Source organism: Stenella coeruleoalba (assembly GCF_951394435.1).
Source record: "Stenella coeruleoalba genome assembly, chromosome: 9".
Taxonomy (NCBI): Eukaryota; Metazoa; Chordata; class Mammalia; order Artiodactyla; family Delphinidae; genus Stenella; species Stenella coeruleoalba.
This window is the reverse complement of record NC_137155.1, coordinates 98,385,520-98,528,358: the sequence shown is the minus strand read 5'-3', so window position 1 is coordinate 98,528,358 and position 142,839 is coordinate 98,385,520. Positions and strand designations below refer to the sequence as shown.

The 142,839-nt window shown below is 48.1% G+C and overlaps 3 protein-coding genes across 13 annotated transcripts in view; 2 read left to right on the top strand and 1 right to left on the bottom strand.

Annotated features, from left to right (window-relative positions):
- The window catches only part of KRBA1 (KRAB-A domain containing 1), a 24,724-nt gene extending 14,918 nt beyond the window's left edge, over positions 1–9,806 (bottom strand). For all 9 annotated transcript variants that reach the window (XM_079930986.1, XM_079930990.1, XM_079930988.1 and 6 more), the window contains exons 1-4: positions 9,590–9,806; positions 1,913–2,039; positions 1,399–1,518; positions 603–737 (exon numbers count right to left, since the gene is read on the bottom strand). In XM_079930986.1, the coding sequence (XP_079787112.1) occupies positions 603–737; positions 1,399–1,518; positions 1,913–2,039; positions 9,590–9,601 (394 nt within the window). In that variant the 5' untranslated portion in view covers positions 9,602–9,806. The remainder of the gene's footprint in view (positions 1–602; positions 738–1,398; positions 1,519–1,912; positions 2,040–9,589) is intronic.
- A 38,993-nt stretch (positions 9,807–48,799) lies between these two features.
- Positions 48,800–69,022, top strand: ZNF746 (zinc finger protein 746). 2 transcript variants are annotated; one of them, XM_079931775.1, is made up of 7 exons: positions 48,800–48,860; positions 51,786–52,085; positions 52,209–52,290; positions 53,293–53,406; positions 64,283–64,474; positions 64,971–65,096; positions 66,254–69,022. In XM_079931775.1, the coding sequence occupies exons 1-7, from the start codon at positions 48,837–48,839 to the stop codon at positions 67,303–67,305; spliced, it is 1,890 nt and encodes a 629-aa protein (XP_079787901.1). In that variant the 5' UTR covers positions 48,800–48,836; the 3' UTR covers positions 67,306–69,022. The 2 variants fall into 2 exon arrangements, with proteins under 2 accessions (XP_079787901.1, XP_079787900.1); XM_079931774.1 differs by having other exon boundaries at positions 66,251–69,022.
- Positions 69,023–88,797: 19,775 nt separating this feature from the next.
- ZNF777 (zinc finger protein 777) lies at positions 88,798–115,630 on the top strand. 2 transcript variants are annotated; one of them, XM_079931772.1, is made up of 6 exons: positions 88,798–89,867; positions 93,863–94,723; positions 95,743–95,869; positions 97,956–98,069; positions 110,813–111,064; positions 114,210–115,630. In XM_079931772.1, the coding sequence occupies exons 1-6, from the start codon at positions 89,751–89,753 to the stop codon at positions 115,364–115,366; spliced, it is 2,628 nt and encodes an 875-aa protein (XP_079787898.1). In that variant the 5' UTR covers positions 88,798–89,750; the 3' UTR covers positions 115,367–115,630. The 2 variants fall into 2 exon arrangements, with proteins under 2 accessions (XP_079787898.1, XP_079787899.1); XM_079931773.1 differs by lacking the exon at positions 88,798–89,867 and adding an exon at positions 89,906–90,223.
- The last annotated feature ends 27,209 nt before the right edge of the window (positions 115,631–142,839 follow it).

The following is a 142,839-nucleotide window of genomic DNA, read 5'->3' as shown; positions in this document are numbered from 1 at the left end:
CTGGAATTAAGCCCCGCAGGAGGCAAAATGCCCCCACCATTGTCCCGTCCTGGCCCTTCCCTGCCGTGTTCCACTAACAACAACCAGGACGTCAGTAACCTCTGCCCTGTCATCTCTGGGCTCTGACACATAGATTCACAGTCTAGGTCTTGTTCTGATAAGATCCTTCTCACCCGACCATCAGCTGAGCGGACTCAAAGGAACCCTACGGGCTGGGGCTGCTGGGGACAGACCCCTGAGGAGGTGAGAGTGCCAGCGAGCAGAGCTTGGGGAAGGAGGGAGAGTCTGGTGAGGCGGGAAGAGTGCAGGCTCGGGGGGCCTGGCCGCTCATCTACAGAACAAGGCTGGCCTCGCCCACCACGCAGGGCATGCCACGACGGGGGCCCCAAGGGCATGGATGAAGCCAGGCAGAGCCAGTAGAGAAGAGTAGAAGCTGCTGTCTCACCACGATCCACGCACTCTCAGAGGACAGGCACGCCGCCCGGGTTCATGCAGTGGGGCGACTCCACCCAGGGCCTGGCAGGGGCCGGGCAGGCGCACAGCGCTGCCCACAGCTTGAACTTGTCTGTGGGATGCAGAGGGCCCGCCCGCTGTCGACTCACCCTCGGGGCTCGCCCCCTCCCCGTCCAGGCTGGCTCCCCTGCTCTCAGGGCTGACTTCCCCGAACAGGAACTCTGGGATCTCTTTCACCAGCTGCACCAGGGCGCTCAGGTGCAGGCTGTGCTGGGGGGCTCCTCCTGCCGAGAGGGCACAGGGAACCCCCCGCATTAGCTCGGCACTCATGCTGCTGCTCGCGGCGTCACGCTGCGTCTCATGTAATCCTCCCACCACGTGAGGGGCAGCAAAGGAGAGACCCATGTCCGCAGACAAAGAGGACCTGGGCTCAGGGCACAGCCAGGAGCAGGACGCTGGGGACCACGGGTAACTGAGCTCCTGTCGCTCGTTCCCTGTTACTCCTCCGAGGGGACCACCAAGGAGGGCTGCCTCCCCGTGCCCTGCCACTATCTGGGCCCCTGCCTTTCCTGGCACCCCCTGGACCACATCCGCCGCCCAAAGCCTCTGGACCTTCAGGGGCTGCAGGCTGGCTCTGCACGGGTGGTGGCGGGAAGGGGGCCTAAGCGGGGAAAGCTCTCCAAGGGTGATCCCAGCTTTCTTCTGAGCACTTCATGCGATGGGCAACAGTGTACCAGGCTCCCGGCCCAGAGGGGTGAGGGGTGAAAGGTCATGGAGGGGTCGGTGTGGCGAGGCGGGGAGGGTTGCGGTCACAGCGTCCCGGAAGGAACGGAGCCAGGGGCTGAGGACGTGTGGGAAGGACACGAGTGAGTCCACCTGGGCCTAGCTTACCCAGGAGGACCAGGACCCCAAAAGGGCCTGTCCTCGTCCGCCAAGATTACTTACCCAGGGGCCCTCCTCCCCGCGGAGGGTCCTGCCCATCAGCAGCACAGCCCCCGCCCCCCACGGCTCCTCCAGGCTCCGAGGGACACAGGAAGGCAGAGAGGGGCAGCAGCTCCACTGTCCCTGGGAAGGAAAAGAGGGACAGTCCCCCGGGAGTGGAAGCCGGCCTCCGCCCCCCCCACACGCAATCGCGCCAGCAGCCCGGGCACCTGCAATCCACGCACCTGTGCACGTGTGTGTCCGTATGAGCACCCAAACCCCAGGGACGGTCAGAACCTCGGGGACCAGTGCTGTTTTGCCAGTCTGTTAGGGCCCCCACTGAGTCACACCCAGCACCCTGGTACAGTCCACAGAAACGACAGCATAGAAGACCCGCGAGGCCCCCAGCTCAGCGCAAGGCTCCCGACGCCACCTCATTGTGTAAGCAAAGCCCAAGGCCCGGTGGGTCCCAGGGTCCAGAGCGACTCAGGACCCGGCCTCCCGTCCACCCGCCAGCCAGCTCCTGCCTGCCCCTCACCCAGGGAGGCCAGCGTCTCGTAGTTCTCCCGCATCACGTCCAGGTAGAGCGCCCTCTGCCCCTCCCCCAGCAGCCGCCACTCGTCCTCGGAGAACCGCACGGCCAGGTCCTGGAAGGCCATGGACACCTGTGGGCACAATCTCAGGGGAGTTGGCTGGTTCCCTCCTGGCAAGGCCCGCCTAGTCATCCTCAGCTTGCCTGTGTCTCCAGGTGGACACCAGAGGGGGGGCAGTAGTGACAGAGAGCGTGGGGCGGGCGCCTGACACATGGGAACGGGCAAAGGGGCAACGGGAGTCTGCTCAAGAGACAGTGACGGGGGTCAACTGTGTCCCCCAAAAGTTACGCCAAAGACTTCACCCCAGTACCTGAGAACGTGGCCTTATTTGAAAATAGGGTTGCTGCAGATGTAATTAGTTAAGATGAGGTCATAATGGAATAAGGCAGGTCCTTAATCCAATATGACTGGTGTCCTTAAAAGAAGAGGAACAGAGACAGACCCACAGGCAGGAAAAGTCCATGTGACAATGGAGACGGAGGCTGCAGTGCTGCAGCCACAAGCCGAGGAATGCCCGGGGCCACCAGAAGCTGGAAGAGCTGAGGCAGGAGCCTCCTCCAGAGCCTTTGGAGCCGGCTTCGGAAGATCAAAGAAACATTGTGTCCTAATTTCTTTAAAAACAGTCATTAAGTGGGCTTTAAAATGGCCGTCAGACCCTAGAAGATGACCAGCATCTCGAAGGCATGTATTTTAAATTACAGCAAAAATTAACTTCATGCAAATTAAGCACAAAGTTTATATTTATATTAAGCAGAATATAAATTACGGGAAGGGTCCTTCTGGCTTAGGAACAAATGCTAAACTATTTATCTGTAAGAAAAAAATTATTAAATAAAATGAAGACACTCCTAATAAAGCAAAGATAATCTACTGCCTTGTTTCATCAACTCAAGTGAGTGATTTTAAAAAGCATCGCTGTGGGACTTCCCTGGTGGCGCAGTGGTTAAGAATCCACCTGCCAACGCAGGGGACACGAGTTCGAGCCCTGGTCCAGGTGGAGCAACTAAGCCCGTGCGCCACAACTACTGAGCTTGCGCTCTAGAGCCCGCGAGCCACAACTACTGAAGCCCACGCACCACAACTACTGAAGCTCGCGCGCCTAGAGCCCGTGCTCCACAACAAGAGAAGCCACCGCAATGAGAAGCCCGTGCACTGCAGTGAAGAGTAGCCCCCGCTCGTCGCAACTAGAGAGAGCCTGCGCAGCAACGAAGACACAACACGGCCAAAAATAAATAAATGAATGTAAAAACCATCGCCGCTACCAACCACGGCCTTGTCACCAATGGCATCTGCTCCCCGCTCTGTCTCCCGCTGACCACTGGCACCACGAGGACACACTCGGCTGGAGGCAGCCTCTCCACGGGCTACCTGCCTTCGGTCCAGAGTCCGAAGGCCCACAAGTGGTCAGACACCGCAGTCTCCTCCTCCTCGGCCCCCTGTGCATTCTGACCACCGGACAGCCGCTCAGCAGGCCAGCGGGCTCTCCTGAACTAACCTCTGCCCCCTGGCTGGGTATGGGCACCTCCTCTCGGGAACATGCTCAGACGCCCTCCGAAACATCTCTCAAAGAGCCACCCTCATCTCTTCCTGGCCTTCTGGACAGAGAGCTCGTAGCCAAAGTTCAGGTCCGTATGGAAGAGCGGGCCTGACGCTGCTGCCCCGAGAAAGGCTTGCCTGAGAGGCTGGCCTGAGGCTGGTGTTGGGGAACTTGGATTTGGGGAGGTTCCCACGGTTTCCTGACTGATGAGGATGGTTTGCTGGGCCCAGACTGTTTGTACGAACAGCATGGTTGGTGCTGAACACTGCCTTCCTTCTGGGACTCTGGGATTTCAGTACATGCCAGGAGGAGGGTGTCTACATGGTCTGCCTCCAGTGAAAACCCTGAGTCTCTAGGGAGCTTCCCCGGGAGAGGACATTTCCCACCGGTTGTCACAACTCACGGCTGGAAGAATTAAGTACGACCTGTGTGACGCCGCCAGGAGAGGACGCGTCTCCTGCTCCGTCGGGACTCTGCCCCGTGCCTTTCCCCTCGGCTGACCGTGACTGCGTCCTCTGGCTGTAATGAACCACAGCCGTGAACACAACTATACGACGGGCCCCGGGAGTCCTCCTCGCAAATCCCTGACCCCGGGGTGGTCTCAGGGACCCCGACACAGGGTCCCATTGCACTTCCCAACAGGACACGAGCACTGTGTGGGCCCAGAGGGTGTCCCACCTGGCACGTCTGGTGGGGAGGCCTCACGACCCAGCCTGGCCCTAGCTTTGCAGCCTCGTCCCCCACTGCTTCCACTCACGCCTCCCTCCTGGCATCCACAGCCCACCTGCCTCGCTCTGTCCTCTGTTCCTCTCTCCTCTTCTTCCGTCTCTCCCTCCCAGAGTCTGAATCCCAGCCAGGCTCGGGAACCCTGGAGCTGGTGGAGCAGGGAGACGCTTTGGTTAGGGAGTCCCTGTCTGCTCTGCGGACCATGATGGAATAAAATTTGTTTTTAAGGCAGAACAAGGCAACTGAAGCATAACGTACTCCCTGCCTGTGCTGGGCCCCCCTAGCGTGCAATGGGCATCTACATCATACGTTAAGCAGACTTCCACAAAGGCAGGAATGTCTGCTCAACCATAAGGATCAACGCGTTTTTTCCTCCTTCATTCTCTTCCTAATTCTGTATGGGGTCATGGTGACCTGCTGTACGTGTAGATCTGGACTGTGTATCTTTGGTGAACTTTATGTAAAATGTCAGTGTCATTCTGACAAACGATCCTTTGTCTCTAGAATGTACATAACTGTGCCTTCGACCTCTAACAAGTGGAACAGTCCTCAGAGCTTTCTGAAAGACTGTCTCTCGGGTTATAATCCTCAGGTTGGCGTGAATAAAATTCTCTATTTCTCCTTTAGATCGACGACTGGTTAGCTTTTTGTCAATGTTCGGGAGGCTCAGACTTGTCCCAACAGGCCCAGGGGCTGAATGGGCACAAACGCTGCCAGCAGGCTGCATGCGCACGTTTATAGATGCTGTTGTGATGAACACGTGTGTGTCCTTTAAATACTGAATTTATTTGAAAATACATGGAAAGGCTAAATTCTCATGTACTAAGTTTTCAACGTTAAGAAAGAGGGTCACAGAATCAAAAAGGTTGGCACCCGCTACGAGTAGTCCCACTCTCTCACCACCACAGCCAAGGAAAAGTGGGGAGGGGGCAGGAGAGGGTCAAGGAGTTACAATTACTTCACTCTCTTTTCCCTTAGACACTCAAATACGTGTTCAATTCCCACTATGACCAATCGCTAGAGAAAAGTAAGTGTCCCCAGAGCCTGGAAACAAGTCACACCAAGCCCTGGAGGAAAGATCGGCCACCTGGAGGGGGCCTAGCAATGGCAGGGAGTTTGGAAGCCCCAGGTCCTGGCCTTTGGACCTGTCAGGGAGGCTGGAGGGCAGGCGGAGGGGCTGGCACCAACACTGCGGCACTGTCACCATGGACCACGCCTAGAGAAGGGCACTGGGGGCTCCAGAGTCTGTCTGGGCTTCCTGGCCTTGCCCAGGTGACAAGAGTCTCTGTCCTGCACCGCAGGGCTCTTCCTAAGGGAGACGGGTGCTTCAGGCCATCCTGGCTCCACGATGCCAGCTTATCCAGCAAACCTCTGTGCTCGGACTCTGTTAACCCTGGGCATCCCATGCAGATTTCACGTTAGGTGGTCAAACACGTAATCGGCCACCATATAGTTCCAGTTTGATTGTCAGCTCTATTTTTCACCGTAAGTTAAGGAACTGGCATATTCTGATTTATCTCTCTGTCCTTTGTGAGTCTGGTTAGTGTACGTTGATCCCCCTGAGAATTATAAGGGGGGGGGGATGCACCGACCGACACCAGGCTCTGCACCTGCAAAACAAAAATGCCACCCAAAACACACGCCCATTTTATAGGAGGCCGGTAAGGAGAGCCAAGGTGGGCTTCGAGGCCACGTCTTCTCCACCTTCTGGCAGCTCCACACAGGGCTGGCTCTGCAGGTCCCTTAGCTCAAGGGAAGAACACGCAGATCCCAGCTACCGAGCTGCAGAGGGCCCGCCTGTCTAATGAGGCCCCGCCCCCGGCCCTCTCTAGGGAACACCAGCCACGCTGAGGACTGACACGGCCTCGACACCTCCCTCTCTGGAGATGAGAGCTGGGGTCGTGGTACCTTCTCTGCCTGTACACTTTCCCCAACACGCCACATTTTATATGTGGACCAGGTGCGTGAGACCCCAGCCAGCCTCTCAGCTCCATCCATCTCTGTCCCTCCCTCTAACCCACTCGGATGCTAAGTGAGATGTCACACACAGGGGGCCTAAACATCAGCAGAGGGGTGATCCCTACACGCGTCCGAGCACTTCAGATCTCTCGTTTGGTTGACAGGACGGCCCTACGCAGGCAGCTGCTCAGGCACTTTATCCTGGGCTTGGGGCGAAGGTTCCAAAGCAAGGAGGGGTGATGCAGCAGGAGCAGGCAGACAGCCAGGGGCCAAGTCTACGACCCTAGACTCTGCTTCACTGTGACTATAACCTATCAGAAGATCAGTAAACCTTAACAAACCAAGCATCAAACAACCACTTTTATTTTTTTTGGCCACGCCTTGCGGCATGCGAGATCTTAGTTTCCAGACCAGGGATCAAACCCACGTCCCCTGCATTGGAAGCACAGAGTCTTAACCACTGGACTGCCAGGGAAGTCCCAAACATCCACTTTTTAGAAAATCATTATTACCCAGTACAGTTTGTGGCGACAGATTGTGGGAGTATCTGTTACAAACAAATTCTCATTCTCAGTAACCTCTTAATAAAAGCTGAACTTTTAACAAGATTTTCAAGATGGTGATGGAGACGAGGGGTAGGGTCTTGGGTAAAAATAAATGATCCTGTAGCCACTGATAATGGCAGAGTCCAAATGGCATGGCCCTTGCCGGAGCAGGAAGTGGGGAGAGTAAGGGTCCAGCAGAGCCAAGTGGCAGGTCCGTTGCAGAGCTAGTTCAAGTCAGCAGACAGCTTCTCTGTTTGTCAAACTGGGTGAAAAATACTCTGTCCTTATCTTCTCCCATCAGAAGCTATTTACTACCTAACATCTGAAAAAACAGAAAGGCTTTTAGGTTCAAAGGATTTACTTCAGAATTTCCTTTTAATCAGGACTGATTTTCTCACCTCATCTTAGATCTACTAAATCATGATTATGTTTAGTGCTTTCAGAGCCCAGAAATTGACATTTTCAAGTTTCCCAGATGATTCTGACACATTCTAAGTTTAGAATCACAGAGGGAGAGCTGCCCTCCAGTCACGGCCCCGGAGACTGGACAGAACCTGCCCCGCCTGCCAGAATGAAAACTACTCGGGTGAACGGGACCCTCTCCTCCCGCCAGGGGCCAGCTGTCCACCACAGCATGTCTGTGAACTAGAAATCACCGACAACTGCTGTACACCTTTAAGGCTCAGTGAACATTTAGTGTCAACTTCCACTCACAACAGGGGGGTTCTTCAATCTCTCCTTGAACACCTATAGCAATGGAGGGCTCACCACAGTCCCATCGTTGGCCTGATCTGTCAGTTAAGAAGTTCTGGAACACGAACGGGCAGAGTGTGGGGCTTTGGGCTTGACCTCAGGAGCTAGGCTGCTGGAATTCCAATCCCTGCTTTGCTTCACATTAGCTAAGGGCTCGGCAAACTCATCTATAAAACGGGGATCAAAACAACCTCTCTCGGGACTTCCCTGGTGGTACAGTGGATAGGACTCTGTGCTCCTAATGCAGGGGGACCGGGTTCGATCCCTGGATCGGGTTAGATCCGGGTTAGATCCCACATGCATGCCACAACTGGGAGTTCGCATGCCACAATGAAGGAGCCCATGTGCTGCAACTAAGAAGCCCACGAGCTGCAACTAAGGAGACTGCCTGCTGCAACTAAGACCCGGTGCAACCAAATAAACAAATAAATAAATATTAAAAAAAAACAACAAACCTCTCTCATAGGGATGTTGTGAAGATTAAATGAATTAACATAGGAAAAGTGCCTGGAACAAATGCTGGGACGTGATAAGTGCTACGATTCCTATTCTTAGAGCCGAATCTGTCTGCCTAACGTCCACCTGTAGGTCACAGCCGGCCACCTCCAGCTGCAGAGTGGGCTCTTACACACACCATTCCTGACCTTGAGTGCCTCTTTATCTCCTGGCTAAATATACCAGCTCTTTTAGACATCTGGAAGAGATGGTTTCCAGGCCATTCACCACCTCAGCCAAAAGATAAACTCTTGTATGACAAAGTTCTCATAAAACGGGAATGGGAATTGACTGTGGCCAGGGGAGGTGGTTCCATCAGTAGTCTCCCCCTACCCAGAAAAAGCAGAGGAAGAGTGAGGAGTGTGTGTGTGTGCGCGTGCGCGCGCGCACGCACGCATCGGCGCAAACCCGCTCTCCCAGCATGTTTCAGGCTCAGACTCTGGGCTTCCAGATCAGATCCCGAACCCTGCTGCCCCCACCTGCGGGCTGTGCTCCCACTCCCCTGACCATCTGGCAGTCCTGCTGGACAGGAAGACAGGAGGCCGTCCCTGTTCCTCTCCCTCTGACTGTGACCTACCACTCCTCAAGGCCACTCCTGGGCACCTTCTCCATGAAGCTACACAATGGGAGGACACACTCCAGAACATGAGATCTAAAAGATCCAACCCCTCATTGTACAGAAGAGTTAACTATGGTACGAGGAGGCCTGAGCATGGGGCCAGCGGGCATATCTGAGCTTGGGTGTCCGTGGGCTCCCTAACTACACAACCAGATCTGCAGAGGGGACTGCCCTTGTTCCCACAGCATCCAAACTGCGTGGCTTCTCCCTTTCTCCCAGGAGCCTGTGGGGCATTAATGTCGCCAAGGTCCTGGCACAGTGCCGCTCTGCCTGGCCACAGACTGCCCCAGCCACTCTCCCAACACCACCACCCCTTCCCCCGCCCTCAAACCACGGAGCCCACGGTTGTCTGAGGCTGGCCCAAGCTCATGAGCCACCACAATTACAGAGCTGGCCCCAGGGACCCACCCAGCAGAACGTGCAGCAACTCCCCTTTGGTACCATCAGGTTTCCTAGCACCTTCACACAACTTGCCCAAACTGGTCCCAGGCTATGACAGATGGGGCTCTCCCTCCACCTCTCGGACCTACACATCTCACCTAATGGATAAAACCCGGTACCTCGTTCTATGCCCTCCCCCCGCCCAGAGTCCAGGATCCTACCAAGGATGAAAGTGAACAGATTTACTCATTCTCCTTAGGCCTTCGTGCCCATCGCTCCCAGTATAATTTATCATTAAAAGCCAAGAAGAGAGGGTGATGCTTAACCCAAAGGAACGAGTTTCCAAAGGTGGAGAGAGACTCCAAGTATGCGTACACTGCGGGGCGGGGAGAAAGAAGGGGGGCGTCCGGGGACCTAGACTTCTCCGCACCAAATCTTGCGCACCAGCACTCTCCCCCCGACCCGGCCAAAGTTGGCGGGTCCCAGGCTCGCCCCCGCCCTCCAGGCACGCACAGCGCCGCGTGGAGCAGACCCGCCGAGGCGTCCGTCTGTTCTCGTCGGCTGGCGTCGGGGTCCCGGCTCGCGGCGCCGTCCGCGCTAGCCTTACCTGGCGCGCCATCCCGGACTCAGCCTCCGTTCCTGGCTTCCGGCACGGCCGGGGGCACCCGCTCCCCGCCCACAGGCTGCGTCGCGACCCTCGGCGGCGGCAGCGGCGGCTGCGACCTAGGTCGGCGCAGGAGGAAACCGGGCCGGGCGCGCAGGCCGTTGAGGAGGGGCGGGCGTGGGGCGTCGCATCCCAGGAGAGGGGCACCAGCCTCCGCGGCCCTCCGGGCGCAGGCGCGAACTACACTTCCCAGAAGGCGCCGCGGCGCCGCCCGGAGGAGGGGCGAGGTGAAGGCGGGGCGAGGTGAAGGCGGGGCGAGGTGAAGGCGGGGCGAGCCTGTTGGGCGCCCTCTGCCCACTGGTTCAGCCGAGACCCCGAGAAGCTGCCGGGGGGCTTGGCGCCGGGATCTGCCGGGTGGTCAGCTTGCGGTGTGCTTGCACACGTAAACCCATCTATCCACACATCCATCCATCCATTCTTGCATCCGTTATTTACTGAGCGTACCCTATGTGCCAGGTGGGATGCTCGGATTAAACGGGAACCGCCTCTCCCAGAGGACGCATCCCGCAAACCGACCTTGACTAGGGCCGCCGGGGAGGCGTGGGGGAAGCGGGTCCCGAGAGGTGCGGAGGGGGCTGCAGGCGAGACCGCTCGGCTGGGATAGTGTGTGGGTCAGAGTGGCTGCCTGAGCCCAGCACATGCTCAGATCTGTCACCCCGCTCCCGCGCTCGCCATAGCATTGACCCGTGTGCCGCTATATCTGTGTGACTATTTGCTGGTCTATCTTGTTGATTGTGGTAACCCCATAAGTTCCTGACACGTAGTAGGCCCTCAAGTAAATGTGATGAATGAACGAAGCGTGAGCCCACCATTCTCCAGGTCAGAAAGGAAGCAGTGGGGCTGGGGGAGGGTGGCGGACTCCGGGGAGAGGACCCCGGCTGAACCCAACGAGCCTCATTCCTGGTCTGGAGGACCCCGGTTAGGACAGCTCGGAGAAGGTGGGCTTCTGGGCAAACCTGCTCTGGTTGACAGAGGCTTACAGGAGCAGAGGAAGGCCGGGTCCAACGAGGAGGAGGGGCCTGCCGCCCAGAGAGCCCTTCCCCAATCCCCCACCCCGACAGTTCTCTTCCTCTGGACTCTTTGGGGAAAGGGAATGTCTGGCCCAGCAATCCCAGAGTTGTTCCCTGTAGCCGCTCTAATCTTCCATGGGCCTCCGCTGGCCTTGTTGCTGATCACCTCCCAGAACTTTGGGATACAGTGTTGACAATCTTGGCCTGGCCTCCAGGGAGAGGCCGCAGGAGACCACTCTCAGTCCCTGCCCAGCCCCATACCTGGGCAAAGCCCCCTCCTCCACACCCAAGGAATCACTGACACAGGACCCGTGTCTGTGTAGCCCACTGTCCTGAGGATCTGAAGATATCGCAAGGTTTCACGCCATGGAAAAGGACAGTTTAAAATTCAACATCTGATCTCAGGATTCCTAAAGGCCACAGAGCCCCTTGGTAAGTGCCTTACCTGTGATTTGGGCCTATGTCCTATCATCTTGCTGAAGTCAGCTTCCTCCTTATAGGTGTCCCTTTTTCCAGCTCGTGCCAACGTGCCACCCTCAGTCTCAATCCCTAACCTTTAAAATCCTTTAAGGGATTAGCACACTCCTTTTGTCTAGCTATCCTTATCGTTCATTTGACCATTTATTTCTTATTTATTTATGGCTGCGTTGGGTCTTCGTTGCTGGGCGGGGGCTTTCTCTAGTTGCGGGAGGGCTCGAACCAGGGTCCCCTGCATTGGCAGGCGGATTCCTAACCACTGCGCCACGAGGGAAGCCCCCAACCATTTCTTAATTTGACTCCTTTGCTCACCACAAACGGTTCTTGCTGAGCTCTGTCTTTCCTGTGTCTGGCATTGATTAGGACTCAAATATGTCTTAAGTAAGTGGATGATTCCATAACATCCACTGCTCTGATGTCTGTAAGCATCGTGAGGATAGAGTGAGGGGGCGGGTCACAGAGCCCATGCCACTATAGAGAAGATAGATTAGGGACAGTGGTGTGTTCAAGCTGGCTTACGCCAGAGAGTCACTTGTTAGCATGTCTTCCCAACTCCATGATCAGTGATCTTATGTTTGTGGCTTGACATTGGATACGGTGAGATTATTTACACCATGAAATTGGAAAACACTACAAATCAGTGCTTTGTAGCAACAACCCCAAGAGCTGGTTGTTAAACACTAACCAGCAAGCGCTGATTTAGGGCAATGAAAACATGTAGAAACAAGCCTATGTAGAACAAGACCTGTGGTAAGTGAAATTAAAAAGTCAGGGTTGGAGGAACTTATCACTCTGGGGTTGTAGTGCTCAGTGACAGGGTTTTAAGTTACCCTGGACTTTTTCCCAGATTTGAGAAGGCTCGGTGTACTGCGGCCCGGGGTTAGGGAAAGGAGCAGAGCCTTCAACACCAGCTCCAACTAGCAAAAGTGAAGGACAGCAGGGGGCACCTGGATTTGAACCAGGGACCTCTTGATCTGCAGTCAAATGCTCTACCCCTGAGCTATACCCCCTGACGTAGGTACAGGCCTTAGTACTACCTTATACCTGTGCAGCCATGCCCAACATTCCTATAAATCTTTGCCACAGATACTCATCACGCTGGGCCTGCTGAAAGCTGCCAAGCTGGCCTCACTTTAATTTTATTTCCTTGATGCAAAATAAGAAACAGTTTCCCCCTCCCTGTAGCCACCTCCCTGCTCTTTCTGGAAAAGCACTGACACAGATATTTATAGCAGGAAGAGACTTCAGGGTCGCTAGTCTGTGCCCTTTGCAATGGGATCTGAAAACAGAGATTCAGGATTACTGGTCCCCCCAAGCACACACGGATCCTTACAGATACGCTCGGGACCTGAATCCATCCTCCTGACTTCGGGTTCAGGACCCTGTAATTAAACCAATGACTCTCTCATCTTCCTCTTGTCCCTATCTTCCATTCATCAGAAAATGTAAAGACTACATAATGGGAGCCTCTGAAGAAATTACTCGGGACCATCAAGGGGGCTAGAATGTGGGCTTAGCGGAGCAGAGTGCCATGCAGCTCAAGAACAACAGGGAAAAGCTAATGGGGACACTAGGATTTGATCTGGTGCGTGGACTGCACCCTTTGGGCCAGTCCTCAGATTTCCTGTGCTTAGGAATCATCTTGGGAGCTTGTCAAACATGCAGATGCGATCTGGGGTTAGGAACAAGCTCCTCATAGAGGGTCGGGAGACCCCACTTTGAGGAACACCTGCCACAGATCTACGTCGGCTTCTTCTGCGCCACCTGCAGGAAGACTTAGGTACTGAAACACCCAAGAAGGGGATGGGTTAGGAATTGTATCACTTGCCGCAGGGTCAGCCAGAGCTGGTGGGAAGAGGCAGGATGAAAACCAAGGACCACGATCAGACTGCTCATCCTCTGAAATCTGTTCTAGACCCGTGGTTCTTAATTTTAGGGTGCATCAGAATCATCTGGAGGGCTTGTTAAAACAAAGATGACTGGGCTCCCCCTGAAAGTTTCTGATTAGCAAGTTCTCAAGTAATGCTGATGCTGCTGGTCTGGGGCCATGCTTTGAGAACCACTGCTCTAGATCCACACATCTGTGACCAGGCCCTTTCACACTCGCAGTCACACCCAGGGCGCCTGTTCACCATTGCTCCTTCTGTGGGTTTACCGAGCACTGGTGCCTCTACTCCACCAAAGACGTGTGTCCTGAGACCCTCTCCCTTTCCTCCCAGTGCCTGCCGGGAGCCCCGAGGGTGGTCTTCTTTGTCCTGGGTTAGCCCTCTTCCCAGTTTATCATTTAGGAAGCTAAATCTTAAGAAGCTTCTGCCCCCCCTCCCCAATATGGGGAAAACTCGTTCAAGCAAGTCAAGGAGCAGACCCACCTCTTCCATCCAGAGCAGCACAATTCGAGCTGAAGATCCCAGTTTGTCTCAGAAAAATCCAGCCCCAGGGGGTTGTGTTATTCCTCCCGTATCACAGATGAGGAAACAGAGGACGAGAGGGTATCTTCGGTCCCACAAAGGAGAGTATCCAGGTTGGAACGTGGAAGCCTGGAGTTCTCTAGAGATGCAGCCACGTCCTTGACTTTGGAGGCTTCTTGGAGCTTTTATTCAACCTTCATCTCTTAGGGTCCTCCTGTGTGCTGGGCACTGTGGTACCCTCAGCAGAAGCTGAGATTTCAGTGCTCTTTGAGGAGAAGAAATGGGCACACGTGCGCAACACATGTTTCTGAGCACTTGGCCATGAGCTGGAAACTGTGCTGGGCTCCGGGGATACTGGGTGAACGGTATCAGCTCCGGGAAAAGTGGGCAGTTCCATTCTTACTGATAAAATTCCACGCAGCAGTTTCTGATCGTCTCTGATGAGAAGAACGTTTCTCCAAGAGGCATTTTACAACTTGACATTTTACAACTGCAGTGCCTCGGTGTTACCTGAGGTTTTTATTTTCTCCCTCTGAGCTCATGTTCACTTTCTCAGACATCTTTGTGAGGAACAGTAGCGAATAAATAAGGTGGATGTGAATTTGAACCAGTGTCCTCTTGATCTGTAGCCAGAAAGTTTTGCCTCTGAGCTACAAGCCCTCGCATGTCAACAACCCCTAGTGGGTACCTTTTACCCTTGACGCCACTTTCAGACTCCAGGAACTCACTGCTGCTTCTGTGTGTCTAAGGAGAAGGCAAGCCTTTTGTATGGGTTGAATTGTGCCCCCCAAAATGTATGTTGAAGTGCTAACCCCGGTACTCGGGAAAGTGACCCATTTAGAAATAGGGCCTTTGCAGATATTATTAGTAATTAGTTAAAATGAGGTTATAGTGGATTAGGGTGGGTCCTAATCCAATGACTCGTGTCCTTATAAAAGGAGAAGAGACGGACACACCAACAGGAAGAGGGCCGTGTGAAGACAGAGGCAGAGATTGGAGTCATGCAGCTACAGGACAAGGAACACAGGATTGCCGGCTACCCCCAGGAGCTATCATTTTAGCATCCTGGCCACAGAAATGGGAGAAATGGGAGTGAATACACAATTCTGCATTTCCACACTGACAAATATTGGCTGCTAAGAGTGCTTGTGTGAGTTTTTGAAATGAGAGAGGAGATTAAAACATTTCTTCAAAAGGCTGAGAAGACCCATTTCTATGGCCTTGAGGCACAAGTGGAATATCTCAGGTGTACAAATATTTTGACTACCCAGAATCTATCACTCCAGGGCTTTAGTACCATGCTTTTTCGTTGTTTGGTTAAGGAGACCTGTTTGTGGAACAATAATTCAATAGTTGTGTTTAGCTGATTCCCTGTCCATGATGATTTTGTTCATTCACGGTAGAGACAGGAACTAATGGTGTGTTACTAGGCATATGTGAAAACCACATCCAAATGCTACAGAGGAATCTAAGGAAATACCTCCCAAAGCCAGAGTGGACTAGAAATACATTCACTGCTCTCTCCCACGTTGGTGTACTCAACTCCCAGGTTTAAGGACCATGTGCTTGTCAACCTCATATCTGAGCGATTGTGGAGAGCAGTCTTTAGTGAGAAATTTGAGTAACCATAGTTATCTGCCAGGATCACCAAACACTTGCCACTATACCTTATGACCTTTAAGTTATCATGACTTAACAGAAATAAGGAATATGAAATGAAATCACCAGATTTGGAAATCTGACCTATGGTTCAAGCTAGCTGTCATTAAGCCAGATAAAGATAATTTGGTGAAAGATTGCAAATGGTATCATGCCTCTCTCCATGGAAACAACTGTTATCTTAAAATATTATATGTTACTTTTTCTTTTGATGAAAACAAATCAATCTATCTTTTTTTAAGAAATAGTATGTGGGGCTTCCCTGGTGGCGCAGTGGTTGAGAGTCCACCTGCCGATGCAGGGGACACGGGTTCGTGCCCTGGTCCAGGAGGATCCCACATGCCGCGGAGCGGCTGGGCCCATGAGCCATGGCCGCTGAGCCAGCATATCCGGAGCCTGTGCTCCGCAACGAGAGAGGCCACGACAGTGAGAGGCCCACATAACGCAAAAAAAAAAAAAAAAAAAAAAAAAAAGAAATAGTATGTGTCTTTTGTGTTAAATCCTTCCCTTCCCTGAGAGTATAAAGATAGTCTCCATTTTTTTTTTTTTTATGAAAGAAGTGGAAAATTTTATTTGAGCCAAATTTGAGGAATATAACCCAGGAACAGCATCTCGGAAAGTTCCAAGAACTGTTCCTGAAAGTCTCCCTTTTTTTTTTTTTTTTTCAATACGCGGACCTCTCACTGCTGTGGCCTCTCCCGTCGCGGAGCACAGGCTCTGGACGCGCAGGCTCAGCGGCCATGGCTTACGGGCCCATGTGGGATCCTCCCGGACCGGGGCACGAACCGGACTCTCAACCACTGCGCCACCAGGGAAGCCCAAGTCTCCTATTTTTAATTCAAATAATTAAAAAATTTTTTTTTTCACATTTAGGTCTTTAATTCATCTGGAATCTACCTTTCTGTGTGGTGAGGGTTTTTAAGTAGTAGTAGTTGTTGTTGTTTTTAATATGGAAAACCAGTTATTTCAGTACCATTTGTTGAACAATTTGGCCCTTTCCCCGCTCGTTTGTAATTCCACTTTCATCATGTGTCGGAGAACCATCTAGTTATCATCCAACCAGGAAACCTTTGCGAGAGAAAAGGGATGCTATTCATATTGATGCTGGGACCACACGCATCAGCTGGGACTGTCCCAAGCAAATCAGCACATAGAATCACCATATTGGTCAGGGTTGTCCATAGAAACAGAACCACTAGGATGCATATAGTTATATATAGAAATAGAAAGTGATTTATTGTGAGGAATCGGCTCAGTGATTATGGAGTCTGAGAGGTTTCACCATCTGTCTTCTGCAAGCTAGAGGTCCAGGAAAGCAGGTGGTGAAGCTCCATCCAAGCTTGGAGGCCTGAGAACCAAGATAGCCAATAGTGTAAGGTCTGGTCTGAGTCCAGAGGCTGGAGAATCAGGAGCGCTGAGGTCTGAAGGCAGGAGAAAGTGACGTCCCGGTTCAAGCAGAGAGCAGATTCACCCTTCCCCCACCTTTGTGTTCTGTCCAGCCCCTCCGCGGATTGCATGCTGCCCGCCCTATAGGTGAGGGTGAACTTCTTTGTCTGCGTGTTGATCCGTTTCTTTGTTTAACGTTTATTCATCCATTTATACAACAAATAGTTTTGAGAGCTCAGTAAGCGCCAGACACACAGAAGAAAACAGATGAAGGGTCCACCTTCCCGGAGCTTCCATCGCGGTGAGGGTGACAGATAATTAATAAAAACCTATATTGCTGTAATGCAGGTCATAATAGGGATTGTGAGAAAAACAAAAACAGAGCAAAGGGCTGAAAAATGATGGGGTGCAATTTAAACAAAGCGGCCAGAGGAGGCCTTGCTGCTGAGCAGACTCTGGACGGAGCAGTGAGTGATGGGAAGGGGCCCCGGCCTGTGTCCAGGGAAAGGTGCCAGGCTCCAAGGTGGAGCGTGTTTGACGCTTTGGCAGAACAGCAAAGACCAGTATGGCTGGGGGCAAGCGCTGGGAACAAGAAAGGAAGGGGTTGGGGGGAGAAGCAGCCAGGGCCAGCTCCTGCGGGTTCCAAGGAGGATGGACTTGGGATTTCATTCCGAGCAGAGCAGGGAGCTGCCGAACCAAGCGGGACACAGAATCTGACTCACGTTTGAAAAGATCACGTTGGTGCCCAGTGGAAGTAGATGGACGGGGAGAAAGGAGACCTGTCAGGAGAGTGTGACGGTGGGTTTGGTGGGGGACAGACAGTAGGGCCTTGACCGCAAGTCCTGATGGTGTGCGGCCAGATGGGCTCAGATGCTGATACATCCTACCGAAGAGCCGGCATGACTTGCCGTGGGCTTTGGATGCAAAAGGGATGAATTGACAGTGGCTGGCAGGTGGCTGGCAGAGTCGCTGGGAGAATCGTGCCTTTACTTAGCTGGGCAACACAGTTGAGGGGTGGGGAGCAGGTTAAGGGTGAGAACTAATAATTTCCTCTTGCCCATGTTTGGTTTGAGAAGCGTACAGGATCTCTAAATGAAGATATCCAGTAGCAGACCCTAGCTCAGGAGAGAAGGTACCACAGGGGAGTCATCCTTCAACTTTGCATTCTCCTATTTCTCCCCGGGCTCATCTCCCTTCTTTCTCCTTCTGTGAGGCTCTGCTCCAATAAATGCTCTTGGTTCTGCACATCTGAAATGTCTTTATTTTGTCCTCTTGCTTGAATGTTAGTTTACCTGGGTTCAGAATTCTAGATTGGAAGTTATTTTTCTTCATACCTAAAAAATATTTATTTTATAATGTTATAAAATGTCAGTAAAGACAACTTTATTATTCAATTGCACTTCTCACCAAAGCAGCAAATTTTTAGAAAATTTTGAAATACATGGTTCATGTGTATAAAAAGATATGTTTATCAGTGCTTAATACTTTGGATTATAATTCTTAGCTACAACACATTTTTTAAGTAACACCCAAATAGTAAGGGAAGAAAGTACATAATTTAGAAACAATGAGAAAATATACATTTTGAACAATCCTTAGTAACTATGAATATCCTGGGTTTAATTCAGAACATTTATGTTTTTTAAAACCCTGTACAGCTGTACGCCTGAAACCAACACATTGTAAATCAAGTCTACTCCAATATAAATTTTTTTAAAAAATACCTACATTTAACAGTGCAAACAGTACATTTGAGGCTGCAGAGACTGGAGATATGGTTTGAGTTTTTTACTTCCTTGGGGGAAAAAATGTGTTTTTTCCCTGCTAAAATATTGGGTTGTCCAAAACATTAGTTTGTAACATCTTATGGAGAAACCTGAACGAACGTTTTGGCCAACCCACTACATATCTGTCAGAGCTATTTAATTTTACTTTATTTATGTCTATATTTTCACTTATACGGGTCTTAGAAATAACATTTTCCTAATTATAATAAAGCAATAAAAATGTATAAATCCACAGGACAAAAAGCAGATGGGTGAGGGATAATTAGTTTCACACAGAAGAAAAAAGGAAACAAACAAACAGCTGACATTCAGTCTGTAGAGGAATCGTCCAACAAGAAGGAAGCACTTTTGTGGGAAATGAAGGGGAGATTGGTGACCAGAGGGCGTCGCTGAGGGATGCAGTTCTGCAGGTTCTCACCAGCTCGCCGAGAACGGCTGATAATTGCAGTGTACAGCATACCTGGATATTGAGACATACTGACATGATGCAAGTTAAGAACCTGGAATCTGTGGCGGGGGTATAGCTCAGGGGTAGAGCATTTGACTGCAGATCAAGAGGTCCCCGGTTCAAATCCGGGTGCCCCCTGTCAGTTTTCTTTCCATCCTGAATCCACACAGATGGTCACTGTAGACCTCCTCGGTACCGACACCCGCCCCTTGTTAGGTAGCTCTCTAAATTTGGCTACTTTCCTCTAGAGGGGCTTAGCAGACAGGACAGGAGAGGGGAGAAAAGGGAGGAAAGGTCATCTTCTGACTCAGGAAATGGTTGGAAGTTTTCTTCATCCAGAATTAGAGGTTTTGTCTTGATCCGAGGAGAAACGTGTGTGCTAGGTCAGTTCTCCCATTTACTATTTCTCTTTTCAAGTGACTTAATAGGCAGGAAGGGCCAGGGAGCCGACTGAATTAGCAGTTGTGCCCCAGAGACCCTAAGGAGGGATCTGGATACCCTTTATTTTAAAAACAACACATACTCTGCTCTTCCTCCCACCTCTTCCTACCCTGCAAGCACTAGCCGATCGGACAGACACGTTTGGGGGAAGACGATACTGGATGATTCTAAAGGGCATTTTGCCTAAACGTGTATGATTATCAAAGCCAGTGCCCTTTGCAGGGGCCTGAGAAGCTGCCAGGTGGGCAAGGAGGGAGACGGTGGGAAGGAGACCTGGTGGGCAAGGTGTTCATCTGCCCTGGGGCAGACCCCCGGCTTCGTGGAAGGCCACGAATACCCAGGTGGCTGGCTGAGTTACAGATCCAGATAGCATTATGGGTGGAAAGATGCTTTTTAGATAATAACAGCTCGTAGGTAGATCATTTAAACATGGATCATGGGGCCTCTGATTCATAATCCAGGTAGTCCTACCTGCTATCACTTTAAAAAAAATTAATAGACATTGTTTTTTAGAGCAGTTTTAGGTTTACAGAAAAATGGAGCAGAAAGTATAGAGAGTTCCCCTCTACCCCTCACCTCAGCTGCCGCCTCCCGGTGGCCCCGTCATTAACATTTTACAACAGTGTGACATTTGATAAAAATGGTGAATGAATATTGATACATTATTATGAACCGAAGTCCATGGTTTACATTAAGGTTCATTCTTTGTGTTGTACAGTTTTGTAGAGTTTTGTGGGTTTTTGGCAAATGCATAACGTCATGTACCCACAATTGAAATACCACACAGAATAGTGTCACTGCCCTAAAAATTCCCCCTGCTATACTTATGAGGAATAACCCCCTCTGTGTACCTGCCTGCCAGCCTCTCTCCCTCCGCAACAAATCCCTAGCAACCACTGATCCTGGAGCGTGCAGTGTCTGCGCCTGGAGGACGTAGGGGCCAGACCTCTGGGCAGAGGCAAGCCGAGGCTGGCAGGCAGGTACACAGAGGGGGTTGGGGGCCCGGGAGTGGGGTTGGGGGTCGGGTATGGAGGTGGTCACCAGCCCAGCGAGGTCACCGAGGGACTTCATTCTCTGGGCGTGTGCCTGGGGCAGAGCACACCAGGTGTCCTTACACAGCTGCACCACCGCCCAACCTGCAACAGGAGCCAGAGCGAGAAGACCCCTTTCTCCTGCAGTGTCCCTCCTGCGCCCTCTACTGACAACTGTTAACATTGCGCTCACTTAAAGGAGAAACGCTTAAAGAATCCAGTCCGTTATCCCACAGCAGGTACAGAAGGGTGAATTTGGAGCCACCAGTCAATAAATTGATAACTGGCACGCCATGTGATGTGTTTTGGCCAATAGGATGTTGGTAGATATGATACAAGCAGGGCCTTGAGATCTACTTGCAAGGTTGGGCTTACCCTCTGGGACTTCCACTCTTACCCTGAGATGTGCTGGCCCAGTAAGGTTCTCTCCTTCAGCCTGGGCCCCAACATGAACACACAAGGCCCAGCCCTGAGCCCAATTCACTGAGAGGAGCTAAGGCCAACTAGACCCACAGCTTGAGGCCCACCCACCCGGCCAAGCCCAGCCTAGACCAGCCGATTCAAATTCAACCTGCAAACCCATGGGCGTGACATAAATGCTTATCATTGTGTGTTAGTGGTGGGGGGGGGCTTGTTATGCAACATTATTGTGAATAAGACTGGCAGATACTGAAATCGGTATCTAGGAGGAGGCTCTGGCTGTGCCCAAATGTAGAAGGGAGCATGGAAGTTTCTTTTGCATACCCATGTGTTTCCTATTTTGTTCAGTCTTTGAATGTAGATGTTTATTGACGTAAGTCTGTTCCTGTACTGTCACTGGATTTGGCATATGTGAGGGGTGGATAACTTATCTTTAAGTTCATATGTTTCCAGATCAAGGGATCTTATGTAGATCCTGGACTTTGACTGCCTGAGGCTCTGGGGACTTGGGATAAAGCTGAGTATATTTTGCACGTGGGAGAGATGTAAATAATTATGACCGAGAGGGCAGACCGTGATAGATTAAACAGTTAGCCCCCGTTCTTCACTTATTCTATCTGTGCCCTTTGCCACAAGACTTTTCAGATCCTCCCATTAGAAGTGGGACATATTTCCCTGCCTTTGATATACGGCTTGGTCCTGTGACTGGCTTTGACTGATGGGATGTTAGCTCACGTGATACAAGCAGAGGCCTGCAACCTGCTTGCATATTGGGCTCGCCTTTTTGAGTTTCTGCCCATAAATCTCTCTCATTCCCACTTCATCACTTTTCCACGCATTGCATCCTCTCTTTAGGTTGCTTTTTGCATCTGACACTGGAAGGATGCGGCAAATGGAGAGGGAAGAGGAAGAAGAGAAGAGATAAAGGAGGCGGTTCTCCTGCCCAATATGTTTAGTGCAAAGAGGCCCTTAAGCATAGCTGTGGATTCTGGCTGTGACTTGGTCATTAATCTGTTGTGTTTTGTTTGGCCATGATTTTAATTACTACTGTCATTTTTGTCAGATCTGTACCATGAAGATTAAATCAATAGCTCCAAAGCTATCTGTGAGTCAGAATCATTAGGAGCTTGTTAGAGGCACACACTGTCCCCTCGTCCCCTTCCCAGAGAGTCTGGTTTAGGGATTCTCAGGTGGGGCCCAAGAGCATTTACCTTTGCCCAGCCCTGCCTTTTCCACTGTGACCTCAAAGAGTCTGTTGAGTAGCCAATGCTTCGAGTCCTGTTCTTCTAGGTGGGTCGGAAGGATGTTCCAGCTGCAAACCTCAGTGAGTTCAACGCCAGTGCCTTCAGCCAGGGGAAGGGGGTGGGCACAGTGAGAAGAGCATCCCTTTGCAGGGGTGTGGGACGGAAGAGCAGTAGCAAGTACACGTCTCAAAACGTGACACCCAGGGTGAGGCTCTGCGGGTTTAGGGTGCTTATTAAACATAGGTGAGTAGGTGGAGGTATAGCTCAGGGGTAGAGCATTTGACTGCAGATCAAGAGGTCCCTGGTTCAAGCCCAGGTGCCCCCTGCCCAAACTTGCTTTTACTCACTGAACACAAGGTTCTACCTCCAGCTTTTTCCACCACACTGATTCAGCCTGCAAAGGGAAGAAGCAGTGCAAGTCTTCACCAGAACCCCTCCCCTGACACCTGCAGCTCTAGATGAACCCGATTTCTTCAAGGAGGAGTCAGTTCTCATAGGTCCCGTAGTGAACGTTTATTCCCTTTTCTTTTTTCATTTTTTGCCCAGCATGTGAATCCTTTTAACTCCTTTTCTGGGGAATTCACAATTGTCTCAGTCTTGGAGGAAGACAGGAACCTGTCTGTGGCTGAGGTAGACAAAAATGCCAGGAGAAAGAGAGAGGGATTGATTTTCTTTTAATTTAATTTTATTTATTTTTTTATATGGCAGGTTCTTATTAGTTATCTCTTTTATACATATTAGTGTATATATGTCAATCCCAATCTCCCAACCCATCCCCCCACCACCCCCACCCCGCCACTTTCCCCCCTTGGTGTCCATACGTTTGTTGAGAGAGACTGATTTGAAGGAATCGGCTCACATGACATTGAGGGCTCTGGCAAGTCTTAATCTTGCAGGTCAGCAGGCTGGAGACCCAGGGAAGAGTTGACATTGCAGTTTGAGTCCGAAGGCAGAATTTCCTATTTCTCAGGGGACTTCAGTCTTTTTCTCTTAAGGCTTTCAACTGATTGCATGGGGCCCGTCCACATTATGGACGGTCACCTGCTTTACTCAGAGTCTACTGATGTAAATGTAAATCACATCTAAAAAAATATCTTCATGGCAACGTCTAGATTAGGATTTGACCGAATATCTGGGTACCAGAGCATAAACAAGTTGACACATAAAATTAACTAGCACAGTTGGTAATGCCTTAAGCTTGGCCAACTATAGGCCCATCAATAAGACTATGAATGTAGAATAAATCACATCTAGAAGTAGGAGAACTTGGAATTCATTCTGGAGGTGGCAGAGGTGTGGCAAGGACAGTGAGGCCATTGGCTGCAGCCAGTATCCATTGTGGTGGCAACAATGGCTCCCTTACCAGGACCTGCTGAAATCCTGCCCACTTTATGAGCATTTTATAAGGGAAGATCTTCTGGCTTCCTTTCAGTGCTCTGAGCTCCTTGCCATCCTGGCAAGACTGCCTTCTGTGTTTCCCTTAGCCTGGGATGGCCTCTTCTTTAATCAAAGTGTCCTGATTGGTACCAGGAATGAGTAATAGGAAAAAGACCCTCAGAGAAGAGATGGGAATGTGGTTTGATCCTGGCCTTATTGGACCTGAAGATAATGAAAATCTAGGTAGTTGAGGGGATGCAAATCTAGGAGCCCATATGATATAGTAGAAAAAGCTGAGTGAATATTTGCCTCCTGTTTCCAAGGGATCAAGTCGAGTTCCCATGGAATACTAGAAGTGGCTTCAGGCCTGGATGGCTGATCCTAGCAGTTTAGTAACTAGTTTTTGTTTGTTTGTTTGCGGGTACGCGGCCTCACAGTTGTGGCCTCTCCCGTTGCGGAGCACAGGCTCTGGATGCGCAGGCCCAGCGGCCATGGCTCACAGGCCCAGCCACCTCGTGGCATGTGAGATCTTCCCAGACCGTGGCACGAACCCGTGTCCTCTACATCAGCAGGCGGACTCTCAACCACTGCACCACCAGGGAAGCCCATCCTAGCAGTTTAAAAGAAAGTGAATCATAAGCTCAAGTGTCACTCTGTATGGACTGAAACCCGGGACTTTCTCTGACTGTATTGGGATCATCTCTTACCTCCGGTCACACAACCTGAAATAGCTGAAAACGGAAGCTGCTCCTGAGGGTTGCCAAACGTTAATGTCAGTGGAATCTACAGCTTTCAGCAGTCTCCTTGCTGAAAATAGGTCTGTGGTTAAGAAAGGGTGGGACTTCAGGAATTACAGTGTGGATGTAGATATAGATCGGATACAGAGTAGATACAGAGTGGGAAGGAGGGAGCCTCGGTACCAACTACAAGCCATGGCTTTACGAGCAGTGCCTTCAGCCTGGAATCCGAGAAGGCTGCAAGATAGTGGAGAAAAGAGGTGGTGGGGCACCCAAGGGAGCAGCCTGTGGGAAGGAGAGGTGAGTTATCGGACACAAGAGGGTTCGTTAGCAGTGAGATCAGTCAGCCAGATCTACAGAGATGAGACCACGCAGTGTTTATCAAACCTGACTATACATTCAAACTATTTGAGAACTTGTTAAAAATTCAGATTCCCTGGGGATCCTGATACACTACATCTGACGGGCACAGCCTCCTGTTAATCCCTCCTAAACTCCAAAGACTGAGAGACAACCAAAGTTTATGGGAACCACTCTTCACGATGATGCTAAAGACACTTCCAGCTGTAGATATCAAAGCTGGTGCCTCCAGCCAGGGAGCAACGTTAAACCATTGGCAGCTCGATATTGGCCATGGTGGGAGTATTTGCAACTTGGCAAATACTATAAATCAAACACTACTGATTGTCCTTTCTTTCTCCTTGAGCTGATTTACCAGCGTTTCCCTCTGTAAGGCTACAGGCATAGATAGCTGCCAGGTCTGGGGGCTGCAGGAAACGGAGCAGGGAGACAGGAGGGGCCAATTCACCAGGACACACCCGACAAGCAAGCAGAGGTCTTAGTGTTGAAGTTCAGGACTTGGTCCAGGAGATGAAATGCGTTCATCGGATGAGATTCGTTCTTCTTACTCAGGAAAGCAGGTCATGCCATCCCAGGTTCAAATCCGGGCTCTGAGTGTTGCGATTCCAGTTTCCTTTCACAGGCTGATCTACAGGAAGATCAGATCAGATCAGATCTACAGGAAGACTCCTCTGCGCTCCTGCAGCCCCAGGTGACTTCCATAATCCATATCCCCACTCACGTGGGCTGTGGGGAACGTTTTCTTTTATTGACGCACAGCATCTGAACCCTATCACATGTTTGGGGAATATGCAATTACATGAATTTTACTGAAAGGCATACCCTCATTTCTTACTCCATAAGCCAAAAATACTAGACACTTGGTCTCCCACTGCCTGGTAGTGAGGACTCAGGCAAGTGCCCTCAGCATAGCCACCGCAGACTTCGGACATTGAGTGAAACACAGAAGCAGGAGGAGTTGAGATTTCCGTCTGGTGACATGGATGTGGCATCGGCTCCGGCCTTACCCTTCTTCACAGACTGGGCCTCTGTGCAATCTTGGTTCCCCTCGGAGCCCATCGAGTGTCTACACCTCTTTCCCTTCGGTGTCATGAACTACCTGACAAGTGCTGCCTCATCTGTTTCAAAATTAGTTTCTGGTTTTGCACCCAAATTTCCTACCTGGTACATAAATTGGTGTTAGGAGTGGGTTTCAGGCAACACAGCCTCATGAAAATGGTATTAATTACCCAGACTAGTTAAAACTACAGTTAGGGGAAATCCAATTAGTTCTTCAGGCCTGGGAATCTGTCATAACTTATATTCCACCCTGGCACGATGGGAAAGTAAATTATCGCTAGTGGCCATCAGGAATGCAGTGCCTATGGGGTAAGGCTTCCGGATACCTTTGTGCTTCTTATCATTGAACTGGAAGCTGACTGACGCTAAAGGCACCAAAGGAGTCTAGAAAAACAATGAAAATCCCAATGAGAAGAATCAAAATCTCTTCTCTCTAGCAGCCATATGATTTAGCAGAAAACCAAAGGCAGTGTTTGATGCTGCAAGACTGCTGAATGACAACGTCAGTTTAATTCACAGCCTCCTTGATGTGAAAGCTTAGGGCTCTGATGTGGAAAGAGTGAGATCCCAGAGTCGTCATGAGGCTTCACGAGAAGATTTGTTGAACCCCGAAAATACCTCACCACAACAACTTCGGGACCTCCTTTGCCAGCTGAAGAAGCCCCTCCTTCTCTCCTGTGGATACGGTTCCTGCTTTACCTCCTCTCTCACCTCACCCCCCCGCCCCGCCTCCTCTTTTTCTTTTGAGCTATAACTTGAGAAAATCCCACCATACCCTGGAGAGCCAATTAAAAAGTCCCCCTTGCCGGTGAAGGCTTAAACGCAAAAATAATCACAAGACTCGGCTGATTTATAACAACAAAAGTCTAGGGAATGTGTGTGGAAATGAATTCTTGACGGCTTTTGGACGAGAAGGAAATATCTAGTGTTAAACTCTGCCGAACTCTGGATCCAGTGTCCTACTTTGAAGCGTTGTCATAATTTTGTTGTTTGCTCAACTCGTTCATCAAAACCAGGAATCAAAGTTGTTCAAGGATAGATGAAATGGAGACGCCAGAAAATTCTTGAAGACCAAATCTAAAGACTTTAAGGGATTGGAAAGGTGGCATGTACTGATGAGGCGTGACATGCCCCCACTCTCACCACAAAGCTTCAACCAACACAAGGGTTAGAAGACAGCCCCAACCATACAACCTTAAAAATGCATTACTTACTAGAGTTTTCGCATCTTTTAGAACCATTTGCCTCACGAGTCTTTGTAGACTGGGAATGTTGGTGAGAGATGCTGTCATTGACATACGTTCTCTAATTTGAATTAAGGATGGAGGTTCTTAGTGGAAGGGGCTAAAGTGTGCCCTTGATCACCATACCACACGCTGGCGGGAAGTGACTGCCTTGACAGCCTGTAGGTCCACAGCCTTGATCCAAAGGGTCCCTGTGGAGTTCTTAGGACCTACCCAGAATGCACATCTCTGCAGCTCATTTTTCCATTTTCACAAACAACACTGCGATGCCCAACCATGTACATGCATCTTTGCACACCCATATGAATAAAACAAAGGCATGAATTTGTCTTTTGATTACCCAATAGCCTTCCAGCAAAGATACATCAATTACGTTCCCACCAGCCCTGTTTGGAAAGTACCCACCAACTTTTTAAGAATTACAGTAATTTTGGCACGAAAGAAAGACCAATGCAGGCATATGCATGCTGTTACATCCCCAGTTCTTATCTTTACAGAACAGGACGGAGAACATTGTTAAGGGAGAAATGCAGCCTGAATAGGATGACAGCTGAAAGTAGCTGGAAATTGACTCAACCCCCGTAGCAGCAAAAGTTGGATCCCCCAGCCTAGGGCTATATATTATTAAGTTTGGAAGAAGAGAAACCAGACTGCTACCAGCAGTTAGTTTACTTGTGAGATTAATTTTTATTTTCTTCCTGATGCTTAATTGTGTTTTTAAATTTTTCTATATGTTTTTTAGTCAACAAATGTTTGTTGAAAATCTGTAATGTACTCAACAACAGGCAAGGCACTGATGCGAGGTATTCTTAAAAGAAGCAAATGTTTCCTTTCCTCCCGCCCCCCTCCTCCTCTCCTTCTTCCTCCTTCTTCTTCTTTTCACCATACAGAACTTATCCGTGTTATAAGAATAATCGAGTCCCTTTCCTAACAGGACTTTTCCAGGGTCCTCCACGGCCCCCTGGGTGGCAGCCATCTGATGTTTTAGCTGTTAAGAAGGGTCAGGTAGTGACATCACCACCACGTATCTGCCGGAGGAAAGGAGCCCATCCTTCAGTGGGGGGTGGTCTGTCCTGCTGTGGGGCAAGGCTTGGCAAGGAGGGTCCCAAAGGGCCAGGCTTGGCACCGCTGCAGCTGTGCCCACCTGCTGGTCTGGGGCCTCCTGCGGGAACCGGGGCTGCATTTGGGCCTCACGTGGAGGCTGCAGTCTTTGTGGCCAAATACCTGCCCTGGTGTCCACCAAGTCTCTGGAGACTCTGCCAAGGTCATGGGCTTGAGGAGAAAAGACCACAGAGGATGAGCTGGTAGAGGGACCCAAAGTCCCTGCCGTGTTTCTAGAGGGGATGGTGAGGTGGCCCCAGGTGGGCGCTGAGGGAGGGAAACCTCAGAGAAGGCTTCTGGGTTCCCACAAGGCACAGGGGAGCATGAGGTCATAGCCAGAAAAGGGTGAGTTTGCAGTGAGACCTGTCTGCCAGGTGCCCAGGGGCAGACTAGGGGTGACTAGGAATGCCAGTGTGCTCTTGCTGGGGGGGCGGGTGGCACACACTGGTGAACAGTACTGGATCACATGCCCCCCAGGGAGGGCCTACAGCTCTGGGGGAGAGCATTTGACTGCAGGTCAGGGGGTCCCTGGTTCAAATCCCGGTGCCCCCTAATGAGCATCCTTTTATCCCCTGAAACAGCTGCTGTCCCCCACACTGAAATCTCTAGGAGGACAGAAGAGAGAAGAGGTGGGCTCAGGACCCCTTGGTCACAGCCCTTCCTTTGTCACAAACCCAGATGGTTTGGTCCGTCACCCAACCCCAGTGTGCTGGTCAGTCCCTTTCCTGTGGCTTCAGGTGGACTTTTGAATTATTCCTTGTCAGCCCAGCACTGGAACGTCCTTCTTCTGTTTTAGCAGAAGAAGCTTCTGGGCACTCAAATGAGGGCCCAGTAGGAAAAAGAGCTTATGGTCAGGAGAGGGTGGGTCAGCCAGGCCATGGGGCCAACCAGGGAGAAACGGAAATGACTGGGGTGCTGGAGGACCCCTCCCTGGAGAGGCCACAACCATGAGATGGTGTCACTTAGGAAAGGGTTTGAAGCGGGCTCCTGGAGCAGGGGAGGAGCCTCTGACTGCAGGTGAACAGGTGTGTGGTTCAGATTTTCAGGCCCCTGCAAGCTTATCTCATTTAGTACCAGACATCGGGTAGAAACCTTTCAGGTCGTCTCTTGGGAAGGCCTATCTCCCTCCACCCAGTCAGGGCTTGGCCATGGGAGTGGGAAGCAGATGAAGCCAGCCAGGTCGTGCCTTGCCCCAGGGCTGGGGGAACAGGAAGAACCTGAGACTAGCCCTGTGGATCTGGCCTCAACCCTATTATTAATCAGGTGTGTGTGCTTGGACGTGTCTCTTAATTAAAAAGGCCATAATTTTCAACCCTATAATATGGGGCCCAAAACTAAATTGGTGGTTCCTAATTTTCACTTTCCTTTGGGATCTTCTCAGGAGTTTGTTAAAAATAGAGTCCTTTGGTCTCACTCCCAACCCTTCTAATTCAGGAGGTCCAACCTGGAGCCTTGAACTTCCTTTCCATGAAAGCCCTTCCTGCTCTCACCACCTCACCTGCCTGTGTGTGATGGGCAGCCCAGTTGGGGGACTGTGGCCTTAGTTTAGTTCAGAGACCCTCCACCGATACAGCCATGGCTTTTACGCTGATGTCCTTGGCCCTGAATGGCTGGGCGTGGGCAGAGGCTTGTGCAGAAGGGGGTGGCGAGCAGGGATGCCTTCTGTGTGCGGTAGAGCAGGTCTCGTGGACTCATTAGACAGAGGTGCTACACAGTGTCTGAAGGAGTTCTGAATATAATTACAGAGGTCAGAGGTCTTCATTAGGCTGGAACAATGAGATGAGCTTTTAAGGACAGATGCGTCTTACCTGTTTCTTATTTTTACGTTTTCACTGATTTGGGAATATAATTCCAGCTTCCTTTCGCTGGCCGGAGCCAATGATTCTGCATGGAGGAGAAAGAACCAAGAGGCAGGGAGGGTCAGGCCGGCCCTTCCCCAACCCCTCGCTCCTTGGCATTAGTCCCACAGAGGCAAGCAGAATCCTGTTCTTCCCCAGACCCTGGTCTGGGTCTGTGAGTCTGGAGTAGACCCAGTGGGAGCACTAGGACCTGGGGACGTGGAGCCTAAGTCCAGGGCCTCTGACCTGCAGCCCAGCATGAGGGGCTCAGGAAGCTAAGCAGCTACCCCACTGCAGGAGTACAAGGGCTCCTCTAGGCTCATCTACTTCAGGTTATAACCTGTGGGGGTGCAATGAAGACACACCAGCCCCCTCCGTGGAGAAGGTGTGGATCTGTGAAAGGTGAAATCTCTGGCTGGAGCTGAGGAAAACCCAGAGGGGTTGGAGGAGGCAGGGGTCTGTGCCTTGTAAACTTTAATTTTCCTGTAAGTCACCTGAAGGTGTATCTTTGAATTTCAGATTGGGTCTGCACTTTCTGAGGAGTTGTGAGTCAAAGAGTTTTAGTCTTTCTCTTTCTTCTCCAGGTGCCCTGGCCTAGGGAGGGGGAAACAGGTAATGCCAGACCCACTCTGGGATTAAAAGTGAGACAAGGGCTTCCCTGGTGGTGCAGTGGTTGAGAGTCCGCCTGCCGATGCAGGGGACACGGGTTCGTGCCCCGGTCCGGGAAGATCCCACAGGCCACGGAGTGGCTGGGCCCGTGAGCCATGGCCGCTGAGCCTGTGCGTCCAGAGCCTGTACTCCACAACAGGAGAGGCCACAACAGTGAGAGGCCCGTGTACCACAAAAAAAAAAAAAAAAAGTGAGACAAAGCAGGGGGCACCCGGATTTGAACCGGGGACCTCTTGATCTGCAGTCAAATGCTCTACCCCTGAGCTACACCCCCAGACCTGACACAGTGGTGTAATTAATGCCTTTTACCTGTGTTGACACACCCAGACTCAGTCTTGCTGGTTGGGATGTCCTGGTCAGCTCTGCTTCTTTGAACCCTGGCCTCCCACCTTCCAGGGACCAGCCCTTCTTCCCTCATCACTTCTGTGTGCATCTGGCTGAGGACCCCCTGGTAGCCTGGTTGACCTTTAAAGGTGGGGAGACCTTTCAAATCATCCAGATAATCCTCTGTGGTAATGAGTCATTGAGCATCTACTGTGTGCCAGGCACACTGGGATGGTGACATAACTGTGACTAGGCGACAGTGCCTTCTCCTGCCTGAAAGAAGGTTCAGAGCCCATGTCCGAGGGTTATTTAATGACATAGAATAATGTTCATGAGAGCTCGTCAAGTGAAAAGGCTGTTACAGAACAGTCTGTCAGGAGTTATAGATGATTTCAGCTTTTTATGTGTTTTTATGTGTTTTTATTTCCCTTTTCAACTTTTCTATATTGAGCATGTTGCCTTTGTAAAAACAAAAACAAAGTTACGTAGGAAAAATGATACTCTAGGGAGTTCCACTTCTAGGAACGTCTAGGTATCCTTCAGAAATATTCATGAATGCACAGTGAGGGTGGAGCCTCCCTGCAGCCTTTTTCTGGATTAGCGTGAAACTGGAAACCACCTAAATATCCATCACAGGGAACTGGTTACAAACACTGTGGTACAGTCATAGGAATACGATGCAACAGTAAAAGATAAAATCGGTCCAGAGTTCTGTCACGGAAGGATGCTTAAACAATACCATTAAGTGAAAAAAGCAAATTGTATGACATATACATGTATGATATGAGCTCTTTTGGGCTTTTGAAAAGATACTGTGTATATGTATTATTATGTAATAAAAAGATTATACACACATACAAAGAAACTTACCTATAAACATAGGTGTCTACATGTCCATACATATACATATACACCTATGGAAGGAAATAGACCAGATCGTTAATAATGGCAACCCCCAGAGAGTAGGGAGGGGGTTCGTTTATTTTCCAATGTTTGCATGTCCAATAATAACCCAAATGTCTACACGGTTGCAGCCTTCCAGGTCCTGAGTGGGAAAAAAAATAAATGAGAGAAAGCACTGCAGATGTTGTCCAGGAAGTCTTTGCCGCCTTCCAGTGGCGGCCACCCCTGCCCTCCCTCTCCCTCAGACCCCAGTCACTTCCCAATCCAAACCCTTCCTGGTCTCTCCCTAGTCCATCACCTCTGCCACATTCATTTCAGGCCTTTCTCTTTCTGCGCTGCCGTCACTCTTGTTTCACACACCGGTTTTCCAGCATCCACCCAGCTAGAAAGGCAGGATGTCCTGTGATGTCGGACTGAGGGCAAAGGGCACCCCTGCAGTGGGCCAGGTCAATCCCCTGCCTGAGACCTACACCCAGCAGGTCCCAGACCCCTCGGCCACACCTGCCCCCTCCGCCCTGCCCTCCTGCAGCCTCCCCAGAGGCCTGTCAGACTTAAAGGAACCGGCACCCAGGTAGACTGAGGGACACCCAAGGAGCAGACAAACTGCATAGACGTCTGAGACTAATGAGAGGATCGCTCACGTCCCAGCTCAGCTGAGTCTCGCCATAGGTCAATAGGAGGAGGCAGCGCTTTTAAAGGCAGAGAAAGGTTTTTATATTCATACCTGGAGCAAGGTATTCAAGGAAGGGACAGGCCCCAGCTCAGCGATGAAATCATATACACGGCTGACAAGGCCTCCCGGTCAGAGGGAGATGGTTGCACTGGGGAGGAGGGGGGCTATTGGGGAGCCTCCTGAAGGCAAGAAAGAGGCGAAGGCAGCTTCTTCCCAGGCAGAGAAGGAAGCTAAGGCCGCTGTGCCTGAAATGGATACTGACTGCGAGCGCCAGGGGGTGCCCGTCCCCTCCATCTGGGCTTGGACTGTACCGGCCCTAAAAGCGCCAGTGCCTGTCCTTGGCAGACGGCTTCGCTTACTGAGTCCGCCGATGCAAGCAGCCAGCCGGCCTGCAGCTCTCGTTGGAGGGGATACCACAAGGTATTGACCGGAGCGCCGATGGCCACCCTGGCCCAGCCTTTGGACCCACCCTCCTTTTCACCTCCTGCATTATAATTCCCTTATGAAACTGCCCTAACCTTCCGGCAAGGAAAACTGCATAAACCACTCAGCCTAGCGGGCTCTTTGTGGGGAGACTAAAGGGTCGAGGCGGCAGTAGTTGACTTAGGTTCCAGCTTGAAAGGCACGTGAGTATCGAGGGCTGCAAGTGGGGACCCCAGACATGGCCACACCAGGGGTGGCGCTCACAAAACCAGAGGTGGTGACGAAGACACAGGGGCCAGGGAAGCGAGAGGATAGCTCGCTATCAAGCAGATTTGCTGCTCCCCCTGCCCCAGCTCCAGAGGCTGGACTACTGCCTTCTGCAAGGGAGGAGGGGAGACCAGAGCACGTCTTTTGTAACGGCAAACTCTATAAAGAACAACTTGCCTCCTAGGAGCTAGGAGTGCAGTGAAGACTGGCGCCTGGCGTCCCAACTCGGCAGCGTAGAACATGCCAAGAACCGTCTAGAACTATCTAGATACTATCTAGACGTAGACTATCTAGAACTATCTAGAAAAGGGGTTGGGAGAATTAGACACACACGGGGCGCATGTAGAGGCAGCGCTGGAAGAGCCACAGTGATGGGTGAGAGTTTCCACAGAAGTAGAAGAGTTTGTGAGGAAGGTAGACAGACCACAGGCAAAGACCACAAAGGGCCGAGGAATCGTGACTGCGAGGCCAATAGTGGGGTCCATAATGGGTGGGCGGACAGGTGAGCCAGAAGGTAGCTCTGCGATCACGGAAACACAAAAAGATGAAAGAGATTGAGGTCAAAAGGAGAACAATGCACAGTAACAGCAACGACAGGAAGAAGTAAAAACTAGAAGAGGCATCGGAAAGGACTTTTCAGACCAAAGATCTTGAAAGGGAATATTTCCTTTTTTAAAACATTTGAGGGGCTTCCCTGGTGGCGCAGTGGTTGAGAGTCCACCTGCCGATGCAGGGGACACGGGTTCGTGCCCCGGTCCGGGAAGATCCCACATGCCGCGGAGCGGCTGGGCCCGTGGGCCATGGCCTCTGAGCCTGCGCATTCGGAGCCTGTGCTCCGCAACGGGAGAGGCCACAACAGTGAGAGGCCCGCGTACCGCAAAAAAAAACAGAAAATTCAAGTCTCTTGTTAACAAAATGAATGAGCTTCAATGAAAGGGAAACTGAAGCGTAGCCCTGAAGCTAAAAGGAGTCTTGTTTTTACAGGCACTTATGTCCTGTGCTGATAAGAGAACTCAGAGGAGACGGAATATTTATAACATGGGGAGTTAGACAAAGAGCTATTCGTCAGCTTATCAAGTTAGACAAAGTCTCAGGGAAGACTGGACTTGACCGCGTTCTGTCTTAAATTGCTTTTTGTCTGTATTGTGTTTTCCTGCCATTCCATGGAAAGACATTAAGACTTTCTTGCTGTCAAATAGTTTTATTACAGAGAAGCTGTTCTTAGGCCATCTGAAGTATAGACTTCTGTGTTTATATAAACCTGGAACATCATGAAATATATTTTAGGTAGTTGTGAGAAAGGTCTTAGAAGATGGTTGGTGCCGGGGATAATAAAATTCACGACGTGTACTTCTGAATTACATGCTAGAGCTCTGAAGCCACGATGAATTCTTAGATCATCTACCAAAATGCTCAGCTGCTTGTTCTCCAAACCATAGAAAGCCATGCGTTCTTTAGTTGTGAGATAGCTGATATAATTCACTGGTCCCTTCTGCAGAAGTTTACTTTTAAAGCTTGAATGAGACGTAAAATTGTCTTTAATAATTACACAACCTAAACTGACACTTTCACATGTGGCTATTTCATCCTCCACGAACTCTCTCAGCCCCGTGAGGGCTCATTCCCTGAGAGGCACAGATCTTGGTGGTTTGACTTGCAAATAGAAGACCAATTCCACCCTGTCCCATGGAGAATGACTGGACTGAGAAAGGGAAAAATTAAGGAAACTATGAAATGCTGAAACAGCAAATTTTCCTGGAAGATGCCATTAAGGTCAAGTTATAAATCATGTCCACATAAGGATGCAGAAGAGGGGAGCCCGAATATAAGATGCTGGGCAGACAGAGCTGGCATGAGGGAACCTGGGTCTGAGAAGGTTCTGGAAGCTCTGCTGAAGCTGGTTTCAACTTAGCTGCAGGCTAGGAGCGCTGGGGGGTGCTTACGATACCTGGGCTCCACCTCAACTACACTGATTTAATTGGTCTGGGGTGAGGCCTGGGAAATGGCATGTTTAGACTTTTCACGTGATTCTAATTTATATTTAGAGTTAAGAACTGCCAACTACCATAGTAAAGCTTCACCATTTGCTGGTTCTAGAAAAAAAGTCTTTATGTTGATGTCTAGTGGGGAAGAAGAAGTTGAAATGCAGCACCAAAGGTAAAAGTTAAGAATAAGCAGGGGGCACCCAGATTTGAACTGGGGACCTCTTGATCTGCAGTCAAATGCTCTACCCCTGAGCTACACCCCCTTCTGCTATGGTGTGACTTAATTAGTATTTTTCATCTGTCTAGCCACACCCAGACTCCCCGTAAACCTATGAGTTACCACTTCAGGATGGCCCTCTCTTGGGAACTGCCAGGCCTACTGCAGTGAAAACTCATCAACCTGCCACAGGAAAAGCAACAGGCTCTCTCCTCAAAAGCCCAACAGCCTATGTCCCCCCTCCCACCCACTCCCGCCCCAGCCCACAGCCCCAGTGTGTGCGCAGCAGCCTGGAGACGCATTGACATTGGCTTACAGAATGGCCTTCAGAGTCGGATGCCTGTGCCCATCATGGTGGGCACCTAAAAAACAGAAACTCGGGGTGATTGAGGTGTCTGTCCAAACCCACCTAATGAAGGCCTGACCCTCCTAGGCTAACATTCAGTTCAGAGTGCTTTCTACTAAACTACAGTCTAGGACACAAATGACCCTCCCAACCGCCACGTCTTCAGTTAATATAGATGGAGAATCATGGAGAATGACCCACTCCTAGAAACAGTCAGAATTAGGTGGTGAGTAGACTTAGGAATCCCCCAAATCATTAATGGACCTAAGCTAACATAATTCAGGGACCAAAAAATGCTGCTGGAGAAGAACCACATTCTACCCAGAGGCTCTCTGATCTGTGGACAAAGCCCTATCCCACCTAGACGATGAGCTTACTTTGATTGGCACCTTCCATCTCTACAGCCACGCCAAGGCCCTGCTTCTGCTGTTGTCACGGGAGCTGGTAAGCTTTCTCTCCTGCAAGCTCTCTCTGCCGCCTACTGGAATCTCTCCCTCTTACCCCCCAGCTTCCCCCTTGGGGCCTTAGCCGCCCAGCAGCCACTTCCCCTCCTCTCCTGGCCAAGAAGGAGAAACACTGATTTCTACACTGATTCCTACCGTGATGCTAAAGTCCTCTGGATTTCTCTTGTCAACAGTATGCAGCCGAGAAGCCTCCACATATATCAGCTTATTATACATCAAACCTTGGGGACCAGGATCTCATTATCTCCATTTCACAGATGAGGGGACTGAGGCCCAGAGAAGCTAAACTTCTTGCCCAAGATCCCCTGCATATATATATATGCATATATAATATAATATAATAACAATAATATAATATTATTATTAATATATATTATTCTATATGTATTAGAAACTCTACACTGAATTTTACTGATATTCAGGAAAGAGAAATCCCAACACCCCATGACCCCTTATCCTCAGGCAGAGAAGCCAGAGTGTGTGACTTAAAGGAAATTCCAAAAACTCTCTGAGCCTCAGTTTCTTATCCATAAATTGGGGGAAATATCGATTGATATGAGGATTAAATAAGATAATATCCTTGGGACAGTCTCTGATGTGTAGTAAGCACTCGAATATGACTAGCCATTATTACTACAGTTCCGGATAATTCTCACCTTCCCAATCCGGTCAGATCCCTGGCTTTCACTGCTTTACTGAGCTCTGGCATGAGATCCTTTCTTGTTTGAAAGCCAGATGTATCCTTACTTGGAATCTGATTGCAATCGCCAGAGTAGTATTAATGCAACCATCTCTGTTGATACTGGAATAGCTAGTGTACTCTTGGGTTCTGTTGCAGGAAGCTAGTTCTTTCCACTCTCTCTTTTTAAAAATGAATTAAATATATATATATATATATATATATATATATATATATATATATATATATAATTTATTTATTTATTTATTTATTTAGCTGCACCAGGTCTTTAGTTGCTGTGTGCAGGATCTTCGCTGTGGCATGTGGGATCTTTAGTTGCAGCATGTGAACACTTAGTTGTGGCATGTGGGATCTAGTTCCCTGACCAGGGATTGGACCCAGGCCCCCTGCATTGGGAGCGTGGAGTCTTAGCCACTGGACCATCAGGGAAGTCCCAAAAATGGATTTTTTTTCATTAAAAAATTTTTTGACCCCTTTCACCCATTTCTCCCACCCCTCACCTACCCCCACCTTTGGCAACCGCCCATCCGTAGGTTTATCCATATGTCTATATCCTTATGTTTTTTATTTACCTCCTGGGAATAACATATAGTTGTTTCTTTAATTCAGTGGCATTCTTTGTCTTTTTACTGTGGTATTTCATACATTTATTTTTAATGTTAATACTGACAATATTTTGGTTTAAATTTTCTATCTCTTTTGTCCTGCAAGCCCTAGTTTCTTTTTCTCTCCTTTGTCTTCTTTTGTAGACCATAGGAAAAGACCCTCAGAGGTTAGAGATGAGATCCCTGAACCCTGGAATGCAACTGGTGAAAAATCCACAAGTGTCCTTTGAGCTAATGGACCCCTCTGCCGAGGGGATCACCCAAAAGATGGTTAGCATGTGGCTGACAGAAACTGGGACTGGGATGTACACGAGGGAACCAGTAACCTTGTCTGCTGTTGACAGTAACCTAAGCTCCTTCGGTTGGAATTTGCATAGAATAAAAAACAGAGAGCTAGAGAATAAAATCATTGGCACTTGCCCTGTGCTGACCTGGGTGGGGACAGATGTATCTGGGTAAAGCGATGCTCTCAGTGCCCACGAAAGTTGGCCCTCAGAGAGGTGCAGAATCAGCTCACCCCTGCCCACCGCAGACCCTCCGACTGCTTTCGTTTGCACTGCAGGCTCACCAATGACATGCTTTCTTCCCCCCCCACCCCCACGTCTGTGCTCTCGCTCCAGCACAAGAGGTTACCTCTGCTTAACAGACAGAACAGATTCAGCTAAACCTCAACTCCTTGATTTCCCTTCGTAACTCAGAGACATCTCTCCTCAGCTGTCCTTGGTCCTCTCCCTTCCATCTCAGAGAAGAACATTCCTCTCCCCTCCCCCTTCCAAAATAAATGGCTCCATCTGTACTCTTGTCCTCAGGACTGAATTGATTCAATTTTCTCCATCCTGTTCCCTCCACAGCCAAAAGTATGCTCAAGTCTCTAGCTTAAGTTAAATTAGGTTTCCCACTCCCCTGTACCTGCTGCTGTATTTCTCTCTGGATAACAGTAATTTTCATTTTCCACCTCTGCCCCCACACACTATTCTTCATCCTGCATATCTTATATAAGTCACCATGTCCCACATATTATAACCTGAAAATTTCTCTGGAATTCCTTTTCTCCTCTGTATTTGTTTCCTTACTCTGTATGTGTCGCTGGGCAAGTTCTTGAACTCTGTAAGCTTCCATTTCTTGGTCTTAAATAGGGATAAGTTTCTCGTGACGTATAAATATGGCAACTTCAGATAAATTGCCCAGCATGGTACTAACACGCAGTAGGTGCTCAAAAAATACTATCAGTTAAGGAACCGTCTTTAGGCAAACTCCCAGCCGCTCTCTGCGATGTCTCCCAAGTGACCTCCTGAAATAAAGGAAATGAATTCGCTTCTTTGCAGCCACAGCCCTCCCTGTCGTCCACAGAACAATGTCCGAACTCTGGAACATATTTTACACACAAATTTTCTTCAGTCTAATCATCCACCTCCAACAGTAGGTCACAGTCGCACTCTCTCCCCCCTCCCCCCTGCAAAGTCACGGCACACACACACTTACAACCTACCCCAGGTGCACACATACACACTCACACCAGCATGCATGGTCACACCCACAGCCACACACACACACACACAGACATGCACACATATACCTTTTCCACCCAGAAAGCACTCCCAAAACATTGCATCTTTGTTTCTTTACACTGTCTGTGTGGCACGCCCTTTCCCCACACTGCCTGGACATGCACCTTCCAGACCCAGCTGACCCCCCTTAGTATGATAATCTCTAGGTCCATCCATGTTGCTGCAGATGGCATTATTTCATTCTTTTTATGGCTGAGTAATATTCCATGGTGTGTGTGTGTGTATATATATATGTATATATATCACATCTTCTTTATCCATTCATCTGTTGATGGACATTTAGGTTGTTACCATGTCTTGGCTATTGTAAATAGTGCTGCTATGAACATAGAGGTGCATGTATCTTTTTGAATTAGAGATTTCTCTAGATATACGCTCAGGGCTGGGATTGCAGGATCATATGGTAGCTCTATTTTTAGGTTTTTGAGGACCCTCCATACTGTTCTCGATAGTGGCTGCACCAATTTACATTCCCACCAACAGCGTAGGAGGGTTCCTTTTTCTCCACACCCTCTCCAGCATTTATTATTTGTAGACTTTTAAATGATGGCCATTTTGACTGGTGTGAGGTAACACCTCACTGTAGTTTTGATTTGCATTTCTCTAATACTTGAAGATATTGAGCATCTTTTCCTGTGCCTTTTGGCCATCTGTATGTCTTCTTTGGAGAAATGTCTATTTAGGTCTTCTGCCCATTTTTTGATTGGGTTGTTTGTTTGTTTTTTATATTAAGCTGTATGAGCTGTTTGTATATTTTGGAAATTAATCCCTTGTCAGTAGCATTGTTTGCAAATATTTTCTCTCAGACCATAGGTTGTCTTTTCGTTTTGTTTATGGCTTCCTTTGCTGTGCGAAAGCTTTTAAGTTTAATTAGGTCCCATCTGTTTATTTTTGTTTTTATTTCCATTACTCTGGGAGACGGAGCAAAAAAAATATTGCTGTACTTTATGTCAAAGAGTGTTCTGCCTATGTTTTCCTCTAGGAGTTTTATAGTATCCAATCTTACATTTAGATCTTTAATCCATTTTGAGTTTATTCTTGTATGTAGTGTTAGAGAATGTTCTAATTTCATCCTTTTACATGTAGCTGTCCAATTTTCCCAGCGCCGCTTATTGAAAAGACTATCTTTTCTCCATTGTCTATTCTTGCCTCCATTGTCGCAGATTGACAAGTGCGTGGGTTTATCTCTGGGCTTTCTATCTTGTTCCATTGATCTATGTTTCTGTTTTTGTGCCAGAACCAGGGACCTGTTAATGTGCAGTCAAATGCTCTACCCCTGAGCTATACCCCCAGGAACACTAGTATAGTCTAATTAACATCTTTCATTTGTGTGGTAACACGCAACTCTGCAAAATTAAGTTATAGATCTCCTCCAGGACTGGCTTTTTGGAAGCTGCCAGACCGGGCTTCTAGTAAGACATCTTCCCTCAGGCCTGCAGCTTTCCAGTCCTCAGTCCCTGGGTGGGGTCATCAATAAGGAGAAAAGGAGAGAAGCTGCCTGATGAACCCCCAACCCATTTCCCATTGCCTTGGTTTAGCCCAAGAGCTGGACGAAGGTCTCCAAAACTACCCACCTACCCTACCTGGGCTCCCAGCCGTTTGTTTCCATAGGTCTGACCACCCTCCCCACTCCACTGTGCCAACCTGTTTTGGAGGGAAGGAAGGGTGAGAGTGATAATTTAGGGTTACCATTTTTTTTTAATTTTATTTATTTTTGGCTGCGTTGGGTCTTCATTGCTGCGCGTGGGCTTTTGTCTAGTTGCTGTGAGCAGGGGCTACTCTTCGTCGCAGTGTGCGGGCTTCTCATTGTGGTGGCTTCTCTTGTTGCAGAGCACAGGCTCTAGGCGCACGGTCTTCAGTAGTTGTGGCATGCGGGCTCAGTAGTTGTGGCTCGCAGGCTCTAGAGTGCAGGCTTAGTAGTTGTGGTACACGGGCTTAGTTGCTCCGTGGCATGTGTAATCTTCCTGGAGCAGGGCTCGAACCCATGTCCCCTGCACTGGCAGGCAGATTCTTTTTTTTTTTTTTTGTGGTACGCGGGCCTCTCACTGTTGTGGCCTTTCCCGTTGCAGAGCACAGGCTCTGGACGCGCAGGCTCAGCGGCCATGGCCCACGGGCCCAGCCGCTCCGCAGCATGTGGGATCTTCCTAGACCAGGGCACGAACCCGTGTCCCCTGCATCGGCAGGTGGACTCTCAACCACTGCGCCACTTGGCAGGCAGATTCTTAACCACTGCGCCACCAGGGACCTAGGGTTACCATTTATTGCCTGTTCCTGGGAAGTCATCTGTATCTACAGCTCTCTGGTCTGCCCTAAAGAAGTCTGCATCAGGGGCCTTGCCTTCTCTTTGAGGATCCAATAGAGTTGGAGAAATGAGAAACATACAGAAGAAAAGAGTCCTGATGCCATGAGGAGGATAGATACCTAGAGTATTAGTGCAGGAAGACATGAGAAGAGGCTCCACCCAGATTGCTGTTGTACAAGGGCTGACCTGTAGCTTCCAGTTTCAGGTAGGATCCCGATTGATGGATGAAGGAAAATGGGATGAGTAACAGCTTCCATGAATAGAAAATCCAATATGGCAGGGGGTACCCGGATTTGAGCCGGGGACCTCTTGATCTGCAGTCAAACGCTCTACCCCTGAGCTACACCCCCCCTACTTATTATAGGTGTCTCATAAACACCTTTCACCTTCATGGTCACACCCAGAACTCCTGCAACATACTGGAAGTTTCTACTTATTTCTAGAGAGCTGGTAAGACCAGCAGCTTATTCCTCCACTAACTCAGTCGAGAGAGGTCATCCCCCAAGCCCCAGAGTCCCACAAGCCTACGCCTTCACATGCCTGCATCTCCCCCTTTTCCTCAGTGTGTGGTGACGGCAGCAGCCTGGAGGAGCACTGACATTCACTACTGGAACGGCCTTCAGAATTTATTTGTCTGTTTTTCTCTTGTTCTGCACTACAAAACAGCAAATTGAAGAGATCCTGCCCAACCTCTTTGGAAACACATGCAGTACGTACACCAGAGGGTTTTGTGTCTGTGCATTAAACCCCAGGGTGCTGGTGGGGACAGCTGGGGAGGTTGGTGAGCTTCCGAGTCCCTAACCTGGATCTTTTTAATCTTCCTGAAGTTGGTGATAACCTCATGTCTCTTAGGCTAATATTTTATCTAAGTAAGCGGATTGCAACTACGACTATATTATTATTGGTTATTATTATTCCCTTGCTTTGGAGGAGAAAACCTGCCAGGGATGATGCAGGATTGACTTCAGCTCTTTGCTTTTAACTATTGTTTTTTGAGGGTATGAAGAGTTTGAGTGGAGTGAGAGGTCCCCTGACATTCAGAATAAGCATTTCAAGTGGAATAAAACAGTGCAGTAAGCTCATATCCTGAAGTCTGTGGACTGCAGGAGTGAGCTAGCTAGAAGCGCCCCCATATGGTCATGATGTGGGTTTATTGACCTGAAATAGGAGCTCCTGTAAGAGACAACTGGTCCACCATCTAGATGCTGCCACAAAGAATAACTGAGCACCAATGAGAACAGAATGGAGACCACTGCCTTTGCCAGCCTTCCTCCAATATTCCATGGTCAGCACTGAAAGACTCTCTAAAGCAGGTCACCTGGTTCATCTTCCTGAGGAAACATGCTGCAGCTCACTCATCCCCATGGGCTCTGTGAGTCTCTGCTGCTCAGACCGGAAGCAGACGTCCACGATGCATTTCCAGGGTCCCTGTTCAAGGCTGGTGACTGAGGTCCTTGCGTGAATGCAGGGGGCAGGGAAGTAGCCCCTAGAAGGTACAGAACCTTTATTTAAAATATTTTAAAGCTTCACTGAAAGACACTGAAGGGGACCTAAATGAAGAGATAGGCTCTGTTTTGGGGTAGGACAAAATAACAATTTTATAAAGATGTTAATGCTTCCCAAATTGGCCTATAGGTTTGACGTAATTGCAGTCAAAATCCTGGTTGTGATTTTTATAGTCTTTGACACACTGATGTTAAAAGTTATGTGGGAAAAGAAAGAGCTGGGAATAGCTAGTGTTTTCCTGAAGAATGAGAGCTGGACAAGGAAATTAGTCCTATCAGATATGAAGTTATTACAGTTTAAGCCTGTAAGACAGTGTAGTGTTGGCACAAGGACAGACAAATCACCATAAAGCAGAATAGAGATCCCAGAAATGGACCTATCTATAGAGAGAAACTGATATATGATAGGGCAGAGGGGAAGGGGGTGGACTTGCTGATAAATGGTGCTAAGACAATTGGATATCCATACACAAAATAAATTCCAGGAGGATTCAAGACTTAAATATAACAGACAAATCGTCAAACTTTTAGAAGAAAATATAAGAGAAAACCTTTATGACTTTGGAGTAGGAGAAGGATTTCTTAATCATGACACACATAAACACCATAAAGAAAACGATTGATATATTCTAGTTCATTGAAATTAAGAACTTCTGTGTACTAAAAGTCTCCAGACAGAAAGTGGAAAAATGAGTCATAGATCAGAAAAAGAGATTTGTCCATCATGTGTCAGTCGAGATAGTGTCAGAAAATAGAAAGTACACTAGGCAGTTCAACAGAGAGAATTTAATACAGGGAATTGGTTAAATAGGTGCTGAGGAAATAAATCAGCAAAGAGAGAACTGCAAGGTAATGCAGAGATATAACTCCAGGAAGCACCTCTCACTCCCTGTGCTGACAGAAGAAGGAAAGAGGTTGCAGTTAGCAGAAGGCAGAAGCTGGAGGGAGGGGCTCTGAAGAGTTGGGACTCAGACTTGTGAGGATGCGGCGCTGCCCAGCTGGTGCTGGTACCTCAGGAGCTCAGAAGGCTGGGCTCCCAGAGACAGAGCACTGACGGTAAGGCTGGTCCTAGGAGTGCCAAACGAAAGCTGGGAATGAAAACCAACGCTGCCAGTGTGGAGGGACATGGCTAGGGCTACACTGACAGGAGCAAGCAGAACAAAGCAAGTTCTGATCTGCCTTCCATTATTATAGATTGCTTTGCATTTTCTAGTAGGTTATAAAAGTGGAATTATACAATATGCACTCTTTTTGTCTTGTTTCTTTCACTCAATATAACTGTTTTCAGATTTGCCCATGTTGTTGCATGCATCAATAGTTCACTCCTTTTTACTGCTCGGTAGTATTCTACGGTATGGATATATATATATATTAAGTTTTGTTTACCCACTCACCGCTCACCCGTTAATGGTCATTTGTGTTATTTCCAGTTTTTGGCTATGACAAATCAAGCTGCTATGACATTCACATACAAATCTTTGGATACATGCTTTCACTTCTCTTGGGTAAATATCTGCAAGTAGAACAGCTGGATCAAAGGGATTGTAACATTTTATGTTCAACCAAGAGTGTATTCCCGTCGGCAGTTGCTCCATATCCTTGTCAACACTTGGTAGGGTCAGTCTTTTTAGTTTTAGATCTTCGAAGGGGTGTGCAATTGTAGGAGGCGGTTTTAATCTCATTGTGGTTTTAATTTGCATTTCTGTGAGGACTAATGGTATTGAACACCTTCACCTATGCTTGGGATAGCTGGAACTACTTCCCCGGAATCATTTCCTTGTAGAGGTTAGAGTTAGAGTTGGCCCAAATGAGAATTCGCATGATATTTGGGAGGTGGACGTGAAGCAGCAGACACTGCTCTCTGAAAGTTGTTGCAGTTGGGTGTGTGACAGCCAGACACAGACACCAACAGATCCCAGCCTATCTGCAACCACCCCCGTCGTGTCCAGCTTCTCTTCCCAACTGCGTGTCCATCAACAGGAGCCCCAGTGCCACCACCAGATACTTGGCTGAGGACCTACAGAAGTAGTAACTAAGCAGAAGTGTTGATTTCCTATCAACTTTTTCACCAGCCTTTTCACAGTTCCCCTCCAGGGGTGGGATATGCTTGGCTTCCCAGATCCCTCTTCACCTCCGACTTTTCCACCTTGCCTTGCTTTAGGGAGGCTCATAAGTGACTGTTCTTTGATCCTCCAACTCCCCCTTCTGGACTGTTACTTCTCCCAGCTCATGATATAATTGTGTAAGGTCTTATTTCCATAACAATTGTTATTGTTCAGTAATACTTATAGTGATTCTGCTTCTCTGATGAATACTGACTGGCTCATCTCACTGTGTTTTGTTTTTTTTTTCCACTTTTTCATGCGTGTACGAAACTGCATGAATCATTCAGCCTTATGAATAATAAAAAATAATATACCTGTGTAATCTCACACCCAGATCAAGAAATAGAACATTATTCAAGGTGGATGGAAATGAGATATAAGGGATGGAGTAGAGAATCGGTCTTCCCTGAGTGTACAATTTTATATAGTCTTGACTTTTGAATTGTTTTACATTTCAAAAAAATAACTCAAGTATGAAGAGATGAAGCTGAAAATAAATATAAACAAAATCCCAAAACCTAATGTTATATCACATCAGTAACAGGACCACAAAGAAGAAAACACCCTTAGTGGTATATATTCTAAGGGGAGAAATAGATACTGAACTTTACCTAGGAAGTTGTTTTGGTGTAACTTACAAAACGTATGGTTTTGTTTTTTTGTTTTTAATATTTATTTATTTATTTTGGCTGCCTCGGGTTTTAGTTACAGCACATGGGGTCTTCGTTGCAGCATGCAGGATCTTTAGTTGCGGCATGCGGGCTCATAGTTGCAGCACCCGAACTCTTAGTTGCGGCACGCATGCGGTATCTTGTTCCCTGACCGGGGATGGAACCCAGTCCTCCTACATTGGGATTGTGGAGCCTTATGCACAGGACCACCAGGGAAGTCCCCCACAAAACTTACATTTTTGAGAAATTGAGTAAATATACTGATATTTGGGGGAACCAGAGCTCTAATTGTGGGAGACAGGAGGTATAAATATGGAATGAAGATAGGCAAGGAAGAATTGTGGAGTTGGACTGGAATCGTAAGTAGCTGTGTGAATACACAAGCACACATACACACACACACACACAAGTACACACGTACATTTTCTAACTCTGCCCTCTGAAAAGGTGGTAGAAACAACATCTCAGTTGCAATGAGCACTCCTAATGCCCATATTGTGGTTATTAAATATCATTTAAAAGAACCAGAGGGACTTCCAGGTGGTGCAGTGGTTAAGAATCCTCCTGCCAATGCAAGGGACAAGGGTTCGAGCCCTGGTCCGGGAAGATCCCACATGCTGTGGAGCAACAAAGCCTGAGTGCCACAACTGAGCTTGCGCTCTAGAGTCCATGAGCCACAACTCCTGAGCCCGTGTGCCACAACTACTGATACCCGCGTGCCTAGAGCCCATGCTCGGCAATAAGAGAAGCCACCGCAGTGAGAAGCGTGCGCACCGCAATGAAGAGTAGCCTCCGCTCGCGGCAACTAGAGAAAGCCTGCAGGCAGCAACGAAGACCCAACGCAGCCACAAATAAATTAATTAATTAAGAAAAAAAAAAAGAACCAGAAACTTGGAGATTTGGCTGATTCCACAGCTGGGTAAGAAACCTAAAATGTGAACCATGGAACATTTTGTGCCAGACAGTAGGAACGTGCTCAAAAACTGATGGGAACACGTCAACAGAACACAGGGCCAGCTTGAAGAGACTCGCCGCTAGCTAAATTTGGGACAATCTGAGCATCAAAACAAATGGAGGAATGTGTTATAGCTCATTAAATTAGAGAATCCATGAATCCATGTTAGTAGGTTTTTTTAAAAAAAATTTTTAGGTAGAGAAAGGAAAGCTTTACAAAATCTTTACCAACAAATCAACCAATAAATGTAAAAAGGGTAGAAATATAAAAATCTTCATTTTATGACCATCATTGTAAAAATTGACTTAGATAAGAGTTTCAGAGACCATCCCTTGTACCAGCTCTGTACCGAATTTTTAAAAATTGTAATTTTGTGAAGGTTTTTTTTCTCAATATTCCCCAAATTGTACAAGCTTCAGGCCCACAAAACAGGGGTCCACCCTTGGTAGAGGAGATGTGTTATTTGGGAAGGAAAGATCACGTGGAAGAAGAGCTGGTGGGGGAGGTAAAGGACCTCGGGGCAGATTCCAGAACATTCTCCTGTAGTGGAAGGGTCGACTTTGCGTGCTCAGGAGTTTCCTCCAAAAGGCAAAAGGGTGCAGGGGCTCCAATCGGGAAATCCCTATCCCCTACCCTCAACCCCACATTTGAGAGGCAATCCCGGAGAGCTGGGTGTGGGGCGGAGGGGACATGAGAAAACAGCTGGGCTGGCATCAGTGAGAAAAAGAAAATCAGGCACTCGGAACAGACCTCTCGCAACCGTGTGAATACAGTGTCGCCCCACCACCATGCCTGGGGAGAGTCCACTTTCATACCCAAAGAACGCATCCGGGATGACGCCCTTGCTGTACGTTCAGCCCAGGCTGATGAAGCGAAAACAAAGGGCACCTTAAGACCCCGGCGGCCAGACCCGAAGCCCAGCAGAGTACAGAGCACGTGGTGCGCAGGTCCCTCTTCAGCAGAGTCCCACTTAGAGGAAATTCTCAAAGGAAATGCATCTTCACGGCCACATGGGGGCGCCATTCAAAGGCTCCTTCCATCCGCCGGCCCCGGTTCGCCTCTTAAGTTTTCCGACTGATAAATTTATTTTTCTCTCCTTGTCTTAAAAATACTATTCTTGTTATTACAAAATATTACTATTACGAAATTTTAAAAAATTAAGTTAGAAAATGTATAAAAATGGCTTGTGTTCTCACTGTTAAAGAAAACTACTTGACTATATGCTTCCAAACCTTCCAATGATAATATATGTAATCATTTTATAATCATTTTATATATATTATATATACTATATATAATATATATATAATAATATAATAATTCTGGACAGACTTCTCTTAAAATATCATGAACATCTTCCCATACAAAGTTCTTCACCAAAATAATTTTAGGTGATGGTATTGTGTTCCGTTGTCCATCCCATTAAAAATATTTTTTATAGCTAACCCACACTTTATAGAAAGTTCTAAGTGGCTGCCCACAGGGATTTAGTGAGCTATATTCCTATTGTTGGAAGAATTTTTTCCATTTCAAATCAAAGGTAGACATGAGGTACAGCTGTCCAAGTAAGTAAACACACAAGAAGCCCAGATCGCCCCGCAGGACCTCAAGCAGCAGAGGCGACGTGGCGGGCGCCCCAGGGGAGAAGGCGCTGGTCTCCTGGGGTTCGCATGGGGGGGGGGCGGCCGCCGTCGCCGTGGTCACCGGGGGCGGCCCGGCTCCCCCACTGGAGCGGGGAGATCCTTTTTGGTCACCGAGTCCCTCGGGGCGCGGGGGACCAAAGTCCGAGGCTCTCGCGGCGGGCGGCAGGTCTGGCGCTGAGTCCGGTCGGCGACTCAGCGCGCACCCGGCCGTGTTCGTTGGGCCTAGGGGTCGGGGACTCGGGGGATCGGGGTGTCGGCGGAGTGGCAGGCCAGTGGGTCGGTAAGATCAAGGGGCCAGGGGGATCGGCGGGCCGGTGGATCAGGGGCCGGGGGGTTGGCGGGTCAGCGGCAGGGTGGGTCGGCGCGTCGGCGGGTCGGGGGTTCGGTGGGTCGGGAGGCCGGCGGGCCGGGCAGTGTCCGGGGCTCGGCTGGCAGGCGGGTGGCACAGTGGCAACGGGCCGCCGGGCGGGGCTGGGCGGGGCGGGGCGGGCGCCGCGCCTGCCGTTCGCCTCTCCGGGCTGCAGGTGGGGCTGTGCGGCCGCGCTGCCTCCAGGAAGCCTCACGGGCCTGCGCCGGCTCCCAGGATGCAGTGTGGACCGGCCGGGCGCTGACGGCGGCGGCGCGTCTGCGGGCGGAGCGGCGCGGGCCGGCCAGCGAGGAGCGCGGCGACGCGGGTGGGGACAGCAGGGCCGGGCAGGCGCCGCCTGCGGAGAGGCCGGGGGCCGGCTAGCGTGCGGCCGCGCGGCGGCGGCGGCGGCGGCGGCGGCGGCGGCGGCGGCGGCGGCGGCGGCGGCGGCGGCGGCGACTTCCTCCGGGCCGAGCCGGACAGCGCAGGGCCATGGCCGAGGCGGCCGCGGCTCCGGTAAGGGCGGCCCGCGCGCACGGACGTGCGGACTCGGGGCCCGGGCGGCCCGGGCCCAGCATACGGCGCCGCAGGCTCTAGGGAGGGACTCCGGGGGTCGGGCCGGGCCGCCGGGCCTGGGGCTCCAGCGAGCGGGACGCGGGGTCCGCCGGGGCCTAGGCACCCGCCGGCCAGGCCCCCCGTTCCGGGCCGAGCCTGAGCAGGGCGGGACCGGCCGTCCGCGCACCAGAGGCCGCCCCACGCCGAGTTCCTGCTGCCCTCCGGGGCTTCCTGCCCCCGCCCCATCCGCTGGCCCCCTCGTCTCCGCGCCCCCCACCCCGCGTCTCCTTTCTCTGCCCACCGCTCAGCCTTGCGTTCCCTTCCCCCCAGCTCCCCCCAGCGGCCTGGTGGCACCTGGGAGGCGTCCCGAGCGGCGGCGATTCCGCTGGCACCGAGGCCCCTCTGCGTGCCCGGCTCGCTCGGGGTCGGGGCGGAAGACAGCTGCTCTGGTTCGTAGAGGGACGCAGGCACGGCACCAGCCCTGTTAGGCGTGATTTTGTCCTCACAGGAAACCTAGGGGGTAGGCTCTGATTCTCTGTCATAAAAAAGAAAAACCCGAGGCCTAGAGAAGTTAACTTGCCCAGGATCGCACGGCTAGAAAAGGTGTGGAAAGACAGGGTCGCTCTGTGTGCTGGGACACACTGGCGCTTTGGGGGAAACAGGTACACTGGTGATGGTAAAGCAAGGCAGAAGGAGGTGCGTGCACCTTCCTGGCCTGTGCTGCTGTGATTTGAGCTGGGCTTTTAGGGAAGGCTAGGATTTCATCAGGCTGAGCTGGACCCGTGGAGCTTTTCAGGTAGGGAGGAGGCTTGGACACAGACTGGCAGGCAGTGCCGGGAGGAGACAGAAGTCGTTTGCCTGGAAAAGATGGCTTTGGTAGGGAGGCACGGGGCGAGGAGGCTGCAGGGAGAGTTGGAAGGGGTTTGAAGGCCTGCCTGGACTTCATCCTATGGGTGGGGAGCCATTGAAGGATTTGGAGTTCTCTTCCCATCAGCTGTTCTCAAGCAGAGAGTTTCCGCTTCCCTGGCAGGAGTCTGAGGCCAGCCCCATCTTGTCCACCCACTATTCAGCGAGGAGCTGGGCTTGAGTAGAAACAGTCGCCACCTCTCACCAAATAGTGTGAAGGCCTCACACGAGGCTCCCTGGCCCCGTTAAAATGTAAGAAAACTGCATGTGTCTATAAGGTTGGAGTTTATGCAGATGCCCTTTTCATGGAACACAAAGATTATAATAATGGCAGTCAGATGCTCTTGGAGGCTGAGTGGGATTTCTGGGGTTGGGGAGCTGGGCGATAAAGTGAAAGGACACTTCTGAAGCAAACGTTTAGAGGCTGGGGTCGTATGTCTGGGATCGGTCAAGAGAGGAGGAGTGAGGGGAAGGGAAGAAACGTGGCCTCGCACCCAGGGGCAGGGCTGCACCAGCCCAAGGTGCCAGCCCAGTGCAGTCTTTGCAGCCTCAGAGCAGAGCCACCTACCTCCTGAGCAGGAATCCCACATCCAGTTGTTTCTCTGCCAGTCCAGCTCCTCTCCGTCCTTTGAGGCCCAGCTAAAGCCCTACCTTCTTCAGGTCAGAGGTCATCTGGTCCAGCTGCCTTCCAAACCACCACAAAATCCCTGATGCTCCACCCTTGCCAGTTTTTTCAGCCTCTGCTCAGACTCTCCTGTCGCTATTTTCTGAGGCACCCTCCCATGTTCTAGTTCTCAGCGACTTCCTCTGAATGAACCCACACTGGTTCCTACCAGTCACTTTTCAATTTTGCAGATAGTCACCAAACATTTGTTTAGGAATAGTTTTCAGAATGCTGTAAGGTACCATTGATCCTCAGGTGCTGCCAGAAGGTATAAATATCAGGGCTTCCTCTCGGACCCATGGGTCCTACCTTCAGATGTGGGTCGGGGGGGTCTAGTGGTCGAGCCCCACCCAAAGCAAAATGCGCCCTTGCCTCGGTGTCCCCAGCTGCCGGTCATCTAAGCCACGATTGAACTGTCCAGCGACAGGCAAGTCAGGGGAATGACGGTTTATGATGGTTGCAGCACATATAAAAGTCTCACCTTATGGCATATGTCTCACCTTCCTCACCAGTCTGTAAGGTGTGTCACTGATCCTGGGGCAGCGACAACAATGTCCGAGACCGTAATTCGCCCCTTGGGAAGGGTGGGAACAGTGAGAGAAAAAAGTCAGTCTCACAAGGGCAGGGGCTCGTGTTTTGTCAAAAAGTCTTAACTCTTGGCTGGGGGAGATTTGCAGTAATGGTGATTTTTAGTTTGAGGTGGGTGGTAATTGGACAAAATTAGATTGTCCTGGGGTGGAAAGGAATTAGTCATCAGACTTCCATGTTTATTAAAGAGACACGAGTTGCTTTTTAATAAAGCGGTTGAGCAGCGCTTGTGTTTGTGTCGTTTCAGTGAACCAGCTGTTTTTTTTGCAAGGTCATCATCAGTAGACAGATCCTGTGCAATTATGATGGGAGGTGCTGGCGGGGCTCTAGTAAATCTGCAGTTTACTATTTCTCCATTAAGACACCCCAGCAGTGCGAAGTCACTGTTGATTTAGCAAAATTGCACCGAGCGCCTACCACGGGCCCCTCACTGTGCTGTGAAGATGCAGCGCTGCCTTCAGAGAGCTTGTAGAGGTGGATGCGGGAGGTTACTGTATAGGGCGGCGAGTGCCCTGATGGGGGTCTGCAAGGAGTGCTGCGGAGGCCTGGAGGCAGGGCACCCGCCCAGAGGAGCTGGCCGCCAGGCCGAGATCTGGCGTGTGGCACAGGACATCCCCACTTCCCACACGTGCGGTGCCCCACTCAGCTCCCTGATGCCTCAGAGAGAGGGGCTCAAGGAACACGGCGGGCGGAATGATTGATGCTGGTCTCCTCTCTGTTTCTGCAAGATTTCTCCGTGGACAATGGCAGCTACAATTCAGGCCATGGAGAGGAAGATCGAATCGCAGGCTGCCCGCTTGCTTTCCCTAGAAGGTCGAACCGGGATGGCCGAGAAGAAGCTGGCCGACTGCGAGAAGACGGCCGTGGAGTTGGGGAACCAGCTGGAGGGCAAGTGGGCGGTGCTGGGGACCCTGCTGCAGGAGTACGGGCTGCTGCAGAGGCGGCTGGAGAACGTGGAGAACCTGCTGAGGAACAGGAACTTCTGGATCCTGCGGCTGCCCCCGGGCAGCAAGGGCGAGGCCCCCAAGGTAAGCCCTGGGCGCCGGGGGTGGGACAGCCCGTGCCCGTCAGCGTGCGGGTAAGCGTGCATGACACTGTGGTTCCGGGTGCCCGTGACCTTTGATGATATGGCCGTGTATTTCTCTGAGCAGGAGTGGGGGAACCTGTCCGAGTGGCAGAAGGAGCTGTACAAGCACGTGATGCGGGGCAACTACGAGACGCTGGTCTCCCTGGGTAAGGCGTGAGACTCATTTCTTGGTTACGTGTGATTTGGGGAGACCTCAGCTTCTCTCTTCCTTCTGGTGGCTTTTGTCCTGAGGATATGTAAATCGCTGGGAACCTTGACCAGGCACGGTTATCGCCTCTTTTTCCTAAAGATGAGCCCTGGGTGACTGAGTCAAAGGCTGCCTTCTACTTGGTGAAGTTCACGGGGTGCCAGACCGGGAGGGTTGGTGGCCTCTCTCCTAACCAGGCTCAGAGCACAGCCGTTTCTGTTCTCCTGCTGAGACCTGGAGTGGAGAAGGCTCCCACCGCTCTCAGATCCAGTATGATCAACCCAGGTTTGAGAAGGACTTTTTCTCTCGCCTTCTCTCGCTGAGACGTGAGGCCTGACTGAGCGAGTGGCTCCTCTGGGTCGGCGGAGAATGTAGGCAGACCATGCTTCTCAGAGCCAGCGCTGCCTTCACACCTGGAGGCTTCCCCAGACCCTGGGCCTGCCGCCGCTCCCTTCAGGCAGTACCCCCAAGAAGGCCTGGACTGTTTCTTCTGGGCTTATTACCTCTTGGGATGGTATCTGTGTGACCCCAGGTCTGAAGGCAAAAAGGCATGGTTATGAGGCTGGGAGCAGGTGCGGGTGTGAGGTTCTATTTCAGTTTGCAGGAATGTACGGCTTCTTAACCTCGAGACCCTATACCAGAGTGTCTTCAGCTCAGCACTGCATCTTGGGCCAGATGAGGCTTTGTTTTGGGGGCCATCCTGTGCCTCATAGGATGTTCGGCAGTGTCCCTCTTCCCAGCAGATGCCAGTGGCACCTCTCCCCCAGCCCCCAGTCGTGACAACCAAAAATGTCTCAGACTTTGACAAATGTCCCCTAGGAGGCAAAATTGCCTATGGTTGGGAAGCACTGCCCTTTACCAATCAAGAAATGTAGTTTCTGGGCCATCTTGGTTTCCCAGGCTGCCTGTCCCCAGCTCTGAACGGAACGTGGCAAAAGCTAACCCTTCTGTCTTCCCCCAGACTATGCCATCTCCAAGCCCGAGGTCCTCTCCCAGATTGAACAGGGGAAGGAGCCGTGCAGCTGGCGTCGCGCTGGCCCCAAGGTTCCAGATGTTCCTGTGGACCCGAGTCCAGGTGAGGGGTTGGGGGAAGGCTAGGGAGATAGCAGGCAATCAGATGGAAACAAAAGTAAAGGGCCAGGGAAGGTGTGACCTTCTTTCCAGGGAGAGCCAAGGAAAAACATCAATGGTTTTTTTTTTTGTTGTTTTTTTTGTTTTTTTTGTTTTGCGGTATGCGGGCCTCTCACTGCTGTGGCCTCTCCCGCTGCGGAGCACAGGCTCCGGACGCGCAGGCTCAGAGGCCATGGCTCACGGGCCCAGCCGCTCCGCGGCATGTGGGATCTTCCCGGACCGGGGCATGAACCCGTGTCCCCTGCATCGGCAGGAGGACTCTCAACCACTGCGCCACCAGGGAAGCCCAACATCAATGTTTTAAACCTGAGTTTTCTTATAGTTGAATTATGACCTATAGCCTGTTCAGCTAACACTCCAGGAATACTTCCCAGCGTGAAAACAGGCAACAAACCTAGTCTTTTAGGAAAGAGATGGTGCCAGTGGCTCAGCATTAGAGGAAGAAGGAGGGGGACACAGACAGGAAGGTAGAAGATAATAAAGACAAAATTTAATTCATTCATAGCTTTACAAAGAGTCAGCCTTGCCTCCACCTGAGAACCAAATTTCACTTAAAACCATTAGTAATTACAGAACATTAACCCCTTAGCCATGTCTCAACATGGTTAGAGTCACTGATTTATTTAAAGGTGAATCTGGATACCCGATACTACGGTCTCAGATTTTCCTGGGCCAGTCAGCACGTTTGAAAGTTAAGGAAAGGACAGGTAGACACATGAGAAAAGCCAAATGGCTGACGGGAAGACCTTGCTGGGTTGGGGGTCAGCAACGGTCTGTCACTTACCAGGGAGACCCCGCCCCCGCAGGCTCAAGCCCACCTCCTCCCAAGACCCCTTGTCTGCACCACCTGCCTTGGGGCTTCCCTTTCGTCTGAACACCTAGGTTACTAAAAAGTCTTATATGTTTAATTTGTGATTCACAAAATGTGTCTTCCGTGTTTGCTGTGTCACTGCAGTTAGATTTTCCCTTTCCCCGGGGCAGGCCGTGTTCAGAAATCATTCACCAGTTTAGGTCAACAGGGACAGTGCTGAAAGCTAGAAATTGACTAAGAGCAGAGTGCTGTCTGGATGGAAAAGATAGTTATGACACGTGGGGCTGCCAGTGGCTTACCTTGGGTGGGAGGTTCCCCGTAGGTTTGTTTTATCGTATGTGGAGGCCTCCCTGGATGTAATAAATATACACGATAATGAGAGTGAATAGGGGCCTGGAAATGTGGTGGCTTCTGGGGAGTCCCTGCCCAGCCCTCCCCTCCGGCACTTAGAGCTCCCCTCTCAGGCCTTGAGCCCATCAGCGGGATCCCTGGGTGGCCCTCATCCCCGCCCACCTCAGTCCAAGAAGCCGGGACCCCTGGTCCACCCTCCCCAGCTCTGGGCTTTGTGCAGCCGCTCGTCAGACCTCCTCTCCCACTTCTCTTCAACCCCTAAATCCTCCCAACTGTGCTTGGGGAAGTGGGTGCTCAGCAAGGCCGCCAATCCTCAGGCTCCTCCCCAGCTGTCCACCCATTCTTGCCCAGCGGAGACCTGCTTCCTGCCCTTTCCTCACCCTCTTTCCCTGCCTGGAGGGCGCTGCTGTCACTGGGGTCGTTGCTCCTCAGTATAGCCTCTCCTGGTTTTCTTCCCACCTTTCCTTTGCTATTTCCTGCTGCCCTTTCTGATCTTTAAGCATTGGGGTGCCCTCAGCCCTCCTCCGCCTCTCTCTGTGCCCACACTCCATCCTTCCGGTGGGCACTCCCACCGGGGCCTTTCCCCTGAATCCTGCACGCCCGCCGCCCGGTCTGTCTGCACGTGGACAGCTGCCGGACAGCCCGCTTGGACCACGTGCCTCCCCGAGCTCCTCGTCTGCCCGTCAGAACCTGCTCTTCCCACAGGCTTCCCCACTGCAGTAGGAGCCCTCCGTCCTCCAGCTGCTGGCCCAGAACACAGGGGCCATCCCTGACCCTCTTTCACGCCCAGTCCTCACCATCGGGAAACCCTGCCAGCACTCCTCCAGACTCTCCTGCACGTCCCCCTGCCCCCAGGCCCGTGGTTTCCTGCTTAGAGTATCGCGGGCACCTCCCACCAGTCTCCCTGCTCCTGCCCTAATCCTCCAGAGTCTGCGCCCCACCCAGCAGCCAGAGTGACCCCTTTACAGCACAAGTCCTGCGTCCTTTGGCTCCCAACCCCTGCTGGCTTTCCATCGACTCACACAGCTGGGCTTCTCTCCCTCTGCTTGTCCCCCACTCGCTCAGTTCCAGCCACACCAGCCTCCTTGATGTTCCTGCAACACTCCAGGCTGGCCCAGTCTCCGAGCCTTTGCACCTGGCAGTGCCCTCTGCCAGGAGTGCTCTTCAGATATTTCCTGGGCTCAACCCATTACCTCCTTCAGGTCTCTGCTGAAATATGACTTTCCCTAATCACCCTATTTAAAATGGCAGCCCCTCTCCCCACCCAGAGTTTCCAGGCTCCCTTTCCTACTTCGGTTTGTTCCATATCCGATATCATCTATTATGTATATTTCATATTTTACATTATTATATATTTTATATTTATAGACTTTATATAGACGTAGATATTACATATGTATAACTAGAATATATTTCATATTTATAGATTATACATGTTTCCTATTGATAGACGTGTATGTGTCTGGTCACCACCCTCACCTTCATTAGGATGTAAATTTCAAGAGGATGAGAACTTCTGTTTGTTTTGTTCATATAATCATTCTGGCCTCCTAGAACACTGCCTAGCACAGAGTAGGAATTTAATATTTTTGAATGTATCCTGTGTTTCATAATTTAAATCGTGTGTGTGTATATGATATATTTCTGATACAGTTTAAATTCCTTTTTAGATCTCCCAGTCTCATTCCTCCTCAGGGTAGCCAGTTGTCCAGAAGTTGTTTGTCCTTTCTATCCACATTTTAAAACTTCTACTGTATACATATGTAGCCATAAACAATATATAATAATGGTTTTGTGTGTTTTGAAAAATCACGTGTCCTCATCTCTATCACTCGGTATTCTGTGTTTCATACTTATCTCTGTTGATGCATATAAGTCAAGTTCGTTCATTTTGATGGCTGCTCAGCATTCCGAAAGCAACTATATTACAATTTTTTATCCATCCCTCCATTGAGTTGCACTTAAGCTGTTTGTAACTTTTCACTTCACAAGTGGTACTGGAGTGAACATTCTTAAAGGTGTCTTTTTGTGTCCATGTGCTGATGTCTCTCTAGGGAATAGACCTGGAGGAGGAATCCCAGTGTGGAGGGCATGCCCGTCTGCACCTCTGCTGTTGCCAGCTCACCCGCCCCATGGTCACACTGGCGTACATACTCCCCAGCAGTTAAGAGGACCTGCTTTCTTACTTCCTTGCCCACTTTTCAGAATTAGATGTTTGCCGATCTGATGGAAGTGAAATGGTATCTTGTTTTAATTTGCATTTCCCCAGTTGTTAGTGGAGCTGAGCATCTTCAGATGTTTATTTGGGTTCTGCTTCAGTGAATTATCTTTTTCTGTTTTTCTCCTGTTGTTTCTCATTATCTTACTGATTCAGGTCTCTTTATATAGTTCTGGATACTAACGCTTTGTCTGTTATTTGCATTACAAATATCTTCTCCCAGTCTGTGGCAGGTCTTTTAACTTTGTAGTTCTTAGAAGTTTTAATTTTTGGTAGAGTCATAAACACCAGTCTCTTCCTTTATGATCTGTGCTTTTTCTGTCTTAAAATATCCTTTCCTGCCTCACTCTAGTCTTGCTTTTTACATTTAAGTCTCTAATCCAACTAGAATGTATATTTGGGGAGGTTACAAGGGAGAATTTAAAAAAATTTTCCCCACAAGACATCTAGTTTTCCAGCAAAGTTGGCTGGAGACTCTCCCTTTTCTCCAATGATGTGTAATGCCCATTTGGTCGCGAACCAGGTTTCCATACGTGCACGTGCCGTTCCTGGGCTCTTTACTGGTTTCTTTGGTCTCTTCGTCCATCTCTGCACCAATTCTCACTGTTTTAGTTTCCTACTAAGCCTTGATATGTAGTAGACTAAGCTTTCCCTACTTGTTCTTCTAAACTTTTCTTGGCTATTCTTGGACCTTTGTTCTTCTAGATGAATTTCAGAATCTTTGTGTCAGGTTCTCAGAAATCCTGTTGGAATTCTGATTGGAATTGCATTTCTTTTGTAATTTCATTTCTGGAGAATTACTGTCATTGCAGTATTGAGCCCCCTTACCCACAGGAAGACTTGTTTACTGAAGCCTTCTGTATGTGCCTGAATAGGACTTACAGTTTTCTCCTGATCATTGTTGTTTCTACTGCGAATGAGATTTTTAAATTAATTACATGTTTTAAATAGTCGTTGCAGGTGTGCGGTAAAGCTGTTGACTTTGTTTAGTAAGAAAAACAATTTTCTCAACTTTCATTACTTCTAATGACTAGTCAATTTAGAGTCTTAGGTTCTTTACATGCACAATTGTGCTCTCCATAGATAGCACAAAAGTCATCTCTTCTTTTTAAATGTTCGTAACTTTATTTTTCTGGTTTAGCAGTGGGCCTACGACATGGTTAAATAGTAGCTGTGATAGCTGGCATCCTTGTCTGTGGGATACTTAAAGAGTTTCGGCATTTAGGATGATTTTTGCCGTAGACTTTTGAAGATACTGTTAGTTTAGAAGAAGTTTCCTTCCACTTCTGGCCACTGTTTTTAATCGTGAATAAATGTTATATTGTATCAAATGTTGTTTTTTGTTTTTTTAATATTATTTTATTTCTTTAATACATTTTACTTTGTATTATATGACATAAGCAAAATACATACAGAATAAAATACATAACATAAAATACATAAAGTTTAGAGAACGATTGGTAAATACCCATATTCCCAACTCGCAGCATAAGAAATAGATCATAACCCGATCTATTTCCAAGACCCCACTGTCCCTCCCAGACCCCAGACCCCTCCCTTCCTCTCACAGATAAACGCAAAATTCAGACAGATGAGATCAGTCCCTTGCTTTTCCTTACATTTTTATTACCTGTGTATATATTCCTAAGTAACATTGTTTAACCTGTTTTTGAACTTTTTATGAATGAGGTCATACCATATATACTCTTCTTTAACTTGCTGTTTTCATTTGACTTTGTTTTTGAGAGTCATCCATGTTGGTGTAGTACAGCTGTAGTCATTCCTTTTCGTTCTCTCCCACCCAGTTAGGCACCCCACCAGAGGTGCCACCAGGGATGCACCTCATCAGGGAGTTTGGGAGCAAGGATTGGACAAGCACAGTCCTTGCCCAACCTTCTTCCCTTGGGCAGCTGGCTGCCCCCAGGGACAGGCAGTCTCTGCTGCGCTGCTGGGGAGAGCCTCCTTCACCATGGTCCAGGGTGACTTCCTGATCCAGGGTCAGTGCTGAGGGCCCCTCTTACATAAAAGCTGCATCCTCATTTATCAGTAATAAAAAGAGTTTACCCTCACCAGCCTTCCTCTTTTGTTTTATTTCTCTAATTGTTAAGATCCATGACAGGGAAGAAAAATGGTAATTACCAGGCTCCCTTAAAACCCTAAGAGTGGACAAAAATGCAGTTGTCTTTTATTTATCGATATTTCTATCTAGGAACCTTGCCAAAATTCTCATTAGTACTAATAACTTTTCCAATAATTGTCTGATGAGTCTCGGGTTTTCTGAAAAGATAATCATATCCCCTATGAGTAATAAGAATTTTTTGTTTCGTTTCAAATCTTTATGATTTAGTTTTCTCTTTGTTTTACTGTGCTGGCTGAGAACTCCCAGAAAATCCTTAAATAGAAGTGATGACAACAGGTATCTTATTGGTTCATGATGTTAAAGAAGATACTTTTTAACTTTTCACATTGAGTCTAATATTTGTTAAAAGTTTTTTGATCAGTGCTGTTTATCAGGTTATAAGAGTTTGGTATGTGTCTGGTCGACTAGATGTTTCTAACAGGAATCGCTGTTGAATTTTTATGGAATGCTATTTTGGTATCTATTGAGATTATATGATTTTTCTTCTTTAACTAATATGGTAAATTATGTCATTTCCTCATGTTGAACCAACCTTGCAATTTTGGGGAAAAAAACCTAACTTAGTCATGATCCTTTATATACATTGCTGGACTTAATATGCTAATTATTTTGTTTAGGATTTTTGAATCTTTGTTCATGAGTGAGACTGGCCTTTACTTTTCCTTTCTCAGACTGTCTTTGCCTGGTTTTGATATTAAAGATATGTTATGATGTATTCCCTCTGTTTTTATTTGCTCAGGGAGTTTGTGTAATATTGGGATTATCTATTCTCTGAATGTTTTTCTTTGTGGGGGAGATTTTTGTCTACTGATTTTAAGTTCTTTAGTAGCTATAGGACCTTCTTGATTCAGTTTTGGCAAGTTCTAGTTTTTCTAAGGAATTTGTTCATTTCCCCAGAGTTTTCAAATTTCTTGGAATAACGTTCATAATATTCTATTTTTTAATCTCAGCTACATCTATCATTATGTCCCTTTTTCATTCTTCATGTTGGTTATTGGTGCTTTCTCCTTTTCTCTTGATAATCTTGCTAGAGATGTATTGGTTAATATCCTTTCCAAAGAACCAACTTTTGCTTCTCTGTGTTCTTTGTTTCTTCTTTTATTAACTTATACTCTCATAGTATTTCCTTTCTTTTTATTTTATTGCTTTTATTTTATTGCTGTTACTTTCTAACATCTTGCATTGACTGCTTGACCTATTAATTTTCAACCTGTTTCCTCTTTTTTAATATAAATATATGAGGCTACAAACTTTCCTCTAAGTACCATGTAGATGCAGACACGCATTTTGATAATTTTTTCATTAGCATTGGGTTCCAAATAGCTTCCATTTTCATTGTGATTTGTCCTTAGAGCCTTGGATTATTTAGAAAGCATATATATATGTGTATATATATATATTTATTTAATTTTAGTATATATGGGGAGTTTGAGGATATCTGTTATTGATTTCTAACTTAATGGTGTTATAGTTAGAAAATAGATGTGTAAAATACTAATCTTTTAAAATTTATTGAAGTTTGTTTTATGGCCTAGAAAGTATTCATTTTTTCTTAATGTTTTGTATGGCTTGAGAAGCTTGTGTTTTCCTTGTCTTTAAGTTATGCTTATGTCCATTTGGTCAGTTTGTTAATAGGGTTGTTCAGATCCTACAATCTTTGGTTGGCTTGGTTTACCGGTTATGGAAAATGGTATGTCAGTCCCCCACAGAGGAGGTGGATTTGTTCATTTCTCCTGGAGTTCTGTCAGTTTTGCTTTATTATTTTGAAGCTGTGTTATTAGATTTAAATCATAGAATTATTGTATCTTTCTGGTCAGTTTACCATTGTGCAGTGATTCTTTTTTATTTCTATGGATACTTTTCTTTTTAAGTCTATTTCATCTGATATGGTACAACCACATCTTTTTGTTTTTAATTGTTTATTTGACTTAGCATATCTTTTATTGTCTCACACTGCTTTTGCATCCTTCTGTTTTAGGTGTGTCTCCTATAAACAGCACGTAGCTGAGTCTCTTGTTTGTTTTTAGTCTGCTCATCTTTACGTGTGAAATGTCCAGAACAGTAGGCACCAGCCACATGTGACTGTCAAGCACTTAAAGGGATGAAATATGTCTAAATGAATACTCTTTGGATATATTGGGTTAAAAAAATATTGCTAAAATTATTTCACCTGTTTCTTTCTACTTTTCTAAGGTAGCTACTATCAAACCTAAAATTAGATATGTGGCCCACCTTGATCTCTGTTGTACGGCGCTGGTCTGGATCATTGACATTGACCATGGCCACTAGGGTGTTCGGATTCTTAGCCACCATCTTAAATTGTGCTGTGAGACCTTAACCCTGCCTTTCCTGTATTTATTTTTTTCCCCACGCCTCCCTTGAGAATGACTCATTTAGATTTTTTCTTCCTTAAACTGTTATTATTTTTAATTAGTTTGGAACACCAGCCTGGGGTGTGTCAACTCCCAGGGGAGACTGTTCTCCCCAGTCAGCTAAGACCAAAGGCCAGAATGGGCAGTTGCCTTTCACAGGGCAGGTTTTCACCTTTGTTTTATGTTTAGTGCACTGGGAACATTGCTCTTTGGTCCCAGGTTTATGTGTGTGGTGGTGGTGAGGGGTCTCCAGCCCAACCTTCCACCCTGCTTAAGCACCCGGCTTCTCACATCTATCTGCCCCAGGTGTGCACAGTCCATTGCAGCCCAGCAGTAGGGGAATGGGAGATGCCCTACAGTTTACCGTGGCTGACTTAGGCTTTCTTAGAGGTCATCCATGCTTCAAAATTTGTGTGTTTTTATACTCTACCCATCATTTTTAGATACTCCATATTAAGAGGAGTTTCTCTGCACAGCTAGCCAGCCATATGCCAGAAATGGAAGAGTTGAATGCTGCTTCTGTGTCTGTTGAGATGACTATTGTTTTCTCCATTAATCTGTTTGTGAGTTGTGTTACTGTATTGTCCAGGGGTAGCTTATCCTTGAGTTCTCAGGAGAAACCCAGTTTGTTCATAATGTACTGTCTCTTCTTCTTTTTTGAAAACATACTACAGGATTTGATTTCTGTTTCTCTCATTTAGAACCTTTGCATACCTGTTCATAAATGACCATTTTATGAATTCTTTCATACACTGTTCTCTAGTTTGTGCAATGAGAATTATACTGGCTTCATTTTGACAGCTATTTTCCCTGTCAAATATTGAAAATATTATCTTCTGACATCGTACTTGCTGATAGAAATCTGCTTTCAGTCTGAATGTCATTCTTTTCTCTCTGGTGCCTTTTAAGATTTTCTCTTTGTCTTTGCTGTTCCATATCACATGAATATTGTCTAGGTTTATATTCTTTTTTATTTCCTACTTAGGAAGTGGTGTTTTCCTTCAAACCATGGGCTCACCATGCCTTCAGTTTTGGAAAATTCTCAGCCGTTATTTCTTTACCTGTTGCCACGTATCCATTTCTTATTCCCTCCTTCTGGGATTTCTGCCAGCATATGTTGGAACTTCTTGTTTAATCCTCCGTGTCTCAACTTCTCTTTCATATTTTCATTTCTTTATCTCTCAGTGTTGTACTCTGGATTGTTTCCCCAGATCCATCTTCTAAGTCACTAATTTTCTCTGCAACTGTGTTCATTCTGTTGTTAAGCCAGCCATTGTATTTTTTATTTCCATGACTGTTTTTGTCATTTCTAGAATGTCTATTTGGTTCTCTTTCACATCTGCCTTTTAAAAAATAATTTCCCATTCTTGCCTTACGGATTCTGTTCCTTCCTTTATTTCTTTGAATATTTTAAACATACTTATGCTACTGTATCCTTCGGCCTATTCCTTTTCTGTAGTTTGCAGGAGTGAGTTCTGCCATGGCTCTCATGCCGTTTGGCTCCTCTTCTGGTTTGTAAGTTTAGCCTTTTAGTAGGGGCCCCTTAAGGCCTGCCTTGTGGGTGTGCCCCTATGGGCAGGTTTGTATTTGCCTCTGTTTGGGGCCCTCCTGGGTTGCCGTGGTTCTCAGCCAATTTTTCTGTGAATTTCTCAACTTTTCTCAGCTGCACCACGTGGTTAGTATGAAGTTAGTGTGGACACGGAAATCTAATCTATTATGGGTGGCTTTTCCATCCATGGCCCAGGACAAGACGCAGCTTCCTTATTGTGCCCCTGCGTGGGTGGGGTTTTAGTCCCCATCTACCTGATGGGACAGAGCCTCATGGCTCCTGGCTGATGCAGGCAGCTCAGCTCTGCTCTCACCTCACTCGGACATAAAAGCCCCGCCCCTAAGGCCTGCATCCTGTTTCAACAGCTCCGCTTGGTTCCTGCTCAAACTCTTGATTTGACTTTGTGTTTTTTCTTTGATTCTTTTTTTTCTGTTTAATTTTTTTTTTTCGGTACGCGGGCCTCTCACTGTTGTGGCCTCTCCCCTTGCGGAGCACAGGCTCCGGACGCGCAGGCTCAGCGGCCATGGCTCACAGGCCCAGCCGCTCCGCGGCATGTGGGATCTTCCCGGACCGGGGCACGAACCCGTGCCCCCTGCATTGGCAGGCGGACTCTCAACCACTGAGCCACCAGGGAAGCCCTGTTCTTTGATTCTTATATCTGGAATCTTTTTTTGTGCTCACGTAAATACATGTGTAGGGGTAAGGTTTTGGGGACGGGGGTAGATTTTGTCTAGCATTTCTGTGTTTAAAGTGAGAGCAGGACCTCCCTAGGGCAGCACAGTCTTGCCCATGGACCAGAGATCCAGCCCTGAGAATGCGTTTTTTTTGTTTTATTTATTTATTTATTTTTGGTTAGGTTGGGTTTTTGTTGCTGCGCGCGGGCTTTCTCTAGTTGCGGTACGCAGGCTTCTCATTGTGGTGGCTTCTCTTGCTGCAGAGCACGGCCTCTAGGCGCACGGGCTTCAGTGGTTGTGGCACACGGGCTCAGTAGTTGTGGTTCGCGGGCTCTAGAGCGCAGGCTCAGTAGCTGTGGCGCACGGGCTTAGTTGCTCTGCGGCATGTGGGATCTTCCCAGACCAGGGCTGGAACCCGTGTCCCCCGCTTTGGCAGGCGGATTCTTAACCACTGCACCACCAGGGAAGTCTGAGAATGCGTTTTGTACTCCTCACTTTTCCCTGCCTGACCCGTGTGCTCAGTACCATGTGACCACATGCTTTGCCTGGAAGACCCTGCAGTCCCTGTTTGAGCTCTTGCCTTCCCTTTCCACCAGGCTCTTTTGCTGTTTGACCTTTGCAAGGCCCCGTGTGCCTTTCCTTGGCTGGATGTGTGTCCGCCCCAGGGCCCCTGATGCTGTCACTCACGCACTCTCTTCTTCTCAGGCTCAGGGCCCCCTGTTCCTGCCCCTGACCTCTTGATGCAGATCAAGCAGGAAGGGGAGCTCCAGCTCCAGGAGCAGCAGGCTCTAGGCGTGGAGGCGTGGGCAGCCGGACAGCCAGACATCGGGGAGGAGCCGTGGGGCCTCAGCCAGCTGGACTCCGGAGCAGGAGACGTCTCTACCGACGCTGCCTCTGGTGAGTGGCTGAGGCTGGGAGCAGACAGCAGGAACCAGATGCAGGGACTGAGGGCAGGAGCTGGGAGAAGAAGTTCCTGCAAGCATTGCGGGGGGCTGTGGGCTCTGGCCTGACGAGTTTAGAAGATTGCCCACCTTATGGCAGGGGTTGCCCCGAAGGACATCTTGCTGGTCCCTCTGGGTTCCATGATGCTCTTGTCTTGGTATTCCTCCGCCTCACTCTTGCCGGCCCCCTCCTGCTCGTCTTGCCCCAGCACTGGACATTTAAATCACCAGCTGCCTCCTATTAAAGAGGGGCTGTGTGACAAGAGTGTGACGTCTGAGCTTCCGGGTGCCTCAGAGAAGGGGACAGAAGCAAACTGGTTCAGGAGAGGTGGGGTCGTTGTGCTTGGGCAGGAGAGTCACCGGTGGGGTCTCGGGGCAGCTGCTCCGCCTCTCCCACGGGGTCTGCCCACTCCTTTCCCTGACCCACTGGCTCTGCTCTCTCTTCACTGCAGGCGTCCACTCCAACTTCTCAACCACTATCCCGCCCACCTCCTGGCAGGCAGATCTCCCCCCTCACCATCCCTCCTCCGCCTGCTCAGACGGGACGCTGAAGCTCAGCACGGCCGCCTCCACGGAAGGTACGGGGTGCGGAGGGAGGACTGGAAGGGCTCATGTCTGCCCCGGAGGCTGCCTCAGCCGTGGCCCCTGGTGGTGCAGCCAGCAGGCATTTAGGTGCCGGGGATGTGAACACTCTGTACAGTCTGTCCCTTTTCTCCTTCTAGATTCTTAGGCTTCAACAGTCTTTCTTGAGACGGTCCATTTCCCCACAGTTCCTTTCTTGTGTTAACCAGTCAAACCTGACAAGCTGAACCCTTAAGGGGATGTACCTCTTGCCCAGACTCAGCAACCCTGGCTCCTCCCTGACCTGGAAAAACCCAAACCCACCTAGAACCGCTTCTCAGATATCAGCACTACCAAAGACAGGTGTCCACAGGCCCGAACTGGGAGGAACTGCCTCATATATGTATTAGTTTTCGACTCTGTCTTGAAAGGCAGTTATCTGTTACTTTAAGTAATAATTTCTGTCATATTTTGGCACCCCAAAATTGTGCTAGAAGCCTAGATCCCTGATATAAAACTCTAGGGCATGAAATTCAAGTACATTTACGTAAAATCCAACACACTTTTACTACTACACTAATATTTTTATCATTGGCTAGCTGGCTACATTTACTGAATGCTTAATGCATGCAAAACAGCATGCTAAGTGCTTTCACATGTGCTGTGTGGTTTAAACTTCAGGCAACCCTGTGCAACAGGGTATTCGCAGAGGAGCTTGCCTGAGGTCACTGCTGCTCTGTGGGGAGCCACGTTCCAGTCTCAGATAAACCTGAGCCCAGCTCTGTGCTTTTGCCCCTCGGGTGCATTGCCACCAGTGGTCAGAGCTCCTTCCTTGGCATAACTTCATGATTAGCCTTAAGAGCCAAAGTGAAAATGGAACGCGGTGAGCAGATGCAATGGTTGCTCTCCTGGGGTGAAGGTTCTAGAACAAGGGGAGCAGATAGGCTGGTTGCTTTACCTGTGGTGAAGGTCTGGAACACGATGTCCTCACCCACGGTTTGAGGCAGCCACCTGACCGCCTGGGGCATCTCTGCTGAAATGGTTGGATCCGGAGGCTTCGAGACTAGGGCTCAGAGTGGCCGTAGCTGGGCCAAATGTCCCGATGAAAGATCTTCCCTTTGTAAGCGGGGAGGGGACAGAATGATACCTGGTCTTTCTGTCTCTTTCTCAGCAGATGTAAAGATTGTGATAAAAACCGAAGTCCAGGAAGAGGAGGTAGTGGCCACACCAGTGCATCCTACTGACCTAGAAGCCCACGCGACCCTGTTCGGACCAGGCCAAGCCACAAGGTTCTTCCCTAGTCCTGTCCAGGAAGGAGCCTGGGAGAGCCAGGGCAGCTCCTTCCCCAGCCAGGACCCCGTGCTGGGGCTGAGAGAGCCCGCCCGGCCCGAGCGCGAGCTGGGCGAGCCCAGCCCCGCGGTGACCCAGGACGAGACCCCTCCAGGGGACTGGCTCTTCGGGGGGGTCCGGTGGGGCTGGAATTTCAGGTGTAAGCCTCCCGCGAGCCTGAACCCGAGGACCGGGCCTGAGGGTCTGGCCTACTCCTCGCCTGACAACGGAGAGGCCGTGCTGGACCCCGGCCAGGCCCCGAGACCCTTCAGCGACCCCTGCAAGTACCCCGGCCGGACCAAAGGCTTCGGCCACAAGCCGGGCCTGAAGAAACACCCGGCAGCCCCCCCGGGGGGGCGGCCGTTCACGTGCGCCGCGTGCGGGAAGAGCTTCCAGCTGCAGGTCAGCCTGAGCGCGCACCAGCGCAGCTGCGGGGGGCTGCCCGACGGGGCGCCGGGGGCGGCGGGCGGCGCGCGGGACGGCAGCGGCCTGCGGTGCGGCGAGTGTGGCCGCTGCTTCACGCGGCCGGCGCACCTCATCCGGCACCGCATGCTGCACACGGGCGAGCGGCCCTTCCCCTGCACCGAGTGCGAGAAGCGCTTCACCGAGCGCTCCAAGCTCATCGACCACTACCGCACGCACACGGGCGTGCGGCCCTTCACCTGCACCGTGTGCGGCAAGAGCTTCATCCGCAAGGACCACCTCCGCAAGCACCAGCGCAACCACGCAGCGGGCGCCAAGCCGGCCCGGGGCCAGCCCCTGCCGCCGCTGCCTGCCGTGCCCCCCGACCCCTTCAAGAGCCCCGCCTCCAAAGGACCCTTGGCCTCCACGGACCTCGTGACCGACTGGACTTGTGGCCTGAGTGTCCTGGGACCCACCGACGGCGGGGACCTGTGAGGCCCCCGCGGGCGACCCCCGCAGGCCCAAGTGTAAAGAGGCGCTTCTCCAGACAGCAGGGTGGTGCGAAAAGCTTCGAGGCGGAACGGAGCCTGGGGGAGAACCAGATTCCCAGTTGCTGAACCGATCACTGGAGCGGGAGAAAATACCAGACAACGCAGCTCCCACCTCTAAACAAAGTAGAATTCTCTGATTGTGAAACTGAGCAGCATAGAATTTTAAGTAATTTAATTACGAAACTTTTTTTTTTTTCTAATTCTTGAAGAGAAAGCCGTTAAATAGTAGTAGCAGCAGTTTAAACTTCGTAGTGTACCTTTGGTTTCTGGAGTGCGTGTGTGTGCTGTGGGCTGTGTCCTTACCAAGTCTGACAGAGGGTGCGACGGAAGCTTGGCTGGCCGGGGACGCGGGCGAGGAGGGACCTGGACCTCCCTGGCCTCAGTGACCCCTAGGGATGGGCCGGTCTCTGCACACAGCCCCAGGGGAGCGGAGACCGGGCTCTGCCCAGGGCCAGGCTGGGAAGTAAGGCCAGCCGGGCGCCGTGGAAGCCCAGCCTCAGCTCGCGGGCAGGAGGACTGAGGAGCAGTAGCCCGGCGTCTCTCAGCACCTGCCTCTCATCTGCGAAGGCTCTGCGCCAAGTGCCCGCCGTGCGCAGGCGCTCTGCCGCTCCCCGCCCCGCCCCGTGACTCCTGGGCCTCGTAAGGGAGAGCTGTCCGGAAGCACCGTTAGGGATGCAGGTGTGAGGCAGGGGCTGCAGAAGCAGGGCCGGGAACGGAGCCTCACCTGCCGACCCCCACAGGGGAGGGGCTGCCCTCTGCTCCTGCCAGATGCTCGTTTCCTTTTCTCTTGGTGTGGTGTGTGTTCTCGCTGTCCAGACGCTTTCACACGGAACCTCATGTGATCGTTACCGTGCCCTAGTGAAGCACGCCGGACGAGCATCCTTTCCTGCGAGAGATGAGGCAATGCTACTCAGAGGGGACCCATCTCAGCCTCGCACCCCGTGTGCACGATGAGTGCAGACACTTGGGAAGAGGCTCAGGTCAGACTTGGCTCATCCTTCTGGAGCATCAGTTTGGGGGAGGAAAGCTTTTCATTTTGCCCTCTTAGAAGGTTTGCCCCACATCTGCCTGAGCAAAATCATCAGGCCTCAAGCTTTAGCCAAGTGGCGGCCTTGGCGGCCGGTGGGCGCTCACCCCCGGGAGGGGTCGGGGTTGAGGGGCTGGGCCAGGGGCAGGGCTTGCTCGTTCCCTGGCTGACATCTTGAAGGTGGAATTAGAAATGGGCCAAGGTTTCTTGATTCCACCCCAATGCTGTCTCTGCCACACGAGTATCCATTCCCGTTTTGTTGAAGCAGACGCTGGTTCCTTGTCCTCTGGGGAACTTGTTTCCCGAGGGAGGGAGACCATCACTTCTGTTCATTCAGCTCCCTTGTGCGTACTTTTATTAGGCAATAGACTAGTTAAGAAGATTGTTTCTATGTACTGTATATTTTGTACCAGTTTACACTTCTAATATTGATATAACTGATATTTTGAGAAACAAATGAAGAGGAGACCTCCTGTTAAAATAAAACCTAACCAGCACCGAGGCGGTTTGGTGGGTCCTGTTCTTAGACCCGCGTCTTTGGCCCTGGCGCCACTACATGCATCCCCCGTGGCAGCGGTGCAGTCGGCTTTCTCTGCGCCCTCCTCAGGGTGGCCTTGGACCCAGGGAGGCAGCTGTCCCTGAGAGCTGGGATGGGAGAATCCAGAGAAGTTTGACTCTGTGGAGATAAAACTGACACCTGGAGGGAAAATAAAACCACATCCAGTCACCTCGCTTCAGAATATAGTCATGGGTTTTGTCATTTAGTTTAATATGAGATCATGTACATGAAGATAGGAAGAAAAAATTGCAGGGTATCAAAGAAGAACTGAAGCTGGATGTTTTCTCTTTACATCTTTTCTTGGCTGGGCAGAGGCCAAGAAAGGATCTGGGATGCCTGCAGTGGCTGTAACCCTGGTCTTGGAGTGAAATCCTTCCAATGGCATTTGAGCCAGGCCAGCTGACACCCATATTCCCACCAACTAGGGTTAACACTTGTTAACATTCTATCTCTTGTTTTGTTTTCAGTCTCTTTTGTTTTGATTGTTGTCTTTTTAAGAAAATGAAAATGTAAAAAATTTAAAAATCCACTCGAATTTGCCACAGAAGGCATGGGAGTGGGACGCGGAGAAGGAAGGGGAGTGGCTCTCATCCAGGCCCATCGTGAGATGGTGGGCACAGGCCATGGCGCCTCATTCCTTCTCAGCAGCCCTGACCTCTCTGCTGTGCTTCTGGCCCACCGCCCCCACTGGACATGTCTCTCGTGCTTGGAAGCCAACCGGGATGCATGTGGTGTCTGCCCGGCTGGCGGGGCTCCTCCTCCACCACCACACCCTCGCCCGTCCTCACATGCATTCTCACGCCCTCATGCTGCCTGCGTGTCACGCCAGAACCCCATCCGAGGCCCAGGAAAGGATGACTCCTAAGGTCTGGCTCAGGTGCTCTCCAAGACAGAGGGCATGGGAGGAAAGGTTTTAGGCAGTGGGGAGGGGGAGGCTGAGGTCCGTCTCAGACATCCAGCAGGGGTGCCCAATCAGTGAGAGAGACCAGACAAGCACTGTGGAACGGGGACCCCACCACGACTCCCAAACTTCCAGGAACGCTTGCTCTGCCACAGCTCAAAAGAATCCCACTGGACTTCCCTGGTGGCGCAGTGGTTGAGAGTCCGCCTGCCGATGCAGGGGACACGGGTTCGTGCCCTGCTCCGGGAAGATCCCACATGCTGCGGAGCGGCTGGGCCCGTGAGCCATGGCCGCTGAGTCTGCGCGTCCGGAGCCTGTGCTCCGCAGCGGGAGAGGCCACAACAGTGAGAGGCCCGCATACTGCAAACCCCCCCCCCAAAAAAAAGAATCGCACTTAGGCCAAAGCACAGTGGTCCCTGGTATTAGCTTCCTATTGCTGCTGTAACAAATTACCACAAACTTCATGGCTTAAACCAACCAGATTTATCTTACATTTCTGGAGGTCAGGAGTCCAAAATGAGTCATATAGAGCTACAATCAAGGTGTCATCAGGGCTGCATTCCTTCTGGAGACTCTAGAGGAGAATCCATTTCCTCGCCTTTTCCAACTTCTTGAGGCCACCTGCATTCCTTGGCTTGTGGCCCCTTCCTTCATCTTCAAAGGGAATCACTCCAACCTCTGCTTCAATCATTACATCTTTTTTTTGACTTTTTTTTGACTTTGACCCTCTTATCTCCCTCTTATAAAGACTCTTGCAATTTCATTGGGCCTGCCCAGATAATCGAGAATGATCTCTGCATCCAAAGATCCTAATTTAATCACATCTGCAAAGTCCCCTTTGCCATACTATAAGGCTACACAGGTTCTGGGAATTAGGATGTGGACAGCTTTCACGGGTGGGGGGGGGGGCATTATTTGACTCACCACGCTTCCCAAATCTCAGGACAACACTCATCACCTCTCCGAGGGCAGGCCAGATCCTCCCTGGGATGCTCCTGTATGTTCTGGCACTGAAATAACCTGCCAAAATGAGAACACTTGAGGTTCATCATTCCCAGTCACTCCTTCATATCGGCCACCCTCTGTTGCCCATCAAAATGTACCTGTCTGCTGCCTGCCTCCTCCTGACATCTTTCTTTACCTTCATCTTTTTCCAACTTTGTTCTCATTCCTATGCTTCCAAAGATGGTCACCATCCCTTCCGACTCTCCACTGTTAAGTAGTAGTGCTACATCATTGTCGTGTTTACAGGCAGACTGAAGACAAGGTGGGTCAGCTGCACCTTAACCATTTCAACAGCCTCAAGATCTTTTAAGATTGTGCTGGCCACGTGTTACTGTTACTCTCCTTTGCGTCTCCATCCTGGGGAAGACGCTCCCTCCTCCTCTAAAGTTCCCGTCACCTTCTCTCTTTTTCTCTGTCGTTTATCAGTCTTTCTTCCACATCACTGAAGGCTTGCCAGAAGTCCTTCTGGGTCTCAAGTCTGTGGCTCCCACCCCATCCTGCACTTCTCCATCCCTCACGCAGGCCCAAAGTGACCTTTCTAACTGGGAGATCTGATCCCTCTCATTCCCGGTTTTAAAGTCCTCCAGCAACTCCATCACCTGCACTGAGAATCTAAACTTCAGCACGACATTTCCGACCTCTCATGAGGTGGCTCCTTCCCTGTCATCTCCTGCAACTCCCCTTGCATCTCATGCTCTAGATGAACTGAACCACCTGCCCTTCCCAGAGCACTGTGCTGTTCCTCATCTCTGCACATGCTGTTCCCGCTGCAGACAACGTCCTCCTTCCCTTTGCCCCACTGCCCCATCCACCTGGTGCACTCCTTCTTACCCCTCAGTTCATGGCTCAACCTCACCCAGCCTTCCGCAGTTTCTGCAGGTGGAATTGATGCCTCCCGTTTTTCCATGGACACTTGCTCAGACTCCATCTGTCATCTCACGGGACTCTCTCTTACTTTGTATATCATGTGTTCCTGGAAATGTGTATAAAGGTGTATGTGTAAAAATGAAGCAATAAAATGATGCGACCAACAAGGGGGTAATTTCCAAAATATACATACAAGCAATTCATACAGCTCAATGTCAAAAAAACAACCCAATCAAAAAACGGGCAGAAGACCTAAATAGACATTTCTCCAAAGAAGACAAACAGATGGCCAACAAGTACATGAAAAGATGCTCAACATTGCTAATCATTAGAGAAATGCAAATCAGCACTACAGTGAGGTACCACCTCACACCAGTCAGAATGGCCATAATTAAAAATTCTACAAATAATAAGTGCTGGAGAGAGTGTGGAGAAAAGAGAACCCTCCTACACTGTTGGTGGGAATGTAAACCGGTGCAGCCACTATGGAGAACAGTATGGAAGTTCCCTAAAAAACTAAAAATAGAGTCACCATATGATCCAGCAATCCCACTCCTGGGCATATAGCCAGGAAATGTGAAACCTCTAAATCAAAAAGATACATGCACCCCAATGTTCATTACAGCACTATTTACAATAACCAAGACATGGAAACAACCCAGATGCCCATCAACAGATGATTGGTTTAAAAAGATGTGGTATACATATACAATGAAATATTACTGATCCATAAAAAAAATAATGAAATATTGCCATTTGCAGCAACATGGATGGACCCAGAGATTATCATACTAATCAGACAAAGACAAATATGATATGATATCACTTATATATGGAATCTAAAAAATGATACAAATGAATTTAGTTACAAAACAGAAACAGACTCACAGACATAGAAAACAAACTAACAGTTACCAAAGGAGAAAGGGAGGGGAGAGATAAATTAGGAGTATGGGATTAACAGGTACACACTACTGTATATAAAATACATAGGGGCTTCCCTGGTGGCGCAGTGGTTAAGAATCTGCCTGTGGTTAAGAATCTACTCTACATAAAATAGACAAGCAACACAGACTTACTGTATAGCACAGGGAACTATATTCAATATTTTGTAATAACCTATAATGGAAAAAATCTGAAAAAATAGATGTGAATCACTTTGCTGTCACCTGAAACTAACACAATATTGTAAATCAACTAAACTTCAATTAAAAAATAAAAGAAGCAAGGGACTTACAAATCACAAGGAAGGCTTTATTCCCTGACAGCAGCTGTAAAACAAAGTTCCTGATTTGCGTAATTGTCACATTTCTTTTCACCCTGAGTATCGTACAGTTTGTATATGATTATCTAAAAACATTAAAAGCACTGTTTAGACATTAAGTATATATACTTAATTTCTGTCTTAAGAAAATTCTTTGTCACAAAATACTGAACACACTCCTGATACGAATACCTAGGAATTCCAGGTGGGATATAGTAAACGTAATTTTAAATATAGAGCTAATATAGAAAGGAATAAAGGGAGATCCTGTTGTGCCAGAAACAAAGACAGAACAGAGCAGCCATGTTGGAAGCCTACGAGGAGCTGCTGCACCTACCTGGAGTGGGCCTTGGGTCCATGGAGGTGAGAAGTTGGAACTAACACCTCCAGATAAAGTCCCTTCAAGGCCTCATCTTCAGAAAATACATGGTTCACAAACAATGCATCCTAACATCAAAAGATGATGTGGTACTTGGGTCCTCAGGAAGCAGATGCTGAGACATAGTTTGAAGTACAAGAGGAGAATGATGCCTATGAAAGGTAAAAGGAGGAGGAAGCAGGGTTTTGCAGGCCAAGTCTCAGACCAGGACACATATCCAACATCCGTGAAAGGAAAGAGGAGAAGAAGCAGTTTTGGGCAGCAGGAACAGACCATTATGCAGCTCTGACAAAGTTTCAGCCAACGAAACAAAGGGTTCTAGAGCAAATGTTGCCCGTTAGAGGAGTCCTGTGTTGGGAAGAAATGACCAGGCCTAGGACCCCACCTGCTCACTCATTGCCTGGGGCTGTCCAAGAAAAGCATGGCCTCAGCTGGAAAGCCAAGGCATTTCCTAGAGGTGTAACTGGTCAGTTAACTGCACTTCTTGTAGCTGAATCGTAAGCTCTTGAACAGAGATCTGAGTGGCATATCTCCATGCCTGCCACAGTGACAAAAACTTATCTATCTCAGGCTGGGCTCTGGGTGATGGTAGTGGATGGGGTGATAGCTTCCTTGAGAATCCAAAACCACAGATAGTACCTTATGGAGATCGGGATTCAAATTTTACATTACCTTCGGGGCTGATAAATTGACATAAAAATTGGACCTAGGCCAATGAAAGCACTTGAGGTCTCTGATTGAAGGAAACAAAAACAGGAGGAACTATCCCACAATCCAGACCACAAGCTCAGCTCAATATAAACTCACAATCAGAAACTGCAAAACCCACAAGGAAACAGTCCACCATTATTGAGAATATAACGAAAGAGCAGGAGTAAATATCCAGGAACTTGAATTCAGGTAAAATAATTCAAAACAGACTATAATGTGAATATTTTTATAATTTCTAAAAACTAAGGGCAAAAAAGTAGAAGCAGCAGCATGGTAAAAGCAAGGTAAATAGAAATCACCAAACCTTAAGAAAAATCAAGACACTATTAAAAAGAAACATTTTAAAAAGAAAGCAAGAGAAAAAACAGAGCCGCTGAAATTAAAAAACTCAATGGACTGGTTAAGGTTAAACAGCAGACCTAGACACAGCTGGGAAGAATTCATTAAATGAAAGATAGATGAGGAAAGTACCCAGAATGAAAGACAGATAAAATGATGGATGGAAACATATGGTATGTTAAGAACATAGACTAGGAACACTGACCATACATCTATCAAATCAGATTTTCTTATCTAGAAAGAGATAATTAGGAAATTAGAAGAAAATAAATATTTTTTGAAAGAATAACAGTCTTCAAGAACTGATGAAAGATATAAATCCTCAAATCCAAGACACACAAATGTAAATCCACTTGTATAAACATTGTGGCGAAACTAGAACACCAAAAACAAAGAAGAAATCCTAAAAGCAACCAGAGAAAAAGACAGATTGACATCAAAGAAAGAACTACTAGATTGACAGTAGACTCTTCTATGATAAAAATAAAGGTCAGAAGACAATGGACGAACACCTACACAGTGGTGAGGGAAAATAACTGTCAACCTAGATTTTATACCCTGATCAATTGTCACACACAAGCAAAACCAAATAAAGACAGTTCCAGAAAATAAAAACTGGAAATGTACCATTTATAAACCCTCGCTGAAAAACTACTGAGGACTATCCTTTGAGAAGAGGAAACTTGAACTCAGTAAGAAGGACACAAGGAGAGTGGTGAGCAAAACAAATTTAGTAAACATGGGTAAATCTCAACATGCATTGACTTTGTAAGACAATAATAAAGACAAGTTTGGGGGATACAAAACAAATGGAACTACAATACTAGACAACATGTAAGAAGGACAGAACATGACTTCAATGAAAGTATCCTACAGTCTTGGTGATTTCAAGAGAAGGGCAGAGACAGCAATTACATTTAGACTTCGTAAGTCAAATATACATATTTACTATGTTCATTACAGCTGCTGAAAGAACAGAGGTAGAATGGCTCCTAGCAGAGGGAGAAGAGATGAATAAAGAAAATCTGATTAATCTAACAGAAGGTAGGGAAAGGGGGAAAGAAGCAAAGTTACAGTAAATAAAGATCACAAAATAAGATGATAGAAAAAATCCATATATATCTATATTCACAATAAATATAAAGAAAATAAGCTCTCCAGTTGAAAGACAAATTGTCAGATTATAAAACTAAACAAAAATCCAGCTCTATGAAGTTTTATGAGAAACATTAATTCATTGGGGCATAAACATAAAATAGTTTCCCTTTCTCCCGTGACTGCCCATAATTGTTTTATGTCAACCCTTGTTTTCTTACTGGTTATTCAGTACAATAATGACATCTTTTTGAAATTCCAAAATGTTTCATCGCTTTCTCTTGTCAGAGAGTCTCATTTCAGCCTCAGTCTGAACTGTGTTTGAACTCAGTCAGAGCTGGGGTCCCCTCCACTCCAGTTCAGGCTAGATCTGTCTGGGGCACTAGCGGCTTGAGGTGAAGAGGGCATGCGGTCTGCTTTTCAAACACTTCTTCATTTTTCTCTCTGGTCTTCCAAGCTTCCTCCACCCACACTCTAACTTAGGCTTTTACAAAGCCTCACTTTTGGCCAAAGCATGGAGCGCTCAAAAAGGAGGTGACGGAGGACGTGGTTTTCTGTGTTGATTGGAACCCTCCCACCGCTGGGTCCCACCTGGGACCGTGGGCCTCTGCTGCTATGGTGGTTTCCAGGTAGGCAGTATGTGAGGTTACCTTGGGGTAGTGCTCAGCTTCACTCTGTCCCACTCTGACACTGAGACTCACTCCCAGAGGGGTAACTAGAAATTTCTGTCCCTAGCTCTTCCCAGAGGTAGGCACCCATCAAGTGGCCTGTGGCCATGTGGGCCTGTGGGATGTGGGCACAGCAGAGTCCCTGCTCCTCCCCCAACCCCCATGCTCTTTACAAGAAAGCAAGGAAGTTGTTTGGGTTGTATAATGCACCATCAGAGGTTGAGGGGAACTGGAATGGGGTGGGAGTAGCCTAGTGTCTTTCTGGTGATGTTTTTAAGCCTTCAGAAATCACTGTGTTAAAAACTGTCTGTTTCCACGTTCCAGTGTGCCCACACCTACAGGGGACATGGATCAAGCACCCTCCTCTTCTTCCCTGTAATGGAAGAGGGAGACTGCAAAGGGCACTGAGCCATACTTCTGGGCTCCACAAAAGAGGACCAAGAACTCTCTCGCATCGTGGAAAGGGAGGGACGGCCCAGAAACCTGTTCTCTCTAGTCTCTTTATGCAGGGGTTGGGGGGCGGGCACGGGGATAGTGTCAGTTCTTAAGTGGTGCCTCCTAGTAAGCTCTGTAGGTAAGTGACAGTTCCCACGCCTTCTGGCCACACAAAATCAAAACATGGGGTAGGTTATGCCTTTTGTCCTCAGCTCTGGGCCTTAGCCTCAATGCCCAGACAAGGGCCAAAAGACACTTGACATTCTGTCACATGTTGTTTACAAGAGATATCTAAAACTTAAGGACACAGTATAGAGTAAAGTAACGAATTGGGAAGGAAAAAAGACATACCAGCAAACACTAACCAAAAGAAAGCTGGCATAGTAATACCATTGAACAAAACAGGCTTTAAAGCAAAAACTATTACTAGGATAAAAAGGTCACTATATTGTGAAAAAAAGTATGATATAATGTAGCTAACAGCATGATCTCAAAATATATAAAGCAAAAAATGACAGAATTATGAGGAAAAAATTGAAAAAAACCCACAATGGAATGCTTCTATATACCTCTTTCTCTGTAATTGATAAAACAGACAAAAATTAGTAAGAATACAGAAAATTTGAAAAGCATATTAATGTTATCCAAACAATTAAGAGATTTCTATGTTCTTTTCAAATATACATGGAATATTTACAAAAACTGGCTGTAAGCAAATTATAACAAATTCCAAATAACCAATTTTATTCAGATCACTTTTTATACTCAAAATACAATAAAATTAGAAATAAAGAATAAGATGATATACAAAATGTTTTTTCTTTTCTTTTGCGGTACGCGGGCCTCTCACTGTTGTGGCCTCTCCCATTGTGGAGCACAGGCTCCGGACACACAGGCTCAGCGGCCACGGCTCACAGGCCTAGCCGCTCCGTGGCACGTGGGATCTTCCCAGACCAGGGCACAAATCCATGTCCCCTGCATCGGCAGGCGGACTCTCAACCACTGTGCCACCAGGGAAGCCCCAAAATGTTTTTTAAAGACAATAATCATTTATTTAAGAAAAAACAAAACACATTTTGCTCACATTTTAATACTGCCTTACATGTTTGTTTCTTAGAACAATTCCTATTGTAATAAGTTCATAACAAAAAACTTCAACTGATTACACAATATTTAATATTAATGTGTCAAATATACAGCTGGTAATATTGAGGGAGAAAATATAGCAAAAGTATATGCAATTATAGAACTAAATTCATATTAAATATGTCAAATGGAAGATACATTTTATTTTTCCACTTTTTACATAGGCTACACGACAAAGGAAGATAAATAGACTCCAATCAGTTAATTAATTATCCTGGTGAGTGAAGTCTTTCATTTTATTTTGGTAACAAGAAAATCCAGCGAGATTGGTTCAAGATGGCAGAGTAGAAAGACGTGCTCTCATTCCCTCTTGCGAGAACACCGGAATCACAACTAACTGCTGAACAATCATCAACAGGAAGACAATGGAACTCACCAAAAAAGATACCCCACATCCAAAGACAAAGGAGAAGCCACAATGAGACGGTAGGAGGGGCACAATCACAATAAAATTAAAACCCATAACTGCTGGGTGGGTGACTCACACACTGGAGAACACTTATACCACAGAAGTCCACCCACTGGAGTGAAGGTTCTGAGCCCCACGTCAGGCTTCCCAACCTGGGGGTCCAGCAACGGGAGGAGGAATTCCTAGAGAATCAGACTTCGAAGGCTAGCGGGATTTGATTGCAGGACTTCAACAGGACTGGGGGAAACAGAGACTCCACTCTTGGAGGGCACACACAAAGTAGTGTGCGCATCGGGACCCAGGGGATGGAGCAGTGACCCCAGGAGAGACTGAACCAGACCTACCTGCTAGTGTTGGACGGTCTCCTGCAGAGTTCGGGGGTGGCTCTGTCTCACCATGAGGACAAGGACACTAGCAGCAGAAGTTCTGGGAAGTACTCCTTGGTGTGAGCCCTCCCAGAGTCTGCCATTAGCCCCACCAAAGAGCCCAGGTAGGCTCCAGTGTTGGGTTGCCTCAGGCCAAACAACCAACAGGGAGGGAACCCAGCCCCACCCATCAGCAGACAAGCAGATTAAAGTTTTACTGAGCTCTGCCCACCAGAGCAACAGCCAGCTCTACCCACAACCAGTCCCTCCCATCAGGAAACTTGCACAAGTCTCTTAGATAGCCTCATCCACCAGAGGGCAGACAGCAGAAGCAAGAAGAACTACAATCTTGCAACATGTGGAACAAAAACCACATTCACAGAAAGATAGACAAGATGAAAAGGCAGAGGGCTACGTACCAGATGAAGGAACAAGATAGAACCCCAGAAAAACAACTAAATGAAGTGGAGATAGGCAACCTTCCAGAAAAAGAAGTCAGAATAATGATAGTGAAGATGATCCAGGACCTCGGAAAAAGAATGGAGGCAAAGATCGAGAAGATGCAAGAAATGTTTAACAAAGATCTAGAAGAATTAAAGAACAAACAAACAGAGATGAACAATACAATAACTGAAATGAAAACTACACTAGAAGGAATCAATAGCAGAATAACTGAGGCAGAAGAACGGATAAGTGACCTGGAAGACAGAATGGTGGAATTCACGGCTGTGGAACAGAATAAAGAAAAAAGAATGAAAAGAAATGAAGACAGCCTAAGAGACCTCTGGGACAACATTAAACGCAACAACAGTTGCATTATAGGGGTCCCAGAAGGAAAAGAGAGAGAGAAAGGACCTGAGAAAATATTTGAAGAGATTATAGTCGAAAACTTCCCTAACATGGGAAAGGAAATAGCCACTCAAGTCCACAAAGCTCAGAGGGTCCCATACAGGATAAACCCAAGGAGAAACACGCCAATACACATAATAATCAAATTGGCAAAACTTAAAGACAAAGAAAAACTATTGAAAGCAGCAAGGGAAAAACGACAAATAACATACAAGGGAACTCCCATAAGGTTAACAGCTGATTTCTCAGCAGAAACTCTACAAGCCAGAAGGGAGTGGCATGATATACTTAAAGTGATGAAAGGGAAGAACCCACAACCAAGATTACTCTACCAGGCAAGGATCTCATTCAGATTCGATGGAGAAATCAAAAGTTTTACAGACTAGCAAAAGCTAAGAGAATTCAGCACCACCAAACCAGGTCTACAACAAATGCTAAAGGAACTTCTCTAAGTGGGAAACACAAGAGAAGAAAAGGAGCTACAAAAACAAACCAAAAACAATTAAGAAAATGGTAATAGGAACATACATATCGATAATTACCTCAAACGTGAATGGATTAAATGCTCCAAAAGACACAGGCTTGCTGAGTGGATACAAAAACAAGACTCATATATATGAGTTGTCTACAAGAGACCCACTATGGACACATACAGACTGAACGCGAGGGGATGGAAAAAGATATTCCACGCAAATGGAAATCAAAAGAAAGCTGGAGTAGCAATACTCATATCAGATAAAATAGACTTTAAAATAAAGAATGTTACAAGAGACAAAGAAGGACACTACATAATGATCAAGGGATCAATCCAAGAAGATGTAACAATTATAAATATATATGCACCCAACATAGGAGCACCTAAATACATAAGGCAACTGTGAACAGCTATAAAAGAGGAAATCGACAGTAACACAATAATAGTGGGGGACTTTAACACCTCACTTACACCAAAGGAAAAGCATCCAAACAGAAAATTAATAAGGAAACACAAGCTTTAAGTGACACAACAGACCAGATAGATTTAATTGATATTTATAGGACATTCCATCCAAAAACAGTAGATTACACTTTCTTCTCAAGTGCGCACGGAACATTCTCCAGGAGAGATCACATCTTGAGTCACAAATCAAGCCTCTTAAATTGAGGAAAACTGAAATCATATCAAGCATCTTTTCTGACTACAACGCTATGAGATTAGAAATCAATTACAGGGGAAAAAACGTAAAAAACACAAACACATGGAGGCTAAACAATACGTTACTAAGTAACCAAGAGATTACTGAAGAAATCGAAGAGGAAATCAAAAAATACCTAAAGACAAATGACAATGAAAACACAACGATCCAAAACCTACGGGATGTGGCAAAAACAGTTCTAAGAGAGAAGTTTAGCTATACAAGCCTACCTCAAGAAACAAGAAAAATCTCAAATAAACAATCTAACTTTAAACCTAAAGGAGCTAGAGAAAGAAGAACAAACAAACCCCAAAGTTAGCAGAAGGAAAGAAATCATAAAGATCAGAGCAGAAATAAATGAAATAGAAACAAAGAAATCAATAGCAAGGCTCAGTAAAACTAAAAGCTGGTTCTTTGAGAAGATAAACAGAATTGATAAACCATTAGCCAAACTCATCAAAAAAAAAGAGGGAGAAGACTCAAATCAATAAAATTAGAAATGAAAAAGAAGTTACAACAGACACCGCATAAATACAAAGCATCCTAAGAGACTACTACAAGCAACTCTATGCCAATAAAATGGACACCCTGGAAGAAATGGACAAATTCTTAGAAAGGTATAACCTTCCAAGACTGAACCAGGAAAAAATAGAAAATATGAACAGACCAATCACAAGTAATGAAATTGAAACTGTGATTCAAATTCTTCCAACAAACAAAAGTCCAGGACCAGATGGCTTCACAGGTGAATTCTATCAAACACCCATCCTTCTCAAACTCTTCCAAAAAACTGCATAGGAAGGAACACTCCCAAACTCATTCTATGAGGCCACCATCACCCTGATACCAAAACCAGACAAAGATACTACAAAAAAAATTACAGACCAATATCACTAATGAATATAGATGCAAAAATCCTCAGCAAAATACTAGCAAACAGAATCCAACAACACATTAAAAGGATCATACACCATGATCAAGTGGGATTTATCCTAGGAATGCAAAGATTCTTCAGTATATGCAAATCAATCAATGTGATACACCATATTAACAAATTGAAGAATAAAAACCATATGAACATCTCAATAGATGCAGAATTCAACACCCATTTATGATAAAAACTCTTCAGAAAGTGGGTATAGAGGGACACTACTTCAACATAATAAAGGCCATATAGGACAAACCCACAGCAAACATCATTCTCAATGGTGAAAAACTGAAAGCATTTCCTCTAAGATCAGGAATAAGACAAGGATGTCCACTCTCACCACTATTATTCAACATAGTTTTGGAAGTCCCAGCCACGGCAATCAGAGAAGAAAAAGAAATAAAAGGAATACAAATTGGACAAGAAGAAGTATAACTGTCATTGTTGGCAGATGACATGATACTATACATAGAGGATCCTAATGATGCCACCAGAAAACTACTAGAGCTAATCAATGAATTTGGTAAAGTTGCAGGATACAAAATTAATGCACAGAAATCTCTTGCATTCCTATACACTAATGATGAAAAATCTGAAAGAGAAATTAAGGAAACGCTCCCATTTACCACTGCAACAAAAAGAATAAAATACCTAGGAATAAACCTACCGAGGGAGACAAATGACCTGTATGTAGAAAACTATAAGACACTGATGAAAGAAATTGAAGATGACACCAACATATGGAGAGACATACCGTGTTCTTGGATTGGAAGAATCAATATTGTGAAAATGACTATACTACCCAAAGCAATCTACAGATTCAATACAATCCCTATCAAATTACCAGTTGCATTTTTTATGGAACTAGAACAAAAAATCTTAAATTTTTATGGAGACACAAAAGACCCCGAATAGCCAAAGCAGTCTTGAGGGAAAAAAACAGAGCTGGAGGAATCAGACTCCCTGGTTTCAGACTATACTACAAAGCTACAGTAATCAAGACAATATGGTACTGGCACAAAAAGAGAAATATAGATCAATGGAACAAGATAGAAAGCCCAGAGACAAACACCCGCACCTATGGTCAACTAATCTATGACAAAGGAGGCAAGAATATACAATGGAGAAAAGACAGTCTTTTCAATAAGTGGTGCTGGGAAAACTGGAGAGCTACATGTAAAAGAATGAAATTAGAACACTCCCTAACACCACACACAAAAATAAACTCGAAATGGATTAGAGACCTAAATGTAAGACCGGACACTATAAAACTCTTAGAGGAAATCATAGGAAGAACACTCTTTGACATAAATCACAGCAATATCTTTTTTGATCTACCTTCTAGAGTAATGGAAATAAAAACAAAAATAAATAAATGGGACCTAATGAAACTTAAAAGCTTTTGCACAGGGTTTCCCTAGTGGCACAGTGGTTGAGAGTCCGCCTGCCAATGCAGGGGACATGGGTTTGTGCCCTGGTCCGGGAAGGTCCCACATGCCACAGAGCGGCTGGGCCCGTGAGCCATGGCCGCTGAGCCTGCGCTTCTGGAGCCTGTGCTCCGCAACCGCAGAGGCCAGAACAGTGAGAGGCCCGCGTACCGCAAAAAAAAAACAAAAAAAACAAAAACTTTTGCACAGCAAAGGAAACAAGAAACAAGACGAAAAGACAACCCTCAGAATGGGAGAAAATATTTGCAAACGAATCAACAGACAAAGGATTAATCTCCAAAATATATAAACAGCTCATGCAGATCAATATTAAAAAAACAAACAACCCAATCCAAAAATGGGTAGAAGACCTAAACACACATTTCTCCAAAGAAAACATACAGATGGCCAAGAGGCACATGACAAGCTGCGCAGCATCACTAATTATTAGAGAAATGCAAATCAAAACTACAGTGAGGTATCACCTCACACCAGTTAGAATGGGCATCATCAGAAAACCTACAAACAACAAATGCTGGAGAGGGTGTGGAGAAAAGGTAACCCTCTTGCACTGTTGGTGGGAATGTAAATTGATACAGCCACTATGGAGAACAGTAAGGAAGTTCTGCAAAAAACTAAAAATAGAATTACCATATGACCCAGCAATCCCACTCCTGGGCATATACCCAGAGAAAATTATAATTCAAAAAGACACATGCACCTCAATGTTCATTTCAGCACTGTTTACAATAGCCAGGTCATGGAAGCAACGTAAATGTCCATCGACAGACGAATGGATAAAGAAGATGTGGTACGTATATAAAATGGAATATTACTCAGCCATAAAAGGAATGAAATTGGGTCATTTGTAGAGACGTGGATGGATCTAGAGACTGTCATACAGAGTGAAGTAAGTCAGAAAAAGAAAAACAAATATTGTATATGAACGCATATATGTGGAACCTAGAAAAATGGTACAGATGAACCAGTTTGCAGGGCCGAAATTGAGACACAGATGTAGAGATCAAACGTATGGACACCAACAGGGGAAAGCCGCGGGGTGTGGGGTGATGGTGTGATGAATTGGGCGATTGGGATTCACATGTACACACTGATGTGTATGAAATGGATGACTAATAGGAAACTGCTGTATAAATAAATTAAATTAAAACAAAAAGAAAATCCAAAATTATTAATACTGGATTTCTCATCTTACATTCATCTGAAAAGAATCACCATAGAGTAGTCAACATAGGAGCCTCTTACTGGGATATTAGCTGATGAGTTGACTTCTGGGTCCCATCAAAATTCCAGATGGCTTATTTCCAGAAATTTATAAGCTCATTCTAAAATTCACATAGAAGTTCAAGGGATCCTGAGTAGCCCAAAACAATCTTGAAAGAAAAGAACAAGGCTGAAGGGCTCAAACTTTCTGATTTTGAAACCTACCACAAAGTGACAGTAATCAAAACAGTGTGTACTGGTATAAAGATAAGATATAAATCAATGGAATAGAATTAAAATAAATTATCACATTTATGGTCAATTGATTTTTTTGACAAAAGTACCACGACAATTCAATGGGGGTAAATAAATGGTCTTCTTAACAAATGGTGCTGGGACAACTGGACTTCCACATACGAAGGTATGATGTTGGACCCCTGCCTCACAATTTATACAAAAATTAACTGAAAATGAGTCACAGACCTGAATGTAAGAGCCAAAACTACAAAACCCTCAGAAGAAAAATGGGCATAAGCCTCCATGTCCTTGGATGAGGCAATGGTTGTTTAGATATGACACCAGAAAAACAAACAACAAAAGAAAAAATAGGTAAACTGAATTTCCTCAAAATGAAAATATTTTGTCATTCAAAAGACCCTTTCAATAAAGTGAACATACAACCTACAGAATGGGAGAAAATATTTGTGAATATTATATTTGATGAGGTACCTGTATCTAGAATATATATAGTACTTTTACAACCCAATTTTAAAATGGACAATTTTTTAAAAGTGATTTAAAAATGAGCAAAGGATTTGAATACACATTTCTCCAAAGCAGATATACAAATGGCCAATAGCACAAGAAGAAATGCTCAGCATCACTGATCATTAGGGAAATGCAAATCAAAAGCACCATCAGATACCACCTCACACCTGTTAGAATGGCTACTATCGAAACAAAACAAAACAAACAGAAAATGGTAAGTGTTGGTGAAGATGTGGAGAAACTGGACCTGTTGAGCACTGTTGGTAGGAAAGTATAATGGTGCAGCTGCTGTGGAAAACATTATGATGGTTCCTCAAAACATTAAAAATAGAACCCATTATGATCCAGCAATTCAGCTTCTGAGTATACAGCCCTAAAGAATTGAAAGCAGGGTCTCAAAGAGATATTTGTGCAGCCATGGTCATAGCAGCATGACTCGCAATAGCCATAAGGTGGCAGCAACCCAAGTGTCCCTCCACGGAGGAATGGATCAGCAAAGTATGATCTATACACACAATGGAATATTACTCACCTCTAAAGTGGAAGAAAATTGTGACACATGCTACAACACGGATGAATCTTGATGGCTGACATTATGCTAAGTGAAATAAACCAGTCACAAAAAGACAAGTAGTGTAGGATTCTACTTATATAAGGTGCCTAGAATAGTCAGATTCATAGAGACAGAAAGAGGAATGGTAGTTGCCCAGAGCTGGAGCTGGGGAAATGGGGAGTAATTGTTTGATGGGTATGGAGTTTTAGTTCTGCAAGATCAAACGAGTTCTGGAGATTGGCTATACAACAATGTGAATGTCCATACTGACTCTGAAAGGTACACTTAAAAATGGTTAAAATTGTAAATTTTATGTGTATTTTACCACAATTTAAAAAAATTGTAATGGGCAAAGTTCTGAATAGACGTGGCTCCGAAGAAGACATACAAATGACCAATGTGCACATAAAAAGATGCTCGACATCATTAGCCATTAAGGAAATGTAAATCAAAACCACGGTGAGATGGGCTTCCCTGGTCGCGCAGTGGTTGAGAGTCCACCTGCCGATGCAGGGGACGCGGGTTCGTGCCCCGGTCCGGGAAGATCCCACATGCCGCGGAGCGGCTGGGCCCGTGAGCCATGGCCGCTGAGCCTGCGCGTCCGGAGCCTGTGCTCCGCAGCGGGAGGGGCCCCGGCAGTGAGAGGCCCGCGTACCGCAAAAAAATAAAATAAATAAAATAAAAAAACCCACCACGGTGAGATACCACTGCACACCCATAGATAGCTATAATAAGAAAGAGAATCAGTGTTGGTGAGGATGTGGAGAAATCGGAACCCTCTTACACGGCGGGTGGGAATGAGAAGTGGTGCAGCTTCTTTGGAAAAACAATTTAGCAGCTCCTTAGATATACATATAGCTTATTCACTTCGTTGTACAGCAGAAACTAACACAACATTGTAAAGCAATTATCCTCCAATAAAAATATATATTAAATAGTTGGCCCAGCAATTCTACTCTTAGAATTCCACTCAAGAGAAATGAAAATATCCATCCACACAAAAATCTGTACACAAATGTTCACAGCAGCATTTTTGATAATCGTCAAAGAGTGGGAAAAAATCCAAATGTCTATCAAGTGATGAACTGATAAATAAAATTGGGTCTATCCATACAATGAAGTAACAAGGAATGATATACTATTCATGCTACAACATGGACGAACCTTAAAAAACCTATGTGAGTAAAAGAAGCCAGTAACAACTGACCACATATGATATGATTCTGTTTATTTGAAATGTCCAAAATAGGCAAACCTGTAGAGACGGAAAGTGGATTAGTGGTTACCTAGGGCTGAGTGGGAGTGGCTAGGGGCAAATGGGGTACAGGGTTTCTTTTTGGAGTGATGAAAATATCCTAAATTTAGGTTATAGTGATGGTTGCATAACTCTGTGAGCATAATAAACCACTGAATTGTACACTTTAAGTGGATGGATTTAATGCTCTGTGAATTATATCTCAGTAAAGATGCAACTTGTATTAAAAGCTAAAAGACTCAATTCTAGGTTAAAGATCTAACTGTGTAAAAGCTAAACTGTAAACATCTTAGAATAAAAAATTGAGGCATATCCTTAAGGCATTGGGTAGGGAAGAAAAGAAACAAAAAATAAAAGTGCAAACCCTAAAAATAAAAGTACTAAATTTGATTATATTTAAAAATAAATGTTTGTGCAACATATATTACCATGAAAAATGTTAAGACAAGAGACAGACTGGGAGAAGATATTTGCCATGTGCACAACCTACAATGAATTATGCAGATGGTAACGTCTAGAAACATAAAATGTATGCTTACAACAGCACAAAGGATGGTGGATAAATTCCTGTGAGGTTAAAGCGCCACAGGTGGAGTGGTATAATTTACGTGAAGCAGGCTGTTGAAAATTAAAGATGTATATTGTAAAATGTAGAGCAACCATTAAAAATGATGTATAACTAATAAGTGAGTGATGAAAATAGAATTACTAAAAAAAAAATAATAATCCAAAAGCAGGCCAAAGAAAAAAGTGTCATTGAATGTCTGGAACACAGAAAACAACTATGGTAAGTAAGATGGGAGACTTAAATGCAACCCTATCAGCAATCACCTTAAGTGTCTGGTGATCGAATTAATGTCCGGAATATGATTTTAAACACCTATAAACCAATAAGAAAAAGGCTTCACAACAGAAATACTGGCAAAGGATATGAAGAGAAAATTCACAGAGGAAGAAACCAAATCTCTCGTAAATATGAAAAGATGTTCAACTTCCTTAATAATCAGGAAGAAATACCTTAATAATTATATTATAATCAAATATAAATAAAAAGTAAAACATACTGAACTGCCATTTCACACTCATCCTGCTGGCAAAGGTTTTAAGTCCATTATCAGTAAGTGTTGGCAAGGATCTGAAAACAGGACCTAGGCACTGCTGGTGGGAGTGCCACTGGGCCCCCTCTCTTTGGTGAGCACTTTGGGGAGCCCAGGGAAGATGAGAGCACTCCTGTCCCCAGTACTGAGCGTCTCTGTGTCTCGGTGTCCCTCTGAGAGCAGCTCTGCACGGTGGGCAAAGAGACATTTATGCAGATTCCCCTCTGGAGAATGGAAAGTAAACTGGAGTTTATTTATTCAATGAAATACTATACAGTGGTTAAAACGAATGAGCCAGATATGCTTGTTTAAACATGACTCTATCTCAAAAACATAATGATGTACGAAAAAAAGCAAGTTCCAACAGGATATGGACTGAAGTACATCATTCACATAAAAATTTAAAATACCAAAACCAGCGGTATGCACTGTTTACTGACACGTGGTAGGAGAAGCACCGGGAAGGGAAGGGAAAGGATTGGGTGGCCCCGGCCTTCTCTCTACCCGTTACTTTCCATTTTTAAAGAGAGATCTGAGCCGACAGCAGACCAAGTCTTGCTCCTGTTGCCTCCCAGGGCAAGTGCCCTGGGCGGGACCACCACGCCCCCCCGTGCCTTTAGGTGAACAAATATAGTCTACTTTTGTCTCTTCTTAAGTTAGTTCCAGTTGGGTTTTCATCACTTGTAACCAGGAGGCCTGCTTATACTTTCTTTTTCAGGTCATTACCCGTTCATGCCACCTTGTACGTACTCCCTAAAAATGTGTATAAGTGAACCCGTCCAGGAAAGGGAGTCGCCAGCTCCAGGCTCTCCCATTCCTTTTGGGATCGCTCTGCTGGTTAGAAAGAGCATTCCTACAAGGGACCGAAGGAGCAACTTGGGGTAAACAAGTCACTTCCCCCCCCCACCCCGCCCCCGGCCTCAGTTTCCTCCCAGACGCCGGGTCTGCCCCCTCCAGCCCCAGCTCTCTGATTCTCGGCATTCTGTCCTTTCAGGTCGAAAACAACACTCGGGCGTTTCACAAAAGCACCCAACCCCCTTGCTCCCCTGGAACCGGGGCTGCACGGAGCCGGTCACATGAACTCCGGGCTTTCTTTAGTGTGACGGGTTTTTTAGATCCCTTTGTGAGCGCAGGTTTTGAAAGGGAACGACCCGGGTTCTGGGTTTGAGAGGAGCGGGAGGACCCGGCGGTTGGAAGGCTGTCGGAGCCAATCAAGCCGCCTCCAGACCCCAGCACGTCGCCTCGGCCGCGCGCTGTTATTTCTCCTCCATTCTCCTGCCTCCGGGTCTCGCCCTAGGGTGCCCGAGGAGGCGAGGACCCCAGGTGAGAGGCCGGGGGCCCCGGGGGATGGGAGGCCCGAGCGGTTCGGCCCGGGCGGCACGACGGGCTGGCCCGGGGCTCAGGGCGTGTCCGTCGCCGCCTGGCTGCTCGCTCGACACTGTTCGCTCCTACCGGCTGTAGATGGAGCTGTCTGGGTTCCTGCAGCCTCCGACGAGCCTCGGAGTGTTTCTCTTTAAACGGCCTGAGAGGGACATGCCTCCCAGGATGCAGTTTGTATCAACATGGCAGCTGCTGTGCAGCTCCCCTGCTGAAGAGGCGCCGGGACGGCAGCGCAGCTCGCAGCCGGGGCCGGGGCCGGAGCCGGGGTCGCAGCCGCGGCCGCAGAGGGGCCGGTGCTGAGGGCCGGGGCCCAGCTCGCGGCCGGGGCGCAGCCCGCCGGCCCGCCCGCACCGCCGCGCGACCCGCTCCGACGCCGCCGCCGGGCTCGGCCGCTCCGTCCCCGCCCGCCCCGCGCAGGCCGGGCCCGACGGCCGCGAGAGCCCGGGCGGGGAAGGCCGGGCCGGGCCGGCGCCGCCTGCGGAGAGCCCAGGGGCCGGCCTGCGTGGGGCCGCGCGGCGGCGGCGGCGGCGGCGACTCCGGCCCGGGCCGGACAGCACAGGGCCATGGCCGAGGCGGCCCCGGCTCCGGTGAGGGCGGCCCGCGCGCGCACGGACGCGCGGACTCGGGGCCCTGGGGACGGCCTGCGCGTCCCGGGCTCGGCGGCCCGGCCTGGGGTCTCGGTAAGGGACGGAAACGCCGCGACGTGGGGGCGGGGGAACCGGAGGTCTCGCGCGCCCCTGCTAGGTGGGGGCGGGGGCTACGCGCGGGGAGCCGTCCGCCGTCCGGGCGCGGCTGAGGGGACGCTTGTGGCCTGGCACGCACGCGGGCCCGGAGGCGGGCACCCGGGCGGCGCGCCTCGTTCTCTGCGGAGCCGGCGCTGCGTCCGTCGGGGTTGCCGCCGCACGTTTTCCGCAGAGCTCGGCCCCGCCGAGACTCTCGCGGCCGGAGCGCGGCGCTGACGCGGCTCTCCCCATTTCGCAGAACGGAGACACTGAGGCACGGACACCTGGCGGCGACCGGCCCTGCCTGCCCCAAGGTCACGTAGCGAGTCAACCATGGCTCGGCGCCCGCGTCCGCAAAAATGCCTGCCTCCGGGCCGCGGGCCTGGACGGGGAGGGGGCGGCCCTAGCGGCGGCCTCCCCTGGGGTGGGGGCCGGGGCCGGCGCGCGGGCGACGCGGCCCGTCGGGGGGGAGGTGACGGCCGTTTGGGAGGCTGGGCAGTGCCCAGCCGAGCGTCCCCGGTGTGAGGAGCAGGTGACCCTCGGGCTCGGGCGCTTCGGCCTCCAGTCTCTGCGTCCGGGGGACCCGGTTGAATTCTGGGTGTCCAGACGGATGGGGTCTGGGGAGCAAGCTACTAAGGGTTTGGGGGCTGGTTTGCCTCTTCAGTGGACCATTCTTAAAAATCAGTCTCAAAGTCTCCCCTCAGACCTGCTCTTTGAGATGCAGTAGCCGTGTTGTGAGGAGGATTGCTGCATGGGGGGCAGTGCCCTGAGCCTCAGTTTCCTGTTGTGTGCAGGAAGGGGTCGGGATATAGGACTTTCTAAAGAGCCTCTCAGGTCTTACAAAAAATGATCATAATAATAAGAATGATAATGATAATATGAATAATAAAACTCTTGGGAAAATAAAATAAAATGATTTTTAAATGCTTAGATCTCCAGGACCCTTGAATGGTAGGTATATAATTCTGGGTGAACCACACTGGGTCATACAAGGCAGTGGCATGGCTTTCTTTATAAGTCAGGTGTGATTATGTATTTTTCTGCCAATGAATGAATCCTGGAGACTCCATCCTCTTAGGATACATGGGGTAGGGAAGGTGGGTTAAATCCTGTGAAATGAGAACCAGAAGAATTCTCCCCCTGCCCCCAAGAGTTTGCGAATGCAGGCTTGTTAATCTCACATTTTATATTTACAGCTCCATTCCTCTCTTTGGCCATTTCTTTCTGCTTAGGGTGGTATCAAGCCACAGGTTTACTGGGACTGGTGAAATTACAGCAAGGGGCTTTTATTTGGGGGTGGCGGAGGGGATGTGCTCCTGTGGCCCCTCATTGCTCTACAGTCCTCCAAATCCAGAAATGGACAGAGACGGTCTAATAATAGAGAGCAAAGAACTGGTATTTTCCTTTGAGCTCTGAGTAGACTAGTTAGCAAAGATGTCTTGCGCTAATGGCTTAATTTACTGTCCTGAAGCTTCTCTTCATTGTTTCAGTTAAGCCCCTGTATTACTCAGGGGGACTAACTTGGCCCCTGGGGATTTCCCCTTCCTCCTACTAGTTGTAGGCAAATACCCTAATCCCCCTGTGAGGACAGGGCCATACATGTGCCTGTTGCGTTGCGTTATGCTCGTCACTTTCCCTGTGTCTGAGGCTCCTATCCCAGCGGTCGTCCAGCCTTGCCCTCGCCTGTGAAGAGTTGAGAGGTGGCTTAGTTGTCGACAAGCCTTCAGTTTCAGGGCTCTGTGATTCCCTTGAAAGTGCTCGCAGGATTTGGCGTATGTGCCCATGTGTGTTTTTTGAGGGGGAGAATCCATAGTTTTCATCAGCTTTTTCAAAGGGGTCCCTGACCCCAGCATTAGATGGAAACGTCTATGGGCAGGACCTTCCCACAGGTCTTTGTTTAATCTCCAAGCCTCCGAATCTTAGAGGTAAAGAGGATTCAGAACACATACTGACCAGCTGTCTCATCTGACAGATGAGGCCTAGAGGCGACCTACAGTGTAGGCGGAAGCCCAGGCTCTGGAGCCAGACTGCTGTGTGACGTTGGGCCAGTTACTTGGCCTCTCCAAGCCTCCACAACTTCCTGTGCTAAGTGTGGATAAGAATTCTAGTGGTCCCTGTTTATAGGGTTTTGTGGAGAGTAAATTAGATAATCCTTTAAAACACAGTTCATGGCGCATAAATGCCAGAGAGTTGTCAGGGCTGACTAATTAGCCCTCACATCTGGTTCCCTGCAAAGCTATTGGGTCGTACCATCTCAAAAACCTTTTGCCTGAACAAGGCCTTAAATCTTCCATCCTTGTCTTAAAAGCGTGATGCTGTCTCAGTTAAGCTACACATAAGTGAATGAATGAACAAATGAAAGAAAGAAAGCAACAGAAGGTATAAATAGGTTTAGATGAGTCTTTGATAGATGACGCAAGGCACTTCATTATTAACTCTAATAATTTCTTTGTAACCCGGTCATTTATACTATTCGTCCAGTAGACATTTGTTGGGCACGTACTGTATTTCAGAGTGGACACCAGGAATATGCTAATTTTCAAACGAAGAAAAGGGACATTTCAGTTACTTTAAAGCCCACTTCTGTATGGCACACAGTAATCGGCCATTCAGCAGATTGAGCGAAGGAAGGGTATGAGGGAATGGACAAACATTGATATGGAAGAAACTCCGTTCAGTTCCAGTAAACATGCTGACATTCTGGATAGACAGATACAGAGCTGGTCACTCAGAAGACCTTGGCTTCACTTCTTTGATGACACAAGCACTCCCTGAACATGGACATGGCAAGGTGGGGAATGGGGAGAGTGTGAATAATTGAAACCCCCTTCAAGTAATTGAAGGACTCGGTCTTTATTCTGGTTCTGGTCCCCACCAACCTTGACACAGCTCTCAGAACTGGTTGACTTCAGCTTTGCTTCTGGTCCTTCCAGGCCTCCTTTCCTCCTCTTTCCCCAGCTCATGAGCCATGGGGAGGACTCCGGATGGCCAGGGTCCACCTACCCGCCGGGGACCATCAGCCCCGGGAACCTTGGCTCCCTCAGGAGAGTCTGAATGGCCACTCCCACACCTGTCTCAGTGTCTGTCTGTCTGTCTTCTCTGTGTGTAGCAGGAGCCAGCCTGAATGCACGGTAGCCCGTTCAGCCTCTCCAGCAGGGGCTGGGTCCACTGAGCGTGCCTCAAAGGCAAACCTCTACCATATCAACCCTTTGAGAAATGTTATTAAGTCAACAGTGCAGATTTTATCACGGAGTCTGGGAAGCTTAAGGTACTTGTGTGTCATCGCTGTTGGACAAAGTGAGGGAAAGAGCATGGGTACCACGACTGCCTGATAATACAAGTAGAAGCGGTGGGACTGGATGTCAAGCTCACCTTCGGGGTAAGTGCCTTGACAGAACCAGCCCCAGCTTGCTGGCAGTCTTAGGCTAGCCTGGCATTGACAAAATTCTGCTCTATTGTTTTTCAAAGTTTTATTCTATGTAACGCTCAATGCTCGAAGAACTCAGTGAGGCAGCAGCTGGGTCAGGTGTTAATGACCCTTATTTGGTGGCTGAGGTCGCTGAGAACAGAGGAGTTGAATAATTGGGCCAGGGCAACCCAGGCAGCATTGGTGTAGACAGGACTGAACGCCAAGTGTTCTGATTCAAGGCCAGTATCCTTTCTCCTCTCCACACCACTACTCACGAGATGACACCTGTGCAGTGTATGTTGTGAAAAAGGAGATGGCTCTGTAGAAGCAGAAGGTGGCATAACCATCTTTTATTTGTTGTTATTAGCAGTTGTCATTGATGTGTAGATCAATGCTAGGGTCTCAAGAAGAGATTCATGTCCATGGAACATATCTTATTGCTGCGAAGCCTGAAGCCCTTTTAATGTAGGTGCTTATTTTGGGGGATTTATTTGCCAGCTGCAGACTTTGGCCTTCAGTCCTGTCCTTTCTTTCTGGAACACAGGTCCAGCAGCTGGACATGGAGACCCAACGCTCCTCACCTCTGTCATTCCCCAACGTTGTGCAAGAGGAAACCCCGCGTCAGGCCCCTGCTGGACTCCCTCGAGAAACTCTGTTCCAATCCCACGTTCTTCCCCCCAAAGAAGTTCCTTCTCTGTCTCCCGCCATTCCCCGGCAAGGCTCCCTACCCCAGACTCCCAGCGCTCCCAAGCAACAGACTTCTGGCCGAATGCCGCATGTGCTCCAGAAGGGACCCTCACTCCTGTATCCTGCCGCTTCCGAGCAAGAGACTCAGATCCAGGGCCCCCTGACTTCCCAAGAAGAGGCCCCGTATCTACCCCCAGCTGCTGCTGAACCAGAGATCTCGCTTCTCTCCCACTCCACCCATCATCAAGAAGCCCCACTCCACTCCCCCGAAGTTCCCGAGAGAGACCCCTTGACCCTTTCCCCCACAGTTCCCGAGACTGACATGGACCCCCTGCTCCAGAGCCCGGTTTCCCAAAAGGACACCCCCTTCCAGATCTCTTCTGCGGCCCAGAAGGACACACCACTCCCAACGGCGGAGATCACCCGCTTGGCCGTGTGGGCTGCCGTCCAAGCGGTGGAGAGGAAACTGGAGGCCCAAGCCATGCGGCTCCTGACCCTGGAGGGCAGGACTGGGACAAATGAGAAAAAGATAGCCGACTGTGAGAAGACGGCCGTGGAGTTTGCAAACCACCTGGAGAGCAAATGGGTGGTGCTGGGGACCCTGCTGCAGGAGTACGGGCTGCTGCAGAGGCGGCTGGAGAACATGGAGAACCTGCTGAAGAACAGAAACTTCTGGATTCTACGGCTGCCCCCGGGCAGCAATGGAGAAGTTCCCAAGGTAACTTTATCCCAACCGGGGCTTCCCGAGGAGTGACCGGGACTGGAATGTGTTTTAGGAATTTAATATCAAAGAAAGGGAAAGCCGTGGTTAAGAAGGAAAACAGTATGATGATACCTAGTCACCAACTTCACATTGCTGAGAACAGGACGCAGCAAAACCAAATGATTTCTCCTGTTGATAAAAGCATAGGCTATAGATTAGAGAGACGACCTAGTGATGGGGGCTGTCAGTGTAGAAGGCGTTCAGTCTGTGATGTCTGAGGATAAAAGGCAAATTGAAGGCCAAGTGGTCGAGCTGTGGACAAGTGTGAACCTGTGTGGTTCCCCGTGGAGGTGGAGGGAGGACGTGGTGAAATGTTACAGGGCGGTGTCCTGCTCAGCATTTTTATCAGTAAACTCATAAATCATGTTAACGCCAGTAAAAATATGATTTCCAGAGGTATCCTAAAGAAACAGAGGATGGTTAGATTTTTGTATTGTTTCCCAGAGGAAAGCACTTAAACGTGAACTGCTTTTCTTCCTGTTCTTTTATGCCACGGCCCCTTTTCACAGCCTCATGGAGGGAAAACGCGTGGACCGTGTTGCCTGGGCCAGCACTCTGCAGATTGTATTGTGTACAGGGATCACCTGGGGATCTTACTAAAGGCTGAATCTGAATTAGTGAGTCTCGAGTGGGGCCTGGGAGCCTGCATTTCTAGCATTCCCCAGTGGTGCCATGGCTGCTGGTCCACACTTTACAGCAGTAAGGACTGTCCTGTTAGAGAGGGAAAGGACCAGACATCACGGGGCCCCGACTCTCTCGGGCCAGGACAGTGGCTGAAGCCTCCTGGTTTCTAGAGAGGTCCTTGGTGAAAACCCACAGCTCGGCCTCTGGGCCTTTCCCACTCCAGTCCTAAGAGTTTTGAAACAGGCCCAGGGGGCCAGAGCCATTGGCAACCTTCAGATCTGGCGGCTGAGGGCCCGTGATGCCTTCCCGTTGGTCCGAGCTGTTGTGTGGAGCTTGTTGTGTGGTTTCAGGTCCCTGTGACGTTTGACGACGTGGCCGTCCATTTCTCGGAGCAGGAGTGGGGGAACCTGTCCGAGTGGCAGAAGGAGCTGTACAAGAACGTGATGCGGGGCAACTACGAGTCTCTGGTTTCCATGGGTAAGGAGACGGCTTCGCTGCCCGCGGCTTCCCGCCTGCTAGCTGGGGGTTCCTTAGGAGTCCCGGGAGCTCTGAACTCCCAGAGACAATTTTCGAGAGCACAGCAAATGAGAGCAGACACCCATATACCCACATACCTCAGCACAGCACAGATCAGCACAGCTCGTAAGCAGAGACCCCCCCCCCCACCCGCGGGGGCCAGGGGACAGACTCAGACGTCAGCAGTCTCTCACCTTTATATTATTTTCCCCATGGCCCCTATATACATATATATACATACATACACATATATATATATATATATCTTGAAATTAGTTTGTCCAGCAAACTATTATTAAGCACAGTGTGAGGTGCTTTATGAGAATGACATTTAATCCTCACACCTTGCCCGTGTGGGAGCTAGGACAGGTGTCAGCCCTCCTGATAGACCGCCTAGGTGGCTGAACACTGTCGTCGATTGAGAGCTTACGTCCCCCAGGTTCTCATCCCGCTCGTGCAGAGACGAGGTATGACCTGGGGAGTAAACGGTCGTCCTAGGTCCCTGCCAGGGAGTCGCGATTTCACTGGGATCTCTCATACCCCACAGTCGGTGGAGTCTTGTTTTCGCTAATGGGAGTATTTGAGGATGAGGACCTGGGAAAATAGGCTTTAGTCTTATATGTTTCCTTTTCTCCGATATGGGGAACTCTTTGGGCACAAAAAAAATTAGAAAAACATTAAATAAGCTGCTGTATAGAAAATCTGATCCTTGCTGGAATTGTTAATTTTATACATATATACCTCTCCATGGGGTAACTTCTTATTTTTTTCTGTTCTTTTTAAAGTATATACATAATTGTGAAAATGGAACAATTTAGATTTGTAAAACAAAGAGCAAGAGCAATCCCCACCCCCAGCCAGCACCGCTCCCCAGAGGTAACCACCGTGAACCCTTGGGCCGATATTGTTTCTCATCATTTTGCTGCACGCGTGCACACGCGGTTTGTGGTTTGCACAAATAGGATCCTTCACTTATTTTACCTAACAGTAGTCAGAGACAGCTTTCCATGTCAGCGCGGAGGCCTGCTCGAAAGACAGTGCAGTGTTCCCGCTGAACCGTCGGGCTGTTGATATAGAACTATCGACGCGCAGCAGCCTGAGTCCCTCTTCTCACTGCCACAGAGGGTTGCAATCAGCATCTCTATCTGTGCTCTTCCGCGAGTATTTCAGTGGGATGCCTTCCAGGAGGTGGGTTTGCGGAGGAAAGAGGGTGTCGTTTACAATGTCACGGGCACTTCCACGGGCCCTACCCAGGGCTGTGTATGTTCACGTAACAGAGTGTGACAACGCCATCTCCACACCCGGGCCGGAACTGAGGTTCTCCTATTGTAAAGATTCGTCTTTTCTGATGGTGAAAAATGACGCCGCATTCTTGTAACGTGTATCCCTTTGATGATCAGGGAGCTTGTGCATCTTTTAATATGTTTATTGGCCATTTGCATATTTTCTACGAATTACCCATTCATATCTTTGATTTTTTATTTTACTAACTGTAGAGGCTCTTTATATATAATTACGGACATTAATCCTTTGCCTTATTTTTTACAAATGTGTGTGTGTGATACTATTTTCTCCAAGTTTCTTTATCTTTTAAATTTATTTCCAAAGAACTTTAACTTTTTGTAATGTAAAAAAAAAAACCTATCAGTGTTTTGTTTCATGGCTTCTATATTTTATCAAGATCAGTTTTTTAATTTATAAAATTTCAAATATCTTCTCTCTTTGTCATGAAAACCTGAGCTGGCATTGGCCACCTGTGAGCCACAGATGACCAGTTTCCATCAGTGGGCAAGTGGTGCCCCAGAGCTGGTGCCGCTGGGAGGACCCAGGGCGCAGTTAACACACACACACATGCACACACACGTGTGCTCACACCCACTCTGTGTGCACCGAGGAGAAGGGCTGGAAACTTGGCGCTTCCTTCTGCAGCATTGCCGGCCTTGGGTAGGGCAACTGCTCCCAATGTCCCACTCACACAGGTGACATCTTTGTAGCATCCAATGCGAACTCATCCCATAGGATATCTTCTTTGCTTCCTCCTGCGCAGACTATGCAATTTCCAAACCAGACCTCATGTCTCAGATGGAGCGCGGGGAGAGGCCAGCCATGCAGGAGCAAGAGGACTCAGAAGAGGGCGAGGCGCCTGCGGACCCCAGTGCCGGTGAGTGGCTGCCAGGCGGCACGGGCTGTTACAACCCACCGTGGGCCCCGGAGGGCTGTGTTAGCAGGCTGAGTGCCTCAGGGAAGCCTGCAGGTGCTGGGACCTGCCTGGGGCCTCCTTGATCGCCAGTGGCCCTAGCGGCTGAGCTAGGAATGCCGTTGCGGTCATTGTCTCGGGGAGCTTTTGACGCGACCGAGCGTCACCTCACTCTTTGCGGGAAACAGAACCAAAACTGGCAGAAAGGCGTTCCCTTGTCGGGATGCTGGTGTGGGTGAGCCTCGAGCTCCCAGAGGAGGGCCACGTCCCTGGTCCTGTGGCCGGTGCGTGGAAGGACAGGGACAGACACGGACTTTACCCGAAGCATCCTCCAGTGTGTGGGGCGGGGTCCAGACGAGGCAGTGAGGTGAGGCGGTGGAGAAGCGCAGGCCGGCCTGGCCGCGGGCTCGGGTGCAGACGCCAGCGTCGGGCTGCTGGCGCTTGAACCCCGGCTTCTCTGCGTCCTCGCCCTGTGGTTTTTATTACTCGGCCTTTTGGAGGCCCGCTTTCTCATCCGTGAAACAAAACTGGGACTGATAGCCAGGGCTTGGCATGCTGACCGGCAGGTTCCAGTGGCCCAGGACACGCCAGCTGCTGTGTCCGTCTGCGTGGGGAGCCGTCCCTTCCCCAGCGGCCGCTCAGCAGCCCTCACACTTGCACGGCAGTGCTTTCGGGGTGTGGTTCGTTCTTTGGAATTGCCCTTGGCCTTGCATCACTTCCCTTGAAGGTCTTCCGTGGGAGGAGATCCTTGTCCTTTGTAGCCAAATGTCATGGGTGATCCTGTCTTTTGAAAAAGGAGGATAATCTAGCAGGAGAACTCACTGGGGCCAACAGCCAGGTCTTGTATGAAGTAATATCATCGACTCTGGCACCAGGAGGAGGTCCAGAATCACATGCAGGCATGTCGGCCCCATGGAGTGAGAGCAGAGGTAACTTCCAGAAGAGGCAGGACCCTGAGGAAAAATAAGTGCTGGCGTGTTTCAGAGAAACCCTAAGCCATCATCACTCTCTAGAGATTTGTCTGGAGATTGAAGTGGAGGGAAGAGGCAGATCCTGAATTCATTCTGGAAGACAAAAAAGATGGATTTAAAAGTAGATGAGGTGAGGGGCTTCCCCGGTGGTGCAGTGGCTGACAGTCCGCCTGCTGATGCAGGGGACACGGGTTCGTGCCCCGGTCCGGGAGGATCCCACGTGCCATGGAGCGGCTGGGCCCGTGAGCCATGGCCCCTGGGCCTGCACGTCCGGAGCCTGTGCTCCGCAACGGGAGAGGCCACAACAGTGAGGGGCCTGCATACCGCAAAAAAAAAAAAAAAAAGTAGATGAGGTGAGAGTGGGTGTCGTGGGACAGGGTGTGGCACGGGGCAGAGTGATCTTTTGTTTGGAGGAAAACAAGTGTGTATGTGAAAGGTTTGAGTGGCCGCATCCAAAAACAGGTGTCAGTGGGAACGGAGAGATTCAAAGGAGAAGAAATCAGAAAGAGGGCTTAGGAGGCAAAGAATGAGAAAGGGGAGGGGTGGTTTGTGGTAAAAATCCTAGAACCCATCCGATGTCCCCGTGGGGTTTTGTGGTCCGGGTACTGCTTTTGTAGCATCTTCTTAGAAGGGCTGGGATGGGAACGTGGACCCCTTCCTCTGTCTGCTTGTTCACACTCTCATCACAGGTGGGCCTCCCACAAAGTGGGGCCAGAATTGAGAGCAAATAACTCCAACCCCCTCGGCCCCAGGCGGGGTTCGTTCTGGCACAGGCGCATCTAAGGCCAGAGCTTCTGTGGGCAGCGGCGGCCTCACAGAGGCTGCCTTGTGTGGCTGGAATGTGCCATTTGTTCCACTAACCGTCTCAGCCACTAGGAGCCTGACTGGAGGGAGGACAGGCGAGGACTGAGAACCACTGCCCCATGGGCCAGCTGTAAACTCGCACTTCTGTGTGTGTGCAAGGCCCTGGCCTCGGGGTAGCAGGGTTGTCCTGTGAGTCTGCAGTTATCAGAGCCAGTGGTCACCTGTCATTCGTGTGTCCTCCCCCTTAGAAGAGTGGCCACAAGGCCAGCCCTGGGCCAGACCCAAAGGGTGATACCAATTGAGAATTTTCATGGTTCCAGGTACACCAAACATGACAGTTTTGGGAACTGGCTGAGTAAATGCATTCAGTAAACTAGTATTTATGGTTGGGGTCCCTAAGGGCAAGGAGACCTGAAGGTGACTCAGATAGCGACCCAGCTCTCAAAATCCTCCAAGCTGGGGCTCCCATTCATGGCTCTTTAAGGGCGAACAGGAGGCCTGGGGAAGCCAGGGACCATTGTCACCTAACAAATTAGCAGAATAAAACAAACAAGCCAGAAGCCATGGCTGAAATCCAAGTTCTCATACAGTGTACATAGTTTCAGTCTTTTTAAAGAGCAATTTGATATTTTCTGGTCTTCAAATATGTTTTAAATATTTAAAATGTTCATTTACTTAACCTAATAATTTCCTTTCTGAGAGTCTATAGCCTAGAAAAGAATCCAAAAATATGGATTAAGATGTACAAATATTATATTACATTATGATAGACGGTTATACAGCCACTAAAATCACACGTGAAGAGTTTTTACACCATATTTTCACTTGTATGTTTATTATTAAGTTCATCTAATATTTTTTGTACCAGGTACTATGTCAAGAGACTGATGTTAACAAACTAAACACCCCACATATGTAAAAAGACAGCCAGCCACTGTGGTAGTGTTGTGGAGACAGGCATCCAGGGCTCTGGGACACACAGCAGCAGAGGCCTTACTGGGACCAGGTGCTCAGCAAAGGCCTCGGAGGAGGTGGGATTTTTAGTGGAAGCACAAGTGGGAGTTCCCGTTACTCGGAAGAGAACTCCTCAGAGGGAGGAAAGACTGGAAGCGAGGGGGCTCTCTTTGTAGCCCAGGTAGGAGGCCTGGCATAGCCCAGGGAGCACCATGGGTATTTGCGAGGTGTATTTTGGCGTCGGTGGCTGGCGGATGTCGAATATGAGGAGAGGGGGTCCCACGGATGAGTCCAGGTCGTGACGTGAGTGAGAGGGTAGGTGGGGGACGACAAGAGGTTCCAACCCAGAGAAACGACAGGAACGCGTTAGGTGTGAGGTCCCAGGACACGTCCAGGAGGTGGTGTTGAGAAAGCAGCTGAACAAAGGAGGCTGGAGCTCACAGAAGAGCCCTGAGCTAGTGACAGACGTGTGGGCCTTGGTAGCGTGGACGGGATCAGCTTTCCCAGCCTGGATGGGAGAAGAGCAAGAGCACAGCCTGTGCCCTTGGCTTGGAGCCCTAACTGTTAGAGTAGATTTGGAGAGTTGGAATATCTGGGTCTGGGTGGAGCCCAGGTGTTAGTTTTGTTTGTTTTTAAGCTTCCAAGATGATTCTCATGTGCAGCCAGGGTTGAAAACCACTGCTGTAGGATTTGGAAAAAGGAGGAGGAACCAGAAGAAGCAAAGGAAACAGGAGTGGCCAGAAAGGTAGCAAGAAATCAGGGTGGTGCATTGTTGGGTATTTCAAGAGAAGAGTGTTTCCGGAAGGAGGGAGCGTGGGTAACAGTGTTGAATTCTGCAGTGTGGTTTAGTTAGGCAAAGACTGCGCGAAGTGTCCATTGGATTTGCAGATTGGCAGCATCAGTGACCTTAGCAAGAAAGAGAAACGTTGGCGGCACGACTGAGGTGGAAGCCTGTGAGTGGGTTGAGGAGTGGATGGGAGGCGAGGAAGTGGAGATTGTTCCAGTGTAGCTGTGGGTGGGGAAGAGAAACGCTGGCGGGCCGGGCAGCGTGGGGACTCTTGTTTGCTTAAGATGGGGATTGCCGAAGCCTGTTTGACATGTTGACAGGAATGAGCCAGTTGATACGGGAAGTTAATGGTATAGAAGTGGATAATGTAGGGACTTCCCTGGCGGTCCAGCAGTTAGGACTCCGCACTTTCACTGCCGAGGGCCCAGGTTCGATCCCTGGTCGGGGAACTAAGATCCCTAAGAAGTGAGAGTATATTACTTCTTATTCAGTAAAAATAAGTTTTTTAAAAAACAACGCATGAAGAAAGACTCCAAGTTAAAGGTGGCAGATTGACCGTGTGTTTACTCCCACCTCCCCAAGTCCTTCTAAAACGAGAGCGAAGGGACTTTTTTTAAAAGGAACGGACAAGGAGACAACGGCAGCTAAGTTTTGGAAGGCTGAGAGCAGATGGCTGGGTGATCGCTGATTGAGAAAGCAGAATCCAAAATTGGTGTTAGGGAAGAAACCCAGTTTGCACTCCACCCCCATCCCTGCTCAAGACTCGGGAACTAGCAGTACCAGAGGTTCCAGGTGTCTGGAAATGGGGGTAAAGGTGAGGCTAAAAACAGAACATTGGTCAAACATCTTAAGAGGCCTTTAAACACTGCCATTTCCCTCCATTGCCTCACCCGACCGTGGTAGGTGACCAAGGCTTATTCTCTGGAGATGGTGAACAACAGGGTTTCTGGACGTGGACGCCAGGCGTGATTGGGGTGGGTGCCATGTTGAAAACGAGGGAATGAGTGAAGCTTGACAGAGATGTTGAGATCTCTAGCCTTCTTCCCTAACCTGAATCCCAAAATGATGCTCACATCCAAGATTAAACCCTCAGGGCAGGATATTGGAAGAGTCTTATCTGGAGATGCTTGGGGCCAGCCCAGGAGATTTCCCAGGGAGATGATCTAGCTAAACAATCCTGCTGGGAAACCGAGCCCTACCTGAATGCACCAAACTTGCAATTCTCTTCTGACTATTCAACTTTTAATATAAATGGACAACCAAGAACCACAAGGCATTTGGGAAGAGCCTCTAATATACAGAGACAAAGGAGACAAAAAGCAGAAAAAATAAATTTCAAGGAAACAGAGACCATACGGGGTGGGGGGGGGGAAATATGTTTAAATACTTATATATAGTTATACATTTAAAATATACATTTTTTCATATTCCTTAGAGAGATAAAAGAAGTGAATGTATCCATGACAAAAGTATAATGCTTATCTAAAAAAAAATAGAAAGGAACTCTTAGAAATTAAAAATATAATAATGCAAATTAAAAACTCAGTAGCACTGTTAGAAAATAAAGTTGAATACACAGCCCAGAAAATAGAGCAAAAAGACAAAAAAGAAAATAGGGAGACAATAAGAAAAGTAAAGGATGGAAGTCTAATGTCCAGATAATAGAAATATCGGGATAAAAAATAGCAAAAACAGGGAGAAGGGAATTAGAGATGAAAGACTTCAGGAAAAATTCCCAGCGCTTAAAGACAGCTTTCCAGATCGAAGAGCCCGCCAGCTGTCCAGAACAGTGGATGAAAATTGATCCAGCCTTAAATACTTCAGCAAGAAATTTCAGCGCAACTGAGGACCCAGGAGATCTGACAAACTTCTGGGAGAAAGACCAGGTTCATACAAAGGAACAAGAATTAGAATGGCATTGGACTTTTCAACAGTATTGGAAGCTACAAGACCGTAGGATAATTCCTTTAAAATTCTTTAAATTTTAAAATTGGAAAATATTTTCTAACATTCTAGAATTTGCTATCTAGACAGACTAATCTAATTAAATATGAGAGTGAAATCGAGATACTGAGATGTTCACGGTCTGCCATGCGCCCTTTCTCAAGCTGCGGCAGGTACTTGGCCAAATGAGGAAGTAAACCAAGAAAGAGGTATAAGGAGCTCCAGCACAAGAGGGGAAGGAATCCCTGGGGTGCTGCCGAAGGGGATCCCCAAAAGACAGCTGTGGATCTGGAGGCACCAGTCCACACTGGAGCATACCAGAGGTTCCAGAAAATTTTTCTTCAAGTAGGTAAAACCGAGGAATCCCCATTATGTTTGGATGTTCTGAGAGGAGAGTTATAGAGCAGGGTGGGGGGAGACACTGGAGCTGACTTAGTGGTAATTAATAGTAAGCTAAGCAAAAGAAAAGAAAACTAGCTCCAGGGGAAGCAAATAGGTTTACAGGCATAGAAGAGTACTTATAGTATGCTACATGGTTCAATTTTTTTTTTTTTTTTTTTGCGGTACGCGGGCCTCCCACTGCTGCGGCTTCTCCCGCCGTGGAGCACAGGCTCCGGACACGCAGGCCCAGCGGCCATGGCCCACGGGCCCAGCCGCTCCACGGCGTGCGGAATCCTCCCGGACCGGGGCACGAGCCCGCGTCCCCCGCACCGGCAGGCGGACTCCCAACCACTGCGCCACCAGGGAAGCCCTACATTGTTCAATTTTAAATAGCACTTACATAATCCAATCATGTAAACACCCAACATTAATTCAACCAGAATTACAGGCTGGGAAAAATCAGGGATTTGGAAGAGATGTGGATGGTTGGGGAAGAGGTGGTCCTTACCTCCAGCTCTTGGAAGTCAGTAGATTATGCTTAAAATTGAAAACTCAAGGAGTAGCAATGCCATTATGTTATGTAGAGTTATGAATATAAGTGACAAAAGAATCAGCTAGAAGAATTGAAAGTGATTGCCTCTGGGGAGCAGGTTGGGGGGTGGAGGGGAGCTTCTTAAAAATGAGGTTTGAAGAACCCTTCATCCCTCTGGCCTATGTGTACATATAACTTTTTAAAGAAGATTTTAAAAATTAATATACCGAGGTTTAAAAAAATCTAACAGAAAGTGTAGCCATGAAAATGTTGGAAAGCCCATGGCAGCCATCATTTCTGTGCTTTGAGCTGGTGGAGAAAGTTAATGTGGCCACGCTGGTTTTTACTTTCCAATGAAACTCTGAAGTTGCGTCAGTGTAATTCAAAAAGAAAAAATGCAGAGAAAGTGAAAGTCCCATATAATTCTCCCTTAAGAATCAACAGATCGGGGCTTCCCTGGCGGTCCAGTAGTTAGGACTCCACGCTTTCACTGCCCAGGGCCCGGTTCAATCCCTGGTCGGGGAACTAAGATCCCACAGGCTGCACGGTGTAGCCAAAAAAAAAAAAAAAGAGAGAGAGAGAAGAGTCAACAGCTTATTCCTTGCAATTTATGTGCGTGTAGTCACACACACGCACGCGCACACACACACACACACACACACACAGCCTTAATTATATAATACTTTCTCATTGTTAAAAAAATTTCTTCAAACAATATAGAAGTACATTGTTTAGAACTTGCTTTTTCCAAAAATATCTTTGACAGCTTTACATGTCAACATGTAAGTCTCTTTTTTAAGCAGCAGACTGTAGTATTCTGTGTATTGATATCATACTTTAAACAAACTCCCGTTGATATGCATTTAGAGTCTTCACAAGTTTCAGTGCTTCATTAAACATCCTTTATAAGTAAATCTTCATGTACTCGTCTGAAACTTATTTAGAAGTAGACTTTCTGGGTCAAAGGATATACCCATTTAAAACTTTAATAGATATGAGCAAATGTCCTTCAAAACGATTGTGCCACTTTACACACCCTCATCTATACATGAGAAAACCTGTTTCCCCACACCCATGCCAATAGGTGGTATTATCTTTTTATTATTTGCCGGAGTGATGGGTAGAAAAGACAATATTTTGATGTTTTCACGCCCTCTGTAAGAGTGATGTTGAGCATATCTTCACGTATTTGTTGGTCACCAGTATGTCTTATTTATGAATTATCCTTTGCCCATTGTTCTTTTGGATTATTCATCTTTTTATTATTGATTTATAAAAGCTTTTTAAATATTAAGGATATTAGCTGTAGTCTGTCTTACGTATGCAAATATGTTTCCAAATTTATGGTTTACCTTTGTGTGTATCTGTGATGTAGCTGTTTAAAATTTTTGTGTTCCGATTTATTAATTTTAAGTTCCTATGTATTCAGATTTACCAGAAATTTTCTTTATGGTGGGTGGGCTTCATACCAAGTGTAGAAATACTTACTTGGCCTCTTTTATTCAGTAAACATTATGATCACAGGCCATAGACCTATGAGCTTTTCAAAAATCTATAAAAATATTTGAAAGCTGAAATAAGATATTTTTTGCTCCAGAAAATTACAAAATGTAAATAATTAAATGTTTAACTGTGTCTCCCAATATAACATTATACCGGCTTCATTAATTATTAAATTTAGTGTCCACAAACATTTAATACGTTTGAAAACAATTTGTAGGAGAGATTTTTCCCATCTCAGAAGAGTTCTTATGAAGAAATTTGATTACAGAGATTAACAACCTATCACAAATTAAATGTTTCTTATCACCAAACAGTGTCAAGGCAAAGCTACAAAAAATTTTTTCCAAAAAATTTACACCAAAAGATTGTAGTTGCTATGTGTTGTGCACATTTAATATGTTTGGTGTGACTGACCAGACAGCTTCCAGAAGGAATCTCTGAAGTCCCAGAGGGTCTCAGGGTAGCCTGTTCCTCAGCTCAATGCTGTTTAGAAAAAAAGAAACGAAAGAAAGAAAGGAAGGAAGGAAGGAGAGAGGGGAAAAAGCTGTGCTTTTCTCTAATGCTAGTATGATTTCGTTATTTATGTCTAAAGTTTTGATTCATCCGTAATTTATTTTGAGGTGAGATATGTGAAGATGGTTTTTTTGGTTTTTTCCTTCTAGTCAGGAAGCCAGCCGTCTCCACTTCATTTGCCTAAACCTTTTCCCACTGGTTTGAAGTGCTACCTTTGGTCATAAACTATATTCCCACAATGTACGTGTCTTTGATTAATTTTTTTAATGGGAGAACAGATTACTGCTTATGAATGCATTCTGGTTGTCAGAAGTTGTTTGGGGCAGAGAGACCTTTTTGGTGGGAAACACTGGTTTCCCTGCTGTGTAACAAGCGGGGGAGAGGCACGAAAAGGTGTAACCGATGCCCATTTCAAGGGCAAAAGAATTAGATGCCATAGAGAGGGGCAGGCGAGTGCTTGGGGGGTCAGAGAAGAGCACGCTCACGATGGGCTAGGAGTGGCCTGGGACGTCTGGTGGAGTGGGGGTCTTGAGGAGAGGTCAGGATGGGAAGGCAGTGGTCTTCAGGCTGCAGTACCCATTCGCCGGGGTACAAGAGACTTTCCAAGAAGGCACAACACAGAGGGCTTTGCGGGTTCAGCTTCCAAGTCTCTGCCCATCTGTTGTCCTTCATAAAGCGTGTCAGTGAGGGTGCTCGACACCTGCGGCCCCTCTAGTGTTGGTCCCATGTCCCATGTCTCCTACCACTGAGAACAAAAGAGGAGGCACCTCCTGCCCATCCTGCCTTACTATGGAGTGTTTCTCTGATGTATAAAAAGGCCTCTGGCTCACGAAACAAAGAGACAAGCCAGAATGTTGGGGGACAGAACCAGAAGTACATTGGTGGCTCTGGGGCCTGGATGGCGAATCCTCTTGGAAGTTAGATCGTTTGGAATACTTAGCTTTCGACAAAATTGAAAGAGAACCTAATTAAGTTGTCAGCTAATAGGTCATTAAAAACAATTTTTGATGATATGTTAACCATGTGCTTTTGCAGTATTTATAATTCAGAAGTTCAGAGAATGGAGTGATGATTCCGTAACAAAGCTCCCACCAGCCCAGCTACAGATCTATGTAAATGAGCTCTTCCAATGGTTATATTTATAAAAATGAAAGATAGGAGCAGATTTTATTCTGAACGCTGTCTCACTCCAGCAATAAGAATATTCATTCTCAGATAAATGAACTAATCGGGGAAAAAGTCCCCATGCATCCTTGTAAGAGATACATTTCCTACAGGTTTTTTGTTTCCTATCTTGAATAATTATTTTTCATTCCACAATAATAATAACTAAGGATGACTTAAGCCAGGCAGACAAGTAACACTTAGAACCCTGTGGTTATTGGAAGTGAAAGCAAAATTAATCTTTCCATTTACATACGCATTTCTGTGCAGTAGATGAGCTGATTAGGAAGGCACCTAAGCATAAATATGGTCTGTTAGGCTAAAATTCTGTGGGTAAAGTGGGAATGGAAATAGAAGTCCATGGTGAAAAGGGATGATCTTAAAACTCCAAGTATCAAAGAAGAACTTGTTCGTGTATTTTTTAAGTGAATAATGGTGGGTTTTAAATTGCTAGGGTTCTTAGATTCCATTGGCAACATTAAATGGCAATGGAAGAGTTTATTTTAAAATATCAATATTTACAGTACTCCAGAAATTACATCCTTAGCAGTGATTGAAGCATTTTGTCTATTTATTCAAAAAGGTGCAAACGGGTACATGGTTTTAAAAACTTATCTTAGGGAGGAGGCAAGCAAAATACCTTCAGGAGTTGTGAAGTCAGGGAAGGTATCTTTCCGACGCTGGAGTCATAGTTGCGGATGTCGTGCAGGGCCCAGAAGAGAGGAGGCCGGAGGAGGGACACGGGAGGAAGGGGATGCAGGGGGATGACGTCGAGCTGGAGCAGGAGGAGGCCCAGGACCTGAGTGTGGATGACTTTATGTTTTTTGTAAGACAGAGAATAGGATGAAGATGTCTTTGGAGAGTCAACTTGGAGGGAAGGTAGGCACGGTCTGCGTGGGAGGCTGTGCGGAGTGCAACCTGGGACAGTAGGGCTGCTTTGTATGCGGTCCGCTCCCCAGCTGTTGGGAATCGATTACTTGGCTGATCAGAGAGGAATTAAAGGACTGCCAGGCATCCGAAAGAACCCAGCTTTAGGTCATGTGGCATCAGTTGCTAGCATGACTGGGCGGTCTGCTTTCTGGGCAACGTGGTTCACTTTAGTGTGGGCGGGACAAGTGGATACGGTGAAGGACAGTGAGGGGCTTCGTTCACTGGGTTCCTGGTGCCTTTTCCTTTTTCCACAGCACTTAATCACCTTCTAACATACCATATAATTTATTATATATAACAAATAATATATATATATAATTTATTAACTATGTTTACTGCCTTATGTGAGATGTAGGAGAGCGGGGAGCTATGTTTTGTTCACTGATGTGTCCCACCATTAGAACATGCGTGGCACACAGGTGGTGCTCAATAAATAGCTATTGAATAAACATTCAAAGGATGAATGAATATGTTCATGCATATATGTTTATAATTTCCTTAATTAACAGTGAGTTTCAACCTTTAAGGGGCTTTATGCTAGCACAGCTCTGCCCATATGCGAGAAAATAAAGTTGACCCCTACCTCACACTATACACAAGACAAAAAGAAATTTCAGGTGGAATAAAGAGCTAAATGTAAAAAAGAAAACCTGGGAATAAAATCTAGGAGATCAGATGAACCATCTAGGACCAGAGGAGACCCTCTTAACTAAGAAAACCCAGGAGCCGTAAGAAAGAGGGACATATTTGACAAGATGAAAACTTTAGGAAAGTTATATGATAAGAGGTAACACAGAGACAAATGATAGATTTGGGGGAAATATTTGAAATGCCAGTAAGAGAAAATGGGTTATCTTTAATACAGGAATCAAAGGACTCTGACCAATTGACAGAACAGAGTTCACATAGAATCAACTCTAAAAGGCCAATAAATAAAAGAAATGATATTCAAATTACCCTCGTCAGGGAAGTAGAATTAAAGTATCAGTAAGTTATCACTTTATACCCATCAGACTGAGGAATATTAAAAAGAGCAGTGGTGTCTTGCCAGCAGGCACGTGGGGAAAAGGGCTGGTAGAAATGTGAATAGTCACAGCCTGTGGAAAAGCAGTCTGATGACACCTGTCAAAATCTAAAATATTTTAAATTTTTTACCCTGCAGTCCCACTCCTGGGACTCTCATAAAAATAAAAGCACTATTTTATGGTTAGAGATATAAACACATGTTTATGGCAGTGTTGTTCATGGCAAAAGCCTGGCAGCGGAAAGTGAATGTTGTCAATGAGGAAATGGTGGAGCACGTTGCTGTATTATCCTCACCATGGAATGCACGCAGCTTTGAAAAGGAACGCGTTAGCCTACAGAAATCGGTGTGAGGGGATTTCTACACGATATTTGGGTGAGAAAAGCAACAGAGGATTATGTATGAGGCAGTTGTATTTTTTTTAAACCTGTAATGGCCAGAAAGGAAAAACATAGATGTAAACGTGCTGTGATAAATCACTACATAAGCATAGAGAAAAGTGTGAGGGCAGTTACGGGGATTACCTGGGAAGGTCGCACCTGTCGAGTGGGGAGTGAGGCAAGTTAAAAGGGGAAAAAATACTGCACTAAAGAACAAAAATGTGCGCTAGAATCCTGTTTATTGAAAGTGATGCCTATGTGTGTAACGACATTTGAAATTAACCTACAGATGTACAGGCAGATTAAAAAAAAAATGTCAGGGCCATGTGTGTAATCAGATGCTGTTTAACGCAAAACGAACCCCGTAGCCCCTCTTATGCCTGTAAACGGGGGCCAGGAAGGGGCTGGGGGCCTCTGATCTGTAGGACACCTGGTGGGGAAGTGTTGAAAAGGTGTGCGGGGAGACCAGACGATTAGCCTTTTCTTTATTAGCCTGGTTGAGGGGGAGACAGAGAAACTGTTGCCTTTGGCTGACCTAACCTGGGAAAGGGAATTAGGATCTCTTTCTAAAAGAAACCCTTATTTTAAAATTATAGGGGGTCATGGAAACAAACCTGCGTCTCTTTTAACTTGACTGCAGTTCATATTCAAGGCTACACAGTGTCCGTGCCTACTCACTGCCAACCCAGGATATTTCTTCAGGGTCTCTAAAATAAGAATTTTGGAAATATAAATTCTAGGGCCCCAAAACCCTGGGCAGGTGGAATGAACATGTTCTGGATTCTTTTGCCCTCCCCCCACCCCGCCCCCACCTTCTCAGCTCACGACGGCATCGTGATTAAGATCGAGGTGCAGACCAACGACGAGGGCTCTGAGAGTCTGGAGACGCCGGAGCCCCTGATGGGCCAGGTGGAGGAGCATGGCTTCCAGGACTCGGAGCTGGGGGACCCGTGCGGCGAGCAGCCGGACCTGGACATGCAGGAGCCGGAAAACCCACTGGAGGCGTCCACGGAGAGCTCCGGCGAGTTCAGTGAGCTCAAGCAGATGCTGGCACAGCAGAGAAACTGCGCGGGTGAGTGGGGGGCTGGTGCCTGTGGGGAAGCTGTGGTCTCCTTTAGAGAGGTACTGTGACACTGAGGGCTCAGCAGGTGTGACAGAGCCGAGCATGGCCTTAGGTACAGCTTCCCTGCCTCGGCATTTAAAAGCATCCGTCTCCCGGCAAGGAAAGAGGGTGTTAACAGCCAAAGACCAGGTCAGATGAGGACATCAGGGGCTGGCGGAGATCATCTCTCCGGCCCCCTCCCTCTACAGGCAGAGAAGGCCCCACACTAGTGGCAATGCTAGAACTTCCATCTCCTGACGTGTCCTTGGTCATTCCCTTGTCACACTGGAAGCCTCAACTGGCTTGAAGATTTCCACCCTTGAAGAGCACATCTTTGTAAATGGCCGAGGCTGCTTTCTCTGGTAGAATCTAGGCATCATTTTTGTTTAATCGCAAGGCCTCAGGGTCACCATTCTGCACATCCTTGCTCCCTGGGAGGACAAGGAAACAGTGAGGAAGCGGCCTTGCAGCAGCACGGCCAGGACATCTTTTGTGGTCAGTTTTCTGATGCTAAACCATCCTCGCAGGCCTGAGAAAAGCCCTGTCTGATCATTGTGGTGTATTTTTTTAAATACACTACTAGACTTAGCCGCTATTTTATTCAGGAATTTTACAACTATATTCATAAATGAAGTGAACCTGAACTTTTCGGGAATCATCATTAAGATTATACTAGACTTATCAAAGGAACTGGGAAGCTTTTGCTCCTTTTTTCTGTATCCTAAAAATAGTGTGTAAGATAGGAATTCTGCGTGCTCCTTGAAAATTTGGTAGAACCCACTTGGGTTTTGGTTTTTGTATGTTTATGTGCAAAAGCGTCATTAGCCATCATATCAGTTACTATATTATTTATACTTAGAAATGTATCCACATCCATTTTATTTAGGTTTTTAAAAGTATTATTTTGATGATTTAAAAATTTTTTTTTCATTTTATTTTAACCCTTGCAGTTTGCTTTTTTGCACATAAAATATGGACATTGTTCTTGGTCAAAAGATGTGTACCTAACTGCTTATATTTAAATAATTGCATGATATTCGAGAAATCTTAATATACCATGTTGTCTTTCATTAGAGAATAGTGAAAGACACAAGGCAAGTTGTGAGAATTCGTTGAATGGGAGCTTCATAAGAGCAATTCCAGATTGCCCTTTGAACACTCCCATTAATTCTGTTAGTACCATTTAGTAATACTGTAAGCTTTTTGTGGGATTTCGAGACCTGAATTTTAGGGCCAACTGTTTCATTCTTATTTCATTAAGAAAAAACAACTTGGAAACTCAAGGAGAGTTTAAATCTTCCAAGGCCCATACTTCCCCCTCTGCCTTTCATAAACAACCCTATTTTCAGGCTAAACACCAGGGCAATGAGTTACCAACCTCTGAAGCTGCTTCCTCCTTCCTGATCTTTTAAGCATCGTGTTCCAGGGATGTTCTGGGTCACTTCCTGCTGAGAGTCCTGACAGGACCGAGGCAGCATTGTCTTACGACGGGAGGCCTGAGCTGGGACTTGGCACACCTGTGTTCTGATTTTAACACTGCCACTTAACTGGGTTCAGAGGAGTAGCTGGAAGTGCTGTGGCCTAGCGGTCACTGACAAACTTGAAGACCTTGGCCAGGTCACGAACACTGCCAGCTTCAGTTTCCTTATCAGTTGAGGGGACAGACTAGCTGGTCCTTAAATTGCAAGCTCTGAAAAGGTCTGACTTTATTTATTTGGAGACATTACTTGATAGTGCCAAGCTCGGATGCCCCAAGTCTGTGAAATGGGGATAATTCTTGCTTGACGTCTGCCATAAGATATTGTGAACATGAGAGAGCATAGGTGTGAGGTGCTTTGAAAAAGTTCTCATTTGTTTGCTTTTGAGAATTCTGCAGATGCAGACTATTACAGTATTGCATTTTCCATCTCACAGGTGGACTCAAAAGTGAATGACTTTCTCATGTCACACAAAGTCGACAACTAAAAATAGAGCTCCCCAATTAAGTGTTTAGGGAGGGCCAGGTGAGTTCAAGGCACCTGAGAAAATTCAAATAGGTGCTGGAGGCCTCTCCTTTTCTCTCGGACTTCTCCAGGGACCCTGTAGAACAGCCAGCATCTTAGGTCCTAAAGGGCCAGGCTAGAGGGTGGAGGGCCGGCGGCGGAGGACGACATCCACCATTTGGGGTGTTCGTGGAACACTCACCACGTGTGGGGCATTGCACACCTGAGCTTGTGGCAAAGGCAGAGGAAACCCCCCACCCCAGCTTCAGGGTCAGGGCTGGTAGAGTCTGTGCAGGTGAGTCATCCACCTGTGCAGGTGAGGTGCCCCATCAGAAGGCGGGGTTCTTAAGTCTCGGGGAGGCACCCCGCACGTGCTAGCAGCTCAGGGGGGCCTGAGGGATGCAGGTCGGGATGGTCAAGCAATGTTTTCAGGAGGAGACAGGATTGGAGCAGGGTGTTAAGTAATGGGCACGATTTGGAGACACGGAGGAGGGTCAGTAAAGACACCTGAGGAGAACTCTCCAGGTGCGTCCAGGAAAGGAGACCAGCGAGGCTGAGCAGAGTTCAGGGAGGCGAGACCACAGAGGGGGACGAGGTCGGGAACTTGATGAGTCAAGACCCTTTTGACTCTGCCGGTAGAAAGCCAATCCTCAAGTGGCTTAAGTAAGAAAGGGGTGTTTATCGGCTTGGAGAGCTGGTAGGTCCTCCAGTATGCCAACCTCAGGCGCCCTGGACCCGCTGCCTCTCCAGAGGGTTCTGCGTCTACGTGCCTTCTTTCCTGCCAGTCCCTGCCCGCCAGCGGCGTCGGGCGATGGGCACACGCAGCGCCCGCGTCCCACCACGAGGATGCCATCGTCCCTGCTTCCTCTGCATGAAATTCCAAGGCAGGTCTCCGACTGGCCCATTTTAGGCCTGGGCTCCTTCCTGAGCCAGGCGCCGCGGCCGGCCCGGCTTCCCTGGGCCGCAGGAGCGGGGAGCTGCGTTTTCCCGAAAGCAGGCCGTGGGGTGGACGATGCCCAGGCAGTGCCGCGGGCGAGGGCGAAGCGGGGCTTACCTCCTCCGGGTTAGGGGCGTCAGGCAACACCTAACGGCATCTTGTCTCTCTCTCCCCCCGCCGCGCGTCCCCGGAGCAGAGGGCATCGTGATCAAGACGGAGGAGCAGGACGACGAAGACGACGAGGACGACGAGGACGAGCTGCCGCAGCGCCTGCAGCCCCTCGGGCAGCTGTCCGGGAGGTACGAGGCCGGCATGTACCCGCCGCCCCTGCCCGGGGAGCTGTCCCCCGAGGGCGAGGAGAGCCCCCCGCCGCTGCAGCTGGGGAACCCGGCGGTGAAGAGGCTGGCGCCCCCGTCGCACGGCGAGCGGCACCCGGGCGAGAACCGGGGCGCGGCCAGCCAGCAGCAGCGGAACCGCCGCGGCGAGCGGCCCTTCACGTGCATGGAGTGCGGTAAGAGCTTCCGGCTGAAGATCAACCTCGTCATCCACCAGCGCAACCACATCAAGGAGGGGCCGTACGAGTGCGCCGAGTGCGAGGTCAGCTTCCGGCACAAGCAGCAGCTCACGCTGCACCAGCGCATCCACCGCGTCCGCGGCGGCTACGCCTCGCCCGAGCGCGGGCCCGGCTTCGCCCCCAAGCACGCGCTCAAGCCGCGCCCCAAGTCGCCCAGCTCGGGCAGCGGCGGCGGCGGCCCCAAGCCCTACAAGTGTCCCGAGTGCGACAGCAGCTTCAGCCACAAGTCCAGCCTCACCAAGCACCAGATCACGCACACGGGCGAGCGGCCCTACACGTGCCCCGAGTGCAAGAAGAGCTTCCGCCTGCACATCAGCCTGGTCATCCACCAGCGCGTGCACGCGGGCAAGCACGAGGTCTCCTTCATCTGCAGCCTGTGCGGCAAGAGCTTCAGCCGCCCGTCGCACCTGCTGCGCCACCAGCGGACTCACACGGGCGAGCGGCCCTTCAAGTGCCCCGAGTGCGAGAAGAGCTTCAGCGAGAAGTCCAAGCTCACCAACCACTGCCGCGTGCACTCGCGCGAGCGGCCGCACGCCTGCCCCGAGTGCGGCAAGAGCTTCATCCGCAAGCACCACCTGCTGGAGCACCGGCGCATCCACACGGGCGAGCGGCCCTACCACTGCGCCGAGTGCGGCAAGCGCTTCACGCAGAAGCACCACCTGCTGGAGCACCAGCGCGCGCACACCGGCGAGCGGCCCTACCCCTGCACGCACTGCGCCAAGTGCTTCCGCTACAAGCAGTCGCTCAAGTACCACCTGCGGACCCACACGGGCGAGTGAGCGCGCGGGCCGCCCCGTCGCCCCGCCCGAGCCCGGCGGGCGGGGACGGGGCGCCTCTGAGCCCCTTTGCTGTGAGCCCCCCTCTCCCTTCGCCCCTCCTCCCAAGGACGCGGGGTAGTGAGACCAGGTCGCTGGCTGCCGCGTTTCCCCGGGGCCCCAGGGGAGGAGCGCGGACCTGGGGAACCCCTTCGGGCTGTTAATTTCCTTGACAATAAAATGGATGAAACCAATCAGCACGGGGGGCGTGATTTGGCCGCCGGCCACTCGGAGGGGCGGGGCGGGGTCACTTAGTAGGGGATAGAACTTTATAATTACATTTTGGATACTGTGGTTCTATTTGATAATAATAGAGTAATTTTTAAAAGACGAGCGTTTCCTGTTTGCCGTTTTTGTTTGGTTTTGAAGGGGCGGGTTTGAGAAGGTGGCCGAGGTACATGGGCCTAGTGTCAGTGGACAGGTTCTGTTGAGTCCTTTTTCTGTGCTCATCCCCCGTGTTGGGTGGTGAAGGGGGCGCAGATCCCGCCGTTATAAAGCCGAAAAGGAGAGGCAGGCCTGAGCAGCCTCACAGGTGAATGAGCCCACGGGAGGGTGGAGCTCCCGGCGCAGATCCTCCCTGCGCCCTGGTGTCGGGAGGACAGTGGGGTTCAGGAGGGAGGAGAGGGAGTGAAAGGTTTGGAAGGCTCTGGGAAGACCGGCAGCAGAAGCTGGGTGCCTCCCGCAGGCCCAGGAAGCCCTGCTGCCTGGCTTGAAAAGCAGCTGGTGGAGGGGTGGCGTGCCCGCCGTGTAGGGAGGCGTAGGGAAGGGGTGCGGAGGCACCTGGTGCCAATCTTCGGGAAAGGCACCAGTCAGAACACTTTTTATTTGTATGTTGCACCCAGTTACTCTCCTTCGACTTGTTAACTGCATCGGTGCACCCTCATTTTGCTAGGTATTCATTCGTTTCCAATCACCCTCCAGTGGGGCACAGAAAAAGAAACTGTGGGCAAATTATGTTGCCCACAGAGCGATCTGCTCTTGTTGTCCTGGGCTTGACAGTGACCCAGAGAGAATTCAGGCAGTTCATGGAGGCTAGCGGAGTGCCCGGCTCAGCCATGTGAACTGGGGAGGCCAGACTTCTAACTGACGGCAGAGCACCTGAGAGCCAAGAGCTGCTGAAGGTAGTGAGTCTGGGGGCGGAGAGGGGAGGACAGATATTTAAAGGGGGTTAGGAATTCAGAGGGCACAGTTGCTACATTACTGACTTTGAAGGGGCTGTTGAGGTAGGTCATCAACGCCCTCCTTTATAAAGATGCATGAAGTCAGGCACAGAGGGGAAGCGATAGCCCAAGATCTCCTATTGGAAAGGATGTGATTTGTTGGTTTACACTGAAATTTTCTAAAAGGAAAATTTTCTAAAAGGTTTACACTGAAATTTTCTAAAAGGCCTCAGGGCCGGCAGCCAGAGGGAGGGTTAGAGGGCCGGGCTGATGTGAAGGGCTGGAGAGGAGGCCATTCTGGGTCCTGACCTGCGGAACCGGCTGGAGAGTAGATTCGGATCTAGGAGCAAGTCGGTAGGTTTGCCTATAGGAAACACCTAAGTGCCAAGCGCGTGATAAATGCACTGCCGACCGCGGGAGGACACGGCATAGACACAGCGTAGCTTCTGTGCAGAGGTGGGATCCGAGCTGGAGGATTTCACAGATGAGAGGAATGGGGAAGGCCTTCCAGCTGCGGGTATTCTCGAAGGCGGAAGTGTGGAAAGTGGGCCCAACTGAATCAGGGATCGGTGACTGATGAAACCCACTGAGCTGGAGAAAGGGCTTGTGGAGAGAAAACAAGCTGGCTGGGAGTAGACGTGGGTGCAGGGGAGTCTCGGATCTGAGACTGGAGAGTGTGGAGTTTGAATCTGATCATGTAGGAGATGCCATTGCCGATCGCTGAGCAGGAGAGAGACGGGTGCAAGTGGGTATCAGGAGGCTGCAGCCAATGGGGATGGGGACAGTCTATAGTCAGACGTATGGGGGGAACTAGCCGTGGTCGGTGGACGGGTCCGAGGACGATGCATCTGGTGCTGGAGGTTGGACGCGTGACAGAGGAAATGGCTCTTTTGAACGCCAGGATGTGTGAAGCCTCGAAGAGATGTGAGCAGAGGTATTTTGGAGATACTTGGTGGAAGGCCACAGCTGCTCAAACTCTTTACTAGTCCTGGAATTTGAGAACCAGAGAGTGCTGGGGGCGATCAGACCTGAGTGGGAGACTGTGGCAGTTTCTGGTGAAATCCAAGGCGGAAACTCAGAGAGTAACTTCCTTTGGTACCAGGGCGTCCTCAGAGAACTGTGGAGTCTGTGGGAACCGTGCCCGTGAGCCTTTCTTTTCCTAGGAAATCTGGTTTATAAAGGATTCAATATAGTCAAAGACTGGTACGTCTTATGGGCTGTCAGGGGTCCTCTGTGCCCCGACCTCCCTTGGCTTGAACCCCCTTCATGCCCTTTCCTTTCGCGGCCCAGCTCCCTGGGCTCCAAGTCATCTCTCCCTTTTCCCGACTCCCGAACACCATCGTGATTCTCGCTCTCCATCTGCCGTAATCTCTGCCAGTGGTCACGGACCAACATCAAACGGGGGCTCACTACAGTATAGACGGACCCTGGAGTCGAACAGATGTGGATTTAAACATGATGGTCGTGTGGCCTCGAACAAGCTAATTAACAGACCGTGTCCTCATTCGTTAACTGGGGACAATAAGCCATTGTTCTGAGGCTTAATAGCAATGCAGTAAATATGTAGCAAAGACTTGGGCACATCCTAAGGTCTGAGTAAAAGTTTGCTAGTTTCAGGTTAGCTTATGGCTAATGACAGCTTAACTTGGTAAAAGCAGAAGTTCGGGCAGGTCGTGGGGCCAGTGTTGTGTCCCCAAAGAATGATGCTCTGAGAAGGCAACTTCCCCACCAGCCAGAGGCAGATTACTTTGGTGTGAGGACGTTCAAGTCAAATCACGCAGACAACTACCCCTTGGTCTTGAAGTCGGAGCAGACAGGGGTTAAAACTCACGTCTCAGCCACATGCCAGCATCTGCAGTGGGTAGTACCCGCCTTCCTGGTCATCCCGTACCCTCACGGCGCTTTCCCCGGGGGCCCTTAATTAGAAAGCCAGACTTTCAAACTCCTGAACTGTCAGTTGCCATTGGCCCCACGGAGTCGTGCGCCAAAGAGAGTCACTGCCACTCATTGAAGGCTTCTTACTTTTGAAGGCTTTACGGACCTTCGCAGGCTTCACAGCTCAGATGTGTGCACCGCACGCTCATTTCATAGGTGAAGAGCTTGAGGCCCAGAGGGGGTAAGTTGGCCCAGAGTCACACAGCAACCACACTGTGGAGCCAAGATCTGAAGTCGTCTTGACTCCAAAGCCCATGTGTTTGGCCACATAACCAAATAACCCAAATGGTTACTGACAAAAGAGAAGTCAGAGCCTCTTTCAAATTATTCCATTTTACCCTCCGATTTTAAAAATTAAGACACAATTAGGGGAACCAATATACCGAGCAGAACATGCTCTGTGCCATACATTTGCCAAAATCGTGAACATAGTAAAACAGAATTTTAGAGGCCTTGGCCGTAGCGTCGTGGAGCCCGTGTTTGCAGCTGGAGAAAAGAAGATGGGGAGGAGCGCGTGGTCGGCGCCGGGCTCGCTCACCCGGGCAGGGGCAGCGAAGGGAGTGAGCCGTGGGGCTGGCATCTCAGCCAGCCGTGGGGCTGGCCTACAGACGCCCGTATCTATTAGGCATCCCTCGTGGGCAAAGCGTTGTACTGGGCTCCATGGAGAAACACAAAAGGATTAGGAAACCCTCCACTGCCTTGACAGCACTTAAAATTTGGTGGAGACTGCGGCCTAATTCTCCAGACTGAACCTTTGGGGTCTGGAAAGCGACGGAGACCTTCAGGCCACTGTCTGGGCAGGAAGAGCCATCACGCCACCATCTCTTCTCTGACCCTCCTTTCAGACAGGGTAGCTTTAGCCAGGTGTCTGTGGGGACCTTTCCTGAGGCCATGTTGTGGCAGCTTCTCAGATTAAGGGATCAGGGACGGAGGCCTCCAGGCCCTACTGTTGCCAGGGCAACAGTGAGTCAGGCCAAGGCCTCTCCTCCAGCTTTCTGGAAAGCACTGCAGCTGCTGAAGCCTCTTACTGCTTCCCAGGCATAGTGGGGACTTCTAGATTTAAATTTTTGATAAATCGGTTCTGCACTGACCACTTCTAGTTGGGTTCTTTGAAACGGGTATTTTTAGTTAAAGCACACTAGAATCTAACCCTTCTATTTCTATTTTCTACCAAAGGTAATTCCAGGCTAAAATAAGTTTTCTAAGCAAGAAAAGAAAGGAAGGGAGAGAGGGAGGGAAGAAGGAAAGAAGGAAGGAAGGGAGGAAGGAAGGGAAAAAGAAAGAAAAAACTAAGTTAAACCGAGTACTACTGATAGTGGCCTTACGTGAAAACTTCCGGTCAGAAATCAGACCTAGCCCTGAGTTTATTAGGGATAATAATAATTGCCGCTATAATTCATTGGGTCTTACCATGTTCCAGGCACTGTGCTAAGGAAATGCTTTCATTTCATTTTCTCTTTTGACAACCTGTGAAATCGGTATTATATACCCTTTTACAATGAAGTTTGGAGAGGTTAAGCGATTAGCCCAAGGTCACACGGCCAGAATTTAAACGTCACGTGTGTGCCGTTAACTGCTGTTGGAGACTGCCTCCCAATTTCTTCTACGTGGATCCTTAATAAAGAAGGCAAAACAGTACTTTTTCTCAAATTGCAGCTCTGACTCTCCCATGGACACAGCATGTAAGTTCTGGACCTGGCAGACAGACCAGCTCAGCCCGGCAACCCTGGGACAGCATCCGGCTCTCCTAACCGGGGAGAATAGATGCTGCGCGCCCCGGTGGCTGGGCATCAAGCCAGCCCCCATTTTAGACCGAGCCCCTCTCTTCCGTGGGGACTTTGGGAAGAGGCTTATGTGTTAAGGCGAGGGGCTCCCTTTCTGTGTTTGTTTCTATGTTGGGACCTAAGAAGCCATTTGTTTAACAGTCAGAGAAGGAACGGGGTGAAGATTTTCATACGGACGATGCACCTGCTCTCCAATAAAACAGTGCTCACGCCGTGACTCAAATCCTTTAGGCTTGTGCTACCTCTTGGGTTCTCACCATTCCTTCCACCGCAACCAATGAATGAAACTCACTGCTCCTCTTTATGAAATAACAAACAAGTTCTCAAAATAACTCGAGTATGTTAGGATAGGAGCATCACTACTGACCATTAACTAGGGTAATGAAAAGTTGAATTTTAGTGACAAAATGTACCAATGAAAATTTCTATCCTCACTAGCAATTTTATTTAAATACTGAATATCGGGACAACAAATTGTTTCCTTTTAGAATCAGTATAGTCTAATAAGCATAAAAGCTTTTTAAGAACTACATTCAATCAGTTCTTTGTTTACAGATACACAAATACTAAAGATACGCCCTCAAAGGATTGAAATTGATTGGATTTAAGTTCGATTCAATTAAGAAAATTAAACAGGTTATGAAGCATGACATTTGCCATTCTTCCACTGAAGGTATGATCCAAGAACCATAGTTCCATGACCAAATTTTCTGCAGGTCAATTATACAGATTCTAAAATCTAAGATAAAAATTTTAGGTGTGTATTATCTTATGTGGGTTGATCGTCATCACTGAAACTGGCCCCATTAATTTTGTCCAAAAGTAAAGGCAGTAAGTTGGTTTGCAAAGCTACCCCCTAAACAATTTAATAATAACAAATGTCCAACTAAAATTATTATTCATTTCCCACTTTAGCTTATCCTGAATTAACCAATGCCTTACCAAGCCAAAGGTTTGTGATACATCTCGAAATAAGTTTGGAAAAAAAAACCCTCAAATGTTTCAGAGTACTACTGAAAGAGCAAGTCAGTATCCAAATAACGCCAGCCCCTAGTATATTTATTCAAATGGTAGACATACTGAGAAGAAATAGACACATTTTTCTTGCCCAAATCTGTGCCAGCTCTGCAGAGTCTTGGAACAAGCATAAACTAAACTGCGTACAAACATGCTTGGGTGTTCATTTTACCAAAAGGATTAACTCGCATTAGTATGTTATTGTCATATAACTGAATTTCAGAATTTAATTTAAAACCCTTTTCCCCCAAATGAAAGTAGCACTGTTGTATTTTCTTACTGTAAAGGGAACTTCTGAGTTCCAAAGAATAAGAACTTATCTCAGAATTGAATGAGCCTGTTATTTCTCCAAGAGGAAGTATTAAGTCTCATCTGTAAATGTACCAGAAGAAATTCATCTGCCACCCAGTATGAGGACTTTTAACCATCTCCATACCTGTGAGATTAACTGGGTTGTCTGGAAGAGTTCATCACCTCTCTGTAGAAACTAAATCTATAGTCCTATATTTTAGAATCTCTTTCAGAGTCAGGACACAAAATCTTCATCAAATTTATAATGATCCGCCAAACTTTCTGCCCTTCATCTGTCAGGGTTTTCAAGATTTTGTTTTTAACCCCAGAATCCCTTGTTTAAATAAAACCATTTTCAGAATCTAAATATGTAAAATAATCAGAGGCAGAGGGGCTGGGGTTGGGGTGGGAGGGGAAGCGGCTAAACCCACCTGCTCAGCCCTCCCGGCCCCGGGGGCTGCCCAGAGGGGTTTCTGAAGAGGAAGCTGCTTCAAACCCCACCCCCTGCCCTGGGCAAGTCCTGCCCACCCTTCTCCCTTGCGTCAATGTTTCCCAGTCTCAATCCAAACTCTGTGGGTTTAATTTATCCATTGACACATTCCATGCTTACACCTTTGACAGGGCACAGGGTTTAAGTTTATTTCTTCCTTTTAGGGTGTACGTGCATCTCTATTCTCTATAACCTCTACATTACCAGGCAGATGTTCATAGCAGGTTATATGGCGAGTCCCAGTGAAGTCTAGAGAAATGACACCCACCAAGAATCCCTGGAAGGCAGAAGGAAGTAGCAGCACAGATGTCCAGAAAGGCCCTGGCAGAAGCTGCCAGGATTACAGAAGTTATTTTTACAGCAAACACTTACACTGTGGAGACGAGGGATCATCACGCCAAGTTACAGCCCCCAGGACCCTTGGCCACACATCATGGCTGTGAGATGCTTTGAGGGTCTCCCTCCTCCAGGCTGTCCTGGGCTCCGTGCGTGCCTGGCGTGGGCCCTTGACGGCATGTGTGCTTGACATTCTCAAGGGCAGGCTTCAGGTCATCTCTGTGCTTGCTCCAGCATCTGGTACCCGGGTCTGGCCCAGGTGAGGCACTCACCTTAAATGAACAGGGAAATCAGACACAGATGAAAATGTGCAGGAAAGAGAAACAAGCAAAACCCCAAATCTCTGTCCATTTGGGCTGCAGATGATTTTCCTCATTAAAGCTAATCCAAACCTTTAAAAGATGGCATAGAAAACATACTTTATCATTCCCTCCGATATCTCAGCCCAAATAATAGGTAGAGTCCCCAGGTCACTGCCAGATCCTCTTAACCACATTTGCTGGGTGGCTGGGGTGATGACAGAAATCCTTCTGGGCTGCCCTGCCCTTTGAAGGACGGCCACCCAGCTCCCAGCTATGGAGTCCAAGGGTAGGCAGGCAGCAGAGCTAGACTGCAAGGGAATGGAGCAGTTGGCATCTCCCCTGCATCCAGCGAGCCCTCCCACCCTTGCTGGCTGTCAGAGCTGTCAGATCGTCACTCCTCTGTTTGCACAGGACAGCAGCGACTCTTGGCTTCCTCTCATTTTAGATGGCCTTGGCCCCCTGTGCCCTCCTGCCCTCTACAGCGGCGGTGGCACATGGACCCCCTGAGTAGAGTCCTCTCCCAACCCCAGGCCCCCAAACCCTTGAAGACTTCCTTGGGGATCCTTAGAGTCCTTCCCGGCTCCCAGGGAACTGCCATGCCCGTCCTCAGCCTCCCTCGCTGAACCCCAGCTCCGTCTCTTCTTGAGACTTCATGACTCCCTCAAAGATCGGGGCCCCAAGTCAGCACCTGTGAAATGGGGACGGACAGCGTCTGTCTCCCAGGCGCTCTGTAAGCGGTGCTGCAGGATGATGGAGCTAGGCCTTAATAAAAAATCTTTTTTTAAATTAAAACTTGGATTTCTATAGATTTATATATTTACGTTTTAAATAAATGTATGTCATCTTGTAAATTTAATTTATAGCGAGCTGAATTTTTTCAATTTCCTCAGCCGAGCCTCCCCTCACCTACCGGCCGAACCAGCTGAGGCGCGCGCTGGCCGGACGCCGGGTCCTGGGCCTCGCTCGAGCGCCCGCGCCACGTGGGGCCGCGGCCGTGCCGTGCTGCCCCCTGGCGGCCGGAGCCGGGAGGCCCGGAGGCCGCCGCGCCGCACCTGGCCGCCCGCGGCCGCTCTAGGAACGCGGGGCCTCTCGGTGGTGGCGGGGGCCCGTCGTCGCGCGCCCAGGAAGGGCCTGTGCCCGAAGCCGGGGTTCTGCGGCGCGGGCGCTTCTGCAAGGCGCGCCAGGCCTCTCTGCCGAGCGGGCGGCCCGGCGCCGTCCTTGCACGCCCCGAGACCATCCCTCTGGGGCCGAAGCCGCTCTGGTTTTCTTGTTTTTTCGCACGCCTGGCCGGCCCCGTCCCCCGACCCGTCGCGGGCGCGTTCTTTGTGCGGATCCTGTTGCTGGGAACCCGTGGGTGCAGAGCGGACCTCGGGGCTCTGCGGAGAGCGGGAGCGCCGAGACGTGCCCCACCCGTAAGGCCCAAAGCCGCTCCGAGGAGAAGACTTAAAGGGAAATCCCAACGAGCCGCGGGGACCGAGAAGGAAGGGGTGGCCCCTGGAATTGACCCGAGCTTTAGGGATGCAAACCCTTTCCCGCGTGGCACTGCTCGAGTCGGTTAAGCTCTACACCACGCGGAGGCGGACCTTGAGAAGCGTCCTGACGATGGGCTCGACCTGTTGTTTCTTGATACATTTTCAAATATGTCTATAGTTATTTCAAGAGTTGGAATTGCCCTGTCAAAGGGTATAGGCCTTTTTTTTTTTTTTAAGGCCTTTTGATGCCTGTTGCCAAACCGTTTTCCAGAAGGGCCACGGGCTTACCTTGTTCTCTGTGGGACGTAGGTAGGGTACCCGCAGGCAGAGCTGCCAACTGGGAAGGTGGTCTCTTGTGGGGAGGGGGAGGGGTTGAGAATCGCCTGGCATTTAAGGGGCAACATGGGGTTCCGTGTGAGTGATGACCAGGCAGGCAGTGGCTTTGCGACAGTGCCCTGGGTCATACTATGGGACTGACTCTCAGTGGATGTCAACGCTTCCGGAACATTAGGCAGCCAGAGGGATCCTTTGAAAATGCGGGTCCTCTTTTGCTCTTCGGGTAAAATCCAAAATCGCATCAGGGCCCACCGGGGCCCTGCCTGCCTCTCCAGCCCTATCTTGGGCAGTGTATTGGTTTCCTAGGGCTGCGTCACGAAATACCAGAAACTGGGTGGCTTCACATAACAGAAGTTTATTGGCTAAAAAAGTCCACAATCAAGGCGGCGTTAGGGTTGGCTCTTACTGGAGACCCTGTTGCACGCCTCGCTCTGTTGCCGGCAACCCTCTGTGTCCCTTCACTTGTGGACGCATCACTCCAGTGTCTGCCTCCATCCTCACGTGGTGTTTCCCTTGTGTCTCTATCTCTATGTCTCTTCTCTTCCTCTAAGGACAATAGTCATATTAGATGAAGGACGCACCCTAATTCTGAACCACCTCATCCTAACTTAACTATCTGCAATGACCCTACTTCCAGATCATGCCACATCGGAGGTTCCTGAAAGGACGTGGATTTGAGCGGACGCTGTCCAACCCACAAGAGGCTGTCTCCCTTGACTCGGGGGCCCTGGCCTTCTCTCCACTCTCCTGGCTCAGACTCTGCCCCCCACCCTGTCCTCCTGGGCCACCCATCTCCACCTCCCGTCCCCTCCTCCTGCAAGGTGTTGTGGAAATGTCACTGCCTCCGAGAAGCCCTCCCAAACCCCGCAGATGAGGGTCACCCTGCCTTGTTTAACGGGCTCATGACACCCATCCCAATGGTATCTGAGGAAGTGCCTGAGTCACAGTGTGTCAGTCTCACGTGTGCCTCCCCTGGAAGGTCACCCCCGTGAGGGCCGGAACCAGGCCGCCTGGGTGAGCAATAACAAACCTAAACACGTGGGCACAGAGACTGACTGCGGAAGCCTGTCTCAGTAGGACAGGCCAGAGGGGACAGGCTCTGTACCAAGCCCACTGCAGGGCCCTCCAGGAAGGCCTCCGAAGTGGTGGCCCCGGACACGGGGGAGACAGACCTGCGGTCAGGGCAGGCTCCACCCCTCCCCCGACCAAGACTTTCAAGGCCCTCTCTAAGCTGCCCCTGCCCCACCTCACTGACCTCTGCGCACATCTCTGTCTTGTTCTGTCCCTTTGCACTGTTCACGCTCCTGCATCCATCCTGCCAAGCCAGGTCCCTTTTAGGGCCTTGGCGGTCTCTACCCACAGCCCGGAATGCTCTGCATCCAGGTTTTTACACACTGGCTTCTTACCATTCAGACTTCAGCTCCTATTGTCACTTCCCTGACGACCCCATCTCACCCGCGTCGTCCTCCATCACATCAACCTGCTTTATTTTCAGTGTCTGTGATGATCTTGTTCATTTGTTTGTTTTCCTGTCTGTCCCCCTAACCTCTCAGAATATAAGCTCCGTGAAAGCAAGGACCTCGTTTGCCTGTTCACTGCTGAGCCCTCAGTGCCAGGCTAGAACCTGGAACACAGTGGGTGCTTCCTGTTTGTTGAATGACTGAATGAAAGTTAACCCTTCCAAGCTCTGTTTCTTCATCTACAAAATGGGGATAATCTGAGCTACTTCATAAGAGATAATAATTGTACCTACCTCAAAGGGAAGATTAAATGAGAGGAGGTACATGAAATGCCTCCAGAGTAGTAAACACTCAGCATATTGGAACCATTATTAGTATCTTAGATTGACACCCAGCCTAACATGGAGGGGATGTGGCAGATGTGGTGGTAACTCTTACAGATCCCCAGAGGGATTACAGAGGGTGATTCAACCTTCACATTCTTTCGGTTACCCAACCTTTACCACAAAAGAATGGAAGAGGTGTGGTATTGTAACAGCCCTGAACTTGGACCAAGTGGTCTTGAAACTGAGTGTCTTAGAAACTTTCTGAAGCTGCATCCTCACCTGCAAAATGGAAATAATTATTCCTTATAAAAGCTTAAGTGGCTTATATGTAAATTATAATGCATATTTCCCAAATGACTCTTCCACTGGTTCTTTTTGTCTTAAAGCAATTATTTATTAATTATATCATAGTAAATGGTATTGCTTGCAATTACTAGAAGGGAATATGCTTAAATTTGTAATATTGTTTTTTCTGATTTTGAAAGTAATATATTACAGAAAATTTGGAGGATATAGAAAGTTTGAAGAAGAAAGTTTTAAAATCATCCCTAATCCCCCCATTTTTAGTCCTCCTCTTTATGCCATGGAGCAAACAATACAAATTTAAATGCATTGGCGAGAGGAACAGTGATGTCAGCAGGTCCAGCGACTTGGGCTTCCTAGCAGGTAGGTCTGCTTCCTGAAAGGCCAGGGCAAGTGGAGTCCTGGCTTGATGGAGTCTTGGGAGTGGCTCGGAGGGGAAGGAGGCCCACGAGAAGGGACTGGTCTTTTGAGGGTGTGGCCCGAGGAGAGCGTCTGACTATAAGTTAAGAGGTCCCGATTTGGATTCAGAGGTGCTTTTACCAGGTCCTTAATTTTTTTTTTTTTTACATTTCTAAGTAGTTTATGAAAATAATACATTACTGGAAATTTTTACATTTGAAATAATGCTCTCTGTCATTTAACACAGAATCACCTGGTTTTAAAAGACACCAGTGTCCTTGTCTCTCAACTAGCTGCCCCCCTCCTCCCTGCATTAGGGTTTTTTAAACCTTTTTAAACCTCCCTAGAAGGTTCTAATAAGATCAGGATTAAGAACCATGACTTAGCATGTAATTCACATTTTCTTGTGAATTATACGAAACATTTAAATAGCTTGCAGGACCTTATTTCCCCCACCAGGGATCGAACCCACACCCCCTGCAGGGGAAGCCAAGGAGTCCTAATCACTACCCTGCCAGGGAAGTCCCAGTAGTTTTTGATCACTGGAGATCTAGCATACTTCCCTTAACTACCTCTCTAGTATTAGGCATGTTTAAATATTTTAAATAACACTTAAGAGGGCTTACATATCTTTGAGCCAACATTTGTTCATATTTCAGACATTTTCTAAGGATGGATTCCAAGAAATGGAATTACTACCAAGTCAAAGGGAATTAATTATTTAAAATAATCTCTGGTTTTACACTGCCCTTCCCCTCAAGAAAGATTGTACCAATTTACAGTCCCAATTTACAGTACTAATATGATAATTACTGTTTTAATTGTTTTCCTAATTTGATAGGTGAAAAATGTTATGTTTTAATTTGCATTTCTTTGGTCTTCCTAAAATTTATCCTGATTTACTGAGATTGAGCACATCCTTGATGGCCTAAGTGGAGCCTTTACATATTAAGGATATTTATTTGCAGCATTTTGTCTGTCGTAAATGATGGAAATTTGCTATAATCCCAACTTGCTATTAACCTTTCAAATTTGTTCATATTCCTAAACTCTTAATGTTTAAATAACTACTGACATTTTCTGTTCGGATTTCTTCCATGCCTTCCCTGCTGTTCAGAAATTAGTTAGATATTCATTTATATTCTCTCATACTTTATGTTCGGTTTTGTTATACACAGTGCTTTAATCCACTTGGACTGTATTTTGATATACAAAAAGAAGTTTAGTTGCTACTTTAATTATTTTTCCCAAATGGCCAATTAAACTCTCCTAGCTTGATTTATGTAAAGAACCTTTCCTTTCCCGTCTGAATTCGTGACTGCTCTACGTCGGGGCAGTAAAACGCCGTGGTTAAGTGTGTGGTTAAGTAAGCCCCGACAGCTTATTTCGCATCCTGCCCCCCTCGGGTTCCTCCGCTGTGCCCCTGGGGTAGCAATCACAGCCCGCTCCCAGAGGGCTGTGGACGTCCTCAGCGCTCGGGAGGCACTCGCGATGATCTTTTATTACGTGGGTACACATACTGTGGTGTTCTCCCAGGTCTGGCTGCCTTGCGCTGTTTTAGTAGATGTTCTAATATTTACAGTGGAAAAGTCCTCCAGTGTCGCTTCTGTTATTACTTTCGCAGTTTTCTTAGCTACCGTCACCTATTTCATTTTTGGAAATAAACGGTTCCCCTTTTATTTACTAGGCCTGGCCTTCCGTTTACCTCTCAAGGAAGGAGTTCGAAAAGGACACTGCTTGGTGCAGCTGGCAGACTAGCTAAGGTCTGCGCGGTTAGGGGAGCAGAGCCGCGAGGGGCATCAGAGCGGTGGGAAGAGGAGAGAGAGGCGGCGAAGACGAGGAGGAGGACGACGAGACCAAAAGCCGGAAAAGGGCAGATGGAGCAGAAGCAACGAGGCGGCCCGGGCTCAGGCGGGAGCTTGGCGCGCTGAGAAGTCTCCCTCCGGGCGGCCTGGGTCTTCTCCAGGCAACAAGAGGGGCCCTGAACCTCTACCACCTCTGGCTGTGGGCAGAAGACTGTGACCAAATCAATCGTCCCACCGAACCTGGGGAGGAAAACCGGTTGGAGTTCTGAGCAGGAAGGCCCGCCTGGAGCGACCATAGGCAGCAAAACCCAAGGCAGAGGCTACGACGGTCGGCAGGGCCTGGGTGTGGCTGCACGGCTATAAAGGTGTGAGTTGAGACGATTTAGCTGTGTCAGGGGGTATAGCTCAGGGGTAGAGCATTTGACTGCAGATCAAGAGGTCTCCGGTTCGAATCCGGGTGCCCCCTGCCCACGTAGCATTTTGGAATTTCCAGGCTTCAGCAAGCCTGAGGCCCATGGCCTTCCTTCCTTGGGTCCCTGTAGTTCCAGCACCCCTCCACACTGAGAACAACACCGGCTGACTCTTTCCCATCTGGAGATGTTCCACCCGGAACAGCCACCTATGGACTGTGGAGAGGTCCACAGTGTGGGAAGCCTCATTGGCTTCTTGCACTTTTCAAGGAAATGGGGGGAGCAGGATGCTGTCAGGGCCCCAGGAGGGTCCTGCTGCTCGCCAGAGTGTGGTAGATGGAAGGAGCCCCAGGGAGGAGTAAGAAGTTGGGGTTCTGGTCCCAGCACCACCATCACCCCACCTTTTCTCATCAGCACAAGGGGTATCAGCCAGAAGCAATGAGGGCTGCTCGGCACAGGACAGAAGCAAGACTGGGGTCTGCGGACGGCTCTGGGGAGGCGTAGGAGACCCACAGATTTCCAGGTCCCTGGACAGCCACTTTCAAGTGACTTTTTTCTGTAGACCAAAATATGTTTAATGAAAATACCTCTGATCCAGGTGCTAAAGTAACTGGTAAGCTTAAAGTATGCTAATTGAAAGGCACCCTGTGGGACCTCCCTGGTGGCCTAGTGGTTGGGATACTGTAGTTTCCCTGTAAGGGGCATGGGTTTGATCCCTGATGAAGGGACTGAGATCCTGCATGTTGTGTGGTGTGGCCATGAAACAAAAGAAAAAGTTTTAAACAACCAAAAAGCATTTTTAAAAAGTATTCTCAGTTGTAATTTTTTTGTATTGCACTATGTAAACATTTTAGCCACAAAATTTTCACATTCTCTTTTTGCTTCCATTCAAAGTACGTTTCTTCCACAAAAATATTTATAAGACAAAGCTCTTGAAATGAGTATGATTCTTTGGAATATTTCACCAAATTTAGATGCTGCAAAATCATAAGCTTTGAAAATTTCATTCCCTTCAGGTACAGAATGTAAATTACCCAATTTAAATGAGGAGCTTCAGCCAAAGACTCCTTAGAGATATCGCAAATGCAATTTTAGAAATTCAGAATTAAATCCTGTACAGCACGTGAAATTTGATTGTTTAACTTGTTCAGTTTCTCTCTTGCTTTTGCAAGAATACATTTCAATATCTTCCTGTTTGCAAATTTTGTTTTCATTTATTGCAACTCTCTAAAGTTTTCAAAAGCTGAAGTTTTGGGGCACACCGTTTGTTGAAAACTTTGATTAAAGATTTCCAACAGGTTTGTGCAAAACACAACAATTTTTGGTGCACATTTTTACAAAAAGAAAAGTTTAATACCAATGCCATTGCAGGACACTTAGGTTAATTCACAAAGTAGTTCTTCAAAGGTTTAAACATTTCTAAAATCTTAGTGGTATTGGGGACAGATGTGTTTTAAGAGACTGATTATATTGGTGGACCTACAAAATAATTCTATTCAGTAGCTATTTGTACTTTCTTATACATACTGCCATCATGAAATATTTTCTTGTATTAAATCAGCTGTGTCACAAAAGTAATTTAGTTTTTTAAAAACTTAAACAACGGCTTCCCTGGTGGCGCAATGGTTGAGCGTCCGCCTGCTGATGCAAGGGACACGGGTTCGTGCCCCGGTTTGGGAGGATCCCACATGCCATAGAGCGGCTGGGCCCGTGAGCCATGGCCCCTGAGCCTGCGTGTCTGGAGCCTGTGCTCCGCAACGGGAGAAACCACAACAGTGAGAGGCCCGCGTAATGCAAAATAAAAAAAAAAAACTTAAACAAAAAACCAATTCAGCTTTTTTTTTTTTTTTTTTTTGCGGTACACGGGCCTCTCACTGTTGTGGCCCCTCCCGTTGCGGAGCACAGGCTCCGGACGCGCAGGCTCAGCGGCCATGGCTCACGGGCCCAGCCGCTCCGCGGCACGTGGGATCTTCCCGGACCGGGGCACGAACCCATGTCCCCTGCTTCGGCAGGCGGACTCTCAACCACTGCACCACCAGGGAAGCCCCCAATTCAGCTTTTATATGAGTTGGTAGAAAACCACAGCTTGTTCGGATGCACTTGTGAATTATGTGTGTGCCACAGTGCCAGCGACATTTCTGCTTAATTTGCTTAGAACTTACTGATGGCTTCCTTGCTAAGAACATGGTTTATATTACAATGCTGTGCTCCGAAAATTTCATTCTTGTATTATTACTGCAAAAACAAAGAGTTCTATCTTCTATTGAAGTCTTAAATGGAGTTTATAACAAACAGCCTTTGCAATAAGTCAGGTGTTTCACCTTGGACAAAATGAACTTCCAAAGCTTCACTTTGATTCCATGAACTGGATGCTGGGACTACAGACCTGAAAGCAGAACCATCCCCAGGGACAGACTTATGTGACCCTACCTAACAAGACTTTGTAGCTACTCAGCTTACCAACAACATGTGTTCCCCGGGATGGGGGTGCTCCTCAGAAAGGAGCTGGTGGAGAGGTTGGACAGAGGGGAGGAGAAAATGAAGGGAGGGCGGCTGTGCTCCTGGGGAGGCCTGAGGTTTAGATTCTGATTTAGAAATCAAAACCTTTGAGGCCTGGTCCCGACCCTTGTGGGCAGCCCAAATGTGCCCAGGCATGAAAGGGACAGCGGTCAGTGCTTCTCAGTGGTTCTTGAGTTTGCCTAGGAATCTATTCATACTTTAATCACAATCTTAACCGTTTAACTGTGGCCGGTTTGCAGGGCCATCTTTTAATCTAGAGCCCAGTGCTGGCGTGTGCCCGGGTTTATGACCACATTGTCACCACACCGTGCTGTAACACTGTGATGACAGAAGAACAGAGGCAGACTTTGAAAGCAGCTCTTTTGCCCCTTAACTGTTTGTCCATTTCTGTGCCCCTCCAACCTTAAAGAACCTAATTATAGGAACGAGATGACTAGGCAATTTAACCTAACTCCCGACTTGAGCTCTCCTGAGTGCACACCATGCCTTGTGTAACCTGTTGAGTCTTTTCCTAGATTAAAAGAAGGAAGAAGGAAGAATTAAGTAGTTAAGGAATGACCAGCTCTCTACCCGCAACAGCCCCCTTCGCAATCCTGCAGGCAGATCACACAAGCAAGATAACGTCTGCAGAGAGAGGCAGCCAGCCAGCAAGCAATGGAGAAGGATGCAGAGCCCGACCTCCTGCCTCGATGGTTCACTGAAATTCTTCCCCATTTTTCCCTTTAAAAACTGTCATGGCTGAGCAGAATCTTTGCAGTTGGTCTTGGGACATGAGTTCACCTTCTCCCCAGATAGCGGGCTTTTCTGATTAAAGCGTTTTTCGTTTCTACTGACACTTGCCTCTTGATTATTGGCTTTTGAGCAGCGAGCAGCCAACGCTGAGTTTGGTGACAACTTCAGCCTATGAGAGATGGATCTGGGCCGAGAGAGGCTGTCACTGGGTGTGTTAGCAGAGACAGCAGAGGAGTTGGGGGACAGCTGGGTCTCCAGGCACGAGCAGCTTCACGAGCACATTGCAAAGAGCCTCTTCCAGCAAAATGATTTCATCTGAATTGCTATTAAGTTGAATGTTATTGGGTATGTGATTTTGTTTGTATTGATTTCTAAAATTGTTTTGTCTTAATAGTGTATACAACTGTGAGTAGGAAGCATTTACATCTAGTTTTGTGTACACATTTGTATACAGATACAAGCAGTACAATAAACTAAAATTAAGTTAGCCCTGGGGCACTAAGAAAAAAATGTTCCCTTTCAAAGGTGTACACACAACAAGAAACCAGTAAACTCGTTGTGTGGTGGCTGAGAGACAGAGATGGGATGGAGTCGGTTTTTCTCTGGTTGCTGTTTCGTACATTTTCAATTCTGTGCCATATGAAAGCGCTACTCGTAAAAAACCTAATTCATTCATAAATTTAGGAAACTTCAGTTCAAGCCATCTGACTCCCAGAAGCCTCTGGTGGGTCCTCTCAAGGCGCTGGGTTAGGTCCCCTCCCTAACACACCCATTAGAAAAGGGGGAGCGTTTGCAGGGAGGTGGGGGAGAGGGACTGCTGGGGTCACAGGGCGGGGTGAAGGCTTGGCCCTGAGGCAGCAAGGCCCTGAGACCCACCCTCAAGGGCAGCTGAGTCGAGGCGAGATACAGTGGTGGTCCTTTAACTCTTGTTCTGTCACTTTGGCTTTGTGATTTAGGGCAATTTGCTTCAATCCCCTGTGTCATTGTCACCCATGATGAGGGTGGCGGTGGACATAGCACTAACACAATAATTTTTTTTTTTTTTTTTTTTTTTTTTCGCGGTACGCGGGCCTCTCACTGTTGTGGCCTCTCCCGTTGTGGAGCACAGGCTCCGGATGCGCAGGCTCAGCAGCCATGGCTCACGGGCCTAGCCGCTCCGCAGCACGTGGGATCTTCCCAGACTGGGGCACGAACCTGTGTCCCTTGCATCGGCAGGTGGACGCTCAACCACTGCGCCACCAGGGAAGCCCTAACACAATAATTTTTAAAATCAGATACAGTATATGAAAGTCTTAGAACAGTTTATCTAGCACATTATAAGTGCTCGATAAACATCAGGTCTTAAAGTTATCACAGGTGTCTGTGGTGTGACTACCAAAGTGAGAAGGTCTGAGGAGAAATGATATTCCAGTAGGGGGTGTAGCTCAGGGCTAGAGCATTTGACTGCAGTTCAAGAGGTTGCTGGTTCAAATCTGGGTGCCCCCTTTAACTATCCCAAGCTTCCCTTTACTGGGAATTATCCCAAATTTCCCTTTGCTGGGCCTCCTGGTATTGCACCCCTTCTGTGTAACCAGCAAGAATGAGGATGTGGAAACTTTCCCTCGTTATTGCCAGGGAATTATCTAACCGCCTTACTTTTGGGGCTGCATTATAGGATTTAAACCAGCCCCCAGACCAGTTAGGAAGCTGGGTCTTAACACAGCTGGTAACCAAGGTTTCCTGCCCTCGAAAGATGCTCTCCCCCATCCCCCATCCAGCCGGGGAGGTTTTGTGCCTTTAACAACACAGAGAAGGGATGACCCTGTAGAATGCATGTTGTCAGTACTCAGCTTTCCGATTCCAACAGTGTGGGTGCTGGGGGATTCGGGGAATAAAGATCGGCACCCACTCTGTGCCAGCAGGGGGGCGTGGCATGGGCGTGGCCGGGAGAGCCAGGGAACCTGGGAGGAGACACAGCGGGGACCAGCGTGGGATCGGAAGGTCACAATGTGGTCAAGACGACATGGAGGACCAGATGCCCACCGCACCCCCCAGCACTGTGGTACTCGGAAAGTCCTTTCAGGACTTAGGTGTGACACAGGGTGCGGGGGCGTTGGGGGAGTCCTGAGGTTGACTCATTAAATTTCTGCCACTCAGTAGGATGGGACACAAAATAGAGATCCAGTTGTTTTGTAGAGTTATCTTCTATCCCTCAATCTGTGGATTAAGATCTATCCACACTGAGCAGATCGCAGGGCTGAGAGGCTAGATGGAGGAGAGGGACGGGCACGTTCCGGAAGCGGGATGACAGAGTGCAGTGATCTAGGAAGGATGCCTGAGGACACACTGCGCTTCCCAGTTCGGTGACTGTGAGTATTCTGGTCTCTAAAGAAGGAACGGGACTTTGGAACAGGAATAATGCATAATAATTTTCCGTGGCCTGAGAAACCCTCAAGAGCATTCAGTTCCCCTTTGCTCTGATTGCAGCCTCTGGAAGCAACTTTCTGATAGCTAATTTGGTTTCCCAGGTAACCTCGAGGGCATTCTGGCTTATTATGCATCCATCTCTCAGAGCCTGATTAGGGAGGTCCTGAAAGCCGGGCTGCATCACAAAGTCAGGGGTCTGGTGCTGCAGGGCCGGGAGCCAGGCTCCATACCTGATGGCCTCACTGAGGTGCTGCCAGGTAAGGACTCCAGTGAAGGGCAGGACCATGGGGGTTGGGAAGTGAAGGGCAGAGCGCAGGACCCCGGGGGGGCTGGTGACTGCTGATGGAGGCTGTGAGTCGCAGCACCCAGCCAGCCCCTCGGAGCCTTCCATCTTCACTCTTGGGAATCAGTCCTAGGGAAATCATCAGAGAAGTGGGCCAAGAAGTATGTTCGTGTTCATCCAGTGTTGTTTTATAATCCTGGAAAAAAATCATCCACTTGCCAACACTCTTAACTCTTTTTTTCCCAAGAAAGGCAGACTGTCGCGTTCAGCGCCTCACTGGATGTGTCTGGAGTCTTGGAAGCTTGATGGGCCTACGTTCTCCTACAAATGGAGAGCTTGTTTGGAGGCTCTAGCAGGGACACAGCTACTCCCATACCCTTGACCAAAGAACCACCCTCCTCTATCGGGGAAGGGCAATCTCACTTCAGAATAATCTGAATGAAATAGTAGAAATCGTATCCAATTGTATGGTACAACATAACCAAGAAAGACTCAGACAGAAATGCAACGATGGCTCAGTACTACAAAATGTAGGACTGTACAGCAGGGGCTGTTTGAGTTCCAGAAGAAGTAAGCCCAAGCCCCATGCCAGGCCCTGTGGCTATGCCAACTTCTGGGCTCACCCCTGCCCACTCTTCCCCTGGAAAGCTGGGGCTGTAGCTTTCTTGGCCAGGCGCCTCTCCTGGGGTAAAGCCAAGATGCTGACAGCCTCCCATAGGTCCCAGGCCTTGGTTCCCTGGAAAGGAAACCAAAACAGAGAGTGGGAGATGAAGAAAAAGAAAGAAGAAATGAAGCATCTTAGATATTAAGGGGCTGGGTAGAGTTCCTCCTGTATTCAGTAATAATAATAATAATGAGGGAAGGGGGCGAGACGTGCTCTGGGAAGAGGGGTGTTTGGGTGGGCATAGGTACGCAGGCTCTGAGGAAGGGGAGCAGTTCTGACAGGTGTGCAGGTGGGTGCCCAGAGAAGCAGCTCAGGAAGCTCCCCAGGGAGACACAGGATGGTGAGAGCACAGCTTAGGAAAGACTGCAACTATGGAAGTGTCTTGTGAAAAAGATATAGGCAGCTGGGGCTATAGCTCAGGGTTTGAGCATCTGACTGCAGATTAAGAGGTCCCTGGTTCAAATCCAGGTGCCCCCTCTGTCATGATTGTTTTTCACTCCAGTGGAAGTTATACCTCCTTCTTCTGTGGAGGCCCAGCCTCATGGAATCTAAATTTCCAACAAGGGGTAAAGACTTCAGTATTCCTCCTGTGACATTTCTCATGAGCTACATTTTCACCTCCTCAGCCATACTCATTTCCTGGAGGGGCAGAGGAAGTCTGCCCTAAGCTTTCTCTGTGTTTCCCTTGTGCCTAATTATTACCATCCTGATTTTATTTGTTTATACCAAGCTAGCTTCAAAAAAATAGGATCTGAGGCAGCTTGCAGTAAAAGATGCAATAAAAGTCCACCAATGGAGCAAGCATTAAAAGGTAAGGGCTGGGCTTCCCTTGTAGTACAGAGGTTCAGAATCTGCCTGCCAAAGCAGGGGACATGGGTTCGAGCCCCGGCCCGGGAATATCCCACATGTCGTGGAGCAACTAAGCCCGTGCGCCACAACTACTGAGCCTGCACTCTAGAGCCTGTGAGCCATAACTACTGAAGCCCACACACCTAGAGCCTGCTCGCTGCAACTGGAGAGAGCCTGCGTGCAGCAACAAAGACCCAACGCAGCCAAAAATAAATTTAAAAAAATAAATTTATTTTTTTAAAAAAAGGCAAGGGCTGACTTACATGAGGTAGTCAAAGTCATAGAGACAGGGCTTCCCTGGTGGCATAGTGGTTGAGAGTCCGCCTGCCGATGGAGGGGACACGGGTTCTATGCCCCGGTCCGGGAAGATCCCACATGCCGCGGAGCGGCTGGGCCTGTGAGCCATGGCCGCTGAGCCTGCGCGTCTGGAGCCTGTGCTCCGCTGCGGGAGAGGCCACAACAGTGAGAGGCCCCAAAATACTTATCATCTTACCCATGTTTAAGTATATGGTTCAGTGGTATTAAGCACATTCATAATGTTGTACAACGATCCATCTCCAGAACTTTTTCATTTGCCAAACTGAAACTCTGTCCCCACTAATCAATAACTCCCCATTCCCCCCTCCGCCAGCCCCTGATACCCACCAGCCTTCTTTCTGTCTCTATGATTTTTTTTTTTTTTTTTTTTTTTTTTGCGGTACTCGGGCCTCTCACTGTTGTGGCCTCTCCCATTGCAGAGCACAGGCTGCAGACGCGCAGGTTCAGCGGCCATGGCTCACGGGCCCAGCCGCTCTGCGGCATGTGGGATCTTCCCGGACTGGGGCACGAACCCGCGTCCCCTGCATCGGCAGGCGGACTCTCAACCACTGCGCCACCAGGGAAGCCCAGATGATAAGTTTTATGCTATGTGTATTTCACCACAATTTTAAAAATTCAAGGGAAAAATAAGGCAAGAACTGAACATTTGAGAGAGAATGTAAATTTATTATTCCCGAGAGCCCAGGTTAGGAGAAGCTACTGCTGCTGAATACAAAACGTATCTCTGAGTTTCCTGGTAATCAAACAGAAGTGAAAACATACCAATTCATCAACTGAGCAAAATATTGTGTTGGCTCTGAAAAACAGCAGGCATTCATATGATAGGTCTTTACAGATGGAAGGTTGGGAAGATGATGGTTATTGCCAGGGCAGCCAAGTACAGTCACAGAGGTTGTATATTACACAACTCCACCAATCACATTGTCCCTGCAGTTATGTAACATACAGACCCTAGATATTGTCCATATTTTATCCCCTTTACAAAAATAAGCATAAACTGTGCTCCACACACATGTGTGTATAAATACATGTGTGTGTGTGTGTGTAGGGGGCACAGCTCACTAGTTAACTACCCAAAATACATTCTTCCCTCTTGCTTAGTAATAGAACCCTGATTTTATACTGAGCATTTATGTTCCCAACTAAAAGACCACATTTCCTGACTTCTCGTTGGCTAGGGGAGGTAAATGAGTGATAAGAAGCAGTCATCAGACAAAAGTTCTGGGAAAACTTAAAAGAAGGACAAACATGACATATCCCCTTTTTGACCTAATTCATGCTTCCTACTTGGAGCATAGATGTGATGGCTGGAGTGCCAGCTGCCAACTTGGACCATGAGTCAACCTTGAGAATGGGACCCACATTTAAGGGAAGGCTGATCAGAGAGATAAAAAGAGCCCGTGTCCCTAAAGACACCCTGGAGTGCCCATGCCAGCCCTGGTCTGCTCACCTCCACATACTCTTTTTCAAAAGAAAGATAGACATTTCTAGCGTGTTTATACCTAGAGAAGACACAAATCCAGATGATTCTGAGACTCATGCCCTTTCCCCATCAACAACTTTTCAAGCACCTAGCTCAGTAGATCTTAGTTATTCATTTAAAAAAGGCTCCTCTAACAAGGCCATTTCCTACACCAGGAACCTCCCATTGTTACAGTCAATGGGAGGCCCTCTCAGCTCCCCTGTAACAAGGTAAAGCAGTGCAGGAGAAAAGTCTACGGATGCAAGTTCCATGGTGCGCCCAGCTCTGCCTGGTTCAAGCCCACCTCTCTTCAGGTTAAAGAGAGCCCAGGGGACCATGTGCATTTGGATTCTTCCTTGCCTGAAGTTCCCCCAAGAACTTCCTTTCTTTCACATCAGAAATGCATGGTACAATACAACATATAGACTGGGAGAAAATATTTGCAAGTGATGCAACCAACAAGGGCTTAATTCCCAAAATATACAAACAGCTCATACAATTCAATTAAAAAAAAAACAGTCCAATCGAAAAATGAGCAGAAGATCTAAATAGACATTTCTCCAAAGAAAATATACAGATGGCCAATAGGCACACAGAAAGATGCTCACCCTTGCCAATTATTAGAGAAATGCAAATCAACACTGCAATGAGGTACCACCTCACACCATCATTAAAAAGTCTACAAATAATGAATGCTGAGAGGGTGTGGGGAAAAGGGAACCCTCTACACTGTTGGTGGGAATGTAAATTGGTGCAGCCACTATGGAAAACAGTATGGCCCTTTCTCAAAAAACTAAAAATAAAGTTGCCATTTGATCCAGCAATCCCACTCCTGGGCATATACCCAGACAAAACTATAATTCGAAAAGATACATGCACCCCTATGTTCATAGCAGCACTGTTCACAATAACCAAGACATGGAAACAACTTAAATGTCCATCGACAGGTGAATGGATAAAGAAGATGTGGTATATATATATATATATATATAGAATGGAATATTACTCAGCCATTAAAAAGAATGAAATAATGCCATTTGCAGCAACGTGGATGGACCTAGAGATTATCATACTAAGCAAAGTAAGTCAGAAAGAGAAAGACAAATACCGTATGATATCACTTATATGTGGAATCTAAAATACGACACAAATGAACATATCTATGAAACAGGACAGACTCACAGACATAGAGAACAGACTTGTGGTTGCCTGGGGGTGGGGGGAGGGAGGTAGGGAATGATTGAGAGTTTGGGATTAGCAGATGCAAACTATTACATACAGGATGGATAAACAACGAGATCTTACTGCATAGCACAAGGAACTATATTCAATATCCTCTGATAAACCATAATGGAAAAGAATATATATATGTATAACTGAGTCACTTTTCTGTACAGCAGAAATTAACACAACATTGCAAATCAACTATGCTTCAATAAAATTAAAAAAAAATTTAAAAAAAAGAAATGCATGGTACTATGGTGAATGAGTCTGTACTGAGGAGCACAATAGCCACTCTCATTTCTAATTGGTTACCAGCAGCTGAACGCAGTTCCTAACTGGTGGAGTATGATTCTTCTAGCAGCTGGAGAAGGCAGTTCTACAGAGGTCTTGCGTAACTAACTTAGCAGAGTGATAAAGTCATCCCTAGATTTCAGAGGAATTCGTGGTCTGCTCAAAGTGTGGTCCAGGAACCAGCCCAAGACCTCTTTGTTGATGGTTAGAAATTCTACAATCTGACACTGGCCAGATCTGGCTGTAGTGGGTCTCAAAGTCCGCAAGTCTGAGGTACTAGTATTGAGCTGTGACAGCTTTTTAAGAAACTAAAAATAAAGCTAGTCTTTGACCAAAGATAGTTGGAAACTCACTGCTTGAATTCATGCCCTTGGAGGTATGTTTCTCAGCATCCTTGGGCTGGAACAGTAAAGAACTTTAGGATTTAGTCTGCTGTGGCCATCAGGGCCCTTGGGTGCCTGCCACAGAAGGTAGACTAAGCTGTAAACATTTATTAAAAATATATATCTCAAAAAAAAATATATATATATATATCTCACTAGGTAGGAGTGGTGGAAAAAGAGTCTGCAGACCAGCCTTCCAGGAACAATGACCCAAGCTAAGCTGCAGAACTGGTCTGATGAAAAACCACCACCACTGCATTGGTGCCGCCCAGCTGGAGGTGCCAGTTTCCTTCCCAGAAACCAGCACGTGCACTACATCTGTACCAAACAAGCCCTGAACACTGGACAATGACACCATCCTTGCAAGCAAAACAGACTCTACACCTCCCTCTTCTCTCTTCAAACCTTACACGAGTACCTCTCATTATTGGAGCCTGGACCTATTCCAGAAACTCAAAGGAGCCTGGAGAACAGAGTTTTCTAGCTTCTCTTTTGAGGGTTTTTCAAGGAAAGAAATTCCCCATACACAACAAGGGCATTTGAAATGCTCTGCACAGTCAGAAAACATGAACGTATCTTTTGCAATCACAGCAGATTTTTGAATACTTAGTACCAAAAGTAAGAATGCAAGTAATTTCATTATTAATTTTGTGTGTTAATTACATGTTGCAGTGATAATATTTTAGATATTTTGGGTTAAATAAATAGATTTTTAAAATTAACTTTAATAATTACTTTTGCTTTTTAATGTGGCTACTAGAAAATATATAATTACATTTGGGGCTTACATTATATTTATATTGGACAGTGTTGCTCTGGATGAAGCATGGCCTCAGAATATAAGACCTAAATAATGTTACCAATGTGGAAAGGGTGGATATATAATAAATGGTGCTGGGATAATTGGCTCCTAAAAAAATCACATAAGATCCCTACTTCACTCCATTACAAACAAATTCCAGATGGATTAAAGACCTAAATATAAACTCAAACTTTTGGAAGAATATACAAAATAAAATTGTCTTAGTCCATTGGGGTGCTATAACCAAATACCATAGACCCAGAAATTAGCACCCAGGGCACTAATCCCATTCATGAGGGCTCCACCCTCATGACCTGGCCACCCCCCAAAGGCCCCACCTCCAAATATCATGACATTAGGGATTAGGTTTCAATGTATGAATTTGGGTGGGGGCACAAACATTGTTTATAAAATATGTATAACTCAGGGAAGGCTTTCTTAAACACAACCCCAAAAATCACAAACTATAAAAGAAAATGGGCACAAAATATGAACAGACATTTCACAGAAAAGGATATACAGATGGTAATAAGCACTTGAAAAGGTGTCAACATCTTTAACCATTAGGGAAGTGCACATGAAAACCACAATGGAATATCACTACACACCTATCAGCACGACTGAAATGAAAAAGGTGATAACACCAGATGCTGGTGAGGATACAGGAAAAATGGATCACTTGTATATTGCAGCTAGGAATGTAAAATGGTACAACCACTCTGCAAAACAGTTTGGTAAGATCTTATAAAACTAATTATACGCATATATATATGTGGTGGTTAATTTTGTGTGTCAACTCGACTGGGCCATGGGGTGCCCAGATACTTGGTCAAACAATACTCTGGGTAGGTCTGTGAGGGTGCTTTGGAATGAGGCTGACACTGGGGGAAGCCAGTTGCCATGTCATAAGGATACATCAAGCAGGGGATAGAGGCCTCCTGCCAACATCTGTGTGAGTGAGCCAGCTTGGAGTGGCTCCTCCCACCCCAGTGAAACCTTCAGATGATGCAGCCCCCGCTGACATCTTATCCACAACCTCATGAGAGATCCTGAACCAGAGCCACCCAGCTAAGCCACCCCCAGATTCCAGAATCTCTGGAACTGCACGATATGATAAAGACTTACTGTTCTAAGCTGCTGAGTTTGGGGGTATGTTGTTATGCACCAACATCTAACTAATGCCGAGTCCTTCTGCCATCAACCCGACACCTGCCCTAGAATCAACCAAGCCTCTGGAACACTTTGGGGAATGACACAAAAGACAGTGATTGCGCGATGAGAGAGAAATCCAAAGAAACAAAAAATTTAGAAAATTGATGTCGTCGCAGATGGCAGGGGATGGCTAAAGGAAAGACAGGAAGAAGTGAGCAGTGTGGGGAAGGATACACATGAGGCAGAAGGCTAAAGTAACAATGTGAAAGTTCAAGTGCCTTAAACAGATGGGGAATTTGGAGGTGAGCTGGGAGAGATGCTTATCTCCGTCCCACTTTATAGGTTATTTGAAAGTGGGCTCAACTGAAAAGCTGCCGATGAGTCTCTGATCTTCATCTTCTGCCTGTATATCAGGCCAGGTACAGACTTTGTTGTCCCAAACAGAACCTTCAGTTACCTTCCAAGCTGGTGCCAAAAAATGATGGTGTTTTTTGGAAAAGGAGGATAGTTATGGCATAAAGGGGT

What these genes read in the sequence shown, in the direction of transcription:
- ZNF777 (XM_079931772.1), top strand. Translation starts at nt 89,751, where the DNA reads ATGGCCGAGGCGGCCCCGGCTCCGGTGAGGGCGGCCCGCGCGCGCACG. An exon ending in CGGCCCGGCCTGGGGTCTCG is followed by an intron (nt 89,868 to 93,862) that starts GTAAGGGACGGA and finishes TCTGGAACACAG; the next exon opens with GTCCAGCAGCTGGACATGGA. An exon ending in ACAGCAGAGAAACTGCGCGG is followed by an intron (nt 111,065 to 114,209) that starts GTGAGTGGGGGG and finishes TCCCCGGAGCAG; the next exon opens with AGGGCATCGTGATCAAGACG.
- ZNF746 (XM_079931774.1), top strand. Translation starts at nt 48,837, where the DNA reads ATGGCCGAGGCGGCCGCGGCTCCG. An exon ending in CCGAGGCGGCCGCGGCTCCG is followed by an intron (nt 48,861 to 51,785) that starts GTAAGGGCGGCC and finishes TGTTTCTGCAAG; the next exon opens with ATTTCTCCGTGGACAATGGC. An exon ending in GCAAGGGCGAGGCCCCCAAG is followed by an intron (nt 52,086 to 52,208) that starts GTAAGCCCTGGG and finishes TTCTCTGAGCAG; the next exon opens with GAGTGGGGGAACCTGTCCGA.